At 47.6% G+C, this 142,208-nt stretch overlaps 7 non-coding genes and 30 pseudogenes across 7 annotated transcripts; 9 read left to right on the plus strand and 28 right to left on the minus strand.

Moving 5' to 3' along the window:
- Positions 1-9,847: 9,847 nt before the first annotated feature.
- LOC141268191 (5S ribosomal RNA) lies at positions 9,848-9,966 on the minus strand (annotated as a pseudogene).
- Positions 9,967-10,899: 933 nt separating this feature from the next.
- On the minus strand, positions 10,900-11,019 carry LOC141269473 (5S ribosomal RNA; annotated as a pseudogene).
- A 621-nt stretch (positions 11,020-11,640) lies between these two features.
- Positions 11,641-11,759, minus strand: LOC141267979 (5S ribosomal RNA; annotated as a pseudogene).
- A 941-nt stretch (positions 11,760-12,700) lies between these two features.
- Positions 12,701-12,820, minus strand: LOC141269693 (5S ribosomal RNA; annotated as a pseudogene).
- A 621-nt stretch (positions 12,821-13,441) lies between these two features.
- Positions 13,442-13,560, minus strand: LOC141266548 (5S ribosomal RNA). The gene has a single exon (XR_012320582.1). It is a non-coding gene; the product is annotated as a 5S ribosomal RNA (ribosomal RNA).
- An 8,520-nt stretch (positions 13,561-22,080) lies between these two features.
- Positions 22,081-22,190, minus strand: LOC141270119 (5S ribosomal RNA; annotated as a pseudogene).
- Positions 22,191-22,811: 621 nt separating this feature from the next.
- LOC141267046 (5S ribosomal RNA) lies at positions 22,812-22,930 on the minus strand. Its single transcript, XR_012321065.1, has one exon. It is a non-coding gene; the product is annotated as a 5S ribosomal RNA (ribosomal RNA).
- A 1,331-nt stretch (positions 22,931-24,261) lies between these two features.
- Positions 24,262-24,381, plus strand: LOC141269232 (5S ribosomal RNA; annotated as a pseudogene).
- Positions 24,382-25,067: 686 nt separating this feature from the next.
- LOC141268207 (5S ribosomal RNA) lies at positions 25,068-25,186 on the plus strand (annotated as a pseudogene).
- Positions 25,187-25,806: 620 nt separating this feature from the next.
- LOC141267429 (5S ribosomal RNA) lies at positions 25,807-25,926 on the plus strand (annotated as a pseudogene).
- A 942-nt stretch (positions 25,927-26,868) lies between these two features.
- Positions 26,869-26,987, plus strand: LOC141266268 (5S ribosomal RNA). Its single transcript, XR_012320319.1, has one exon. It is a non-coding gene; the product is annotated as a 5S ribosomal RNA (ribosomal RNA).
- Positions 26,988-33,789: 6,802 nt separating this feature from the next.
- On the plus strand, positions 33,790-33,909 carry LOC141269334 (5S ribosomal RNA; annotated as a pseudogene).
- Positions 33,910-34,841: 932 nt separating this feature from the next.
- LOC141267022 (5S ribosomal RNA) lies at positions 34,842-34,960 on the plus strand. Its single transcript, XR_012321041.1, has one exon. It is a non-coding gene; the product is annotated as a 5S ribosomal RNA (ribosomal RNA).
- Positions 34,961-43,342: 8,382 nt separating this feature from the next.
- LOC141269702 (5S ribosomal RNA) lies at positions 43,343-43,462 on the plus strand (annotated as a pseudogene).
- Positions 43,463-44,404: 942 nt separating this feature from the next.
- On the plus strand, positions 44,405-44,523 carry LOC141266439 (5S ribosomal RNA). Its single transcript, XR_012320476.1, has one exon. It is a non-coding gene; the product is annotated as a 5S ribosomal RNA (ribosomal RNA).
- Positions 44,524-45,144: 621 nt separating this feature from the next.
- LOC141269458 (5S ribosomal RNA) lies at positions 45,145-45,264 on the plus strand (annotated as a pseudogene).
- Positions 45,265-47,396: 2,132 nt separating this feature from the next.
- LOC141267247 (5S ribosomal RNA) lies at positions 47,397-47,515 on the minus strand. The gene has a single exon (XR_012321256.1). It is a non-coding gene; the product is annotated as a 5S ribosomal RNA (ribosomal RNA).
- A 930-nt stretch (positions 47,516-48,445) lies between these two features.
- Positions 48,446-48,565, minus strand: LOC141268514 (5S ribosomal RNA; annotated as a pseudogene).
- A 621-nt stretch (positions 48,566-49,186) lies between these two features.
- Positions 49,187-49,305, minus strand: LOC141269278 (5S ribosomal RNA; annotated as a pseudogene).
- Positions 49,306-50,229: 924 nt separating this feature from the next.
- Positions 50,230-50,348, minus strand: LOC141268010 (5S ribosomal RNA; annotated as a pseudogene).
- A 934-nt stretch (positions 50,349-51,282) lies between these two features.
- Positions 51,283-51,402, minus strand: LOC141267783 (5S ribosomal RNA; annotated as a pseudogene).
- A 621-nt stretch (positions 51,403-52,023) lies between these two features.
- Positions 52,024-52,142, minus strand: LOC141269271 (5S ribosomal RNA; annotated as a pseudogene).
- Positions 52,143-53,082: 940 nt separating this feature from the next.
- LOC141270101 (5S ribosomal RNA) lies at positions 53,083-53,202 on the minus strand (annotated as a pseudogene).
- A 6,876-nt stretch (positions 53,203-60,078) lies between these two features.
- Positions 60,079-60,197, minus strand: LOC141268929 (5S ribosomal RNA; annotated as a pseudogene).
- A 942-nt stretch (positions 60,198-61,139) lies between these two features.
- On the minus strand, positions 61,140-61,259 carry LOC141269860 (5S ribosomal RNA; annotated as a pseudogene).
- Positions 61,260-63,456: 2,197 nt separating this feature from the next.
- On the minus strand, positions 63,457-63,576 carry LOC141269760 (5S ribosomal RNA; annotated as a pseudogene).
- Positions 63,577-64,197: 621 nt separating this feature from the next.
- LOC141267552 (5S ribosomal RNA) lies at positions 64,198-64,316 on the minus strand (annotated as a pseudogene).
- Positions 64,317-83,062: 18,746 nt separating this feature from the next.
- LOC141270239 (5S ribosomal RNA) lies at positions 83,063-83,182 on the minus strand (annotated as a pseudogene).
- A 620-nt stretch (positions 83,183-83,802) lies between these two features.
- On the minus strand, positions 83,803-83,921 carry LOC141268674 (5S ribosomal RNA; annotated as a pseudogene).
- Positions 83,922-84,863: 942 nt separating this feature from the next.
- Positions 84,864-84,983, minus strand: LOC141267722 (5S ribosomal RNA; annotated as a pseudogene).
- A 1,533-nt stretch (positions 84,984-86,516) lies between these two features.
- Positions 86,517-86,636, minus strand: LOC141268092 (5S ribosomal RNA; annotated as a pseudogene).
- A 7,648-nt stretch (positions 86,637-94,284) lies between these two features.
- Positions 94,285-94,404, minus strand: LOC141269103 (5S ribosomal RNA; annotated as a pseudogene).
- A 621-nt stretch (positions 94,405-95,025) lies between these two features.
- On the minus strand, positions 95,026-95,144 carry LOC141269446 (5S ribosomal RNA; annotated as a pseudogene).
- Positions 95,145-96,084: 940 nt separating this feature from the next.
- On the minus strand, positions 96,085-96,204 carry LOC141268488 (5S ribosomal RNA; annotated as a pseudogene).
- A 25,574-nt stretch (positions 96,205-121,778) lies between these two features.
- LOC141266589 (5S ribosomal RNA) lies at positions 121,779-121,897 on the minus strand. The gene has a single exon (XR_012320621.1). It is a non-coding gene; the product is annotated as a 5S ribosomal RNA (ribosomal RNA).
- A 9,428-nt stretch (positions 121,898-131,325) lies between these two features.
- LOC141268346 (5S ribosomal RNA) lies at positions 131,326-131,444 on the minus strand (annotated as a pseudogene).
- Positions 131,445-132,387: 943 nt separating this feature from the next.
- Positions 132,388-132,507, minus strand: LOC141269674 (5S ribosomal RNA; annotated as a pseudogene).
- Between the last annotated feature and the right edge of the window lie 9,701 nt (positions 132,508-142,208).

Raw genomic sequence — 142,208 nt, forward strand, 5'->3', positions numbered from 1 at the left:
GTGTGTCGGACTTTCTCTATTAGTCCATCTATACTGACCTCCATCAGGTTGCAAATTAAAAATAATTTTTATCTGCATCTACAGTACCTCTGAAAAAATATTTGGGCTTCTAGCTGTGTGTGGGACTTGTTGTATTAGTCCATCTATACTGACCTCCATCAGGTTGCAAACTGAACATATTTTTTTCTGCATCTACCTCTGAAAAAATATTGGGCTTCTAGCTGTGTGTGGGTCTTGTTCTATTAATCCATCTATACAAACCTCCATCAGGTTGCAAACTGAATATATTTTTTTTCTGCATCTACCTCTGAAAAAATATTGGGCTTCTAGCTGTGTGTGGGACTTGTTGTATTAGTCCATCTATACTGACCTCCATCAGGTTGCAAACTGAATATATTTTTTTCTGCATCTACCTCTGAAAAAATATTGGGCTTCTAGCTGTGTGTGGGACTTGTTCTATTAATCCATCTATACAGACCTCCATCAGGTTGCAAACTGAATATATTTTTTTCTGCATCTACCTCTGAAAAAATATTGGGCTTCTAGCTGTGTGTGGGACTTTCTCTGTTAGTCCATCTATACTGACCTCCATCAGGTTGCAAACTGAATCTAATTTTTTTCTGCATCTAGCTCTGAAAAAATATTTGGCCTTCTAGCAGTGTGTCGGACTTTCTCTATTAGTCCATCTATACTGACCTCCATCAGGTTGCAAATTAAAAATAATTTTTATCTGCATCTACAGTACCTCTGAAAAAATATTTGGGCTTCTAGCTGTGTGTGGGACTTGTTGTATTAGTCCATCTATACTGACCTCCATCAGGTTGCAAACTGAACATATTTTTTTCTGCATCTACCTCTGAAAAAATATTGGGCTTCTAGCTGTGTGTGGGTCTTGTTCTATTAATCCATCTATACAAACCTCCATCAGGTTGCAAACTGAATATATTTTTTTTCTGCATCTACCTCTGAAAAAATATTGGGCTTCTAGCTGTGTGTGGGACTTGTTGTATTAGTCCATCTATACTGACCTCCATCAGGTTGCAAACTGAATATATTTTTTTCTGCATCTTCCTCTGAAAAAATATTGGGCTTCTAGCTGTGTGTGGGACTTGTTCTATTAATCCATCTATACAGACCTCCATCAGGTTGCAAACTGAATGTATTTTTTTCTGCATCTACCTCTGAAAAAATATTGGGCTTCTAGCTGTGTGTGGGACTTGTTGTATTAGTCCATCTATACTGACCTCCATCAGGTTGCAAACTGAATATATTTTTTTCTGCATCTACCTCTGAAAAAATATCGGGCTTCTAGCTGTGTGTGGGACTTGTTGTATTAGTCCATCTATACTGACCTCCATCAGGTTGCAAATTGAATATAATTTTTTTCTGCATCTAACCCAGCCAATAGTTTTGGCCTAATACCACAGTTTGGCCACTCAGCTCTGCTCGGTTACCATCCATTGTTTTTTTGTGCAAACAACTCCAGAGTTGTGAATTAGTTAACCACCAAAATGAGTGGAAAAAGGCCTGCTGCTGGTGGAAAGGGGAATAGGCGTGTTGGGAAGGGGAAAAAATGTTGTGTCCGTAGGGTAGGTGTTAAAGCAACAGTAACATCTGCAGAAGAAAGACCATCTTCCAGCCAAACTAAAATGTCTACTTCTTTTAGCAGACAATGTGATAAGATCCCTTTCTTACGGCCACGCCAATCGCTACAAATTCCAGATGAGACACAAAAACAGCAGGTGCTTCAACGGATATCAAGTGCTCCTTTAAGTGGGCTCTCCTCCACATCAACTTCAACATCACAAATACTTCAGTCCTCAAAGGTGTCACCCAAATCGCACTTGCTTCCTCACAGCTCCCAAATCTCCAGCTGCCCGTCTGAGTATGAGGTAGAACAGATGGTTGAGTCTGCAGAGCTGTTTACTCATACTATAGCCTGGGAATCAGAGGTCGACTCCAGCGCTTCTGTGAATCCAGACGAGGAAATGATCTGCACTGATGCCCAGAATCTTTATGAGTCGGATCCAGGAACAGACGCAGAAGGTTCTGACCATAATGTAGACCCTCATTCCCAAACTGTAACTCCTGTTGGTGGAGACAATGAGGAAGACGATGATAAGACTCAAATACCTGATTGGAGCGACAACTTTAGTTTTTTTTCAGGGCAGGAACAGGTTGGCTCTGAGGACGACGGGTGTGATAACGCACAGGGTGATGATGATGAGGTTGGAGATCCCACTTACTGTCAACCCACAGTCAGCCAAGAGATGAGGTCAGCAGAGGAGGTGGAGGAAGATGCTAGTGACGACGAGGTCAGGTTGCGCCTTCCTGGACAGAGACGTAGTACTGGAAGCACGTCAACAACTGCATCCTCAAACACAACTCTGCCTCTCACCACAAGTCGTGGTGGCTCTTCAGGTCGCATGGGTGCTAAGCCTTGCATAGCCTGGGCATTTTTTCAGATCGATAAAGATGACCCAACTCGTGTTATCTGTAACAATTGTCAGCAAAAGCTAAGTAGAGGCCAAAAAATACATAGTTTGAGTACTTCATGCATGAACCGGCACATGGACATGAAGCATAAGTTGCAGTGGGAAGCTCAGTGTGCTACAATGCGGCCTAGCCGGCCGGGCCAACCACCGTCTGCCGTATCTTGTGCATCCGCGGCCTCTTCATCCTCTGTGACTGGGGGGACAGCAGTCACACCTGTTTTGGGGCGCAGACCTGCCACCTCTTTACCCGCAACAGCCAGCGTGATTGGCAGGTCATCATTTTCTTTGGAGGTGGTAACACCAGCTGGTGTTGAGCGCTGTCCGACATCGATAGAACCACCTTTGGATCAAGGCAACCTAACATGTCTGCCTGCATCTTCCTCACAGACCGGCAGTTTGCCGGGGACACCCTTATCAACCCCGTCTAAGCACAATAGCCAGCCCTCGGTCCCTCAGATGTGGACAAGTAAAAGACCATTTCCTCCTAGCCATGAGAAAGCTAAGAGGTTGAATTTCACCATCTGCAAGCTCTTGGCTACAGAAATGCTGCCTTTCCGCCTGGTGGACACAGAGGATTTTCGAGACCTTATGTCCGTCGCAGTGCCCCATTACCAGATGCCCAGTCGGCACTACTTCTCAAAGAAAGGTGTGCCTGCGCTCCACCAGCATGTCGCACACAACATCACCGCTTCTTTGAGAAACTCTGTGTGTGACAGGGTGCATTTCACCACAGACACTTGGACGAGTAGGCATGGACAGGGGCGTTACATGTCGCTGACTGGGCACTGGGTAACTATGGTGACAGCAGGACAAGGGGCTGCTGTCCAAGTCTTGCCATCCCCACGAGTTGTGCGTCAATCCTCTTTATGTCAAAGTTCCTCCACTGCTTCTGCCTCCTCAACCTCCTCTCGGTCTTCCACCTGCACCCAAAGCCTGTCTGGTCATGCCACAAGCTTTCTAACTGCGCAGAAGGGATCCTGCACACCTCCTTACTATGCTGGCAGTAGGGCTCAACGTCATCAGGCGGTTTTTACTTTGAAATGTCTGGGAAATGTGAGTCACACAGCTGAGGAGTTGTGGTCAGCTCTGGAGAACCAATTTCATGAATGGCTGTCTCCACTGGACCTGAAACCAGGGAAGGCCGTGTGCGACAATGCTGCAAACCTGGGTGCGGCCCATCGCCGGGGCAATGTCACACACGTGCCTTGTATGGCTTACGTGTTGAACCTGGTTGTCCAGCAATTTTTAGCCCACTATCCCAGACTAGATGGCCTTCTGCAGAGGGCACGGTCGCTGTGTGCTCACTTCCGCCGTTCGCATCCCGCAGCTCAGCGACTTACATCTCTACAGAAGTCGTTGGGCCTGCCACTTCACCGGCTAAAATGCGATGTGCCTACCCGGTGGAATTCAACTCTGCACATGTTGCAGCGACTGTGGCAGCACCGACAAGCCCTGGTGCAATATGTTCTGACGTATAGCCTGGGCCAACGAGATCCAGAGGTGGGGCAAATCACGCTGGAGGAGTGGTCTCAGATCAGGGACCTATGCACCCTTCTGCACAGTTTTGAAATGGCGACGAAGATGTTTAGTGCTGATGATGCCATTATCAGCATGACTATTCCGGTGATTTACATGCTGGAGCACATGTTAAACAGAATTCGGAGTCAGGTGGTGGCACAAGAGGAGGTGGAGGAAGTAGAGGAGGAGGAGTTGTATGCGGAAGGGCTAACATCTGCAAGGTCCAGACGGTCGGCAGCACCAAGGTGGCAGGCATGTGAGGGTGGGGGAGATGGTTTTACCAGGGCACATGGTAGCAGCCAAACTAGTGAGGAAGGTGCAGGAGCCCAGGAAGAAGTGGAGGACGAACTGATGGAAGACTCATCAGATGAGGGAGACCTTGATCACATTTCTGTTGTGCGAGGTTGGGGGGAGAGGACAGAGGAAGGAAGCATGATTGTTACCTCGCCACCAACACAACAGGGACTTGGTGCTCCTGGATGCGCAACACACATGAGTGCCTTCTTGCTGCACTACCTGCAACATGACCCTCGAATTGTGAGAATTAGAAATAATCCTGACTACTGGGTTGCCACACTGTTAGATCCCCGGTACAAAAGTAAATTTGCCGAAATTATTCCTGCCATAGAAAGGGATGCACGCATGCAGGAGTATCAGCAGAGACTGTTGCAGAATCTTACATGTGCTTTTCCACAAAACACCAGTGGTGCACGTAGTGAATCTCACAGTTCCAACTTGCCAACCGTGGGACCGTCAAGTGTTCAGCACTCAAACCGTAACAGAACCACAGTATCTGCTGGTAACATCAACTTTGCGGAATCATTTCACCACTTTTTTAGCCCATCCTTTGCAAGGCCACAGGAGACAAGAAGTCTGACACATAGTCAACGCCTAGAGACGATGGTACAGGAGTATCTCCAAGTAAACATTGAAGCCACGACTGTGTCACTGGACCCTTGCTCTTTTTGGGCTTCCAATCTGGATAAATGGCCGGAGCTAGCCACTTACGCCTTGGAGATCTTGTCATGCCCCGCAGCCAGCGTTCTGTCTGAACGTGTGTTCAGCGCTGCTGGTGGTGTGCTGACAGATAAGCGCACGCGGCTCTCCACTGATAATGTAGACAGACTCACGTTCATAAAGATGAACAAATCATGGATCTGAAACGACTTTTCTACCCCTGTGTCATCCTGGGGAGAGTAAAAGCTTGATGATTGGTTAAAATCACCCTACCAACCGTTTTAAGCTTTCAAATTACTAATCATGTTTATCTGTATCTTGACTGGAAAATAATTTGGGCTTTGTAGCAGTGTGCAGCACTGATCCTATTAGGCCATCTATAATAAGCTCCACCAGATTTAAAATTAAAAATAATTTTTAGCTGCATCTAGCCCGGAAAATAATTTTGGGGCTCCGAGATGCGCAAGACACATAAGTGCCTTCTTGCTGCACTACCTGCAGCATGACCCTCATATTGTCAGAATTCGAAGTAATCATGACTACTGGGTTGCCACACTCTTAGATCCCCCAAACTTTTCGATCAACCTTTTCATTTTAATAAAGACCAAAAAAATGGTCATTTTTGAAATTATAAGCATTAGCAGGTTGTTAGAAACTGAAATCAAACAGTTTTCAACTCAAAACTTTATTCTAGGTGATGTTACATTTTCACATAGGACCCCTTGTTCGAAAGGAGCTTCTGAACTCTCTCGTCCATTGAATTTGTCAGGTTTTGGATGGTTTCTGCTTCAATTGTTTTGCATGAGGACAGAATACCCTCCCAGAGCTGTTGCTTAGATGTGAACTGCCTCCCGCCATCATAGACACTCCTTTTAATGATGCTCCAAAGGTTCTGAATGGGGTAGAGGTCAGGGGAGCATGGGGGTCACACCATAAGTTTGTCCCCTTTTATGCCCATATCAGCCAGAGATGCAGATGTTTTATGTGCAGCATGAGATGGTGCATTATCATGCAGAAAAATGATCTTGCTGTGAAATACACGGTTCTTCTTCTTGAACCATGGCAGGAAGTGCTGTTTGAGAAAATCCACATACATTATGGAGTTCATCTTTAGCGCCTTCAGGGATCCTAAAGGGGCCGACAATCTCTCTCCCCATGATTCCAGCCCAAAACATTACTCCACCTCCTCCTTGTTGGCGCTGTAGCCGTGTTTGCGTGGGGTGTCCATCAACCAGCCATCCTCCACTCCATCCATCTGGACCATCGAGCGCTGCATGGCACTCATCCGTGAACAAAACAGTTTTGAAATCAGTCTTCATGTAATGTTTGGCCCACTGGAGCCGTTTCTGCTTGTGTGAAGTGGATAGAGGAGGTCGACAGGATGGCGCATGCACAGCTGCAAACCTCTGAAGGACCCTGCATCTTGTTGTTCGGGGGACGTTGGAGGCACAAGCAGCTTCAAAAACTTGTCTGCTGCTATGACAAGGCTTTTTTGCCGCTGCTCTTTCAACCTGACGTAATTGCCTGTAGGAAAGAGTCCTCAATTTGCCCTTATCAGCACGCACACGTGTGTACTGTGAATCAGCTACATACTTCTTGATTGCCAAGACACTTCATCCTGATCATCGCAAAATGTTGATTGTAGTCATGCCTTGACCTAAACACTCCACAATTTGTTGCTTCTCAGCAGCCGACACATCCTTTTTCTTTCCCATTTTGGCAGAAAATGTAGGCTGCTTAATAATGTGAGAGAGCCTTCTTAAGTAGTCTTGCCTTTCATTGGACACACCTGCCAAACTAATTAGCACAGGTGTCTGCAATTGCTTACAGTGATATAAAGAGCCCTGACACACATCACCATCAATGAGTTTAACTGACAAACAAACAAATTCTTCCCTTATCACTCCTAAACACTTTTTGCATAATAATTTGGAACGCAGTGTACATGTGCTTTTCCACAAAACACCAGTGGTTCACGTAGTGAATCTTACAGTTCTAACTTGCCAACCGTGGTCTGTATGGAATTGTTCAATAAAGGGCCCAAAATTAAGATAACATAGATGGGAGAGGTCTCTATGAATAGGAATTCCTAAGTATTTGATACCCTGTGAGGGCCAGGCAAAGGGAAAGTTGGACTGGATTGAATCCTACATCGATTTGGGGAGGGAGACATCGAGGGCCTCAGACTTCGCTGCATTGATTTTAAAATTTTACCATGTAACAAAGTGATCTATTTCAGCCATAACAGCAGGGATGGATATATGTGATTGAGTGATATATACTAGGACATCATCAGCAAATAGAGAGCACTTGTACTCGGTGCCTCCCACCTCAATCCACCTAATATTGGGGTTATGGCGAATTGATGAGAGCAGGTGCTCCGTCACTAGGATGTATAAGAGAGGGGACAGAGGACATCCCTGCCTTGTCCCATTGGTGATTGTGAAAGGTGATGAAAATCTTCTGACGCACCCCCTGGGCCTTGGGACACCCGGAGCCGGACCCTTTTTGGTGGATGCTGGTGGTTGTAGTCTTCGTGGCGGCGACCCGGTTCCGTGGCTCAGGGCGGTCAAACCAGTGGCGGAACTATTTATGTGGTTTTGATGTTTAAATGTCCGACTACGCCACTCGTGGATTGCGGTCAGAGTGAACCGCCGCTACAGGGCAGACCGCTGTGGCTGGTGTTGTGGGTGCAGCAGAGCGTAGCATAACTCCCCACGGGAGGAGTATAGCCTCAGGGCAGTGTATGCGGAGGATGGGGGTGATGGTGCAGGGCAGCAGCAGTAACGACACGGAGTCAGTGATGCAGTCCAGGGCCTTTACTCACAGTTCTTATTATCCAGACCACGTCTGCAGGTAACGGCTGCCCACGTCGTACTGTGCTCACCAGCTGAGGGGCTCAGACAACTCCCAGATAACTTTGGAGCACTTCACAGGACCCCCTTTGTGTGTCCTTTGTCTGGCCTTTCTTACCAACACTTCTGTCCGGCTGCCTCGGGCCTCCTCTTGGTAAACTTGGCGCCAGTTTCCCTGACCCTATGTGGTGCCTTCCTAGCGGGTGTAGCGAGGGGCTGCGCCACATAAAATGTCAGAGCCTCCGGTTTCTAGCTGAGGGTCGTTTCCTGCCTCCACTAGTTCGGGGACCGGTCTCCCCCTTTGGCCTGACCCCTCCACGCAGGTGGATTCGGGCGTGCGGTAGCGACTCGCCCGTCCGCACCCCTGGGATCCCTTCATTCCTCGTTCCTGGAGCCTTCTCCGCTCCTCTTCCTTCCTTCTCCCTCTTCCAGGCCTGGGCCTCTGTTACTAGGCCCGCCTCCGGAGCAGAGCTCATGCAGAGCCCCTGCTCCCTGCCACTTCTGCTCAGACTTCTCTGCACTGAACTAAGATGGTGCCCACCTTTTATACTCCCTTCTCAATGCACCCAGGAACTGCTTCCTCCCTGCTCCTGCACTACAGGGTTCCCCTTCCTCAGTGTTCCCTCCCCCCACTCCAGCCAGGGACAGGGACTGTCGTGCCCATCTCAGGGGCATATTGGTCGCCCTGCCCCACGGCAATGTGGTGTAATGCATGCAGGTGTCGGGTCCTGATCCACACTCCATCCTTACCTGAGAGTGAGATATCACACCTCTGGGTGAGGTGCAATACGTCTGTAGCAACCGAGCCCTCAGGGTGCTACAGTTCCATTTATCTTCAGCCTAGGTGACGTATTGCGATACAGGGCCGTGATTTTGGCTATAAAAGGGTCCCCTAGACCCCTACCCCAAGCTTTTTAAGAGAATCATATATGGCGTGCCAGGAGACTCTATGGAATGCTTTCTCAGCATCCAACGAGAGTATCTAATTACAAATTTTTAACTGCATCTAGCCCAGGAAATACTTTGTGCCTAGTAGCAGTGTCTGCTAGTCAGCGGATTATCCCAGCTGTTAAGCAAGCTACACCACCTGTAGTTTAGGCACTTAATTTTTTCAAAGGAAATGCTTCGGGACCATGGGATACTTAGTGAAGAGCATCAGGAGGCACCCCAAGGCATAGGGGCTGGGACTGGCAGTAGGATGCCTTGCGGTGGACAGCCGAGCTCGATCCTCATAAAAGCTTTTTAACTGCAGCAGCTTTAGTGGACGCTACTGGAGCTGGAATTACCGCGGCTGCTGGCATGAGACTTGCCCTCCAATAGATCCTTGTAAATGGATTTAAAGTGTATTCATTCAAATTAGAGAGACAATTTAAATTAAAAAGCTTAGAGCTGCCTCCACCACAGGGGGGCTCGCTCGACCCACCAGCGGACAGGCACCAGTATTGGGAGAGGGGGGCTGGCCGTCAGGGTTCACCGCGGCTCTGGCACAAACCCGGCGACACGGAGGTGGCACGGGCAGGAGCGGACTGGCCGTGTCGGCTTCTCACTTTTTGGATTTTAGAAGGGCATGACATGCCTATATCTGTGTCTCCCCCTCCTTTTACTCCTCCACCTCTTTTATTTTCGCATGACTATATGTACTTGTCACTTTTCCATGTGTTAGTTATGTCTTCTGAGCAGTTTGTCAGCTTTTGGACACCTTTGAAGGTGTTTTCTATGTGTTTCTATGTGTTTTTGTTTGCCTGCCATTGGTTTTAACGGTGTTCGAAGGTGTTCGACGAACAGTTCGACGAACAGTTCGGCGAACACACGGGTGTTCGACGAACCGAACCGAACTCGAACACTACGGGGGTGGCTCAACACTAATCAGAAGGATGCTGGTATTTTGCAGAGATGAAATAGCGCAAGAGAGAAAGCAAATGAAAAAAAGAAAAAAGAATGAATGTGTGCACTTGTGAAAGGGAATGGAAAAAAGGCACAGAAGAGAGTGACCCCTGCTGGTGGAAGGAAAGAAAAGGCAAAAGCCTACAGCACCTGGTATTCCTAGGCAGTCTCCCATCCAAGTACTAACCAGGCTCAACCCTGCTTAGCTTCTGAGATCAGACGAGAACAGGCGTGTTCAGGGCGGCGATGCCGTAGGCAGAGACAAGCCTCTCACTTGCTGCTTTTATACTTTGAAGTCTGGCTGCCGGCTGCCCCTTCCAGTGCTTAGCAAGACAAGGTCCTTTTGTGCTTTCCCTTCTCTTCAATTTTTTTGCTGGCTTCCTTAAAAGGTCTTGTAGACACAACGCCCCACTCAGAGCCGCTGAGCTCACTGATCGGCTGCAGCGCTGTCGACGGAACGTCAGCTTCACGGCCAATGCCACAGGCCGGGAGCAGAGGCGAGACTCACCGGTAGACCCGGGTAGGGTGAGTAGAGCGTGGTTAGTTGCTTTCTAATAGCCTGCAGCCGGGGAATAACTTTTAATGAAAGGGAACAATCCCTTTGACTGTCTGCAGCGCGCCACACCTAGTAAGCGCACTCTCACACACAAGCCAGCATGCACACGTGCTCGCACGTGACAACACCCCCTATCTGCCTCTACAACCTATCCGACACCATGCGTCAGACTCTCCTGTCTGTTTTATGATTTCAGGGCCCTAGCAGGAATCACCCCCCCCTCCCCAATTCCTTCCGCACCTTCCTTGCACTGAGGTTAGCTCTTTGTCAGCCGTCTGGCTTGGTTACACAAGCTTCTTTGCAGAGAAACATGTTACTTCTGCTGGCCCTCGCTAGGCGGCCGGCATCCAAAACCTTCCCTGTGCACCTGCTGAAAGCCTGGCCCCTTCACGGCCCCGGGTTCTTTTAACGCCATCATTTCCACACAGCGAGCTGCGGAGTCAATAAGCACTCCTAGCCGTGGCAAGGAGCTCGGTGTCAGGTCTGCGTGAAGGGCAGCGGGGTAGCGTACTTAGCTGCCAACTGGCTCAGAGGCCTTGGGGCTTCCATCATCTAAGTTACTTAAGGTCGGTGTCCGGCAAGGCACCTTTCCATGCTAGCCGAGCTGGGCAGTAGGGCAAAACGTCATCAAAATGGTCTACAGCACCAGGTGTTCCCAGGAGGTCTCCCATCCAAGTACTGTCCGAGCCCAGCCCTGCTTTGCTTCTGAAATCAGAAGAGATTGGGTGTATCCAAAGTGGCATGGCCAGTAGACTTTGCTCGATCCATCGCCCGGCCAGCCTTTCTCAGGATCGCTTGATGGCGAGCAATCTGGCCGTGACGGGGCGGGCTCCGAAGGGTCCATGCTAAGGCTGTTCCGTCCCTACAGGTGTGGTTTGTTTAGCTGTGATTCACATGCCGCATCAGGTGTCTTCAAAAATGTCTCGGCGCAGGGTCTCCTGCAGGCTAAACCCTTCATCGCGGTAATGTGACAGAAAGAGCAAGCTGGACCCGTAACTTGGGGGCGGAGCGAGACGTCCAGGGGTGAATGAAGGAAGAGGGTGAGATGGTTGCCAGTGACTTTGAGCTGCTCTTCAGAGGGGAGGGTCGTGTTGCCTGCAAAGGTCTTCTGCTTGGGGTTACTGGTGGTTGCCTCCAGCCACGCGGGAGACGCTGGTCCTGGTGAAAAGGAGCCTAGTATTAAAAGTAAAGAAGCAACAATGCTGGAGGCCCACGGTGATCAGAAGAATGCTGGTATTTTGCAGAGATGAAATAGCGCAAGAGAGAAAGCAAATGAAAAAAAGAAAAGAGAATGATTGTGTGCACTTGTGAAAGGGAATGGAAAAAAGGCATAGAAGAGAGTGCCCCCTGCTGGTGGAAAGAGGGAAAAAGCAAAAGCCTACAGCACCTGGTATTCCCAGGTGGTCTCCCATCCAAGTAATAACCAGGCCAGACCCTGCTGAGCTTCCAAGATCAGATGAGATCGGGCGTGTTCAGGGTGGTGAGGCCGTAGACAGAGACAAGCCTCTCAATTGCTGCTTTTCTACTTTGACGTCTGGCTGCCGGCTGCCCTTTCCAGTGCTCAGCAAGACCAGGTCCTTTTGTGCTTTCCCTTCTCTTCAATTTTTTTGCTGGCTTCCTTAAAAGGTCTTGTAGACAGAAGGCCCCACTCAGAGCCGCTGAGCTCACTGATCGGCTGCAGCGCTGTCGACGGAACGTCAGCTTCACGGCCAATGCCACAGGCCGGGAGCAGAGGCGAGACTCACCGGTAGACCCGGGTAGGGTGAGTAGAGCGCGGTTACTTGCTTTCTAATAGCCTGCAGCCGGGGATTAACTTTTAATGAAAGGGAACAATCCCTTTGACTGTCTTCAGCGCGCCACACCTAGGAAGCGCACTCTCACACACAAGCCAGCATGCACACGTGCTCGCACGTGACAAGACCCCCTATCTGCCTCTACAACCTCTCCGTCACCATGCATCAGACTCTCCTGCCTGTTTTATGATTTCAGGGCCCTAGCAGGAATCACCACCCCCCTCCCCAATTCCTTCCGCACCTTCCTTGCCTTCCTTGCACTGAGGTTAGCTCTTTGTCAGCCGTCTGGCTTGGTTACACAAGCTTCTTTGCAGAGAAACATGTTACTTCTGCTGGCCCTCGCTAGGCAGCCGGCATCCAAAACCTTCCCCGGGCACCTGCTGAAAGCCTGGCCCCTTCACGGCCCCGGGTGCTTTCAACGCCATCATTTCCACACGGCGAGCTGCGGAGTCAATAAGCACTCCTAGCCGTGCAAGGATCTCGGTGTCAGGCCTGCGTGAAGGCGGCGGGGTAGCGTACTTAGCTGCCAACTGGCTCAGAGGCCTTGGGGCTTCCATCATCTAAGTTACTTAAGGTCGGTGTCCGGCAAGGCGCCGTTCCATGGTAGCCAAGCTGGGCAGTAGGGCAAAACGTCATCAAAATGGTCTACAGCACCCAGTGTTCCCAGGAGGTCTCCCATCCAAGTACTGTCCAAGCCCAGCACTGCTTTGTTTCCGAGATCAGAAGAAATCAGGCGTATCCAAGGTGGTATGGCCAGTAGACGTTGCTCGATCCATAGCCCGGCCAGCCTTTCTCAGGATCGCTTGGTGGCGAGCAATCTGGCCGTGACGGGGCGGGCTCCGAAGGGTGCATGCAAAGGCTGTGCCGTCCCTACAGGTGTGGTTTGTTTAGCAGTGATTCACCCGCCGCATCAGGTGTCTTCAAAAATGGCTCGGCGCAGGGTCTCCTGCAGGCTAAACCCTTCATCGCGGTAATGTGACAGAAAGAGCAAGCTGGACCCGTAACTTGGGGGCGGAGCGAGACGTCCAGGGGTGAATGAAGGAAGAGGGTGAGATGGTTGCCAGTGACTTTGAGCTGCTCTTCAGGGGGGAGGGTCGTCTTGCCTGCAAAGGTCTTCTGCTTGGGGTTACCGGTTGTTGCCTCCAGCCACCCGGGAGACCCTGGTCCTGGTGAAAAGGAGCCTAGTATTAAAAGTAAATAAGCAACAATGCTGGAGGCCCACGGTGATCAGAAGGATGCTGGTATTTTGCAGAGATGAAATAGCGCAAGAGAGAAAGCAAATGAAAAAAAGAAAAGAGAATGAATGTGTGCACTTGTGAAAGGGAATGGAAAAAAGGCATAGAAGAGAGTGCTCCCTGCTGGTGGAAGGAAGGAAAAAGCAAAAGCCTACAGCACCTGGTATTCCCAGGTGGTCTCCCATCCAAGTACTAACCAGGCCCAACTCTGCTTAGCTTCTGAGATCAGATGAGATTGGGCGTGTTCAGGGTGGTGTGGCCGTAGGCAGAGACAAGCTTCTCACTTGCTGCTTTTCTACTTTGAAGTCTGGCTGCCGGCTGCCCTTTCCAGTGCTCCGCAAGACCAGGTCCTTTTGTGCTTTCCCTTCTCTTCAATTGTTTTGCTGGCTTCCTTAAAAGGTCTTGTAGACAGAAGGCCTCACTCAGAGCCGCTGAGCTCACTGATCGGCTGCAGCGCTGTCGACGGAACGTCAGCTTCGCGGCCAATGCCACAGGCCGGGAGCAGAGGCGAGACTCACCGGTAGACCCGGGTAGGGTGAGTAGAGCACAGTTAGTTGCTTTCTAATAGCCTGCAGCCGGGGATTAACTTTTAATGAAAGGGAACAATCCCTTTGACTGTCTGCAGCGCGCCACACCTAGGAAGCGCACTCTCACACACAAGCCAGCATGCACACATGCTCGCACGTGACAACACCCGCTATCTGCCCCTACAACTAGTGTTGAGCCACCCCCGTAGTGTTCGAGTTCGGTTCGGTTCGTCGAACACCCGTGTGTTCGCCGAACTGTTCGTCGAACACCTTCGAACACCGTTAAAACCAATGGCAGGCAAACAAAAACACATAGAAACACATAGAAAACACCTTCAAAGGTGTCCAAAAGCTGACAAACTGCTCAGAAGACACAACTAACACATGGAAAAGTGACAAGTACATATAGTCATGCAAAAATAAAAGAGGTGGAGGAGTAAAAGGAGGGGGAGACACAGATATAGGCATGTCATGCCCTTCTAAAATCCAAAAAGTGAGAAGCCGAGACGGCCAGTCCGCTCCTGCCCGTGCCACCTCCGTGTCGCCGGGTTTGTGCCAGAGCCGCGGTGAACCCTGACGGCCAGCCCCCCTCTCCCAATACTGGTGCCTGTCCGCTGGTGGGTTGAGAGAGCCCCCCTGTGGTGGAGGCAGCTCTAAGCTTTTTAATTTAAATTGTCCCTCTAATTTGAATGAATACACTTTAAATCCATTTACAAGGATCTATTGGAGGGCAAGTCTCATGCCAGCAGCCGCGTAATTCCAGCTCCAGTAGCGTCCACTAAAGCTGCTGCAGTTAAAAAGCTTTTATAAGGATCGAGCTCGGCTGTCCACCGCAAGGCATCCTAGTGCCAGTCCCAGCCCCTATGCCTTGGGGTGCCTCCTGATGCTCTTCACTAAGTATCCCGTGGTCCCGAAGCATTTCCTTTGAAAAAATTAAGTGTCCAAACTACAGGTGGTGTAGCTTGCTTAACAGCCGGGATAATCCGCTGACTAGCAGACACTGCTACTAGGCACAAAGTATTTCCTGGGCTAGATGCAGTTAAAAATTTGTAAGTAGATACTCTCGTTGGATGCTGAGAAAGCATTCCATAGAGTCTCCTGGCACGCCATATATGATTCTCTTAAAAAGCTTGGGGTAGGGGTCTAGGGGACCCTTTTATAGCCAAAATCACGGCCCTGTATCACAATACGTCACCTAGGCTGAAGATAAATGGAACTGTAGCACCGAGGGCTCGGTTGCTACAGACGTATTGCACCTCACCCAGAGGTGTGATATCTCACTCTCAGATAAGGATGGAGTGTGGATCAGGACCCGACACCTGCATGCATTACACCACATTGCCGTGGGGCAGGGCGACCAATATGCCCCTGAGATGGGCACGACAGTCCCTGTCCCTGGCTGGAGTGGGGGGAGGGAACACTGAGGAAGGGGAACCCTGCAGTGCAGGAGCAGGGAGGAAGCAGTTCCTGGGTGCATTGAGAAGGGAGTATAAAAGGTGGGCACCATCTTAGTTCAGTGCAGAGAAGTCTGAGCAGAAGTGGCAGGGAGCAGGGGCTCTGCATGAGCTCTGCTCCGGAGGCGGGCCTAGTAACAGAGGCCCAGGCCTGCAAGAGGGAGAAGGAAGGAAGAGGAGCGGAGAAGGCTCCAGGAACGAGGAATGAAGGGATCCCAGGGGTGCGGACGGGCGAGTCGCCACCGCACGCCCGAATCCACCTGCGTGGAGGGGTCAGGCCAAAGGGGGAGACCGGTCCCCGAACTAGTGGAGGCAGGAAACGACCCTCAGCTAGAAACCGGAGGCTCTGACATTTTATGTGGCGCTGCCCCTTGCTCCACCCGCTAGGAAGGCACCACATAGGGTCAGGGAAACTGGCGCCAAGTTTACCAAGAGGAGGCCCGAGGCAGCCGGACAGAAGTGTTGGTAAGAAAGGCCAGACAAAGGACACACAAAGGGGGTCCTGTGAAGCGCTCCAAAGTTATCTGGGAGTTGTCTGAGCCCCTCACCTGGTGAGCACAGTACGACGTGGGCAGCCGTTACCTGCAGACGTGGTCTGGATAATAAGAACTGTGAGTAAAGGCCCTGAACTGCATCACTGACTCCGTGTCATTACTGCTGCTCCCCTGCACCATCACCCCCATCCTCCGCATACACTGCCCTGAGGCTATTCTCCTCCCGTGGGGAGTTATGCTACGCTCTGCTGCACCCACAACACCAGCCTTAGCGGTCTGCACTGTAGCGGCGGTTCACTCTGACCGCAATCCACGGGTGGCGTAGTCGGACATTTAAACATCAAAACCACATAAATAGTTCCGCCACTGGTTTGACCGCCCTGAGCCACGGAACCGGATCGCCGCCACGAAGACTACAACCACCAGCATCCACCAAAAAGGGTCCGGCTCCGGGTGTCCCAAGGCCCAGGGGGTGCGTCAGAACATTTTCATCACCTTTCACAATCACCAATGGGACAAGGCAGGGATGTCCTCTGTCCCCTCTCTTATACACCCTAGTGACGGAGCACCTGCTCTCATCAATTCGCCATAACCCCAATATTAGGTGGATTGAGGTGGGAGGCACCGAGTACAAGTGCTCTCTATTTGCTGATGATGTCCTAGTATATATCACTCAATCACATATATCCATCCCTGCTGTTATGGCTGAAATAGATCACTTTGTTACATGGTAAAATTTTAAAATCAATGCAGCGAAGTCTGAGGCCCTCGATGTCTCCCTCCCTAAATCCATATAGGATTCCATCCAGTCCAACTTTCCCTTTGCCTGGCCCTCACAGGGTATCAAATACTTAGGAATTCCTATTCATAGAGACCTCTCCCATCTATGTTATCTTAATTTTGGGCCCTTTATTGAACAATTCCATACAGACCACGGTTGGCAAGTTAGAACTGTAAGATTCACTACGTGAACCACTGGTGTTTTGTGGAAAAGCACATGTAAGATTCTGCAACAGTCTCTGCTGATACTTCTGCATGCGTGCATCCCTTTCTATGGCAGGAATAATTTCTGCAAATTTACGTTTGTACCGGGGATCTAACAGTGTGGCAACCCAGTAGTCAGGATTATTTCTAATTCTCACAATTCGAGGGTCATGTTGCAGGTAGTGCAGCAAGAAGGCACTCATGTGTGTTGCGCATCCAGGAGCACCAAGTCCCTGTTGTGTTGGTGGCGAGGTAACAATCATGCTTCCTTCCTCTGTCCTCTCCCCCCAACCTCGCACAACAGAAATGTGATCAAGGTCTCCCTCATCTGATGAGTCTTCCATCAGTTCGTCCTCCACTTCTTCCTGGGCTCCTGCACCTTCCTCACTAGTTTGGCTGCTACCATGCGCCCTGGTAAAATCATCTCCCCCACCCTCACATGCCTGCCGCCCTGGTGCTGCCGACCGTCTGGACCTTGCAGATGTTAGCCCTTCCGCATACAACTCCTCCTCCTCTACTTCCTCCACCTCCTCTTGTGCCACCACCTGACTCCGAATTCTGTTTAACATGTGCTCCAGCATGTAAATCACCGGAATAGTCATGCTGATAATGGCATCGTCAGCACTAAACATCTTCGTCGCCATTTCAAAACTGTGCAGAAGGGTGCATAGGTCCCTGATCTGAGACCACTCCTCCAGCGTGATTTGCCCCACCTCTGAATCTCGTTGGCCCAGGCTATACGTCAGAACGTATTGCACCAGGGCTTGTCGGTGCTGCCACAGTCGCTGCAACATGTGCAGAGTTGAATTCCACCGGGTAGGCACATCGCATTTTAGCCGATGAAGTGGCAGGCCCAACGACTTCTGTAGAGATGTATGTCGCTGAGCTGCGGGATGCGAACGGCGGAAGTGAGCACACATCGACCGTGCCCTCTGCAGAAGGCCATCTATTCTGGGATAGTGGGCTAAAAATTGCTGGACAACCAGGTTCAACACGTGAGCCATACAAGGCACGTGTGTGACATTGCCCCGGCGAAGGGCCGCACCCAGGTTTGCAGCATTGTCGCACACGGCCTTCCCTGGTTTCAGGTCCAGTGGAGACAACCATTCATGAAATTGGTTCTCCAGAGCTGACCACAACTCCTCAGCTGTGTGACTCACATTTCCCAGACATTTCAATGTAAAAACCGCCTGATGACGTTGAGCCCTACTGCCAGCATAGTAAGGAGGTGTGCAGGATCCCTTCTGCGCAGTTAGAAAGCTTGTGGCATGACCAGACAGGCTTTGGGTGCAGGTGGAAGACCGAGAGGAGGTTGAGGAGGCAGAAGCAGTGGAGGAAAAATGACATAAAGAGGATTGACGCACAACTCGTGGGGACGGCAAGACTTGGACAGCAGCCCCTTGTCCTGCTGTCACCATAGTTACCCAGTGCCCAGTCAGCGACATGTAACGCCCCTGTCCATGCCTACTCGTCCAAGTGTCTGTGGTGAAATGCACCCTGTCACACACAGAGTTTCTCAAAGAAGCGGTGATGTTGTGTGCGACATGCTGGTGGAGCGCAGGCACACCTTTCTTTGAGAAGTAGTGCCGACTGGGCATCTGGTACTTTGGCACTGCGACGGATATAAGGTCTCGAAAATCCTCTGTGTCCACCAGGCGCAAAAGGCAGCATTTCTGTAGCCAAGAGCTTGCAGATGGTGAAATTCAACCTCTTAGCTTTCTCATGGCTAGGAGCAAATGGTCTTTTACTTGTCCACATCTGAGGGACCGAGGGCTGGCTATTGTGCTTAGACGGGGTTGATAAGGGTGTCCCCAGCAAACTGCCGGTCTGTGAGGAAGATGCAGGCGGACATGTTAGGTTGCCTTGATCCAAAGGTGGTGCTATCGATGTCGGACAGCGCTCAAGACCAGCTGGTGTTACCACCTCCAAAGAAAATGATGACCTGCCAATCACGCTGGCTGTTGCGGGTAAAGAGGTGGCAGGTCTGCGCCCCAAAACAGGTGTGACTGCTGTCCCCCCAGTCACAGAGGATGAAGAGGCCGCGGATGCACAAGATATGGCAGACGGTGGTTGGCCCGGCCAGCTAGACCGCATTGTAGCACACTGAGCTTCCCACTGCAACTTATGCTTCATGTCCATGTGCCGGTTCATGCATGAAGTACTCAAACTATGTATTTTTTGGCCTCTACTTAGCTTTTGCTGACAAATGTTACAGATAACACGAGTTGGGTCATCTTTATCGATCTGAAAAAATGCCCAGGCTATGCAAGGCTTAGCACCCATGCGACCTGAAGAGCCACCACGACTTGTGGTGAGAGGCAGAGTTGTGTTTGAGGATGCAGTTGTTGACGTGCTTCCAGTACTACGTCTCTGTCCAGGAAGGCGCAACCTGACCTCGTCGTCACTAGCATCTTCCTCCACCTCCTCTGCTGACCTCATCTCTTGGCTGACTGTGGGTTGACAGTAAGTGGGATCTCCGACCTCATCATCATCACCCTGTGCGTTATCACACCCGTCGTCCTCAGAGCCAACCTGTTCCTGCCCTGACAAAAAACTAAAGTTGTCGCTCCAATCAGGTATTTGAGTCTTATCATCGTCTTCCTCATTGTCTCCACCAACAGGAGTTACAGTTTGGGAATGAGGGTCTACATTATGGTCAGAACCTTCTGCGTCTGGTCCTGGATCCGACTCATAAAGATTCTGGGCATCAGTGCAGATCATTTCCTCGTCTGGATTCACAGAAGCGCTGGAGTCGACCTCTGATTCCCAGGCTATAGTATGAGTAAACAGCTCTGCAGACTCAACCATCTGTTCTACCTCATACTCAGACGGGCAGCTGGAGATTTGGGAGCTGTGAGGAAGCAAGTGCGATTTGGGTGACACCTTTGAGGACTGGAGTATTTGTGATGTTGAAGTTGATGTGGAGGAGAGCCCACTTAAAGGAGCACTTGATATCCGTTGAAGCACCTGCTGTTTTTGTGCCTCATCTGGAATTTGTAGCGATTGGCGTGGCCGTAAGAAAGGGATCTTATCACATTGTCCGCTAAAAGAAGTAGACATTTTAGTTTGGCTGGAAGATGGTCTTTCTTCTGCACCTACCCCACGGACACAACCTTTTTTCCCCTTCCCAACACGCCTATTCCCCTTTCCACCAGCAGCAGGCCTTTTTCCACTCATTTTGGAGGTTAACTAATTCACAACTCTGGAGTTGTTTGCACAAAAAAACAATGGATGGTAACCGAGCAGAGCTGAGTGGCGAAACTGTGGTATTAGGCCAAAACTATTGGCTGGGTTAGATGCAGAAAAAAATTATTTTTAATTTGCAACCTGATGGAGGTCAGTATAGATGGACTAATAGACCAAGTCCCACACACCGTTAGAAGCCCAAATATTTTTTCAGAGCTAGATGCAGAAAATTTTTTTATTCAATTTGCAACCTGATGGAGGTCAGTATAGATGGACTAATAGACCAAGTCCCACACACTGCTAGAAGCCCAAATATTTTTTCAGAGCTAGATGCAGAAAAAAATTATTTTTAATTTGCAACCTGATGGAGGTCAGTATAGATAGACTAATAGACCAAGTCCCACACACCGCTAGAAGCCCAAATATTTTTTCAGAGCTAGATGCAGAAAAAAATTATATTCAATTTGCAACCTGCTGGAGGTCAGTATAGAAGGACTAATAGAACAAGTCCCACACACTGCTAGAAGCCCAAATATTTTTTCAGAGCTAAATGAAGAAAAAAATTATTTTTAATTTGCAACCTGATGGAGGTCAGTATAGATGGACTAATAGACCAAGTCCCACACACTGCTAGAAGCCCAAATATTTTTTCAGAGCTAGATGCAGAAAAAAATTATATTCAGTTTGCAACCTGATGGAGGTCAGTATAGATGGACTAATAGAATGATGCTATGCCCAAAAGATTTTACTTCACTAGGTGCAGTAAAAAAATTGGTATTCTATACACAAGTGGTATATCTTGCAACACAGATAGGCTACTCCACTGACTAACACACTCTGCAATAGGCCAAAAAGGATTAGCTTTGCTAGATTCAGCCAAATGCTGTGAAAAAAACTTGCACAGCACTGGCACAGACCTGCCTGGCAAAAACTGATAGGAACTGATGTAACCTAGTCCTGAAAAGGACTCCAATTACAATTAGTCTTTACTCCCACAATCTATCTATTTAAGAGCACAGACCTGCCTGATAAAAGTCGTAGGAAATGCTGTAACCTAGTCCTTAAAAGGACTGCAATCACAACTATTCCCTACTCCCAAGCTATCTGTAGATTTGTGCGAAAATTGGCTTGAAATTAACAAGGTATAGCGCACACAGCAACAGCGGTGCCGTCTAACACGCAGCTGCAGCAGTGAGAAAATGGTGGCGACGGGGAAAATGGCTTGGTCTTATAGGGCAAGGACATGTGACATACACTGCCAATCACACATGCCCTTGCTTGTGTGAAAAAAAGCACTTCGCTCCGTGTGTGCGCTGCTGATAGGCTGACAGATTGCACCTCCCCACTGCAAATGCGGGAAAGAGAAAAAAAAATGGAGATCTTCATTGTTCCTGCAGAGATCCATCCCCTGCCCCTCCCCCCGCCCCGCTGTACACTCAAACTGCGTATTAACATTAATTTTCATCATTACTGAGAAAAAATCCAGTTATGATTTTGGTGCACGAACAGTTATCGAACATAACCTCGAACAGCCGAATTTTTCTCAAATTGTTCGTGTTCGCCGACCGGCTCGAACACCGCCCAAAACAGCTCGAATTTGAGATTGGCGAACAGTTCGAGTAGAACAACGCTCATCTCTACCTACAACCTCTCCGTCACCATGCGTCAGACTCTCCTGCCTGTTTTATGATTTCAGGGCCCTAGCAGGAATTACCCCCCCCTCCCAAATTCCTTCCTCACCTTCCTTGCCTTCGTTGCACTGAGGTTAGCTCTTTGTCAGCCGTCTGCCTTGGTTACACAAGCTTCTTTGCAGAGAAACATGTTACTTCTGCTGGCCCTCGCTAGGCGGCCGGCATCCAAAACCTTCCCTGGGCACCTGCTGAAAGCCTGGCCCCTTCACGGCCCCGGGTGCTTTTAACGCCTTCATTTCCACAGGGCGAGCTGCGGAGTCAATAAGCACTCCTAGCCGTGGCAAGGAGCTCGGTGTCAGGCCTGCGTGAAGGCGGCGGGGTAGCGTACTTAGCTGCCAACTGGCTCAGAGGCCTTGGGGCTTCCATCATCTAAGTTACTTAAGGTCGGTGTCCGGCAAGGCGCCGTTCCATGCTAGCCGAGCTGGGCAGTAGGGCAAAATGTCATCAAAATGGTCTACAGCACCTGGTGTTCCCAGGAGGTATCCCATCCAAGTACTGTTCGAGCCCAGCCCTGCTTTGCTTCTGAGATCAGACGCATCCAAGGTGGTATGACCAGTAGACGCTGCTCGATCCATAGCCCGGCCAGCCTTTCTCAGGATCGCTTGGTGGCGAGCAATCTGGCCGTGACGGGGCGGGCTCCGAAGGGTCCATGCAAAGGCTGTGCCGTCCCTACAGGTGTGGTTTGTTTAACAGTGATTCACCCGCCGCATCAGGTGTCTTCAAAAATGGCTCGGCGCAGGGTCTCCTGCAGGCTAAACCCTTCATCGCGGTAATGTGACAGAAAGAGCAAGCTGGACCCGTAACTTGGGGGCGGAGCGAGACGTCCAGGGGTGAATGAAGGAAGAGGGTGAGATGGTTGCCAGTGACTTTGAGCTGCTCTTCAGGGGGGAGGGTCGTGTTGCCTGCAAAGGTCTTCTGCTTGGGGTTACCGGTTGTTGCCTCCAGCCACCCGGGAGACCCTGGTCCTGGTGAAAAGGAGCCTATTATTAAAAGTAAATAAGCAACAATGCTGGAGGCCCACGGTGATCAGAAGGATGCTGGTATTTTGCAGAGATGAAATAGCGCAAGAGAGAAAGCAAATGAAAAAAAGAAAAGAGAATGAATGTGTGCACTTGTGAAAGGGAATGGAAAAAAGGCATAGAAGAGAGTGCTCCCTGCTGGTGGAAGGAAGGAAAAAGCAAAAGCCTTCAGCACCTGGTATTCCCAGGTGGTCTCCCATCCAAGTACTAACCAGGTCCAACTCTGCTTAGCTTCTGAGATCAGATGAAATCGGGCGTGTTCAGGGTGGTGTGGCCGTAGGCAGAGACAAGCTTCTCACTTGCTGCTTCTCACTTGCTGACAAAGTATTGAATTTACTGACACGTGAACAACAGCTGTTCAGCTCGTCAGGACTCCCCCCTTGTTCACGGAAGAAATTCACTTACTTAATTTAAAAAACAAAAAAACAGGACTGGCTGGCTCACCATTGTAAAATAATACTCTTCCTGTATTATTTTTTTCTACTGAGGACTTCTCAAAGTATCAATATCACGATATTCTTATAAAAAAATGTATCTATTTATTCTTGGATTGTCCATTAAAAAGAATCAGATTGCAGCAGGTACATACAATAATTAGTTATAAAGTAATTGTCCATTTGTCCATAATTAGCTTAATTGTTGAGATTCACCCATCTTTCCTTGGATCCTGGCTGGTAAATCATGTCTTTGTCCAGCATGTGTCCAGGCCTACATGTCATCTGCTTCTCAGCATGAAGATTCGGTGTCTTGTGGGGTGGGCAGAGCAAGAGAGCCCCCCCTTTCTGTACCATGGGCTTTTATAGCCAGTCGTATGGACACCTGTTCTACATATGGTAGTGAACCAAAAATACACACACAAATAGCACATGTCAACTAGACACGATGACTGAGGCATAGAACTCAGAAAAATGATTATCGATTAACATTCCAAATTAATTTCCATAATTAACCATTTAACAGACACCGCCTGGGAATGCCAGGTGCTGTAGGCTTTTGCTTTTTCCTTCCTTCCACAAGCAGGGGGCACTCTCTTCTATACCTTTTTTCCATTCCCTTTCACAAGTGCACACATTCATTCTCTTTTCTTTTTTTCATTTGCTTTCTCTCTTGCGCTATTTCATCTCTGCAAAATACCAGCATCCTTCTGATCACCGTGGGCCTCCAGCATTGTTGCTTCTTTACTTTTAATACTAGGCTCCTTTTCACCAGGACCAGCGTCTCCCGGGTGGCTGGAGGCAACCACCGGTAACCCCAAGCAGAAGGCCTTTGCAGGCAACACGACTCTCCCCCCTGAAGAGCAGCTCAAAGTCACTGGCAACCATCTCACCCTCTTCCTTCATTCACCCCTGGACGTCTCGCTCAGCCCCCAAGTTACGGGTCCAGCTTGCTCTTTCTGTCACATTACCGCGATGAAGGGTTTAGCCTGCAGGAGACCCTGCGCCGAGCCATTTTTGAAGACACCTGATGCGGCGGGTGAATCACTGCTAAACAAACCACACCTGTAGGGACGGCACAGCCTTTGCATGGACCCTTCGGAGCCCACCCCGTTACGGCCAGATTGCTCGCCACAAAGCGATCCTGAGAAAGGCTGGCCGGGCGATGGATCGAGCAGCGCCCACTGGCCATACCACCTTGGATACGCCCGATCTCATCTGATCTCAGAAGCAAAGCAGGGCTGGGCTCGGACAGTACTTGGATGGGAGACCTCCTGGGAACACCGGGTGCTTTAGACCATTTTGATGACGTTTTGCCCTACTGCCCAGCTCGGCTAGCATGGAACGGCGCCTTGCCAGACACCGACCTTAAGTAACTTAGATGATGGAAGCCCAAGGCCTCTGAGCCAGTTTGTAGCTAAGTACGCTACCCCGCCGCCTTCACGCAGGCCTAACACCGAGCTTCTTGCCACGGCTAGGAGTGCTTATTGACTCCGCAGCTCGCCATGTGGAAATGATGGCGTTAAAAGCACCCGGGGCCGTGAAGGGGCCAGGCTTTCAGCAGGTGCCCAGGGAAGGTTTTGGATGCCGGCTTGTGTGTGAGAGTGCGCTTCCTAGGTGTGGCGCGCTGCAGACAGTCAAAGGGATTGTTCCCTTACATTAAAAGTTAATCACCGGTTGCAGGCTATTAGAAAGCAACTAACCGCACTCTACTCACCCTACCCGGGTCTACCGGTGAGTCTCGCCTCTGCTCCCGGCCTGTGGCATTGGCCGTGAAGCTGACGTTCCGTCGACAGTGCTGCAGCCGATCAGTGAGCTCAGCGGCTCTGAGTGGGGCGTTGTGTCTACAAGACCTTTTAAGGAAGCCAGCAAGAAAATTGAAGAGAAGGGAAAGCACAAAAGGACAAGGTCTTGCTGAGCACTGGAAAGGGCAGCCGGCAGCCAGACTTAAAAGTAGAAAAGCAGCAAGTGAGAGGCTTGTTTTTGCCTATGGCCACACTACCCTGAACATTCCCGATCTTGTTTGATCTCGGAAGCTAACCAGGGTTGGGCCTGTTTAGTACTTGGATGGGAGACAGCCTGGGAATACCAGGTGCTGTAGGCTTTTGCTTTTTCTTTCCTTCCACCAGCAGGGGGCACTCTCTTCTATGCCTTTTTTCCATTCCCTTTCACAAGTGCACACATTCATTCTCTTTTCTTTTTTTCATTTGCTTTCTCTCTTGCGCTATTTCATCTCTGCAAAATACCAGCATCCTTCTGATCACCGTGGGCCTCCAGCATTGTTGCTTCTTTACTTTTAATACTAGGCTCCTTTTCACCAGGACCAGCATCTCCCGCGTGGCTGGAGGCAACCACCGGTAACCCCAAGCAGAAGACGTTTGCAGGCAACACGACCCTCCCCCCTGAAGAGCAGCTCAAAGTCACTGGCAACCATCTCACCCTCTTCCTTCATTCACCCTGGACGTCTCGCTCCGCCCCCAAGTTACGGGTCCAGCTTGCTCTTTCTGTCACATTACCGCGATTAAGGGTTTAGCCTGCAGGAGACCCTGCGCCGATCCATTTTTGAAGACACCTGATGCGGCGGGTGAATCACTGCTAAACAAACCACACCTGTAGGGACGGCACAGCCTTTGCATGGACCCTTCGGAGCCCGCCCCGTCACGGCCAGATTGCTCGCCACCAAGCGATCCTGAGAAAGGCTGGCCAGGCGATGGATCAAGCAGCGTCTACTGGCCATACCACCTTGGATACGCCTGATCTCGTCTGATCTCGGAAGCAAAGCAGGGCTGGGCTCGGACAGTACTTGGATGGGATACCTCCTGGGAACACCGGGTGCTGTAGACCATTTTGATGACGTTTTGCCCTACTGCCCAGCTCGGCAAGCATGGAATGGCGCCTTGCCGGACACCGACCTTAAGTAACTTAGATGATGGAAGCCCCAAGGCCTCTGAGACAGTTGGCAGCTAAGTACGCTACCCCGCCGCTCTTCACGCAGGCCTGACACCGAGCTCCTTGCCACGGCTAGGAGTGCTTATTAACTCCGCAGCTCGCCGTGTGGAAATGATGGCGTTAAAAGCATCCGGGGCCGTGAAGGGGCCAGGCTTTCAGCAGGTGCCCAGGGAAGGTTTTGGATGCCGGCCGTCTAGCGAGGGCCAGCAGAAGTAACATGTTTCTCTGCAAAGAAGCTTGTGTAACCAAGCCAGACGGCTGACAAAGAGCTAACCTCAGTGCAAGGAAGGCAAGGAAGGCAAGGAAGGAATTGGGGAGGGGAGGGTGATTCCTGCTAGGGGCCTGAAATCATAAAACAGGCAGGAGAGTCTGACGCATGGTGACGGAGAGGTTGTAGGGGCAGATAGGGGGTGTTGTCACGTGCGAGCACGTGTACATGCTGGCTTGTGTGTGAGAGTGCGCTTCCTAGGTGTGGCGCGCTGCAGACAGTCAAAGGGATTGTTCACTTTCATTAAAAGTTAATCCCCGGCTGCAGGGTATTAGAAAGCAACTAACCGCGCTGTACTCACCCTACCCGGGTCTACCGGTGAGTCTCGCCTCTGCTCCCGGCCTGTGTTATTGGCCGCGAAGCTGACGTTCCGTCGACAGCGCTGCAGCCGATCAGTGAGCTCAGCGGCTCTGAGTGGGGCCTTCTGTCTACAAGACCTTTTAAGGAAGCCAGCAAGAAAATTGAAGAGAAGGGAAAACACAAAAGGACCTGGTCTTGCTGAGCACTGGAAAGGGCAGCCGGCAGCCAGACTTCAAAGTAGAAAAGCAGCAAGTGAGGGGCTTATCTCTGCCTACGGCCACACCACCCTGAACCCGCCCGATCTCATCTGATCTCAGAAGCTAAGCAGGGTTGGGCCTGGTTAGTACTTGGATGGGAGACCACCTGGGAATACCATGTGCTGTAGGCTTTTGCTTTTTCCTTCCTTCCAACAGCAGGGGCACTCTCTTCTATGCCTTTTTTCCATTCCCTTTCACAAGTGCACACATTCATTCTCTTTTCTTTTTTTCATTTGCTTTCTCTCTTGCGCTATTTCATCTCTGCAAAATACCAGCATCCTTCTGATCACCGTGGGCCTCCAGCATTGTTGCCTCTTTACTTTTAATACTAGGCTCCTTTTCACCAGGACCAGCGTCTCCCGCGTGGCTGGAGGCAACCACCGGTAACCCCAAGCAGAAGACCTTTGCAGGCAACACGACCCTCCCCCCTGAAGAGCAGCTCAAAGTCACTGGCAACCATCTCACCCTCTTTCTTCATTCACCCCTGGACGTCTCGCTCCGCCCCCAAGTTACGGGTCCAGCTTGCTCTTTCTGTCACATTACCGCGATGAAGTGTTTAGCCTGCAGGAGAACCTGCGCCGAGCCATTTTTGAAGACAGCTGATGCGGCGGGTGAATCACTGCTAAACAAACCACACCTGTAGGGACGGCACAGACTTTGCATGGACCCTTCGGAGCCCGCCCCGTCACGGCCAGATTGCTCGCTTTTATTCACATGCCCGGACTGACTGGCGTGTGCGGGAGTAGTATTTCCACTGGACCATGAACCGGAGAGTGCCTGGAGGGGCGTGACTAAGTATCTGGCCGATCCGACCAAGGTGGCACGACGGCATACGACGCCAGTGCACCAAGGAGAAACCGGGCAGAGGGACCAGGTGCTACTCCAGGTCAAACTCCGGACACGGGGGTTGACCCACACAGGGATTACTGGAACAGGCAGGTTAGGCTGGCACAGACTGGTGGATATAAGCGAACACGGCAGGTATGCAGACGGGTGGATACAGGTGAGTATGCAGGCGGGGAGGTACTGGCCGAAAGGACGGGCTGGAGCACAGAGAGGACAAGACCCAGTACAGACTGGGTCACAGAAACAGAACCGCAGATGCGGTAGCCAAACACAGCAGAGAGGGAATGCCCGAAGCGGTGGGCAAGAGCAGAGCAGGACGGGACTGCCGGAGCAGCGAGCGCAAGCAGAGCAGGACAGGACTGCCGGAGCAGCGAGCAGATGCAGAGCAGGACGGGACTGCCGGAGCAGCGAGCAGAAGCAGAGCAGGACAGGACTGCCGGAGCAGCGAGCAGATGCAGAGCAGAAACCGCAGGAGTGGCAAGCAAGGCAAGAGCAGAGTGGAAACCGCAAGAGCGGCAAGCTAAGCAGGAGCAGAGCGGAAACCGCAGAGCGGTAAACAAGGCAGGAGCAGAGCGGAAACCGCAGAGCGGTAAACAAGGCAGGAGCAGAGCGGAAACCGCAGAGCGGCTAAGTAGGCAGGAGCAGAGCGGAAACCGCAGAGCGGCAAACAAGGCAGGAGCAGAGCAGAAACCGCAGAGCGGCAAACAAGGCAGGAGCAGAGCAGAAACCGCAGTAGCGGCAAGCAAGGCAAGAGCAGGGCAGAAACCGCAAGAGAGGCAAGCTAAGCAGGAGCAGAGCAGAAACCGCAGAGCGGTAAACAAGGCAGGAGCAGAGCGGAAACCGCAGAGCGGTAAACAAGGAAGGAGCAGAGCGGAAACCGCAGAGCGGTAAACAAGGCAGGAGCAGAGCGGAAACCGCAGAGTGGCAAACAAAGCAGAGCAGGGGGGACAGGGCTCTGTTCACACGGAACAGACAGGAAGAGAAAGGCAGAGCCAGATACCCACAGGGTACTTGCAGTGAAGTAGCGAGTGGACCACAAACTCACAAACGGGAGTACAGAGACAACAAGCAGGAGTTAGGTACGAGTTCAGACTCTGCAGAAAAAGGAAGGGAACGGACATAGAGGCAAAACAGGTAAAGGATAGGAGAGAGTTCAGACTGGAACTGAGTGTACGGAGGAGACCGACACTGCAGCGGGATACAGGAGCGGGTCTGGGAATACGGCCCCCAGAGAGGCGGGACGAACAGGCAAGGAGCGTGTTCAGACAGGACAGACAAGATACAGGAGCGGGTCTAGGTAATCGGCCCCTAGAAGGCGGGAGGAACAGGCTAGGAGCGTGTTCAGACAGGACTGGAAATACAGCCTCCAGGAGAGGCAGCAGGCAAGAGTACACAGACAGGACTCAGTTCAGACACGGGAACTGATACCGCAAGGCAGGAGACATAGACAGGACTCAGTTCAGACACGGGAACTGATACCGCAAGGCAGGAGACAAAGACAGGACTCAGTTCAGACACGGAAACTGATACCGCAAGGCAGGAGACATAGACAGGACTCAGTTCAGACACGGGAACTGATACCGCAAGGCAGGAGACAAAGAACGGGACCTGGCACCTTCAGAGTGGAAGCACACACTGAATGAAACACTATGCTCAGGCAGGGATAGATGGGAGCAGCTGAGCTATATACCAGGTGACAGACAGCAATAGGCTGAGGACGCACAAGGGGTGTGACCCACAGCAGGTACAAAAAGCAGGAAGTGATCGGGCGCCGCCCTTAAGCAGCAGAAACAGACACAAACAGACAGCATGGAGGGAAGCCAGAGAGACATTCTGGACAGGAGATCAAGTGCGCGCTCTTGCACAGTGGGAGATGGACCACTATGCAAGGACGCCGCCAGGTATGTTACAGTACCCCCCCCCCTAACGCCCCCTCTTCTTCAGGCCTGCCAGAATCTCCCGCAGGGAATTTGAGGGCCAATTCTTCCCTTTGAAGAGATCACTTCCACTGTCCACCGGAAAAACTGGTCTCCTCTGGGTAGCTAGGATGCTACCTCCCATCCAGCCACCCTTAGCAACAGACGAAATGGGTGGAGTACCAGGAACAGCACACAAGGAAGTCTCACTCCACATACTTTCAGGTGGCATCCCAGAGGGTACAGGAGACAACTGGAAGTCCTCCACCGGGTTGGAGGGGGACAGAGACTTGGGTGTAATCTCTGCTTCGAGGTACATCTTGTCAAGCTCACAGGAAGAAATAGACGGGTTATCAGGTACAGGATGAGGAAAAGTCACTGCCTCTTTGTTATCTGGTGGTACCCCGGAGGATTCAGGAAACAACTGGAGGTCCTCCGCCGGGTCAGAAGAGTGCAGAGGCTCAGAGAAAACATCTGCTTCAGAGTACACAAGGTCGGACTCACTGGACGAAGCAGGCGAGGTATCGGGTACCGAGTATAGGAAAGTCTCTGTCCATTCACCACCAGGTGGCACCCCGAAGGGTTCTGGAGACAACTGGCGGTCCTCCGCCTGGTCAGAGGGGTGTAGAGACTCACGGGTAACCTCTGCTTCAGAGTACACTAGGTCGGACTCACTGGACGAAGCAAGCGAGGTATCAGATTCAGGATATAGGAAAGTCTCTGTCCATTCACCACCAGGTGGCACCCCGAATGGTTCTGGAGACAACTGGAGGTCCTCCGCCTGGTCAGAGGGGTGTAGAGACTCATGGTTAACCTCTGCTTCGGAGTACACTAGGTTGGACTCACTGGACGAAGCGAGCGAGGTATCAGGTACAGAGTATAGGAGAGTCTCTGTCATTTCGCTACCAGGTAGCACCCCGAAGGGTTCAGGAGACAACTGGAGGTCCTCCGCCTGGTCGGAGGGGTGTAGAGACTCGGGGGTAACTACCACTTTGGGGTACCCATTGTCAGGCTCACAGGACGAAGCGGACAAAGTATCGAGTACCGGGTGTAGAGAAGTCTCTCTCCATTTGTCATCGAGTGGTATCCCGGAGGATTCAGGAGGCAACAGGTGGTCCTCCACCAGGTAGTAGAGGTGCACAGACTCTGAGGTAACCACAGCTTTGGAGCATCCTTGGACATGCACACCGGTTAAAGTGGGTGAAGCATCTGATGCCGGGTGCAGGAAGTTCTCCTGTGTGGAGTCTGGATGGGCAGAAGTCTCTTCGGGCAGGAGAACTGGTGCACTACCCACGCACATTACCCGTTGGGGCTTCTCCGGGATACAGGGAGATGAAGCTTCAGTAGGGACTTCAAGGTTGGGGTCAGGAGGTCTCAGGGAGGACAGACCCTGGCGTGACGGCTTGCCTCTACGTCTAGCACGTCTGGACTGCCTCTTGAGGTTGGGAGAAGTATTCCGGAAAGCATAGTCACCCTGTGAGGATTCTGGGTGGGCAGTAGTCTCATTGGGCTGGAGGACTATTGCGCTACCCACACACATTACCCATCGGGGCTGCTCCGGGATATTGGGAAGTGAAGCTTCAGCAGGGGCTTCAGGGTTAGGGTCCTCGAAGACCACACGAAAGGCCACCAGGAAGGCCTGCAGGTCAAGGACGACAGGATCCCATGCTTCCCATAGGGGGGTGACCCATTTCAAGGCATCACCCGCTAGGTAGTCAATCATAAAGGCCACTTTAGCCCAATCGGAAGGAAAATAGAGAGGGTAGGCCTTAAAGTGTAGCATGCATTGCTCCACAAATGCACGACACTGTCTTGGATCCCCATAGTAACGTGGCGGATCCGCAGGAACGAGAGCTGATAGATCCATCTGGACGGTGCGTAATTCGCCTGGAACTCAGCTAAGGGAAAAAAAAATGTATCTATTTATTTTTAATGCATGTATTCACTAGAAAACGTCTCAGAGAGCGAAGGCCGTGGGGCTCAACGGGAACCATGGCCTGAGCATGCTGTTATGCACACGCCCGGACTGACTGGCGTGTGCGGGAGTAGTGGTTCCACTGGACCATGAACCGGAGAGTGCCTAGAGGGGCGTGACTAAGTATCTGGCCGATCCGACCAAGGTGGCACGACGGCATACGACGCCAGTGCACCAAGGAGAAACCGGGCAGAGGGACCAGGTGCTACTCCAGGTCAAACTCCGGACACGGGGATTGACCCACACAGGGATTACTGGAACAGGCAGGTTAGGCTGGCACAGACTGGTGGATATAAGCGAACACGGCAGGTATGCAGACGGGTGGATACAGGCGAGTATGCAGGCGGGGAGGTACTGGCCGAAAGGATGGGCTGGAGCACAGAGAGGACAAGACCCAGTACAGACTGGGTCACAGAAACAGAACCGCAGATGCGGTAGCCAAACACAGCAGAGAGGGAATGCCCGAAGCGGTGGGCAAGAGCAGAGCAGGACGGGACTGCCGGAGCAGCGAGCGCAAGCAGAGCAGGACAGGACTGCCGGAGCAGCGAGCAGATGCAGAGCAGGACGGGACTGCCGGAGCAGCGAGCAGATGCAGAGCAGAAACCGCAGGAGCGGCAAGCAAGGCAAGAGCAGAGTGGAAACCGCAAGAGCGGCAAGCTAAGCAGGAGCAGAGCGGAAACCGCAGAGCGGTAAACAAGGCAGGAGCAGAGCGGAAACCGCAGAGCGGTAAACAAGGCAGGACAGAGCGGAAACCGCAGAGAGGTAAACAAGGCAGGAGCAGAGCGGAAACCGCAGAGCGGCTAAGTAGGCAGGAGCAGAGCGGAAACCGCAGAGCGGCAAACAAGGCAGGAGCAGAGCGGAAACCGCAGAGCGGTAAACAAGGCAGGAGCAGAGCGGAAACCGCAGAGCGGCTAAGTAGGCAGGAGCAGAGCGGAAACCGCAGAGCGGCTAAGTAGGCAGGAGCAGAGCGGAAACTGCAGAGCGGCAAACAAGGCAGGAGCAGAGCAGAAACCGCTGGAGCGGCAAGCAAGGCAAGAGCAGGGCAGAAACCGCAAGAGCGGCAGGCTAAGCAGGAGCAGAGCGGAAACCGCAGAGCGGTAAACAAGGCAGGAGCAGAGCGGAAACCGCAGAGCAGTAAACAAGGAAGGAGCAGAGCGGAAACCGCAGAGCGGTAAACAAGGCAGGAGCAGGGCGGAAACCGCAGAGCGGCAAACAAAGCAGAGCAGGGGGGACAGGGCTCTGTTCACACGGAACAGACAGGAAGAGAAAGGCAGAGCCAGATACCCACAGGGTACTTGCAGTGAAGTAGCGAGTGGACCACAAACTCACAAACGGGAGTACAGAGACAACAAGCAGGAGTTAGGTACGAGTTCAGACTCTGCAGAAAAAGGAAGGGAACGGACATAGAGGCAAAACAGGTAAAGGATAGGAGAGAGTTCAGACTGGAACTGAGTGTAGGGAGGAGACCGACACTGCAGCAGGATACAGGAGCGGGTCTGGGAATACGGCCCCCAGAGAGGCGGGACGAACAGGCAAGGAGCGTGTTCAGACAGGACAGACAAGATACAGGAGCGGGTCTAGGTAATCGGCCCCTAGAAGGCGGGAGGAACAGGTTAGGAGCGTGTTCAGACAGGACTGGAAATACAGCCTCCAGGAGAGGCAGCAGGCAAGAGTACACAGACAGGACTCAGTTCAGACACGGGAACTGATACCGCAAGGCAGGAGACAAAGACAGGACTCAGTTCAGACACGGGAACTGATACCGCAAGGCAGGAGACATAGACAGGACTCAGTTCAGACACGGGAACTGATACCACAAGGCAGGAGACAAAGAACGGGACCTGGCACCTTCAGAGTGCAAGCACACACTGAATGAAACACTATGCTCAGGCAGGGATAGATGGGAGCAGCTGAGCTATATACCAGCTGACAGACAGCAATAGGCTGAGGACGCACAAGGGGTGTGAACCACAGCAGGTACAAAAAGCAGGAAGTGATCGGGCGCCGCCCTTAAGCAGCAGAAACAGACACAAACAGACAGCATGGAGGGAAGCCAGAGAGACATTCTGGACAGGAGATCAAGTGTGCTCTCTTGCACAGTGGGAGATGGACCACTATGCAAGGACGCCGCCAGGTATGTTACACTCGCCACCAAGCGATCCTGAGAAAGGCTGGCCGGGCGATGGATCAAGCAGCGTCTACTGGCAATACCACCTTGGATACGCCCATTCTCGTCTGATCTCGGAAGCAAAGCAGGGCTGGGCTCAGACAGTACTTGGATGGGAGACCTCCTGGGAACACCGGGTGCCGTAGACCATTTTGATAACGTTTTGCCCTACTGCCCAGCTCGGCTAGCATGGAACGGCGCCTTGCCGTACACCGACCTTAAGTAACTTAGATGATGGAAGCCCCAAGGCCTCTGAGACAGTTGGCAGCTAAGTACGCTACTCCGCCGCCTTCACGCAGGCCTGACACCGAGCTACTTGTCACGGCTAGGAGTGCTTATTGACTCCGCAGCTCGTCGGGTGGAAATGATGGCATTAAAAGCACCCGGGGCCGTGAAGGGGCCAGGCTTTCAGCAGGTGCCCAGGGAAGGTTTTGGATGCCGGCCGCCTAGCGAGGGCCAGCAGAAGTAACATGTATCTCTGCAAAGAAGCTTGTGTAACCAAGCCAGACGGCTGACAAAGAGCTAACCTCAGTGCAAGGAAGGTGCGGAAGGAATTGGGGAGGGGGGGGTGATTCCTGATAGGGCCCTGAAATCATAAAACAGGCAGGAGAGTCTGACGCATGGTGACGGGGAGGTTGTAGGGGCAGATAGGGGGTTTTGTCACGTGCGAGCACGTGTGCATGCTGGCTTGTGTGTGAGAGTGCGCTTCCTAGGTGTGGCGCGCTGCATACAGTCAAAGGGATTGTTCCCTTTCATTAAAAGTTAATCCCCGGCTGCAGGCTATTAGAAAGCAACTAACCGTGCTTTACTCACCCTACCCGGGTCTACCGGTGAGTCTCGCCTCTGCTCCCGGCCTGTGGCATTGGCCGTGAAGCTGACGTTCCGTCGACAGCGCTGCAGCCGATCAGTGAGCTCAGCGTCTCTGAGTGGGGCGTTGTGTCTACAAGACCTTTTAAGGAAGCCAGCAAAAAAATTGAAGAGAAGGGAAAGCACAAAAGGACCTGGTCTTGCTGAACACTGGAAAGGGCATCCGGCAGCCAGACGTCAAAGGAGAAAAGCAGCAAGTGAGAGGCTTGTCTTTGCCTACGGCCTCACCACCCTGAACACGCCTGATCTCATCTGATCTTGGAAGCTAAGCAGGGTCAGGCCTGGTTAGTACTTGGATGGGAGACTGCCTGGGAATACCAGGTGCTGTAGGCTTTTGCTTTTTCTTTCCTTCCACCAGCAGGGGGCACTCTCTTCTTTGCCTTTTTTCCATTCCCTTTCACAAGTGCACACATTCATTCTCTTTTCTTTTTTTCATTTGCTTTCTCTCTTGCGCTATTTCATCTCTGCAAAATACCAGCATCCTTCTGATCACCGTGGGCCTCCAGCATTGTTGCTTCTTTACTTTTAATACTAGGCTCCTTTCCACCAGGACCAGCGTCTCCCGTGTGGCTGGAGGCAACAACCGGTAACCCCAAGCAGAAGACCTTTGCAGGCAACACGACGCTCCCCCCTGAAGAGCAGCTCAAAGTCACTGGCAACCATCTCACCCTCTTCCTTCATTCACCCCTGGACGTCTCGCTCCGCCCCCAAGTTACGGGTCCAGCTTGCTCTTTCTGTCACATTACCGCGATGAAGGGTTTAGCCTGCAGGAGACCCTGCGCCGAGACATTTTTGAAGACACCTGATGCGGCGAGTGAATCACTGCTAAACAAACCACACCTGTAGGGACGGCACAGCCTTTGCATGGACCCTTCGGAGCCCGCCCCGTCACGGGCAGATTGCTCGCCATCAAGCGATCCTGAGAAAGGCTGGCCGTGCGATGGATCGAGCAGCATCTACTGGCCATACCACCTTGGATATGCCCGATCTCGGAAGCAAAGCAGGGCTGGGCTTGGACAGTGCTTGGATGGGAGACCTTCTGGGAACACTGGATGCTGTAGACCATTTTGATGACGTTTTGCCCTACTGCCCAGCTCGGCTAGCATAGAACGGCGCCTTGCCGGACACCGACCTTAAGCAACTTAGATGATGGAAGCCCCAAGGCCTCTGAGCCAGTTGGCAGCTAATTACGCTACCACGCAGGCTTGACACCGAGCTCCTTGTCACGGCTAGGAGTGTTTTTGACTCCGCAGCTCGTCGGGTGGAAATGATGGCGTTAAAAGCAACCGGGGCCGTGAAGGGGCCAGGCATTCAGCAGGTGCCCAGGGAAGGTTTTGGATGCCGGTCGCCTAGCGAGGGTCAGCAGAAGTAACATGTTTCTCTGCAAAGAAGCTTGTGTAACCAAGCCAGACGGCTGACAAAGAGCTAACCTCAGTGCAAGCAAGGCAAGGAAGGCAAGGAAGGAATTGGGGAGAGGGGGGGGTGATTCCTGCTAGGGCCCTGAAATCATAAAACAGGCAGGAGAGTCTGACGCATGGTGACGGAGAGGTTGTAGGGGCAGATAGGGGGTGTTGTCACGTGCGAGCACGTGTGCATGCTGGCTTGTGTGTGAGAGTGCGCTTCCTAGGTGTGGCGCGCTGCAGACAGTCAAAGGGATTGTTCCCTTTCATTAAAAGTTAATCCCCGGCTGCAGCCTATTAGAAAGCAACTAACCGCGCTCTACTCACCCTACCCGGGTCTACCGGTGAGTCTCGCCTCTGCTCCCGGCCTGTGGCATTGGCCGTGAAGCTGACATTCCGTCGACAGCGCTGCAGCCGATCAGTGAGCTCAGCGGTTCTGAGTGGGGCGTTGTGTCTACAAGACCTTTTAAGGAAGCCAGCAAAAAAATTGAAGAGAAGGGAAAGCACAAAAGGACCTGGTCTTGCTGAGCACTGGAAAGGGCAGCCGGCAGCCAGACGTCAAAGTAGAAAAGCAGCAAGTGAAAGGCTTGTCTCTGCCTATGGCCACACCACCCTGAACACGCCTGATCTCGGAAGCTAAGCAGGGTCGGGCCTGGTTAGTACTTGGATGGGAGACTGTAAAATAATACTCTTCCTGTGTTATTTTTTTCTACTGAGGACTTCTCAAAGTATCAATATCACGATATTCTTATAAAAAATGTATCTATTTATTCTGGGATTGTCCATTAAAAAGAATCAGATTGCAGCAGGTACATACAATAATTAGTTATAAAGTAATTGTCCATTTGTCTATAATTAGCTTAATTGTTGAGATTCACCCATCTTTCCTTGGATCCTGGCTGGTAAATCATGTTTTTTTCCAGCATGTGTCCAGGCCTACATGTCATCTGCTTCTCAGCATGATGATTCTGTGTCTTGTGGGGTGGGCAGAGCAAGAGAGCCCCCCCCTTTCTGTACCATGGGCTTTTATAGCCAGTCGTATGGACACCTGTTCTACATATGGTAGTGAACCAAAAATACACACACAAATAGCGCATGTCAACTAGACACGATGGCTGAGGCATAGAACTCAGAAAAATGTTTATCGATTAACATTCCAAATGAATTTCCATAATTAACCATTTAACATTTCCCCCTTTTTTGAGAATAAAAGGACTTTAACTGAAATTTCTCAAAAGAATATACATTCATCAATCATTTTTTCTTTCCTTCTTCCTTGGCAATATCATTAAATTTCCATAATAATAATAATAGTAATAATAGTATCAATATCGGATTATTGTTATATAATGATGTGAATTCATGTTATGGTAAGCCGTGACTAATATTCATTTAATATGTATAATTATACTTCCCTATATCTAAATTGAAGCAATCGCGGGTTCAATCGTCATCATCTGATGTCATCGGGTCGTCGTCTCGTCTTCTTCTTGGTTCTTTTATAACACAGTCTTTAGATGAAAACTCCTTTGAAATAAATTACAGCATGTAGATATTGTACAGTCCATAATTGTGTTCATTATTGTTCAGTCCATAAACTGTACTCTTTATTAGAAAGATCATGTGTGTCAGTTGATAAGAAAACAAAGTCCATGGATGAAATGTAGCTTTAATATCTGTGCAGTGTCACCTGGACTTACGTTGGATCGTCTTTGGAATCTTCCGTGTGTCCGCACTGGTCTCGTGTCACTTTTGGAACAGATGTGACGTCTTTGGTCAGTAAAGCAAGGGTTAATTTGACACTTTCCTGCTTTATATAGCACCATAACCAGTACTCAGTCCTTTATATACAGGACACATATGCCAGGTATTACCTGTTCACCAGCTTTCATTGAAGCATTGCAGGTGATAAGAAACCACTGGAACGTGATGAAACTTAAACACAAAACAGTACATATAGGATCATCGTCCTCTGCCGTCCTGGTGATCAGTGGTGTGAATTGTATTGTATGTAATGGACACAGTCTATTATAACACTCAGCATTCACACCTGTTACCTTCTGAGACGTCCGGATATCAGTTGCTTCTTCTTGTAACTTTTGAGAATCTCTTTGATTTATAAAAATTAAAAGTCTTTATTAAGATAGAATTCATAATTGCGATGTCTTGATTGAAGTCTTCATTCCCTAATCTGATACCAAATCTGGCAGTTTTTCCTAACCTATAATATCACAGCGTACCATAGCAATCAGTAATATCCATCTAATTATTATCAAAATATTAAAATAAATTATGTTTGGAATAATAAACAATAATAGATAATAATTCATTATCAATCAAGTTCTCCATATGATAGAACATTTTTATGTCATAGGTGTAATTACCTTTTCCAACCCATAGGTGTCAGTGTATTTTGAAAAAACAAGTTTTTATATCTTTATTAAACCAATAATATCAAAGAATGTATACTCCTGAACCAAAATGAATAAATATATGAATGTATGAATGAATGAATGAATGAATGAATAAATGAATGAATGAATTGTTGTGTTTACTCAGAAAATGTAAACATTTTTTTCCTTAGCAATATATATTTAATGAAGCAATACTCTTGTATTAGACATTACTTTATTAAATATTAATGTGTTTTCTCAATTGAGATATTGAACTGAAATAAAATCAAATGAGAATTAAAAAATGAAAAAATAGAAAAATAAGAAGTATAAAGTAAGAATAAAATTTTAAAAATGAAAAATAAAATTAAGAGTAAAAATAAGAATAAAAATAAAAATAAGGCCTTTAAATTTTAATGACAAATGCAGAGTAATTATATTCTCCATAAAAAATACCCTTATATCTCCATTATCTGGATGATTTCATATTTGTCATAACCTTGTACCACCAAAAAATATTAAATTATGCAACTTTGCATGTAATACCCTTCTTAATTATACCATAGTACCTTATTATTATTTCTTCTTTATTAAAATGTGTGGAAAATAAGTATTGATCAAAAGTGATTATGTAATCAGGATCAAAAACACATTTTCCCCCTTCATACCAAAAATATTATTTTATAAAATTTATGTATATATCAGAACCAAATTAAAAATAATTATTCTTCTAGAAATATTGTGCATAAATTTCATATCGATGAGTAGCATAGTTTTGACTAAAGAGAGGTGTGTACCTATTTAGGTAACCATTAAAAATAATATTATAGTTATTCAAGAATATTATCATGTGGAAAATTATTCTAAATATAAATTTGCTTTGTAAACCATTTTGATGTGTGGTTGCCCTTATCCACTATTAGTTAAATCAAGAAATAATAATTATTAAAGAAATATAGAAATATATATATGTAGATACAGTAATACCTAATTATGTATTATAATTTCCTCAGAATTAAATATATTTTTGTACCTTCACATAAAGAAACATTTTTTTTTTTTCAAACATACAAACATACGAGGCCTCTGTCACATCAATCACACTTAGCAGCTGCTGATTTACTCATCTGTCACCTTCACTCTGACATTCACAGATCTGTTCAACTCAAACATTCCACATATGAAGTTTTATATATATATATATATATATATATTTAACCCAAAATTGTTGTATCCCAATTTATTAACGCGCATTGCCATATCAATTGAATATCTTTATATTTCTTTGAATATTCCCCAAGTACATATTATATAATATGAGAGTAAGTCACTGGAATTTCAGACACTTGAAAAAACTCTTGTCTTAGATTCTTTTTTCACTGGCTGCCCGGTCTTAAGTTACATCAGTTGAAAATAGAATGAATTGGATCCTATACTATTAGCTTAAAGTTCAAAGGCCGCAGCTGTCACACGTCATGCTGTAAAGCTACTTTAATTTGCACAAACACTTCATGCACAGAAAATATTAGCAACACAAAAGAATTAATAAGTATCACATATATATTATAGTTCAACTAGATATATTGTTATTATTTTAAAATGTTATACACATAAAATCATGCAATTTTTTCACTTCCTGTGTGAATAAAGAAATAAATCCATTTTAGAGTTCTCTGATCAAATCCTGCTTTGGAATGAAAACTCTAAGGAAATATAAGAAAATAAAAATAAATATCAAATTCATACAGAAACAGAATTATTTAAATATCTTATACATATATTGGTTGGTTCTAATGTAATTCAAAATATTGCTACTTAAATTTATATATATGAAGTTCTAATTTATTAATTAATATATATATATATATATTTTATAAACGTATATATAAATACAATTATACGCAATCTCTACTTAGACAAGTGTATATATATATATATATATATATATATATATATATATATGAACTATTAGAAACTATGTAACTACAATTTACTGTATAAGATTATAAATAAATATTGAAACATTGTATTACATTTTGATACAACATTATAATTACAGTTTTTCCTTAGCCACTCCCTAAACCAAATCTTCTGTCTTTCTCAAATATCTCCAGGAACGCCCTATTTAGGAAAGACATTTTTCTATCCTTCAAAACCTCAGAGAACTGCCTGTTCTTCTGTCCACATTCCATGACGTCACTGTGAGTTGGTCGTCTCACCTGTCTCTGTCCATCAGTTTCAGCCATTTTCCTTTTTAGAGAATCACAGTTCTGACTGAGAATTAACTCATTCTGTGGAGAGATGGATCTTTGCACTGGCTGATATAGCTTATAACATATATGAAATCTTCTGCGTATTTGATAGAGTTCACTATGGGGATGACTCAGTCTAGGAGAGTTTGATATTGGCTTTTGGTAAGATTTTACCTTTCCTGGTTTTATAAATTTAGCTTGATTTCTTTTCTTTTCACGATTCTCATGTTTTCTAACAAAATCCAGCATCTGCGCACATTCAAATAATGAATTTTTTTGTGATGCCATAACTTGGGAAACTGAATTTAGAAATTTGAATTTTTGTACAAAAGTTGTTATCATATGTTGTACTTTTCCATTTTTGATGAGAGCTTTGTACAACCGTTCAAATATGGACATGAATGTATATGTACATTCCTTCCTACCAATCCTTAGTTTCTGCAGATCTTCTATGTTGGGAAAATCCTTTGTGACACAATAAATCAAATATCTTAATCTGTCCGAATCATTTTCCCATCCATTAGGAGAGTCATTTTCACAGGGCATTAAATGTAAACGTCTGGACAATGTCACAGGAATCCATATTTTAAATAATTGATTCCTCTCCTCATTGGATAAATCAAACGTATCAGATAAGCTCTCAAATGTCTCTGAATTTCTACAGGCATGGATTTTGACATCATATTTTGGCATGATTTTGTATAATTTCAGCAAATTTTTCCTCATTTTAATTTGGAGTTGAGCCTGGGTAATTCCAGAATTCTCTGATATTTTTAGTGGCTCTTGTACGTCCGTTCCTCCTACGTCACTCACGTCTCCTCCCACATCACCTAGTATATCGGTTTCTCGTATGTCAGTCATGTCTCCTCCCATGTCAGGTTTCTGTATGTCCGTCTCTTGGTCAGACCCAAGGTCACCTTCAGTTACAGACACGTGTCTTACTTTTTGTTCATTTTCCACATTACAGTCAGAATCAGTATCACCGTCTGACACTTCTACACTATTTTCCTGCTTAGAAATCTCTAACACAAGACTATGAAAAAAATCTACCAAATGTAGAATATTTCTCAATTTCTGTTTGTCTCTATTTACCAATTTAGAAGTTAACTGTAAATTCTGCAATTCACATTCTTTGTATAAACTGAGCCACAAAACTTCTATGTCATCTCCTACATTAACTTTGAAATTAATATTACTTTGTTTAGCAAAAGAAGAAATTATATCCATATTTTGCTTACCTTAAGATTCCTTGGCTTCTCTTTATCAGCACGTCCTGTCTTCAGTTCGTCTGATTCTTTTCCTGTGTGATTCTGTTCCTTGTTAGTACCTCTGCTTCCTGTCTTTCCTCAGTCTGTAGGTCCTTTCTGCTTCTCGTGACAAACTAGTGAATTTACTGACACGTGAACAACAGCTGTTCAGCTCGTCAGGACTCCCCCCTTGTTCACGGAAGAAATTCACTTACTTAATTTAAAAAAACAAAAAAACAGGACTGGCTGGCTCACCATTGTAAAATAATACTATTTCTGTATTATTTTTTTCTACTGAGGACTTCTCAAAGTATCAATATCACAATACTCTTATAAAAAATGTATCTATTTATTCTTGGATTGTCCATTAAAAAGAATCAGATTGCAGCAGGTACATACAATAATTAGTTATAAAGTAATTGTCCATTTGTCCATAATTAGCTTAATTGTTGAGATTCACCCATCTTTCCTTGGATCCTGGCTGATAAATCATGTCTTTGTCCAGCATGTGTCCAGGCCTACATGTCATCTGCTTCTCAGCATGAAGATTCTGTGTCTTGTGGGGTGGGCAGAGCAAGAGAGCCCCCCCTTTCTGTACCATGGGCTTTTATAGCCAGTCGTATGGACACCTGTTCTACATATGGTGGTGAACCAAAAATACACACACAAATAGCGCATGTCAACTAGACACGATGGCTGAGGCATAGAACTCAGAAAAATGATTATCGATTAACATTCCAAATGAATTTCCATAATTAACCATTTAACAGAGACCGCCTGGGAATGCCAGGTGCTGTAGGCTTTTGCTTTTTCCTTCCTTCCACCAGCAGGTGGCACTCTCTTCTATGCCTTTTTTCCATTCCCTTTCACAAGTGCACACATTCATTCTCTTTTCTTTTTTTCATTTGCTTTCTCTCTTGCGCTATTTCATCTCTGCAAAATACCAGCGTCCTTCTGATCACCGTGGGCCTCCAGCATTGTTGCTTATTTACTTTTAATACTAGGCTCCTTTTCACCAGGACCAGCGTCTCCCGGGTGGCTGAAGGCAACCACCGGTAACCCCAAGCAGAAGACCTTTGCAGGCAACACGACCCTCCCCCCTGAAGAGCAGCTCAAAGTCACTGGTAACCATCTCACCCTCTTCCTTCATTCACCCCTGGACGTCTCGCTCCGCCCCCAAGTTACGGGTCCAGCTTGCTCTTTCTGTCACATTACCGCGATGAAGGGTTTAGCCTGCAGGAGACCCTGCGCCGAGACATTTTTGAAGACACCTGATGCGGCGGGTGAATCACTGCTAAACAAACCACACCTGTAGGGATGGCACAGCCTTTGCATGGACCCTTCAGAGCCCGCCCCGTCACGGCCAGATTGCTCGCCACCAAGCGATGCTGAGAAAGGCTGGCCGGGCGATGGATCAAGCAGCGCCTACTCGCCATACCACCTTGAATACGCCCGATCTCAACTGATCTTGGAAGCAAAGCAGGGCTGGGCTCAGACAGTACTTGGATGGGAGACCTCTTGGGAACACCGGGTGCTGTAGACCATTTTGATGGCGTTTTGCCCTACTGCCCAGCTCGGCTAGCATGGAACGGCGCCTTGCCGGACACCGACCTTAAGTAACTTAGATGATGGAAGCCCCAAGGCCTCTGAGCCAGTTGGCAGCTAAGTACGCTACCCCGCCGCCTTCACGCAGGCCTGACACCGAGCTCCTTGCCACGGCTAGGAGTGCTTATTGACTCCGCAGCTCGCCGTGTGGAAATGATGGTGTTAAAAGCACCCGGGGCCGTGAAGGGGCCAGGCTTTCAGCAGGTGCCCAGGGAAGGTTTTGGATGCCGGCCGCCTAGCGAGGTCCAGCAGAAGTAACATGTTTCTCTGCAAAGAAGCTTGTGTAACCAAGCCAGACGGCTGACAAAGAGCTAACCTCAGTGCAAGGAAGGCAAGAAAGGTGCGAAAGGAATTGGGGAGGGGGGGGGTGATTCCTGCTAGGGCCCTGAAATCATAAAACAGGCAGGAGAGTCTGATGCATGGTGACGGAGAGGTTGTAGGGGCAGATAGGGGGTGTAGTCACGTGCGAGCACGTGTGCATGCTGGCTTGTGTGTGAGAGTGCGCTTCCTAGGTGTGGCGCGCTGCAAACAGTCAAAGGGATTGTTCCCTTTCATTAAAAGTTAATCCCTGGCTGCAGGCTACTAGAAAGCAACTAACCGCGCTCTACTCACCCTACCCGGGTCTACCGGTGAGTCTCGCCTCTGCTCCCGGCCTGTGGCATTGGCCGTGAAGCTGACGTTCCGTCGACAGCGCTGCAGCCGATCAGTGAGCTCAGTGGCTCTGAGTGGGGCGTTCTGTCTACAAGACCTTTTAAGGAAGCCAGCAAAAAAATTGAAGAAAAGGGAAAACACAAAAGGACCTGGTCTTGCTGAACACTGGAAAGGGCAGCCGGCAGCCAGACGTCAAAGTAGAAAAGCAGCAAGTGAGAGGCTTGATCCTGCATACGGCCACACCACCCTGAACACGCCCAATCTCATCTGATCTTGGAAGCTAAGCAGGGTTGGGCCTGGTTAGTACTTGGATGGGAGACTGCCTGGGAACACCAGGAGCTGTAGGCTTATGCTTTTTCCTTCCTTCCACCAGCAGGGTGCACTCTCTTCTATGCCTTTTTTCCATTCCCTTTCACAAGTGCACACATTCATTCTCTTTTCTTTTTTTCATTTGCTTTCTCTCTTGCGCTATTTCATCTCTGCAAAATACCAACATCCTTCTGATCACCGTGGGCCTCCAGCATTGTTGCTTCTTTACTTTTAATACTAGGCTTCTTTTCACCAGGACCAGCGTCTCCCGTGTGGCTGGAGGCAACCACCGGTAACCCCAAGCAGAAGACCTTTGCAGGCAACACGACCCTCCCCCCTGAAGAGCAGCTCAAAGTCACTGGCAACCATCTCACCCTCTTCCTTCATTCACCCCTGGACGTCTCGCTCCGCCCCCAAGTTACGGGTCCAGCTTGCTCTTTCAGTCACATTACCGCGATGAAGGGTTTAGCCTGCAGGAGACCTTGCGCCGAGCCATTTTTGAAGACACCTGATGCGGCGGGTGAATCACTTCTAAATAAACCACACCTGTAGGGACGGCACAGCCTTTGCATGGACCCTTCGGAGCCCGCCCCGTCACGGCCAGATTGCTCGCCACCAAGCGATCCTGAGAAAGGCTGGCCGGGCGATGGATCAAGCAGCGTCTACTGGCCATACCACCTTGGATATGCCTGATCTTGTCTGATCTCGGAAGCAAAGCAGGGCTGGGCTCAGACAGTACTTGGATGGGAGACCTCCTGGGAACACCGGATGCTGTAGACCATTTTGATAACGTTTTGCCCTACTTCCCAGCTCGGCTAGCATGGAACGTCGCCTTGCCGTACACCGACCTTAAGTAACTTAGATGATGGAAGCCCCAAGGCCTCTGAGCCAGTTGGCAGCTAAGTACGCTACCCCGCCGCCTTCACGTAGGCCTGACACCGAGCTCTTTGTCAGGGCTAGGAGTGCTTATTGACTCCGCAGCTCGCCGTGTGGAAATGATGGCGTTAAAAGCACTCGGTGTCGTGCAGGGGCCAGGCTTTCAGCAGGTGTCCAGGGAAGGTTTTGGATGCCGGCCGCCTAGCGAGGGCCAGCAGAAGTAACACGCCCAATCTCGTCTGATCTCAAAAGTTAAGCAGGGTTGGGCCTGGTTAGTACTTGGATGGGAGACCACCTGGGAATACCAGATGCTGTAGGCTTTTGCTTTTTCCTTCCTTCCACCAGCAGGGGGCACTCTCTTCTATGCCTTTTTTCCATTCCCTTTCACAAGTGCACACATTCACTCTCTTTTATTTTTTTCATTTACTTTCTCTCTTGCGCTATTTCATCTCTGCAAAATACCAGCATCCTTCTGATTTATTTAATTATTTTTAATTTGGTTCTGATATATACATAAATTTTATAAAATAATATTTTTGGTATTAAGGGGGAAAATGTGTTTTTGATCCTGATTACATAATCACTTTTGATCAATACTTATTTTCCACACATTTTAATAAAGAAGAAATAATAATAAGGTACTATGGTATAATTAAGAAGGGTATTACATGCAAAGTTGCATAATTTAATATTTTTTGGTGGTACAAGGTTATGACAAATATGAAATCATCCAGATAATGGAGATATAAGGGTTTTTTTTATGGAGAATATAATTACTCTGCATTTGTCATTAAAATTTAAAGGCCTTATTTTTATTTTTATTCTTATTTTTACTCTTAATTTTATTTTTCATTTTTAAAATTTTATTCTTACTTTATACTTCTTATTTTTCTATTTTTTAATTTTTTAATTCTCATTTGATTTTATTTCAGTTCAATATCTCAATTGAGAAAACACATTAATATTTAATAAAGTAATGTCTAATACAAGAGTATTGCTTCATTAAATATATATTGCTAAGGAAAAAAATGTTTACATTTTTTGAGTAAACACAACAATTCATTCATTCATTTATTCATTCATTCATTCATTCATACATTCATATATTTATTCATTTTGGTTCAGGAGTATACATTCTTTGATATTATTGGTTTAATAAAGATATAAAAACTTGTTTTTTCAAAATACACTGACACCTATGGGTTGGAAAAGGTAATTACACCTATGACATAAAAATGTTCTATCATATGGAGAACTTGATTGATAATGAATTATTATCTATTATTGTTTATTATTCCAAACATAATTTATTTTAATATTTTGATAATAATTAGATGGATATTACTGATTGCTATGGTACGCTGTGATATTATCAGATGAGATCGGGCGTATCCAAGGTGGTATGGCCAGTAGACGCTGCTCGATCCATCGCCCGGCCAGCCTTTCTCAGGATCGCTTGATGGCGAGCAATCTGGCCGTGACGGGGCGGACTCCGAAGGGTCCATGCAAAGGCTGTGCCATCCCTACAGGTGTGGTTTGTTTAGCAGTGACTCACCCGCCGCATCAGGTGTCTTCAAAAATGTCTCGGCGCAGGGTCTCCTGCAGGCTAAACCCTTCATCGCGGTAATGTGACAGAAAGAGCAAGCTGGACCCGTAACTTGGGGGCGGAGCGAGACGTCCAGGGGTGAATGAAGGAAGAGGGTGAGATGATTGCCAGTGACTTTGAGCTGCTCTTCAGGGGGGAGGGTCGTGTTGCCTGCAAAGGTCTTCTGCTTGGGGTTACCGGTGGTTGCCTCCAGCCACGCGGGAGACGCTGGTCCTGGTGAAAAGGAGCCTAGTATTAAAAGTAAAGAAGCAACAATGCTAGAGGCCAACGGTGATCAGAAGGATGCTGGTATTTTGCAGAGATGAAATAGCGCAAGAGAGAAAGCAAATGAAAAAAAGAAAAGAGAATGAATGTGTGCACTTGTGAAAGGGAATGGAAAAAAGGCATAGAAGAGAGTGCACCCTGCTGGTGGAAGGAAGGAAAAAGCAAAAGCCTACAGCACCTGGCATTCCCAGGTGGTCTCCCATCCAAGTACTAACCAGGCCCAACCATGCTTAGCTTCTGAGATCAGATGAGATGGGGCATGTTCAGGGTGGTGTGGCCGTAGGCAGAGACAAGCCTCTCACTTGCTGCTTTTCTACTTTGACGTCTGGCTGCCGGCTGCCCTTTCCAGTGCTCAGCAAGACCAGGTCCTTTTGTGCTTTCCCTTCTCTTCAGTTTTTTTGCTGGCTTCCTTAAAAGTTCTTGTAGACAGAATGCCCCACTCAGAGCCGCTGAGCTCACTGATCGGCTGCAGCGCTGTCGACGGAACGTCAGCTTCACGGCCAATGCCACAGGCCGGGAGCAGAGGCGAGACTCACCGGTAGACCCGGGTAGGGTGAGTAGAGCGCGGTTAGTTGCTTTCTAATAGCCTGCAGCCGGGGATTAACTTTTAATGAAAGGGAACAATCCCTTTGACTGTCTGCAGCGCGCCACACCTAGGAAGCGCACTCTCACACACAAGCCAGCATGCACACGTGCTCGCACGTGACAACACCCCCTATCTGCCCCTACAACCTCTCCGTCACCATGCGTCAGACTCTCCTGCCTGTTTTATGATTTCAGAGCCCTAGCAGGAATCACCCCCCCCTCCCCAATTCCTTCCGCACCTTCCTTGCCTTCCTTGCACTGAGGTTAGCTCTTTGTCAGCCGTCTGGCTTGGTTACACAAACTTCTTTGCAGAGAAACATGTTACTTCTGCTGGACCTCGCTAGGCGGCCGGCATCCAAAACCTTCCCTGGGCACCTGCTGAAAGCCTGGCCCCTTCACGGCCCCGGGTGCTTTTAACGCCATCATTTCCACACGGCGAGCTGCGGAGTCAATAAGCACTCCTAGCCGTGGCAAGGAGCTCGGTTTCAGGCCTGCGTGGTAGCGTACTTAACTGCCAACTGGCTCAGAGGCCTTGGGGCTTCCATCATCTAAGTTACTTAAGGTCAGTGTCCGGCAAGGCGCCGTTCCATGCTAGCCGAGCTGGACAGTAGGGCAAAACGTCATCAAAATAGTCTACAGCACCCGTTGTTCCCAGAAGGTCTCCCATCCATGTAATAACCAGGCCCAACTCTGCTTAGCTTCCAAGATCAGACGAGATCGGGCGTGTTCAGGGTGGTATGACCAGTAGACGCTGCTCGTTCCATCGCACGGCCAGCCTTTCTCAGGATCGCTTGATGGCGAGCAATCTGGCCGTGACGGTGTGGGCTCCGAAGGGTCCATGCAAAGGCTGTGCCGTCCCTACAGGTGTGGTTTGTTTAGCAGTTATTCACTCGCCGCATCAGGTGTCTTCAAAAATGTCTTGGCGCAGGGTCTCCTGCAGGCTAAACCCTTCATCGCGGTAATGTGACAGAAAGAGCAAGCTGGACCCGTAACTTGGGGGCGGAGCGAGACGTCTAGGGGTGAATGAAGGAAGAGGGTGAGATGGTTGCCAATGACTTTGAGCTGCTCTTCAGGGGGGAGGGTCGTGTTGCCTGCAAAGGTCTTCTGCTTGGGGTTACTGGTTGTTGCCTCCAGCCACACGGGAGACGCTGGTCCTGGTGAAAAGGAGCCTAGTATTAAAAGTAAAGAAGCAACAATGCTGGAGGCCCACGGTGATCAGAAGGATGCTGGTATTTTGCAGAGATGAAATAGCGCAAGAGAGAAAGCAAATGAAAAAAAGAAAAGAGAATTAATGTGTGCACTTGTGAAAGGGAATGGAAAAAAGGAATAGAAGAGAGTGCCCCCTGCTTGTGGAAGGAAGGAAAAAGCAAAAGCCTACAGCACCTTGTATTCCCAGGCAGTCTCTCATCCAAGTACTAACCAGGCCCAACCCTGCTTAGCTTCTGAGATCAGACAAGATCAGGCGTTTTCAGCTTGGTGTGACCCTAGGCAGAGACAAGCCTCTCACTTGCTGCTTTTCTACTTTGACGTCTGGCTGCCGGCTGCCCTTTCCAGTGCTCAGCAAGACCAGGTCCTTTTGTGCTTTCCCTTCTCTTCAATTTTTTTGCTGGCTTCCTTAAAAGGTCTTGTAGACACAACGCCCCACTCAGAGCCGCTGAGCTCACTGATCAGCTGCAGCGCTGTCGACGGAACGTCGGCTTCACGGCCAATGCCACAGGCCGGGAGCAGAGGCGAGACTCACCGGTAGACCCGGGTAGGGTGAGTAGAGCAGGGTTATTTGCTTTCTAATAGCCTGCAGCCGGGGATTAACTTTTAATGAAAGGGAACAATCCCTTTGACTGTCTGCAGCGCGCCACACCTAGGAAGCGCACTCTCACACACAAGCCAGCATGCACACGTGCTCGCATGTGACAACACCCCCTATCTTCCCCTACAACCTCTCCGTCACCATGCGTCAGACTCTCCTGCCTGTTTTATGATTTCAGGGCCGTAGCAGGAATCACCCCCCCCCACTCCCCAATTCCTTCCGCACCTTCCTTGCACTGAGGTTAGCACTTTGTCAGCCGTCTGGCTTGGTTACACAAGCTTCTTTGCAGAGAAACATGTTACTTCTGCTCGCCCTCGCTAGGCGGCCGGCATCCAAAACCTTCCCTGGGCACCTGCTGAAAGCCTGGCCCCTTCACGGCCCCGGGTGCTTTTAACGCCATCATTTCCACACGGCGAGCTGCGGAGTCAATAAGCACTCCTAGCCGTGGCAAGGAGCTCGGTGTCAGGCCTGCGTGGTAGCGTACTTAGCTGGCAACTGGCTCAGAGGCCTTGGGGCTTCCATCATCTAAGTTACTTAAGGTCGGTGTCCGGCAAGGCGCCATTCCATGCTAGCCGAGCTGGGCAGTAGGGCAAAACGTCATCAAAATGGTCTACAGCACCCGGTGTTCCCAGGAGGTCTCGCATCCAAGTACTAACCAGTCCTGACCCTGCTTAGCTTCCAAGTTCAGATGAGATCGGGCGTGTTCAGGGTGGTGTGGCCGTAGGCAGAGACAAGCCTCTCACTTGCTGCTTTTCTACTTTGACATCTGGCTGCCGGCTGCCCTTTCCAGTGCTCAGCAAGACCAGGTCCTTTTGTGCTTTCCCTTCTCTTCAATTTTTTTGCTGGCTTCCTTAAAAGGTCTTGTAGACACAACGCCCCACTCAGAGCCGCTGAGCTCACTGATCGGCTGCAGCGCTGTCGACGGAACGTCAGCTTCACGGCCAATGCCACAGGCCGGGAGCAGAGGCGAGACTCACCGGTAGACCCGGGTAGGGTGAGTAGAGCACGGTTAGTTGCTTTCTAATAGCCTGCAGCCGGGGATTAACTTTTAATGAAAGGGAACAATCCCTTTGACTGTCTGCAGCGCGCCACACCTAGGAAGCACACTCTCACACACAAGCCAGCATGCACACGTGCTCGCACGTGACAACACCCCCTATCTTCCCCTACAACCTCTCCGTCACCATGCGTCAGACTCTACTGCCTGTTTTATGATTTCAGGGCCCTAGCAGGAATCACCCCCCCCCCTCCCCAATTCCTTCCTTGCCTTCCTTGCTCTGAGGTTAGCTCTTTGTCAGCCGTCTGGCTTGGTTACAAAAGCTTCTTTGCAGAGAAACATGTTACTTCTGCTGGCCCTCGCTAGACGGCCGGCATCCAAAACCTTCCCTGGGCACCTGCTGAAAGCCTGGCCCCTTCACGGCCCCGGGTGCTTTTAACGCCATCATTTCCACACGGCGAGCTGCGGAGTCAATAAGCACTCCTAGCCATGGCAAGGAGCTCGGTGTCAGGCCTGCGTGAAGGCGGCGGGGTAGCGTACTTAGCTGCCAACTGGCTCAGAGGCCTTGGGGCTACCATCATCTAAGTTACTTAAGGTCGGTGTCCGGCAAGGCGCCTTTCCATGCTAGCCGAGCTGGGCAGTAGGGCAAAACGTCATCAAAATAGTCTACAGCACCCGGTGTTCCCAGGAGGTCTCCCATCCAAGTACTGTCCGAGCCCAGCCCTGCTTTGCTTCGGAGATCGGATGAGATCAGGCGTGTCCATGGTGGTATGGCCAATAGACGCTGCTCGATCAATCACCCGGCCAGCCTTTCTCAGGATCGCTTGGTGGCGAGCAATCTGGCTGTGACGGGGCGGGTTCCGAAGGGTCCATGCAAAGGCTGTGCCGTCCCTACAGGTGTGGTTTGTTTAGCAGTGATTCACCCGCCGCATCAGGTGTCTTCAAAAATGTCTCGTCGCAGGGTCTCCTGCAGGCTAAACCCTTCATCGCGGTAATGTGACAGAAAGAGCAAGCTGGACCCGTAACTTGGGGGCGGAGCGAGACGTCCAGGGGTGAATGAAGGAAGAGGGTGAGATGGTTGCCAGTGACTTTGAGCTGCTCTTCAGGGGGGAGGGTCGTGTTGCCTGCAAAGGTCTTCTGCTTGGGGTTACCGGTGGTTGCCTCCAGCCACCTGGGAGATGCTGGTCCTGGTGAAAAGGAGCCTAGTATTAAAAATAAACAAGCAACAATGCTGGAGGCCCACGGTGATTAGAAGGATGCTGGTATTTTGCAGACATGAAATAGCGCAAGAGAGAAAGCAAATGAAAAAAAGAAAAGAGAATGAATGTGTGCACTTGTGAAAGGGAATGGAAAAAAGGCATAGAAGAGAGTGCCCCCTGCTGGTGGAAGGAAAGAAAAAGCAAAAGCCTACAGCACCTGTTATTCCCAGGTGGTCTCCTGTCCAATTACTAACCAGACCCAACCATGCTTAGCTTCTTAGATCAGATGAGATCAGGCGAGTTCAGGGTGGTGTGGCTGTAGGCACAGACAAGCCTCTCACTTGCTGCTTTTCTACTTTGAAGTCTGGCTGCCGGCTGCCCTTTCCAGTGCTCAGCAAGACCAGGTCCTTTTGTGCTTTCCCTTCTCTTCAATTTTTTTGCTGGCTTCCTTAAAAGGTCTTGTAGACACAACGCCCCACTCAGAGCCGCTGAGCTCACTGATCGGCTGCAGCGCTGTCGACGGAACGTCAGCTTCACGGCCAATGCCACAGGCCGGGAGCAGAGGCGAGACTCACCGGTAGACCAGGGTAGGGTGAGTAGAGCGCGGTTAGTTGCTTTCTAATAGCCTGCAGCCGGGGATTAACTTTTAATGAAAGGGAACAAACCCTTTGACTGTCTGCAGTGCGCCACACCTAGGAAGCGCACTCTCACACACAAGCCAGCATGCACACGTGCTCGCACGTGACAACACCCCCTATCTGCCTCTACAACCTCTCGGTCACCATGCGTCAGACTCTCCTGCCTGTTTATGATTTCAGGGCCCTAGCAGGAATCACCTCCCCCTCCCCAATTCCTTCCGCACCTTCCTTGCCTTCCTTGCACTGAGGTTAGCTCTTTGGCAGCCGTCTGGCTTGGTTACACAAGCTTCTTTGCAGAGATACATGTTACTTCTGCTGGCCCTCACTAGGCGGCCGGCATCCAAAAGCTTCCCTGGGCACCTGCTGAAAGCCTGGCCCCTTCACGGTCCCGGGTGCTTTTAATGCCATCATTTCCACACGGCGAGCTGCGGAGTCAATAAGCACTCCTAGCCGTGACAAGGAGCTCGGTGTCAGGCCTGCGTGAAGGCGGCAGGGTAGCGTACTTAGCTGCCAACTGGCTCAGAGGCCTTGGGGCTTCCATCATCTAAGTTACTTAAGGTCGGTGTCCGACAAGGCGCCGTTCCATGCTAGCCGAGCTGGGCAGTAGGGCAAAACGTTATCAAAATGGTCTACGGCACCCGGTGTTCCCAGGAGGTCTCCAATCCAAGTACTGTCTGAGCCCAGCCCTGCTTTGCTTCCGAGATCAGACGAGAATGGGCGTATCCAAGGTGGTATTGCCAGTAGACGCTGCTTAATCCATCGCCTGGCCAGCCTTTCTCAGGATCGCTTGGTGGCGAGTGTAACATACCTGGCGGCGTCCTTGCATAGTGGTCCATCTCCCACTGTGCAAGAGCGTGCACTTGATCTCCTGTCCAGAATGTCTCTCTGGCTTCCCTCCATGCTGTCTGTTTGTGTCTGTTTCTGCTGCTTGAGGGCGGCGCCCGATCACTTCCTGCTTTTTGTACCTGCTGTGGTTCACACCCCTTGTGCGTCCTCAGCCTATTGCTGTCTGTCACCTGGTATATAGCTCAGCTGCTCCCATCTATCCCTGCCTGAGCATAGTGTTTCATTCAGTGTGTGGTTGCACTCTGAAGGTGCCAGGTCCCGTTCTTTGTCTCCTGCCTTGCGGTATCAGTTCCCGTGTCTGAACTGAGTCCTGTCTATGTCTCCTGCCTTGCGGTATCAGTTCCTGTGTCTGAACTGAGTCCTGTCTTTGTCTCCTGCCTTGCGGTATCAGTTCCCGTGTCTGAACTGAGTCCTGTCTATGTCTCCTGCCTTGCGGTATCAGTTCCCGTGTCTGAACTGAGTCCTGTCTGTGTACTCTTGCCTGCTGCCTCTCCTGGAGGCTGTATTTCCAGTCCTGTCTGAACACGCTCCTAGCCTGTTCCTCCCGCCTTCTAGGGGCCGATTACCTAGACCCGCTCCTGTATCTTGTCTGTCCTGTCTGAACACGCTCCTTGCCTGTTCGTCCCGCCTCTCTGGGGGCCGTATTCCCAGACCCGCTCCTGTATCCCGCTGCAGTGTCGGTCTCCTCCGTACACTCAGTTCCAGTCTGAACTCTCTCCTATCCTTTACCTGTTTTGCCTCTATGTCCGTTCCCTTCCTTTTTCTGCAGAGTCTGAACTCGTACCTAACTCCTGCTTGTTGTCTCTGTACTCACGTTTGTGAGTTTGTGGTCCACTCGCTACTTCACTGCAAGTACCCTGTGGGTATCTGGCTCTGCCTTTCTCTTCCTGTCTGTTCCGTGTGAACAGAGCCCTGTCCCCCCTGCTCTGCTTTGTTTGCCGCTCTGCGGTTTCCGCTCTGCTCCTTCCTTGTTTACCGCTCTGCGGTTTCCGCTCTGCTCCTGCCTTGTTTACCGCTCTGCGGTTTCCGCTCTGCTCCTGCTTAGCTTGCCGCTCTTGCGGTATCTGCCCTGCTCTTGCCTTGCTTGCCGCTCCTGCGGTTTCTGCTCTGCTCCTGCCTTGTTTGCCGCTCTGCGGTTTCCGCTCTGCTCCTGCCTACTTAGCCGCTCTGCGGTTTCCGCTCTGCTCCTGCCTACTTAGCCGCTCTGCGGTTTCCGCTCTGCTCCTGCCTTGTTTACCGCTCTGCGGTTTCCGCTCTGCTCCTGCCTTGTTTGCCGCTCTCCGGTTTCCGCTCTGCTCCTGCCTACTTAGCCGCTCTGCGGTTTCCGCTCTGCTCCTGCCTTGTTTACCGCTCTGCAGTTTCCGCTCTGCTCCTGCCTTGTTTACCGCTCTGCGGTTTCCGCTCTGCTCCTGCCTTGTTTACCGCTCTGCGGTTTCCGCTCTGCTCCTGCTTAGCTTGCCGCTCTTGCGGTTTCCACTCTGCTCTTGCCTTGCTTGCCGCTCCTGCGGTTTCTGCTCTGCATCTGCTCGCTACTCCGGCAGTCCTGTCCTGCTCTGCTTCTGCTCGCTGCTCCGGCAGTCCCGTCCTGCTCTGCATCTGCTCGCTGCTCCGGCAGTCCTGTCCTGCTCTGCTTGCGCTCACTGCTCCGGCAGTCCCGTCCTGCTCTTCTCTTGCCCACCGCTTCGGGCATTCCCTCTCTGCTGTGTTTGGCTACCGCATCTGCGGTTCTGTTTCTGTGACCCAGTCTGTACTGGGTCTTGTCCTCTCTGTGCTCCAGCCCGTCCTTTCGGCCAGTACCTCCCCGCCTGCATACTCGCCTGTATCCACCCGTCTGCATACCTGCCGTGTTCGCTTATATCCACCAGTCTGTGCCAACCTAACCTGCCTGTTCCAGTAATCCCTGTGTGGGTCAACCCCCGTGTCCGGAGTTTGACCTGGAGTAGCACCTGGTCCCTCTGCCCGGTTTCTCCTTGGTGCACTGGCGTCGTATGCCGTCGTGCCACCTTGGTCGGATCGGCCAGATACTTAGTCACGCCCCTCCAGGCACTCTCCGGTTCATGGTCCAGTGGAACCACTACTCCCGCACACGCCAGTCAGTCCGGGCGTGTGCATAACAGCATGCTCAGGCCATGGTTCCCGTTGAGCCCCACGGCCTTCGCTCTCTGAGACGTTTTCTAGTGAATACATGCATTAAAAATAAATAGATACATTTTTTTTTCCCTTAGCTGAGTTCCAGGCGAATTACGCACCGTCCAGATGGATCTATCAGCTCTCGTTCCTGCGGATCCGCCACGTTACTATGGGGATCCAAGACAGTGTCGTGCATTTGTGGAGCAATGCATGCTACACTTTAAGGCCTACCCTCTCTATTTTCCTTCCGATTGGGCTAAAGTGGCCTTTATGATTGACTACCTAGCGGGTGATGCCTTGAAATGGGTCACCCCCCTATGGGAAGCATGGGATCCTGTCGTCCTTGACCTGCAGGCCTTCCTGGTGGCCTTTCGTGTGGTCTTCGAGGACCCTAACCCTGAAGCCCCTGCTGAAGCTTCACTTCCCAATATCCCGGAGCAGCCCCGACGGGTAATGTGTGTGGGTAGCGCAATAGTCCTCCAGCCCAATGAGACTACTGCCCACCCAGAATCCTCACAGGGTGACTACGCTTTCCGGAATACTTCTCCCAACCTCAAGAGGCAGTCCAGACGTGCTAGACGTAGAGGCAAGCCGTCACGCCAGGGTCTGTCCTCCCTGAGACCTCCTGACACCAACCTTGAAGTCCCTACTGAAGCTTCATCTCCCTGTATCCCGGAGAAGCCCCAACGGGTAATGTGCGTGGGTAGTGCACCAGTTCTCCTGCCCGAAGAGACTTCTGCCCATCCAGACTCCACACAGGAGAACTTCCTGCACCCGGCATCAGATGCTTCACCCACTTTAACCGGTGTGCATGTCCAAGGATGCTCCAAAGCTGTGGTTACCTCAGAGTCTGTGCACCTCTACTACCTGGTGGAGGACCACCTGTTGCCTCCTGAATCCTCCGGGATACCACTCGATGACAAATGGAGAGAGACTTCTCTACACCCGGTACTCGATACTTTGTCCGCTTCGTCCTGTGAGCCTGACAATGGGTACCCCAAAGTGGTAGTTACCCCCGAGTCTCTACACCCCTCCGACCAGGCGGAGGACCTCCAGTTGTCTCCTGAACCCTTCGGGGTGCTACCTGGTAGCGAAAGGACAGAGACTCTCCTATACTCTATACCTGATACCTCGCTCGCTTCGTCCAGTGAGTCCAACCTAGTGTACTCCGAAGCAGAGGTTAACCATGAGTCTCTACACCCCTCTGACCAGGCGGAGGACCTCCAGTTGTCTCCAGAACCATTCGGGGTGCCACCTGGTGGTGAATGGACAGAGACTTTCCTATATCCTGGATCTGATACCTCGCTTGCTTCGTCCAGTGAGTCCGACCTAGTGTACTCTGAAGCAGAGGTTACCCGTGAGTCTCTACACCCCTCTGACCAGGCGGAGGACCGCCAGTTGTCTCCAGAACCCTTCGGGGTGCCACCTGGTGGTAAATGGACAGAGACTTTCCTATACTCGGTACCCGATACCTCGCCTGCTTCGTCCAGTGAGTCCGACCTTGTGTACTCTGAAGCAGATGTTTTCTCTGAGCCTCTGCACTCTTCTGACCCGGCGGAGGACCTCCAGTTGTTTCCTGAATCCTCCAGGGTACCACCAGATAACAAAGAGGCAGTGACTTTTCCTCATCCTGTACCTGATAACCCGTCTATTTCTTCCTGTGAGCTTGACAAGATGTACCTCGAAGCAGAGATTACCCCCAAGTCTCTGTCCCCCTCCAACCCGGTGGAGGACTTCCAGTTGTCTCCTGTACCCTCTGGGATGCCACCTGAAAGTATGTGGAGTGAGACTTCCTTGTGTGCTGTTCCTGGTACCTCACTCATTTCGTCTGTTGCTAAGGGTGGCTGGATGGGAGGTAGCATCCTAGCTACCCAGAGGAGACCAGTTTTTCCGGTGGACAGTGGAAGTGATCTCTTCGAAGGGAAGAATTGGCCCTCAAATTCCCTGCAGGAGATTCTGGCAGGCCTGAAGAAGAGGGGGCGTAAGGGGGGGGTACTGTAACATACCTGGCGGAGTCCTTGCATAGTGGTTCATCTCCCACTGTGCAAGAGCGCGCACTTGATCTCCTGTCCAGAATGTCTCTCTGGCTTCCCTCCATGCTGTCTGTTTGTGTCTGTTTCTGCAGCTTAAGGGCGGCGCCCGATCACTTCCTGCTTTTTGTACCTGCTGTGGGTCACACCCCTTGTGCGTCCTCAGCCTATTGCTGTCTGTCACCTGGTATATAGCTCAGCTGCTCCCATCTATCCCTGCCTGAGCATAGTGTTTCATTCAGTGTGTGCTTGCACTCTGAAGGTGCCAGGTCCCGTTCTTTGTCTCCTGCCTTGCGGTATCAGTTCCCGTGTCTGAACTGAGTCCTGTCTATGTCTCCTGCCTTGCGGTATCAGTTCCCGTGTCTGAACTGAGTCCTGTCTATGTCTCCTGCCTTGCGGTATCAGTTCCCGTGTCTGAACTGAGTCCTGTCTGTGTACTCTTGCCTGCTGCCTCTCCTGGAGGCTGTATTTCCAGTCCTGTCTGAACACGCTCCTAGCCTGTTCCTCCCGCCTTCTAGGGGCCGATTACCTAGACCCGCTCCTGTATCTTGTCTGTCCTGTCTGAACACGCTCCTTGCCTGTTCGTCCCGCCTCTCTGGGGGCCGTATTCCCAGACCCGCTCCTGTATCCCGCTGCAGTGTCGGTCTCCTCCGTACACTCAGTTCCAGTCTGAACTCTCTCCTATCCTTTACCTGTTTTGCCTCTATGTCCGTTCCCTTCCTTTTTCTGCAGAGTCTGAACTCGTACCTAACTCCTGCTTGTTGTCTCTGTACTCACGTTTGTGAGTTTGTGGTCCACTCGCTACTTCACTGCAAGTACCCTGTGGGTATCTGGCTCTGCCTTTCTCTTCCTGTCTGTTCCGTGTGAACAGAGCCCTGTCCCCCCTGCTCTGCTTTGTTTGCCGCTCTGCGGTTTCCGCTCTGCTCCTGCCTTGTTTACCGCTCTGCGGTTTCCGCTCTGCTCCTGCCTTGTTTACCGCTCTGCGGTTTCCGCTCTGCTCCTGCCTTGTTTACCGCTCTGCGGTTTCCGCTCTGCTCCTGCCTTGTTTACCGCTCTGCGGTTTCCGCTCTGCTCCTGCTTAGCTTGCCTTTTTGCGGTTTCTGCCCTGCTCTTGCCTTGCTTGCCGCTCCTGCGGTTTCTGCTCTGCTCCTGCCTTGTTTGCCGCTCTGCGGTTTCTGCTCTGCTCCTGCCTTGTTTGCCGCTCTGCGGTTTCCGCTCTGCTCCTGCCTACTTAGCCGCTCTGCGGTTTCCGCTCTGCTCCTGCCTTGTTTACCGCTCTGCGGTTTCCGCTCTGCTCCTGCCTTGTTTACCGCTCTGCGGTTTCCGCTCTGCTCATGCCTTGTTTACCGCTCTGCGGTTTCCGCTCTGCTCCTGCTTAGCTTGCCGCTCTTGTGGTTTCCACTCTGCTCTTGCCTTGCTTGCCGCTCCTGCGGTTTCTGCTCTGCATCTGCTCGCTGCTCCGGCAGTCCTGTCCTGCTCTGCTTCTGCTCGCTGCTCCGGCAGTCCCGTCCTGCTCTGCATCTGCTCGCTGCTCCGGCAGTCCTGTCCTGATCTGCTTGCGCTCGCTGCTCCGGCAGTCCCGTCCTGCTCTGCTCTTGCCCACCGCTTCGGGTTTTCCCTCTCTGCTGTGTTTGGCTACCGCATCTGCGGTTCTGTTTCTGTGACCCAGTCTGTACTGGGTCTTGTCCTCTCTGTGCTCCAGCCCGTCCTTTCGGCCAGTACCTCCCCGCCTGCATACTCGCCTGTATCCACCCGTCTGCATACCTGCCGTGTTCGCTTATATCCACCAGTCTGTGCCAACCTAACCTGCCTGTTCCAGTAATCCCTGTGTGGGTCAACCCCCGTGTCCGGAGTTTGACCTGGAGTAGCACCTGGTCCCTCTGCCCGGTTTCTCCTTGGTGCACTGGCGTCGTATGCCGTCGTGCCACCTTGGTCGGATCGGCCAGATACTTAGTCACGCCCCTCCAGGCACTCTCCGGTTCATGGTCCAGTGGAACCACTACTCCCGCACACGCCAGTCAGTCCGGGCGTGTGCATAAAAGCGAGCAATCTGGCCGTGACGGGGCGGGCTCCGAAGGGTCCATGCAAAGTCTGTGCCGTCCCTACAGGTGTGGTTTGTTTAGCAGTGATTCACCCGCCACATCAGGTGTCTTCAAAAATGTCTCGGCGCAGGGTCTCCTGCAGGCTAAACACTTCATCGCGGTAATGTGACAGAAAGAGCAAGCTGGACCCGTAACTTGGGGGCGGAGCGAGACGTCCAGGGGTGAATGAAGGAAGAGGGTGAGATGGTTGCCAGTGACTTTGAGCTGCTCTTCAGGGGGGAGGGTCGTGTTGCCTGCAAAGGTCTTCTGCTTGGGGTTACCGGTGGTTGAATCCAGCCACGTGGGAGACGCTGGTCCTGGTGAAAAGGAGCCTAGTATTAAAAGTAAAGAAGCAACAATGCTGGAGGCCCACGGTGATCAGAAGGATGATGGTATTTTGCAGAGATGAAATAGTGCAATAGAGAAAGCAAATGGAAAAAAAGAAAAGAGAATGAATGTGTGCACTTGTGAAAGGGAATGGAAAAAAGCCATAGAAGAGAGTGCCCCCTGCTGGTGGAAGGAAGGAAAAAGCAAAAGCCTACAGCACCTGGTATTCCCAAGCGGTCTCCCATCCATGTACTAACCAGGCCTGACCCTGCTTAGCTTCCAAAATCAGATGAGAGCAAGCGTGTTCAGGGTGGTGTGGCCATAGGCAGAGACAAACCTCTCACTTGCTGCTTTTCTACTTTGACGTCTGGCTGCCGGCTGCCCTTTCCAGTGCTCAGCAAGACCAGGTCCTTTTGTGCTTTCCCTTCTCTTCAATTTTTTTGCTGGCTTCCTTAAAAGGTCTTGTAGACACAACGCCCCACTCAGAGCCGCTGAGCTCACTGATCGGCTGCAGCGCTGTCGACGGAGCGTCAGCTTCACGGCCAATGCCACAGGCAGGGAGCAGAGGCGAGACTCACCGGTCGACCCGGGTAGGGTGAGTACAGCGCGGTTAGTTGCTTTCTAATAGCCTGCAGCCGGGGATTAACTTTTAATGAAAGGGAACAATCCCTTTGACTGTCTGCAGCGCGCCACACCTAGGAAGCGCACTCTCACACACAAGCCAGCATGCACACGTGCTCGCACGTGACAACACCCCCTATCTGCCCCTACAACTTCTCCGACACCATGCATCAGACTCTCCTGCCTGTTTTATGATTTCAGGGCCCTAGCAGGAATCACCCCCCCCTCCCCAATTCCTTCCACACCTTCCTTGCCTTCCTTGCCCTGAGGTTAGCTCTTTGTCAGCCGTCTGGCTTGGTTACACAAGCTTCTTTGCAGAGAACCATGTTACTTCTGCTGGCCCTCGCTAGGCTTCCGGCATCCAAAACCTTCCCTGGGCACCTTCTGAAAGCTTGGCCCCTTCACGGCCCCGGGTGCTTTTAACGCCATCATTTCCACACGGCGAGCTGCGGAGTCAATAAGAACTCCTAGCTGTGCAAAGGAGCTCGGTGTCAGGTCTGCGTGAAGGGCGGCGGGGTAGCGTACTTAGCTGCCAACTGGCTCAGAGGCCTTGGGGCTTCCATCATCTAAGTTACTTAAGGTCGGTGTCCGGCAAGTCGCCGTTCCATGCTAGCCGAGCTGGGCAGTAGGGCAAAACGTCATCAAAATGGTTTACAGCACCTGGTGTTCCCAGGAGGTCTCCCATCCAAGTACTGTCCGAGCCCAGCCCTGCTTTGGTTTTGAGATCAGACAAGATCGGGCATATCCAAGGTGGTATGGCCAGTAGACGCTGCTTGATCCATCGCCCGGCCAGCATTTCTCAGGATCGCTTGGTGGCGAGCAATCTGGCCATGACGGGGCGGGCTCCGAAGGGTCCATGCAAAGGCTGTGCCGTCCCTACAGGTGTGGTTTGTTTAGCAGTGATTCACCCGCCGCATCAGGTGTCTTCAAAAATGTCTCGGCGCAGGGTATCCTGCAGGCTAAACCCTTCATCACGGTAATGTGACAGAAAGAGCAAGCTGAACCCGTAACTTGGGGGCGGAGCGAGACGTCCAGGGGTGATTGAAGGAAGAGAGTGAGATGGTTGCCAGTTACTTTGAGCTGCTCTTCAGGGGGGAGGGTCGTGTTGCCTGCAAAGGTCTTCTGCTTAGGGTTACCGGTGGTTGCCTCAGCCACAAGGGAGACGCTGGTCCTGGTGAAAAGGAGCCTAGTATTAAAAGTAAAGAAGCAACAATGCTGGAGGCCCACGGTGATCAGAAGGATGCTGGTATTTTGCAGAGATGAAATAGCGCAAGAGAGAAAGCAAATGAAAAAAAGAAAAGAGAATGAATGTGTGCACTTGTGAAAGGGAATGGAAAAAAGGCACAGAAGAGAGTGCCCCCTGCTGGTGGAAGGAAGGAAAAAGCAAAAGCCTACAGCACCTGGCATTCCCAGGCGGTCTCTGTTAAATGGTTAATTATGGAAATTCATTTGGAATGTTAATCGATAATCATTTTTCTGAGTTCTATGCCTCAGCCATCGTGTCTAGTTGACATGCGCTATTTGTGTGTGTATTTTTGGTTCACTACAATATGTAGAACAGGTGTGCCATACGACTGGCTATAAAAGCCCATGGTACAGAAAGGGGGGGCTCTCTTGCTCTGCCCACCCCACAAGACACAGAATCTTCATGCTGAGAAGCAGATGACATGTAGGCTTGGACACATGCTGGACAAAGACATGATTTACCAGCCAGGATCCAAGGAAAGATGGATGAATCTCAACAATTAAGCTAATTATGGACAAATGGACAATTACTTTATAACTAATTATTGTATGTACCTGCTGCAATCTGATTCTTTTTAATGGACAATCCAAGAATAAATAGATACATTTTTTATAAGAATATCGTGATATTGATACTTTGAGAAGTCCTCAGTAGAAAAAAATAATTCAGGAAGAGAATTATTTTACAGTCTCCCATCCAAGTACTAACCAGGCCCAACCCTACTTAGCTTCTGAGATCAGATGAGATTGGGCGTGTTCAGGGTGGTGTGGCCATAGGCAGAGACAAGCCTCTCACTTGCTGCTTTTCTACTTTGACGTCTGGCTGCCGGCTGCCCTTTCCAGTGCTCAGCAAGACCAGGTCCTTTTGTGCTTTCCCTTCTCTTCAATTTTTTTGTTGGCTTTCTTAAAAGGTCTTGTAGACACAACGCCCCACTCAGAGCCGCTGAGCTCACTGATCGGCTGCAGCGCTGTCGACGGAACGTCAGCTTCACGGCCAATGCCACAGGCCGGGAGCAGAGGCGAGACTCACCGGTAGACCCGGGTAGGGTGAGTAGAGCGCGGTTAGTTGCTTTCTAATAGCCTGCAGCCGGGGATTAACTTTTAATGAAAGGGAACAATCCCTTTGACTGTCTGCAGCGCGCCACACCAAGGAAGCGCACTCTCACACACAAGCCAGCATGCACACGTGCTCGCACGTGACAACACCCCCTATCTGCCCCTACAACCTTTCCGTCACCATGCGTCAGACTCTCCTGCCTGTTTTATGATTTCAGGGCCCTAGCAGGAATCACCCCCCCCTCCCCAATTCCTTCCGCACCTTCCTTGCCTTCCTTGCACTGAGGTTAGCTCTTTGTCAGCCGTCTGGCTTGGTTACACAAGCTTCTTTGCAGAGAAACATGTTACTTCTTCTGGCCCTCGCTAGGCAGCCGGCATCCAAAACCTTCCCTGGGCACCTGCTGAAAGCCTGGCCCCTTCACGGCCCCGGGTGCTTTTAACACCATCATTTCCACACGGCGAGCTGCGGAGTCAATAAGCACTCCTAGCCGTGGCAAGGAGCTCGGTGTCAGGCCTGCGTGAAGGCGGCGGGGTAGCGTGCTTAGCTGCCAACTGGCTCAGAGGCCTTGGGGCTTCCATCATCTAAGTTACTTAAGGTCGGTGTCCGGCAATGCGCCGTTCCATGCTAGATGAGCTGGGCAGTAGGGCAAAACGTCATCAAAATGCTCTACAGCACCCGGTGTTGCCAGGAGGTCTCCCATCCAAGTACTGTCTGAGCCCAGCTCTGCTTTGCTTCTGAGATCAGACGAGATCAGGCGTATCCAAGGTGGTATGGCCAGTAGACGCTGCTCAATCCATCGCCCGGCCAGCCTTTCTCAGGATCGCTTGGTGGCGAGCAATCTGGTCGTGACGGAGCGGGCTCCGAAGGGTCCATGCAAAGGCTGTGCCATCCCTACAGGTGTGGTTGGTTTATCAGTGATTCACCCGCCGCATCAGGTGTCTTCAAAAATGTCTTGGCGCTGTGTCTCCTACAGGCTAAACCCTTCATCGCGGTAATGCGACAGAAAGAGCAAGCTGGACACATAACTTGGGGGCGGAGCGAGACGTCCAGGGGTGAATGAAGGAAGAGGGTGAGATGGTTGCCAGTGACTTTGAGCTGCTCTTCAGGGGGGAGGGTCGTGTTGCCTGCAAAGGTCTTCTGCTTGGGGTTACCGGTGGTTGCCTCCAGCCACGCGGGAGACGCTGGTCCTGGTGAAAAGTAGCCTAGTATTAAAAGTAAAGAAGCAACATTGCTGGAGGCCCACGGTGATCAGAAGGATGCTGGTATTTTGCAGAGATGAAATAGCGCAAGAGAGAAAGCAAATGAAAAAAAGAAAAGAGAATGAATGTGTGCACTTGTGAAAGGGAATGGAAAAAAGGCATAGAAGAGAGTGCCCCCTGCTGGTGGAAGGAAGGAAAAAGCAAAAGCCTACAGCACCTGGTATTCCCAGGCAGTCTCCCATCCAAGTACTAACCAGGCCAAACTCTGCTTAGCTTCCAAGATCAGACGAGATCAGGCGTGTTCAGGGTGGTGTGGCCATAGGCTGAGATAAGCCTCTCACTTGCTGCTTTTCTACTTTGACGTCTGGTTGCCGGCTGCCCTTTCCAGTGCTCAGCAAGACCAGGTCCTTTTGTGCTTTCCCTTCTCTTCAATTTTTTTGCTGGCTTCCTTAAAAGGTCTTGTAGACACAACTAGTGTTGAGCCACCCCCGTAGTGTTCGAGTTCAGTTCGGTTCGTCAAACACCTTCGAACACCGTTAAAACCAATGGCAGGCAAACAAAAACACATAGAAACACATAGAAAACACCTTCAAAGGTGTCCAAAAGCTGACAAACTGCTCAGAAGATATAACTAACACATGGAAAAGTGACAAGTACATATAGTCATGCGAAAATAAAAGAGGTGGAGGAGTAAAAGGAGGGGGAGACACAGATATAGGCATGTCATGCCCTTCTAAAATCCAAAAAGTGAGAAGCCGACACAGCCAGTCCGTTCCTGCCCGTGCCACCTCCGTGTCGCCGGGTTTGTGCCAGAGCCGCGGTGGACCCTGACGGCCAGCCCCCCTCTCCTAATACTGGTGCCTGTCCGCTGGTGGGTGGAGCCCCCCGCGGTGGGGGGGGAGTAACATCTGCAGAAGAAAGACCATCTTCCAGCCAAACTAACATGTCGACTTCTTTTCGTGGACAATGTGATACGATCCCTTTGTTACGGACACGCCCATCGCTACAAATTCCAGATGAGGCACAAAAACAGCAGGTGCTTCAGCGGATATCAAGTGCTCCTTCAAGTGGGCTCTCCTCCACCTCAACTTCAACATCACAAATACTCCAGTCCTCAGAGGTGTCACCCCAATCGCACTTGCTTCCTCACAGCTCCCAAGTCTCCAGCTGCCCGTCTGAGTATGGGGTAACACAGATGGTTGAGTCTGCACAGCTGTTTACTCATACTATAGCCTGGGAAACGGAGGTCTGCTCCAGAGCTTCTGTTAATCCAGACGAGGAAATGATCTGCACTGATGCCCAGAATCTTTATAAGTCGGATCCAGGACCAGATGAAGAAGGTTCTGAGCATAATGTAGACCCTCGTTCCCAAACTGTAACTCCTGTTGGTGGAGACAATGATGAAGACGATGATGAGACTCAAATACCTGATTGGAGCGACAACTTGACTTTTCGGTCAGGGCAGGAAGAGGTTGGCTTTGAGGACGACAGGTGTGATAACACACAGGGTGATGATGACAAGGTTGGAGATCCCACTTACTGTCAACCCACAGTCAGCCAGTCGATGAGGTCACCCGGGCCTTTGCCTGGCCTTTGGGATGTCGCGGTGGTCGGCTCCCTGGCCCGTACCCTGGGGTCACTCTTTAAAAGGGTGGATAATTGTTAATTTTATAAGAGTTTGTGACACCACCTGTGGTATCTGGTGAGAAGCACCAGCGCTGCAGCAGTCCACTGAGGCCCGTGATAAGGCAGCTCGATGGTATAGCTCCCCACAGGTGGAGCTAGGTCTCAGGGCAGCGTATGCAGGGGGAATGCAGGACAGGCGAGACCCAGCTGGGTCAGAGCAAGAACGGAAACGGACACGGTAGTCACTTCAGTACCTTTTACTGGAGGAAATTCAGGCACATCCTGGAGCACTGTTGGGTGAAGGGTGCATATCAGGATCATCCCCAATGAGCGGGTGTAGGGCCTCCTGTTTCTTGCCTCTGCGGAGTAAGTTTCTGACCTGCCTGGAGCTAGGCCTAACTTTGTCTCTGTCCTGCGCTGGCTGACCTTGTGGTAGGGCCTTCTCTTGAAGTTCACGCTCCCAGTATGCGGGGCCTAAGCGTCTCCTGGCTCTGTTACGTATCAGCACCTTAGCGATCCTGGGACTTGTAGTTCTCCAGGGATTCCGGTTATGCCTTACTGGGTCATAGAGATCCCGGTAAGCTCGGATCCGGTGTCCGGTAAATGCTTCGGGGTGAGCTGGTTAAGCTCCTCTGCCCCTTATGTACTAACTCGCCACTCGCCTTCGGCCTACTCGGGCCCTCAATAGGCTATACACACTAACGGCAGCTTGCCGCGCTTCACCGATCTTATGACGCCGGCACACCTTAAGCTCTATCTGGGCTCCCTGAATCTAGCTAGCAGGAGCCTCGTGCTCCACTGCTGAACTATTAACTGAGTTCTCTAGACTAGACTGAGCTCCACTGCAGACTGACCTCTCTTAGGCTTCTCTACTGCAGGAACTCTTCAGAGGAACTGAACTGCCTAGCTCCACCTTCCCTATTTATATCCCTAACGGGCTCCCTCTGCTGGTCTGAGGTGGAAGGTGGAGATGTGTGAATGTTTATGGGGGCCTCTTGTGGAGGATTCAATCAATACACTCTTCTAGGATCTGTGATACCAAGCGCAGCGGGGCTTCACAGATGCTATTGACGACGAGGTTAGGTTGCGCCTTCCTGGACAGAGACGGAGTACTGGAAGCACGTCAACAACTGCATCCTCAACCACTACTCCGCCTCTGACCACAAGTCGTAGTGGCTCTTCAGGTCGCATGGGCTCCAAGCCTTGCATAGCCTGGGCATTTATTCAGATCGATAAGGATGACCCAACACTTGTTATCTGTAATATTTGTCACCAAAAGCTAAGTAGAGGCCAAAAAATCCATAGTTTGAGTACTTCATGCATGTACCGTCACATGGATATGAAGCATAAGTTGCAGTGGGAAGCTCACTGTGCTACAATGCGGCCTAGCAGGCTGGGCCAACCACCGTCTGCCCCATCTTGTGCATTCGCGGCCTCTTCATCCTCTGTGACTGGGGGGACAGCAGTCACACATGTTTTTGGACGCAGACCTGCCACCTCTTTACCTGCAACAGCCAGTGTGATTGGCAGGTCGTCAGTTCATTGGGAAGTGGAAACACCTGCTGGTGTTGAGAGCTCTCTGACATCGAGAGCACCACCTTTGGATCAAGGCAACCTAACATGTCCGCCTGCATCTTCCTCACAGACCGGCAGTTTGCCAGGGACACCCTACTCAACCCCGTCAAAGCACAACAGCCAGCCCTCGGTCCCTCAGATGTGGACAAGTAAAAGACCATTTCCTCCTAGCCATGAGAAAGCTAAGAGGTTGAATTTCACCATCTGCAAGCTGTTGGCTACAGAAATGCTGCCTTTCCGCCTGGAGGACACAGTGGATTTTTGAGACCTTATGTCCGTCGCAGTGCCCCAGTGTAGCATCGGCGTCTCTGCCCCGTTCTAGGCAGAGACGCCGTCCCTCTCACCTCCCCGCTCCTGGCGCGGCGTCCTCCAGCGCTGCTCTCCCCGCTGCTTCCGGCACGCGCTCCTTCCCCGGCAGTGTGCTTAGGGACCGCGCGCGCCGGGGACCGCGCGCGCCGTCCTAAGGAGTCCCCGGCCAATTGCCGGAGGACCTCCCATATAAAAGGCACCTCCTCCAAAATGGAGGTGCCCGAGCAATGTTGTAGCACTGTTCACTACTCTGCTTCAGCCCTCAGGTCCCGTTGCCAGTTACCTGCCAGATACCTGCCAGATTCCTGCCAGTCTGCTGTCTAATTCCTGCCTGATATCCTGCTACCTGCCTGCTAGCCTGAGGTCCGACGGTCTGCCTTACTACTCCTGTCAGTCTGTCTAAGGACCAGCTTGCCCGCTCACCTGGGAGCGCACATCAACTACCTGCCTGCTTGCCTGAGGTCCGACGGTCTGCCTTCCAACTCTTGTCAGTCTGTCTATGGACCAGCTTGCCCGCTCACCTGGGAGCGCACATCTGCTACCTGTCTGCTAGCCTACCTGGAGACTGTCCGGTCACCTGCTGTGACTGCCTGCCTGGCCGCCACCCGCTCCCTTACAAGGACCGCCCCCTTGTATAGTAGCCCAGAGGTTCCGCCTCCCAGACCCGTTACTGTTTGCTCGGGCCATGGGACCCGGTGGCCCCCAAGATCCCTCGCTCTCGGACCTGTGTCATGAACTGTCCCGTCAGAGGTCCCAACAGGAGTCCATCCTGGGTCACCTGCGGAATGTCAATTCTCGCCTGGACACTCTGACTGCTCTGCCTGCAACCATCGCCAGTGCCATGACTCGCAATCCGGCAGCTCCACTGCCCACTAATAACATGGTATCCTACCCCGGACCCCGGCTTTCTGCCCCTCCTCGTTTCGGAGGCGACTCCGCCCAGGCTCGGGGCTTCATAAATCAGTGCACCCTGCACTTTGAACTCCTGTCTCACCAGTTTAACTCCGACAGGGCCAAAATTGCCTTCATCTTGACCCATCTCACCGGAGAGGCCCTGGCCTGGCTAAATCCTCTATGGGAGAGAGGAGACCCCCTGGTGTCCGACTTGCCTGCCTTTCTCACGGCTTTCCGGAAAGTCTTCGACGAACCCGGACAGAAGACCTCATCCGCATCATCTCTGCTACGCCTCCGTCAGGGAAGTCTCACCGTGGGCCAATATGCCATACGGTTCCGTACCCTTGCCTCGGAGCTGGCCTGGGATAATGACGCTCTGGTTTCCGTCTTCTGGGAGGGTCTGTCCGGCCATATAAAAGATGAACTTGCCGGTCGGGATATTCCTACCACTCTCGATGACCTAATAACTCTTGCCACCCGGATTGACCTGCGGTTCCAGGAGCGTGCCAAAGAGGTCACCCGTGAGAGGAGGTTTCCACGTCTAGCTCCTACTTTTCAGAAACCCGTCACTCCCTCCGTCTCTCCTCAGCTACACTCTCCTGAGCCTATGCAGGTCGACCAGACCAAGATGGTCGGTTCTCGCCAAGAATCTCGCCGAGCCGAGGGAAGCTGTTTCTATTGTGGCAGTATGAAGCACTTCATCCGTTCCTGCCCGGAAAAGCCGGGAAACGCCAGTGTCTAGGACCACTCGGAGAGGTCGTCCTAGACAAAAGTAAGCCCTCTCCGTCTCTGACCTTACCGGTCTCTATTGCTTGACGAGAAAACCGTCTCTTTGAACTCGCCCATCTGGATTCTGGAGCTGCTGGAAACCTCATCTCCCAGTCTCTGGTAGAGAGATACCATATTCCCACCAAGTCCCTGGCTGAACCATTGTCAGCCGCCTCCGTGGATGGAAGACTTCTCTCGGAGACCATCCTGCTCGTCACCGAACCCATAACCCTGCAGGTGGGAATGCTGCACTCTGAGGAGATCTCATTCCATGTGCTGTCCGGACTTTCTCACTCCCTGTTGCTAGGTCTACCTTGGCTCCAGACACATGAACCCGTATTGAACTGGCGGTCCGGTGAAGTACTCCGATGGGGTCCTGATTGCCATAGGACCTGCCTGGTCCCGGTCCGTCCACTTCGCCCTCAGCCTACTCCAGCTAACTTACCTGGTCTCCCGGCTCCCTACTGGCCCTATGCGGACGTCTTCGGTAAGAAGGAAGCTGAGACGTTGCCACCCCATAGGCCATACGATTGCCCGATCGACCTGGTACCTGGCACCACTCCTCCCCGTGGGCGTATCTACCCGTTGTCTGCAGCCGAGACCCGAGCCATGTCTGAGTACATTGAAGAGAATCTGGCTAGGGGATTTATCCGAAAATCTACCTCCCCGGCAGGAGTCGGATTCTTCTTTGTCAAAAAGAAAGACGGCTCGCTACGTCCCTGTATTGACTACAGAGGACTCAATCGCATCACGGTAAAAAACAAATATCCCCTGCCACTCATCTCCGAATTGTTTGACCGTCTCAAGGGCGCCAGGATCTTCTTCAAGCTGGATCTACAAGGAGCGTATAATCTGGTCCGTATCCGTCAAGGAGACGAGTGGAAGACGGCATTCAATACCCGGGACGGTCACTACGAGTACCTTGTGATGCCCTTCGGTCTCTGTAATGCTCCCGCGGTCTTTCAGGAACTAGTCAACGACATCTTCCGTGACCTTCTGTACTCCTGCGTAGTGGTATACCTGGACGATATCTTGGTCTTCTCTCCGGATCTCCCCACACACCGGAGGGATGTTCGTCAGGTCCTGCTTAGGCTTCGGCAGAACCACCTTTACGCCAAATACGAGAAGTGCCTCTTCGATCAGACCTCCCTTCCGTTCTTGGGCTATGTCATCTCCCAAACAGGTCTGCAAATGGATCCCGAGAAGCTCTCTTCCGTTCTAAAATGGCCTCGTCCTGAAGGTTTGAAGGCGATACAGCGATTCCTGGGCTTCGCTAATTATTATCGTCTTTTCATCCCACACTTCTCGTCTCGGACTGCTCCCATGTCTGCACTTACCCGTAAGGGGGCTAACCCCAGAACATGGTCGCCTGAAGCCGAGGAGGCCTTCCTTTCCCTAAAGAAAGCCTTCGCCTCTGCTCCCGTCCTGCACCGTCCGGACTGTAATAAACAATTCTACCTGGAGGTTGATGCCTCCTCTTCCGGAGCCGGAGCGGTGCTCACCCAGAAGTCTTCTACTGGGAGAATGGTAACGTGCGGCTTCTTCTCCAAAATCTTCTCCTCGTCGGAGCGCAACTACTCCATTGGAGACTGGGAATTGCTAGCCATCAAATTGGCACTGGGAGAGTGGCGCTATCTGCTTGAAGGGGCTCTCTACCCGGTAATTATCTACACGGATCACAAAAACCTGGCATATCTCCAAAATGCCCAGAGACTCAATCCTCGCCAGGCCCGGTGGTCGTTGTTTTTTGCCCGCTTCGACTTCATTCTTCATTTCCGTCCGGCGGACAAGAACGTCAAAGCTGATGCCTTGTCCCGGTCCTTCCTGTCCTCCGATCAAGAGGAGGAATCTACGCACATCATCGACTCCTCCAAGGTGATGAATGTGGCCCCCTTGGATCTGACTCGTCTTCCACCCGGTAAGACGTTCGTAGCTGTGCCAGATCGGGAGAGGGTTCTTCGCTGGGGACATTCTTCTAAACTAGCTGGCCATGCTGGCCAAAAGAAGACCTTCCAACTTATTACCCGGCATTACTGGTGGCCTACCCTGCGTAAGGACGTGGTAGACTTCGTCGCGGCCTGTTCATCCTGTGCCCGTAACAAAGTTCCCCGACATCTACCTGCCGGCCATCTCCTGCCCCTTCCCGTACCTGCTGCTCCTTGGCAACACATCGCTATGGACTTTATCACCGACCTTCCAGTTTCTGCCGGTTGCACTGTCATTTGGGTTGTCGCTGACAGTTTTTCTAAGATGGCCCACTTCATTCCCCTGCCTGGTCTTCCGTCTGCACCCGAGTTGGCTAAAGACTTTATCCGCCACATCTTCCGTCTCCATGGTCTGCCCCTCCACATCGTGTCGGATCGTGGGGTTCAGTTCACCTCTCGCTTCTGGAGAGCCACATGTAAGCTGCTGGACATTACCCTGGATTTCTCCTCCGCTTACCACCCTCAGTCCAATGGTCAAGTGGAGCGGATCAATCAGATCTAGTCCAGCTACCTCCGGCACTTCGTTGATGCTCACCACTCGGACTGGGTGGATCTCCTACCATGGGCCGAGTTCTCTTATAACAACCATGAGAGCGAGTCCTCTTCCAAATCCCTGTTCTTTATAGTCGGTGGCCAACATCCCCGGATTCCACTTCCTGTCTCCGTTTCTGTGGACAACCCTGCTGCGGAGTCTCTTGTCAGCGAATTTTCTACTATTTGGGAGAGCACCAGTTCCGCTCTTCTTCTCTCCTCTGAGCGGATGAAGAGATATGCTGATAAGAGACGTCTGGATCTGCCCCAATTCCGTCCGGGAGACAAGGTTTGGCTCTCATCCAAACATGTGCGGCTCAAAGTACCCTCCTACAAGTTGGGTCCTCGATTCATCGGCCCCTTCGAAGTCCTCAGGCAAATTAACCCTGTGGCCTACAAATTAAAACTCCCGGCCACCCTACGGATCCCCAACTCCTTCCACGTATCTCTCCTCAAACCCGTTGTCTTTAACTTTTTTTCCAAAAATCCAGGTGCCCCTCCTGCTCCGGTTTCCGCTGATGACATCTTTGAGGTAGAGAGTATTCTGGCCTCCAAGAGGGTAAGAGGAAAAACCTTTTTTCTGGTAGATTGGAAGGGGTTTGGTCCAGAGGAGAGAACTTGGGAACCCAGGGAGAACATCAACGCCCCGCTTCTCCTTGAGAAATTTCTTTCTGGCCAAAAAAATAGGGGGCCTAAAGGGGGGGGGGGGTACTGTAGCATCGGCGTCTCTGCCCCGTTCTAGGCAGAGACGCTGTCCCTCTCACCTCCCCGCTCCTGGCGCGGCGTCCTCCAGCGCTGCTCTCCCCACTGCTTCCGGCACGCGCTCCTTCCCCGGCAGTGTGCTTAGGGTGCGCGCGCTCCCCCTCTCTTAAAGGGACCACGCGCGCCGTCCTAAGGAGTCCCCGGCCAATTGCCGGAGGACCTCCCATATAAAAGGCACCTCCTCCAAAATGGAGGTGCCCGAGCAATGTTGTAGCACTGTTCACTACTCTGCTTCAGCCCTCAGGTCCCGTTGCCAGTTACCTGCCAGATACCTGCCAGATTCCTGCCAGTCTGCTGTCTAATTCCTGCCTGATATCCTGCTACCTGCCTGCTAGCCTGAGGTCCGACGGTCTGCCTTACTACTCCTGTCAGTCTGTCTAAGGACCAGCTTGCCCGCTCACCTGGGAGCGCACATCAACTACCTGCCTGCTTGCCTGAGGTCCGACGGTCTGCCTTCCAACTCTTGTCAGTCTGTCTATGGACCAGCTTGCCCGCTCACCTGGGAGCGCACATCTGCTACCTGTCTGCTAGCCTACCTGGAGGCTCTGCCGTCACGTGCTGTGACCACCTGCCTGTCCAGTGACTCCTGCCCGCTCACCTGGGAGCGCTCATCTGCCGCCTGTCTGTTGGTCTTCCTGGAGGCTCCGCCGTCACATGCTGTGACCACCCGTTTATCCAGAGACTCTCCACTGCTCACCTGGGAGCTCACGTCTACCATCAGCCGCCACAGGTCGTACCAACCCTTTACCCAGAGACTGCCCCGGTCACTTGCCGTGACCATCTGCCCGTTCACCCAGAGACTGCCCCGGTCACTTGCCGTGACCATCTGCCCGTTCACCCAGAGACTGCCCCGGTCACTTGCCGTGACCATCTGCCCGCTCATCCAGAGACTGCCCCGGTCACATGCCGTGACCTCCTGCCCGTTCTTCTAGAGACTGTCCCGGTCACCTGCTGTGACTGCCTGCCTGGTCGCCACCCGCTCCCTTACAAGGACCGCCCCCTTGTATAGTAGCCCAGAAGTTCCGCCTCCCAGACCCGTTACACCCAGTACCAGATGCCCAGTCGGCACTACTTCTCAAAGAAAGATGTGCCTGCGCTCCACCAGCATGTCGCACACAACATCACCGCTTCTTTGAGAAACTCTGTGTGTGACAGGGTGCATTTCACCACAGACACTTGGACGAGTAGGCATGGACAGGGGCGTTACATGTCGCTGACAGGGCACTGGGTAACTATGGTGACAGCAGGACAAGGGGCTGCTGTCCAAGTCTTGCCGTCCCCGCGTGTTGTACGTCAATCCTCTTTATCTAGAAGTTCCTCCACTGCTTCTGCCTCCTCAACCTCCTCTCGGTCCTCCACCTGCACCCAAAGCCTGTCTGGTAATGCCACCTACTTTCTAACTGCGCACCTCCTTACTATGCTGGCAGCAGGGCTCAACGGCATCAGTGTTTACTTTTAAATGTCTGGGAAATGTGAGTCACACAGCTGAGGACTTGTGGTCAGCTCTGGAGACCCAGTTTCATGAATGGTTGTCTCCACTGGACCTGCAACCAGGGAAGGCCGTGTGCGACAATGCTGCAAACCTGGGTGCGGCCCTTCGCCGGGGCAATGTTACACACGTGCCTTGTATGGCTCACGTGTTGAACCTGGTTGTCCATAAATTTTTAGCCCACTATCCCGGACTAGATGGCCTTCTGCAGAGGGCACGGTCGCTGTGTGCTCACTTCCGCCGTTCGCATCCCGCAGCTCAACGACTTACATCTCTACAGAAGTCGTTGGGCCTGCCAGTTCACCAGCTGAAATGCGATGTTCCGACACGGTGGAATTCAACTCTGCACATGTTGCAGCGACTGTGGCAGCACCGACAAGCCCTGATGCAATAGTTTCTGACGTATAGCCTGGGCCAACGAGATCCAGAGGTGGGGCAAATCACACAGCAGGAGTGGTCTCAGATCAGGGACCTATGAATTTGACGCGCCCCCTGGGCCGTGGGGTACTCGGAGCCGGGCCGGTAGACGCTGGGGGTTGTAGTCACTGTGGCGGTGACCCGGTCCGTGACCCAGGGCGGTCAATCCAACGGTAATTTGTATATATGGATTTTATAATGTCCGACTACGCCACCTGTGGAGTGCGGCCAAAGGGGCCGCCGCTGCGGAACAGTCCTCTGAAGCTGGTGGTTTTGCTGCAATGGTATTATTACTCACCACAGGAAGAGTGTAGCTTCAGGGCAGTGTGGGTGGATGATGGTGGTTGTAGTGTAGGGAGTCGGTAATGAACACAGAGTCCGTGTGATGCAGTCCCAAGATCTTTACTCACAGTTGTTGCAGTCCAGATTACAGGTACCAGAGCTATCTCACCCGTCGTGCTGTGCGTACTCAGTGAGGGGCTCAGTCCACCCCCAGATAGCTCCGGAGTACTTAGCAGGACCCCCTTCTGTGTGTCCTTTCTCTGGCCTTCTCCCTGCACCTCACACCCAGTGACACTTCTATCCGGTATCCTCGGGCCTTGGCGGGCGACTTGTGTTCCGTCCCCTGGGTCCTATGTGGCTACCTTCTTAGTGAGACTGGTGTGGACTTTTGCCTGCAGTACATGAAATGCTGCAGCCTCCGGTTTCTAGTTGAGCCTTGCTGTTTCTCCTCTAGTTGAGGGACCGGTTCCCCTTATCTGGCCTGACCCCTCTACCTACTGGTAGCAGCGGGAGTACAGGTGGCCTTCTGCACGGCCCGTAGCCCTAGGGTCCCTTCGGTTACTGGAGCCTTCCTGCTCCCACTCCTCTCTTCTCTCCTTCAGTCCTGGGCCTCCCAGGCTAGGCCCGCCTCCGGAACAGAGCTCATGCCGAGCCTCTGCTCCTGTCACTTTTCCTCCTCTGACTGGCTTGCTCTTTCTAAGATGGCTTCCTATTTATACTCTCCCTGTCATGTGCTCCCCTAAGCTGCTCCCCTAAGCACCCACTACATAGGATCCTCCCACCAGCTAGGGACCTGGGACTGTGCTCTCCCTTAGGAGCAATCTCGCCCTAACCCCACTGCGGGTATGTGTTGGATGCAGGTGTTAGGGTCCCGAGCCATACGCCTTCCTTACCTGAGGGTGAGATACCACACCTCTGGGTGAGATGCAGTAACTCTGTGGTGACTGCACCCTCAGGGGCGCCACACACCTTTCTGCACAGTTTTGAAATGGCGACGAAGATGTTTAGTGCTGACGACGATGCCATTATCAGCATAACTATTCCGGTGATTTACATGCTGGAGCACACATTAAACAGAATTCAGAGTCAGGTGGTCGGACAAGAGGAGGTGGAGGAAGTAGAGGAGGAGTCGTATGCGGAAGGGATAACATCTCCAAGGTCCAGACGGTTGGCAGCACCAAGGAGGCAGGCATGGGAGGGTGGGGGAGAGGGATTAAACAGGGCGCATGGTAGCAGCCAAACTGTTGAGGAAGGTGCAGGAGCCGAGGAAGAAGTGGAGGATGAACTGGCGATGGGCATGGAAGACTCATCAGATGAGGGAGACCTTGATCACATTTCTGTTGTGCGAGGTTGGGGGGAGAGGGCAGAGGAAAGAAGCATGATTCTTACCTCGCTACCAACACAACAAGGACTTGGTCCTCCTGGATGCGCAAGACACATGAGTGCCTTCTTGCTGCACTACCTGCAACATGACCCTCAGATTGCAGAATTCGAAGTAATCTCGACTACTGGGTTGCCACACTCTTAGATCCCCGGTACAAAAGTAAATTTGCCGAAATAATTCCTGCCATAAAAAGGGATTGACGCATGCAGGAGTATCTGCAGACGCTGTTGCAGAATCTTACATGTGCTTTTCCACAAAACACCAGTGGTGCACGAAGTGAATCTCACAGTTCTAACTTGCCAACCGCGGGACTGTCGAGTCTTCATCACTCAAACCGTAACAGTAACACAGTATCTGCTGGTAACAGCAATTTTGTGAAATCGTTTCACCACTTTTTTAGACCATCCTTTGCAAGGCCACAGGAGACAAGAAGTCTGACACATAGTCAATGCCTAGAGAGGATGGTGCAGGAGTATCTCCAAGTGAACATCGAAGCCATGACTGTGTCACTGGACCCTTGCTCATTTTGGTATTCCAATCTGGAAAAATGGCCGGAGCTCGCCACTCACGCCTTGGAGATCTTGTCATGCCCTGCAGCCAGTGTTCTCTCTGAACGTGTGTTCAGCGCTGCTGATGGTGTGCTGACAGATAAGCGCACGCGGCTGTCCACTGAGAATGTAGACAGACTCACGTTCATAAAGATGAACAAATCATGGATTCGCAAGGACTTTTCTAATCCTGTGTTATCCTTGGGAGGCTAAAAGCTTGAGGATTTGGTAATATCACCTCACCAACCGTTTTAAGCAACTGTGGGGCAATTGATGCCACTTAACCCTAGAACGCATGACCATAAAAATCTACACTTTCATATACCTGGGGCCTTTTAGGCCCGTGTGCAAATAACATTGAATAACTCAAACTCAAATGACAAACAACTATATACATGAAGAATACCTAGAGTTTCAAAATTCTAACTAAAGTAATCTTGCAGAAAATAGAAAATAATTAACAGGGCGGGACTGCGAGGCCCCAGGTATGCGTTCTAGGGTTAAGTGGTGTCTGTGCCACAATTTTGGGAAAAAATGGAAACTCTTTTTGGAGTCCCCTTGCTGTGTCTTACGTGACGTTGGCATCGTCAATTCCAGGTGGGTTGGGTCGCTCCCCCCCCTTTTAACTGTAAGAAACTACATACACTATGGCTTGGGGTAACACAGATGATTGAGTCTGAAGAGCTGTTTACTCAGAGGTCTGCTCCAAATCTTCAGTGTCTGCTAGTCAGCGTAAAATTTTTAACTACATCTAGCCTAGGCAATACTTTGGGCGTAGTAGCCCAGCTGCGAAGCAAGCTGCACCGCCTGTGTATCTAATAAGAATTTTTAAATGCATCTAGCCTAGGCAGACTGTGGGGACCCCCAACCAAACCCAGACGCTCAGCCCCCCTACCGCCCCCCTTTCCTTGACAATACAATAATGTAACTCTTACAACTGGATGGGTGAGGATCGGTCACAGCTTTATTAACTCTTTATACTCATTCCATTAGAAAGACATTTTATTTCTAAAATAATTCAGCTTGTTGCAGCATGCCCTGGGTCTCCACTCCGGCAACTTGGCCAACAAGTGTAACTCTCCAACATGTCCTTTCTATTTCCAGGCCACGGAGGATCCTGCGTACTCGTATGCAGGACTCTGACCCCCACCCATCACTCTTAACGCTTGTTCCACTCCGTCCTGGAGTCCTGACAGGAATATGTCCAGTCCAATATCCATTAAGTGAACACCGTCGGGCCGTATGAGGCCTGCTTTATCTCCTTCCAGTTGTCGGTGTCGTACCACTACACCGCCTCTGTCTCTTCTAAATTTTGCCATCCGAATATTTATTACCCGCCTTGTCCGTTCGATGGCCATGATGTCTCGCGCACCTTGCCATACCGCTATCGGCACAATCTCTGACCATACTATAGCTAGTTTTGTGAAAAATTCTCTGAAGCGCTCAGTGTCTAGTTTCATTATTGCCATTAGTTTTGCGCTCTTGTGATGACCTAGGTTGTTTCCCCCGGCCTGTATAACTAAGATGACCAGACATCTTGCCTCTCTCCCTACCTTGATTACCTCCATTAGTACCTGTGGCCACAGCAGGCCTCTAATACCTCTCCAGTTGAAATATGTGTTATGAAACTCTAATTTCCTCCCGCCTGGGCGGACTTTCGCCCTTTAATCTGCCCAATATATATACGAGTGGCCTATCACCCACACTGTTGGCTTAGCGTCACCTGTAAAAGAAACAAACCACGTTAGGATAACAAGTCCGGTCTTATGTATCTTGCCAAACACGTGGATCACCATCTCTCTATCCTCTGAACTTCCGTTTCTGACAGTCCTGCTCTTGCTGCTTCTGTGGCCGCGCCTATGCGGAATGAGTGTGTCCCGTAATCTTTGGGGTGGTTCCCTGCCGATGTTATGCATTAATTAAATATAGCTTGGAACTGGTATCTTGATAATGGCGTCCCATCAATGTGTGATAGGAACAAATTACTTTGTGATCTGATGGTTAGATATGGTTTTACTATTGTTACCCGACTCAGTGTACCGTTTGTGGGTTGTAGAAGTACCCAAGTGCCCCTGCCCGCTGGAACCATTTTCGATTTGTGTATGCGTAGACGTATTGCATTATTGCCTATGACTACGTCCTGGTGTAATAAGCCTCCACTGGTGCTAATTTTGGATTGAGGGACAAATTCGCTTATGCATAGCGCCCCGAAGAAGGCGATCACAAATGCAGTAGACAGTAGTGTTGCTTCAAATTGTGAGTGTCATGTTAATGGTGTTAGGGATATGATGTGAGAAATCAGTTTTAGTGACACGGGACGGGACGTCTACACTCCTGACTTGGCTGACCCCTTTTCCACCCTTTTATGGATTGTCTGATGATGAATCTTTGTCACATCTCCCCAATTCAGTAGTTGGAAGTGAAATGCTACTCCGGTCAGACACCGCTGCGCTGACGCCCCTGATATGCCCCTCATCATTAGCTGGTGGAGAAATTCTATGGTGACTTGTGATCTGGCTTGTTCACATTGGTCAACCCGTCTGCCTGCTACTAGTCGTGTCCACTCTTCCCATGCCTTACCGTATGCTTGCCACGTCGACGGGGCAACTGACGCTCTGATTAATGGCATCAACTATTCGCCACTAGATCCCATAGGGAAGGTGGGCAACTGTTGTCCCGATGGGTGGGCATTGTGGAAGAGCTCTGTGAAAATCTGCCAATTGAATTGTTATAAAGCGTTAGCAGCAGCTTTAGACCACTCAGCATAGTGGCTAGCGCGGACCCATACATTGTGTTTTAGGCACAGGAATGCTAGCCTGGGTAGTAGGCCTAGCACTGGGAGAGACAATGATGCCATCTTATTAATGCAGTGCGCTAAGGTGGTGTTTTTTGTTATGAAGCGTATATTTTTGTAAGCCAGGAGCGCGCCCCATATTTCTATTGCTACCACTATTGGGAAGAAAAATTATTTTCAGGGCTAGATGCAGCGAAAAATTATTATTAATTGAAAAGCTGGTGGAGCTTGGTATAGATGGCCTAATACAATGAGACCCACACACTGCTTGAAGGCCAAATATTTTTTCAGAGTTAGATGCAGAAAAAAATTATATTCAGTTTGCAACCTGATGGAGGTCAGTATAGATGGACTAATAGAACAAGTCCCACACACTGCTAGAAGGCCAAATATTTTTTCAGAGGTAGATGCAGACAAAAAATTATTTTGAATTTGCAACCTGATGGAGGTCAGTATAGATGACTAATAGAACAAGTCCCACACACTGCTAGAAGGCCAAATATTTTTTCAGTGCTAGATGCAGACAAAAAATTATTTTGAATTTGCAACCTGATGGAGGTCAGTATAGATGACTAATAGAACAAGTCCCACACACTGCTAGAAGGCCAAATATTTTTTCAGAGGTAGATGCAGAAAAAAATTATATTCAGTTTGCAACCTTATGGAGGTCAGTATAGATGGACTAATAGAACAAGTCCCACACACAGCTAGAAGCCCAAATATTTTTTCAGAGGTAGATGCAGAAAAAAATTAAATTCAGTTTGCAACCTGATGGAGGTCTGTATAGATGGATTAATAGAACAAGTCCCACACACAGCTAGAAGCCCAATATTTTTTCAGAGGTAGATGCAGAAAAAAATATATTCAATTTGCAACCTGATGGAGGTCAGTATAGATGGACTAATAGAACAAGTCCCACACACTGCTAGAAGGCCAAACATTTTTTCAGAGCTAGATGCAGAAAAATATTATATTCAGTTTGCAACATGATGGAGGTCAGTATAGATGGACTAATAGAACAAGTCCCACACACAGCTAGAAGGCCAAATATTTTTTCAGAGGTAGATGCAGAAAAAAATTATATTCAGTTTGCAACCTTATGGAGGTCAGTATAGATGGACTAATAGAACAAGTCCCACACACAGCTAGAAGCCCAAATATTTTTTCAGAGGTAGATGCAGAAAAAAATTATATTCAGTTTGCAACCTGATGGAGGTCAGTATAGATGGACTAATAGAACAAGTCCCACACACTGCTAGAAGGCCAAACATTTTTTCAGAGCTAGATGCAGAAAAATATTATATTCAATTTGCAACCTGATGGAGGTCTGTATAGATGGATTAATAGAACAAGTCCCACACACAGCTAGAAGCCCAATATTTTTTCAGAGGTAGATGCAGAAAAAAATATATTCAGTTTGCAACCTGATGGAGGTCTGTATAGATGGATTAATAGAACAAGTCCCACACACAGCTAGAAACCCAATATTTTTTCAGAGGTAGATGCAGAAAAAAATATATTCAGTTTGCAACCTGATGGAGGTCTGTATAGATGGATTAATAGAACAAGTCCCACACACAGCTAGAAGCCCAATATTTTTTCAGAGGTAGATGCAGAAAAAAATATATTCAGTTTGCAACCCGATGGAGGTCAGTATAGATGGACTAATAGAACAAGTCCCACACACAGCTAGAAGCCCAATATTTTTTCAGAGGTAGATGCAGAAAAAAATATATTCAGTTTGCAACCTGATGGAGGTCTGTATAGATGGATTAATAGAACAAGTCCCACACACAGCTAGAAGCCCAATATTTTTTCAGAGGCAGATGCAGAAAAAAATATATTCAGTTTGCAACCTGATGGAGGTCCGTATAGATGGATTAATAGAACAAGTCCCACACACAGCTAGAAGCCCAATACTTTTTCAGAGCTAGATGCAGAAAAAAATTATATTCAATTTGCAACCTGATGGAGGTCAGTATAGATGGACTAATAGAATGATGCTATGCCCAAAAGATTTTACTTCACTAGGTGCAGTAAAAAAATTGGTATTCTATACACAGGTGGTATATCTTGCAACACAGATAGGCTACTCCACTGACTAACACACTCTGCAATAGGCCAAAAAGGATTAGCTTTGCTAGATTCAGCCAAATGCTGTGAAAAAAACTTGCACAGCACTGGCACAGACCTGCCTGGCAAAAACTGATAGGAACTGATGTAACCTAATCCTGAAAAGGACTCCAATTACAATTAGTCTTTACTCCCACAATCTATCTATTTAAGAGCACAGACCTGCCTGATAAAAGTCGTAGGAAATGCTGTAACCTAGTCCTTAAAAGGACTGCAATCACAACTATTCCCTACTCCCAAGCTATCTGTAGATTTGTGCGAAAATTGGCTTGAAATTAACAAGGTATAGCACACACAGCAACAGCGGTGCCGTCTAACACGCAGCTGCAGCAGTGAGAAAATGGTGGCGACGGGGAAAATGGCTTGGTCTTATAGGGCAAGGACATGTGACATACACTGCCAATGACACATGCCCTTGCTTGTGTGAAAAAAAGCACTTCGCTCCGTGTGTGCGCTGCTGATAGGCTGACAGATTGCACCTCCCCACTGCAAATGCGGGAAAGAGAAAAAAAAATGGAGATCTTCATTGTTCCTGCAGAGATCCATTCCCTGCCCCTCCCCCCACCCCGCTGTACACTCAAACTGCGTATTAACATTAATTTTCATCATTACTGAGAAAAAATCCAGTTATGATTTTGGTGCACGAACAGTTATCGAACATAACCTCGAACAGCTGAATTTTTCTCAAATTGTTTGTGTTCGCCGAACGGCTCGAACACCGCCCAAAACAGCTCTAATTTGAGATTGGCGAACAGTTCGAGAAGAACAACACTCATCTCTAGACACAACGCCCCACTCAGAGCCGCTGAGCTCACTGATCGGCTGCAGCGCTGTCGACGGAACGTCAGCTTCACGGCCAATACCACAGGCCGGGAGCAGAGGCGAGACTCACCGGTAGACCCGGGTAGGGTGAGCAGAGCGCGGTTAGTTGCTTTCTAATGGCCTGCAGCCGGGGATTAACTTTTAATGAAAGGGAACAATCCCTTTGACTGTCTGCAGCGCGCCACACCTAGGAAGTGCACTCTCACACACAAGCCAGCATGCACACGTGCTCGCACGTGACAACACCCCCTATCTGCCCCTACAACCTCTCCGTCACCATGCGTCAGAATCTCCAGCCTGTTTTATGATTTCAGGGCCCTAGCAGGAATCACCCACCCCTCCCCAATTCCTTCCTTGCCTTCCTTGCACTGAGGTTAGCTCTTTGTCAGCCATCTGGCTTGGTTACACAAGCTTCTTTGCAGAGAAACATGTTACTTCTGCTGGCCCTCGCTAGGCGGCCGGCATCCAAAACCTTCCCTGGGCACCTGCTGAAAGCCTGGCCCCTTCACGGCCCCGGGTGCTTTTAACGCCATAATTTCCACACGTCGAGCTGCGGAGTCAATAAGCACTCCTAGCCGTGGTAAGGAGCTCGGTGTCAGGCCTGCGTGAAGGCAGCAGGGTAGCGTACTTAGCTGCCAACTGGCTCAGAGGCCTTGGGGCTTCCATCATCTAAATTACTTAAGGTCGGTGTCCGGCAAGGCGCCGTTCCATGCTAGCAGAGCTGGGCAGTAGGGCAAAACGTCATCAAAATGGTCTACAGCACCCGGTGATCCCAGGAGGTCTCCCATCCAAGTACTGTCCGAATCCTGCCCTGCTTTGATTTTGAGATCAGACGAGATCGGGCGTATCCAAGGTGGTATGGCCAGTAGACGCTGCTCGATCCATCGCCCGGCCAGCCTTTCTCAGGATCGCTTGGTGGCGAGCAATCTGGCTGTGACGGGGCGGGCTCCGAAGGGTCCATGCAAAGGCTGTGCCGTCCCTACAGGTGTGGTTTGTTTAGCAGTGATTCACGCGCCGCATCAGGTGTCTTCAAAAATGTCTCGGCGCAGGGTCTCCTGCAGGCTAAACCCTTCATCGCGGTAATGTGACAGAAAGAGCAAGCTGGACCCGTAACTTGGGGACGGAACGAGACGTCCAGGGGTGAATGAAGGAAGAGGGTGAGATGGTTGCCAGTGACTTTGAGCTGCTCTTCAGGGGGGAGGGTCGTGTTGCCTGCAAAGGTCTTCTGCTTGAGGTTACCGGTGGTTGCTTCTAGCCTCCCGGGAGACGCTGATCCTGGTGAAAAGGAGCCTAGTATTAAAAGTAAAGAAGCAACAATGCTGGAGGCCCACGGTGATCAGAAGGATGCTGGTATTTTGCAGAGATGAAATAGCGCAAGAGAGAAAGCAAATGAAAAAAAGAAAAGAGAATGAATGTGTGCACTTGTGAAAGGGAATAGAAAAAAGGCACAGAAAGAGTGCCCCCTGCTGGTGGAAGGAAAGAAAAAGCAAAAGCCTACAGCACCTGGTAGTCCCAGGTGGTCTTCCTTCCAAGTACTAACCAGTCCCAACACTGCTTAGCTTCCGAGATCAGACGAGATCAGGCATGTTCAGGGTGGTGTGGCCGTAGGCAGAGACAAGCCTCTCACTTGCTGCTTTTCTACTTTGAAGTCTGGCTGCCGGCTGCCCTTTCCAGTGCTCAGCAAGACCAGGTCCTTTTGTGCTTTCTCCTCGCTTCAATTTTTTTACTGGCTTCCTTAAAAGGTCTTGTAGACACAACGCCCCACTCAGAGCCGCTGAGCTCACTGATCGGCTGCAGCGCTGTCGACGGAACTTCTGCTTCACGGCCAATGCCACAGGCCGAGAGCAGAGGCGAGACTCACCGGTAGACCCGGGTAGGGTGAGTAGAGCGCGGTTAGTTGCTTTCTAATAGCCTGCAGCCGGGGATTAACTTTTAATGAAAGGGAACAATTCCTTTGACTGTCTGCAGCGCGCCACACCTAGGAAGCGCACTCTCACACACAAGCCAGCATGCACACGTGCTCGCACGTGACAACACCCCCTATCTGCCCCTACATCCTCTCCGTCACCATGCGTCAGACTCTCCTGCCTGTTTTATGATTTCAGGGCCCTAGCAGGAATTACCCCCCCCCTCCCCAATTCCTTCCGCACCTTCCTTGCCTTCCTTGCACTGACGTTAGCTCTTTGTCAGCCGTCTGGCTTGGTTACACAAGCGTCTTTGCAGAGAAACATGTTACTTCTGCTGGCCCTCGCTAGGCGGCCGGCATCCAAAACCTTCCCTGGGCACCTGCTGAAAGCCTGGCCCCTTCACGGCCCCGGGTGCTTTTCACGCCATCATTTCCACACGGCGAGCTGCGGAGTCAATAAGCACTCCTAGCCGTGGCAAGGAGCTCGGTGTCAAGCCTGCGTGAAGGCGGCGGGGTAGCGTACTTAGCTGCCAACTGGCTCAGAGACCTTGGGGCTTCCATCATCTAAGTTACTTAAGGTTGGTGTCCGGCAAGGCGCCGTTCCATGCTAGCCGAACTGGGCTGTAGGGCAAAACGTCATCAAAATGGTCTACAGCACCCGGTGTTCCCAGGAAGTCTCCAATCCAAGTACTGTCCAAGCCCAGCCCTGCTTTGCTTTCGAGATCAGATGAGATCGGGCGTATCCAAGGTGGTATGGCCAGTAGACGCTGCTCGATCCATCGCCCGGCCAGCCTTTCTCAGGATCGCTTGGTGGCGAGCAATCTGGCCGTGACGGGGCGGGCTCCGAAGGGTCCATGCAAAGGCTGTGCCGTCCCTACAGGTGTGGTTTGTTTAGCAGTGATTCACCCGCTGCATCAGGTGTCTTCAAAAATGTCTCGGCGCAGGGTCTCCTGCAGGCTAAACCCTTCATCGCGGTAATGTGACAGAAAGAGCAAGCTGGACCCGTAACGTGGGGGCGGAGCGAGACGTCCAGGGGTGAATGAAGGAAGAGGGTGAATGGTTGCCAGTGACTTTGAGCTGCTCTTCAGGGGGGAGGGTCGTGTTTCCTGCAAAGGTCTTCTGCTTGGGGTTACCGGTGGTTGCCTCCAGCCACACGGGAGACGCTGGTCCTGGTGAAAAGGAGCCTAGTATTAAAAGTAAAGAAGCAACACTGCTGGAGGCCCACGGTGATCAGAAGGATGCTAGTATTTTGCAGAGATGAAATAGCGCAAGAGAGAAAGCAAATGAAAAAAAGAAAAGAGAATGAATGTGTGCACTTGTGAAAGGGAATGGAAAAAAGGCATAGAAGAGAGTGCCCCCTGCTGGTGGAAGGAAAGAAAAAGCAAAAGCCTACAGCACCTGGTATTCCCAGGCGGTCTCCCATCCAAGTACTAACCAATTTTTTTGCTGGCTTCCTTAAAAGGTCTTGTAGACAGAACGCCCCACTCAGAGCCGCTGAGCTCACTGATCGGCTGCAGCGCTCTCGACGGAACGTCAGCTTCACGGCCAATGCCACAGGCCGGTAGCAGAGGCAAGACTCACCGGTAGACCCGGGTAGGTTGAGTAGAGCGCGGTTAGTTGCTTTCTAATAGCCTGCAGCCGGGGATTAACTTTTAATGAAAGGGAACAATCCCTTTGACTGTCTGCAGCGCGCCACACCTAGGAAGCGCACTCTCACACACAAGCCAGCATGCACACGTGCTCGCACGTGACAACACCCCCAATCTGCCCCTACAACCTCTCCGTCACCATGCGTCAGACTCTCCTGCCTGTTTTATGATTTCAGGGCCCTAGCAGGAATCACCACCCCCTCCCCAAGTCCTTCTGCACCTTCCTTACCTTCCTTGCCTTCCTTGCCTTCCTTGCCTTCCTTGCACTGAGGTTAGCTCTTTGGCAGCCATCTGGCTTGGTTACACAAGCTTCTTTGCAGAGAAACATGTTACTTCTGCTGGCCCTCGCTAGGCGGCCGGCATCCAAAACCTTCCCTGGGCACCTGCTGAAAGTCTGGCTTCTTCACGGCCCCGGGTGCTTTTAACGCCATCATTTCCACACGGCGAGCTGCGGAGTCAATAAGCACTCCTAGCCGTGGTAAGGAGCTCGGTGTCAGGCCTGCGTGAAGGGCGGCGGGGTAGCGTACTTAGCTGCCAACTGGCTCAGAGGCCTTTTGGCTTCCATCATCTAAGTTACTTAAGGTCGGTGTCCGGCAAGGCACCGTTCCATGCTAGCCGAGCTGGGCAGTAGGGCAAAACGTCATCAAAATGGTCTACAGCACCCGGTGTTCCCAGGTGGTCTCCCATTCAAGTACTGTCTGAGCCCAGCCCTGCTTTGCTTCCGAGATCAGACGAAATCGGGCGTATCCAAGGTGGTATGGCCAGTAGACGCTTCTCGATCCATCGCCCGGCCAGCCTTTCTCAGAATCGCTTGATGGCGAGCAATCTGGCCGTGACGGGGCGGGCTCCGAAGGGTCCATGCAAAGGCTGTGCCGTCCCTACAGGTGTGGTTTGTTTAGCAGTGATTCAACCGCCGCATCAGGTGTCTTCAAAAATGTCTCGGCGCAGGGTCTCCTGCAGGCTAAACCCTTCATCGCGGTAATGTGACAGAAAGAGCAAGCTGGACCCGTAACTTGGGGGCGGAGCGAGACGTCCAGGGGTGAATGAAGGAAGAGGGTGAGATGGTTGCCAGTGACTTTGAGCTGCTCTTCAGGGGGGAGGGTTGTGTTGCCTGCAAAGGTCTTCTGCTTGGGGTTACCGGTGGTCGCCTCCAGCCACGCGGGAGACGCTGGTCCTGGTGAAAAGGAGCCTAGTATTAAAAGTAAATAAGCAACAATGCTGGAGGCCCACGGTGATCAGAAGGATGCTGGTATTTTGCAGAGATGAAATAGCGCAAGAGAGAAAGCAAAGGAAAAAAGAAAAGAGAATGAATGTGTGCACTTGTGAAAGGGAATGGAAAAAAAGGCATAAAAGAGAGTGCCCCCTGCTGGTGGAAGGAAGGAAAAAGCAAAAGCCTACAGCACCTGGCATTCCCAGGCGGTCTCTGTTAAATGGTTAATTATGGAAATTCATTTGGAATGTTAATCGATAATCATTTTTCTGAGTTCTATGCCTCAGCCATCATGTCTAGTTGACATGCGCTATTTTTGTGTGTATTTTTGGTTCACTACCATATGTAGAACAGGTGTCCATACGACTGGCTATAAAAGCCCATGGTACAGAAAGGGGGGGCTCTCTTGCTCTGCCCACCCCACAAGACACAGAATCTTCATGCTGAGAAGCAGATGACATGTAGGCCTGGACACATGCTGGACAAAGACATGATTTACCAGCCAGGATCCAAGGAAAGATGGGTGAATCTCAACAATTTAGCTAATTATGGACAAATGGACAATTACTTTATAACTAATTATTGTATGTACCTGCTGCAATCTGATTCTTTTTAATGGACAATCCAAGAATAAATAGATACATTTTTTTATAAGAATATCGTGATATTGATACTTTGAGAAGTCCTCAGTAGAAAAAAATAATACAGGAAGAGTATTATTTTACAATGGTGAGCCAGCCAGTCCTGTTTTTTTGTTTTTTAAATTAAGTAAGAGAATTTCTTCCGTGAACAAGGGGGGAGTCCTGACGAGCTGAACAACTGTTGTTCACGTGTCAGTAAATTCACTAGTTTGTCACGAGAAGTAGAAAGGACCTACAGACTGAGGAAAGACAGGAAGCAGAGGTACTAACAAGGAACAGAATCACACAGGAAAAGAATCAGACGAACTGAAGACAGGACGTGCTGATAAAGAGAAGCCAAGGAATCTTAAGGTAAGCAAAATATTGATATAATTTCTTCTTTAGCTAAACAAAGTAATATTAATTTCAAAGTTAATGTAAGAGATGACATAGAAGTTTTGTGGCTCAGTTTATACAAAGAATGTGAATTGCAGAATTTACAGTTAACTTCTAAATTGGTAAATAGAGACAAACAGAAATTGAGAAATATTCTACATTTGGTAGATTTTTTTCATAGCCTTGTGTTAGAGATTTCTAAGCAGGAAAATAGTGTAGAAGTTTCAGACGGTGATACTGATTCTGACTGTAATGTGGAAAATGAACAAGAAGTAAGACACGTGTCTATAACTGAAGGTGACCTTGGGTCTGACCAAGAGACGGACATACAGAAACCTGACATGGGAGTAGACATGACTGACATACGAGAAACCGACATACTAGGTGATGTGGGAGGAGACGTGAGTGACGTAGGAGGAACGGACGTACAAGAGCCACTAAAAATATCAGAGAATTCTGGAATTACCCAGGCTCAACTCCAAATTAAAATGAGGAAAAATTTGCTGAAATTATACAAAATCATGCCAAAATATGATGTCAAAATCCATGCCTGTAGAAATTCAGAGACATTTGAGAGCTTCTCTGATAAGTTTGATTTATCCAATGAGGAGAGGAATCAATTATTTAAAATATGGATTCCTGTGACATTGTCCAGACGTTTACATTTAATGCCCTGTGAAAATGACTCTCCTAATGGATGGGAAAATGATTCGGACAGATTAAGATATTTGATTTATTGTGTCACAAAGGATTTTCCCAACATAGAAGATCTGCAGAAACTAAGGATTGGTAGGAAGGAATGTACATATACATTCATGTCCATATTTGAACGGTTGTACAAAGCTCTCATCAAAAATGGAAAAGTACAACATATGATAACAACTTTTGTACAAAAATTCAAATTCCTAAATTCAATTTCCCAAGTCATGGCATCACAAAAAAATTCATTATTTGAATGTGCGCAGATGCTGGATTTTGTTAGAAAACATGAGAATCGTGAAAAGAAAATAAATCAAGCTAAATTTATAAAACCAGGAAAGGTAAAATCTTACCAAAAGCCAATATCAAACTCTCCTAGACTGAGTCATCCCCATAGTGAACTCTATCAAATACGCAGAAGATTTCATATATGTTATAAGCCATATCAGCCAGTGCAAAGATCCATCTCTCCACAGAATGAGTTAATTCTCAGTCAGAACTGTGATTCTCTAAAAAGGAAAATGGCTGAAACTGATGGACAGAGACAGGTGAGACGACCAACTCAGTGACGTCATGGAATGTGGACAGAAGAACAGGCAGTTCTCTGAGGTTTTAAAGGATAGAAAAATGTCTTTCCTAAATAGGGCGTTACTGGGGATATTTGAGAGAGACAGAAGATTTGGTTTAGGGAGTGGCTAAGGAAAAACTGCAATTATATTGTTGTATCAAAATGTAATACAATGTCTCAATATTTAGTTATAATCTTATGCAGTAAAATTGTAGTTACATAGTTTCTAATAGTTCATATATATATATATATATATATATATATATATATATATATATATACACTTGTCTAAGTAGAGATTGCGTATAATTGTATTTATATATACGTTTATAAAATATATTTATATATATTAATTAATAAATTAGAACTTCATATATATAAATTTAAGTAGCAATATTTTGAATTACATTAGAACCATTAGAAACAACCAATATATGTATAAGATATTTAAATAATTCTGTTTCTGTATGAATTTGATATTTAATTTTATTTTCTTATATTTCCTTAGAGTTTTCATTCCAAAGCAGGATTTGATCAAAGAACTCTAAAATGGATTTATTTCTTTATTCACACAGGAAGTGAAAAAATTGCATGATTTTATGTGTATAACATTTTAAAATAATAACAATATATCTAGTTGAACTATAATATATATGTAATAATTATTAATTCTTTTGTGTTGCTAACATTTTCTGTGCATGAAGTGTTCGTGCAAATTAAAGTAGCTTTACAGCATGACGTGTGACAGCTGCGGCCTTTGAACTTTGAGCTAATAGTATAGGATCCCATTCATTCTATTTTCAACTGATGTAACTTAAGACCGGGCAGCCAGTGAAAAAAGAATCTAAGACAAGAGTTTTTTCAAGTGTCTGAAATTCCAGTGACTTACTCTCATATTATATAATATGTACTTGGGGAATATTCAAAGAAATATAAAGATATTCAATTGATATGGCAATGCGCATTAATAAATTGGGATATAACAATTTTGGGTTAAATATATATATATATATCTTAAACTTCATATGTGGAATGTTTGAGTTGAACAGATCTGTGAATGTCAGAGTGAAGGTGACAGATGAGTAAATCAGCAGCTGCTAAGTGTGATTGATGTGACAGAGGCCTCGTATGTTTGTATGTTTGAAAAAAAAAAAATGTTTCTTTATGTGAAGGTACAAAAATATATTTAATTCTGAGGAAATTATAATACATAATTAGGTATTATCTACATATGTATATTTCTATATTTCTTTAATAATTATTATTTCTTGATTTAACTAATAGTGGATAAGGGCAACCACACATCAAAATGGTTTACAAAGCAAATTTATATTTAGAATAATTTTCCACATGATAATATTCTTGAATAACTATAATATTATTTTTAATGGTTACCTAAATAGGTACACACCTCTCTTTAGTCAAATCTATGCTACTCATCGATATGAAATTTATGCACAATATTTCTAGAAGAATAATTATTTTTAATTTGGTTCTGATATATACATAAATTTTATAAAATAATATTTTTGGTATTAAGGGGGAAAATGTGTTTTTGATCCTGATTACATAATCACTTTTGATCAATACTTATTTTCCACACATTTTAATAAAGAAGAAATAAAAATAAGGTACTATGGTATAATTAAGAAGGGTATTACATGCAAAGTTGCATAATTTAATATTTTTTGGTGGTACAAGATTATGACAAATATGAAATCATCCAGATAATGGAGATATAAGGGTATTTTTTATGGAGAATATAATTACTCTGCATTTGTCATTAAAATTTAAAGGCCTTATTTTTATTTTTATTCTTATTCTTATTTTTACTCTTATTTTCATTTTTAAAATTTTATTCTTACTTTATACTTCTTTTTTTTCTATTTTTTCATTTTTTAATTCTCATTTGATTTTATTTGAGTTCAATATCTCAATTGAGAAAACACATTAATATTTAATAAAGTAATGTCTAATACAAGAGTATTGCTTCATTAAATATATATTGCTAAGGAAAAAAATGTTTACATTTTCTGAGTAAACACAACAATTCATTCATTCATTTATTCATTCATTCATTCATTCATACATTCATATATTTATTCATTTTGGTTCAGGAGTATACATTCTTTGATATTATTGGTTTAATAAAGATATAAAAACTTGTTTTTTCAAAATACACTGACACCTATGGGTTGGAAAAGGTAATTACACCTATGACATAAAAATGTTCTATCATATGGAGAACTTGATTGATAATGAATTATTATCTATTATTGTTTATTATTCCAAACATAATTTATTTTAATATTTTGATAATAATTAGATGGATATTACTGATTGCTATGGTACGCTGTGATATTATAGGTTAGGAAAAACTGCCAGATTTGGTATCAGATTAGGGAATGAAGACTTCAATCAAGACATCGCAATTATGAATTCTATCTTAATAAAGACTTTTAATTTTTATAAATCAAAGAGATTCTCAAAAGTTACAAGAAGAAGCAACTGACATCCGGACGTCTCAGAAGGTAACAGGTGTGAATGCTGAGTGTTATCATAGACTGTGTCCATTACATACAATACAATTCACACTACTGATCACCAGGACGGCAGAGGACGATGATCCTATATGTACTGTGTTGTGTTTAAGTTTCATCACGTTCCAGTGGTTTCTTATCACCTGCAACGCTTCAATGAAAGCTGGTGAACAGGTAATACCTGGCATATGTGTCCTGTATATAAAGGATTGAGTACTGGTTATGGTGCTATATAAAGCAGGAAAGTGTCAAGTTAACCCTTGCTTTACTGACCAAAGACGTCACATCTGTTCCAAAAGTGACACGAGACCAGTGCGGACACACGGAAGATTCCAAAGACGATCCAACGTAGGTCCAGGTGACACTGCACAGATATTAAAGCTACATTTCATCCATGGACTTTGTTTTCTTATCAACTGACACACATGATCTTTCTAATAAAGAGTACAGTTTATGGACTGAACAATAATGAACACAATTATGGACTGTACAAAATCTACATGCTGTAATTTATTTCAAAGGAGTTTTCATCTAAAGAGTGTGTTATAAAAGAACCAAGAAGAAGACGAGACGACGACCCGATGACATCAGATGATGACGATTGAACCCGCGATTGCTTCAATTTAGATATAGGGAAGTATAATTATACATATTAAATGAATATTAGTCACGGCTTACCATAACATGAATTCACATCATTATATAGCAATAATCCGATATTGATACTATTATTACTATTATTATTATTATGGAAATTTAATGATATTGCCAAGGAAGAAGGAAAGAAAAAATGATTGATGAATGTATCTTCTTTTGAGAAATTTCAGTTAAAGTCCTTTTATTCTCAAAAAAGGGGGAAATGTTAAATGGTAATTATGGAAATTCATTTGGAATGTTAATCGATAATCATTTTTCTGAGTTCTATGCCTCAGCCATCGTGTCTAGTTGACATGCCCTATTTGTGTGTGTATTTTTGGTTCACTACCATATGTAGAACAGGTGTCCATACGACTGGCTATAAAAGCCCATGGTACAGAAAGGGGGGGCTCTCTTGCTCTGCCCACCCCACAAGACACAGAATCTTCATGCTGAGAAGCAGATGACATGTAGGCCTGGACACATGCTGGACAAAGACATGATTTACCAGCCAGGATCCAAGGAAAGATGGGTGAATCTCAACAATTAAGCTAATTATGGACAAATGGACAATTACTTTATCACTAATTATTGTATGTACCTGCTGCAATCTGATTCTTTTTAATGGACAATCCAAGAATAAATAGATACATTTTTTTATAAGAATATCGTGATATTGATACTTTGAGAAGTCTTCAGTAGAAAAAAATAATACAGGAAGAGTATTATTTTACAGTCTCCCATCCAAGTACTAACCAGGCCTGAACCTGCTTAGCTTCCGAGATCAGATGAGATCGAGCGTGTTCAGGGTGGTGTGGCCGTAGGCAAAGACAAACCTCTCACTTGCTGCTTTTCTACTTTGACGTCTGGCTGCCGGCTGCCCTTTCCAGTGCTCAGCAAGACAAGGTCCTTTTGTGCTTTCCCTTCTCTTCAATTTTTTTGCTGGCTTCCTTAAAAGGTCTTGCAGACAGAAGGCCCCACTCAGAGCCGCTGAGCTCAATGATCGGCTGCAGCGCTGTCGACGGAACATCGGCTTCACGGCCAATGCCACAGGCCGGGAGCAGAGGCGAGACTCACCGGTAGACCCGGGTAGGTTGAGTAGAGCGCGGTTAGTTGCTTTCTAATAGCCTGCAGCCGGGGATTAACTTTTAATGAAAGGGAACAATCCCTTTGACTGTCTGCAGCGCGCCACACCTACGAAGCGCACTCTCACACACAAGCCAGCATGCAAACGTGCTCGCACGTGACAACACCCCCTATCTGCCCCTACAACCTCTCCGTCACCATGCGTCAGACTCTCCTGCCTGTTTTATGATTTCAGGGCCCTAGCAGGAATCACCCCCCCCCCTCCCCAATTCCTTCCTTGCCTTCCTTGCACTGAGGTTAGCTCTTTGTCAGCCGTCTGGCTTGGTTACACATGCTTCTTTGCAGAGAAACATGTTACTTCTGCTGGCCCTCGCTAGGCGGCCGGCATCCAAAACCTTCCCTGGGCACCTGCTGTAAGCCTGGCCCCTTCACGGCAACGGGTGCTTTTAACGCCATCATTTCCACACGGCGAGCTGGGGAGTCAATAGGCACTACTAGCCGTGGCAAGGAGCCCGGTGTCAGGCCTGCGTGGTAGCGTACTTAGCTGTCAACTGGCTCAGGGGCCTTGGGGCTTCCATCATCTAAGTTACTTAAGGTCGGTGTACGGCAAGGCACCGTTCCATGCTAGCCGAGCTGGGCAGTAGGGCAAAACGTCATCAAAATGGTCTACAGCACCCGGTGTTCCCAGGAGGTGTCCCATCCAAGTACTGTCTGAGCCCAGCCCTGCTTTGCTTCCGAAATCAGAAGAGATCGGGCGTATCCAAGGTGGCATGGCCAGTAGACGTTGCTCGATCCATCGCCCGGCCAGCCTTTCTCAGGATCGCTTGATGGCTTGCAATCTGGCCGTGACGGGGCGGGCTCCGAAGGGTCCATGCTAAGGCTGTGCCGTCCCTACAGGTTTGGTTTGTTTAGCAGTGATTCACCCGCCGCATCAGGTGTCTTCAAAAATGTCTCGGCGCAGGGTCTCCTGCAGGCTAAACCCTTCATCGCGGTAATGTGACAGAAAGAGCAAGCTGGACCCGTAGCTTGGGGGCGGAGCGAAACGTCCAGGGGTGAATGAAGGAAGAGGGTGAGATGGTTGCCAGTGACTTTGAGCTGCTCTTCACGGGGGAGGGTAGTGTTGCCTGCAAAAGTCTTCTGCTTGGGGTTACCGGTTGTTGCCTCCAGCCACCCGGGAGACGCTGGTCCTGGTGAAAAGGAGCCTAGTATTAAAAGTAAATAAGCAGCAATGCTGGAGGCCCACGGTGATCAGAAGGATGCTGGTATTTTGCAGAGATGAAATAGCGCAAGAGAGAAAGCAAATGAAAAAAAGAAAAGAGAAAGAATGTGTGCACTTGTGAAAGGGAATGGAAAAAAGGCATAGAAGAGAGTGCCCCCTGCTGGTGGAAGGAAGGAAAAAGCAAAAGCCTACAACACCTGGTATTCCCAGGCAGTCTCCCATCCAAGTACCAACCAAGCCCAACCCTGCTTAGCTTCCAAGATCAGATGAAATCGGGCATGTTTATGGTGGTGTGGCTGCGGGCAGAGACAAGCCTCTCACTTGCTGCTATTCTACTTTGAACTCTGGCTGCCGTATCCCCTTTCCATTGTTTAGCAAGACCAGGTCCTTTTGTGCTTTCCCTTCTCTTCAATTTTTTTGCTGGTTTCCTTAAAAGGTCTTGTAGATAGAACGCCCCACTCAGAGCCGCTGAGCTCACTGATCGGCTGCAGCGCTGTCGACGGAACGTCAGCTTCACGGCCAATGCCACAGGCCGGGAGCAGAGGCGAGACTCACCGGTAGACCCGGGTAGGGTGAGTAGAGCGCGGTTAGTTGCTTTCTAATAGCCTGCAGCCGGGGATTAACTTTTAATGAAAGGGAACAATCCCTTTGACTGTCTGCAGCGCGCCACACCTAGGAAGCGCACTCTCACACACAAGCCAGCATGCACACATGCTCGCACGTGACAACACCCCCTATCTGCCCCTACAACCTCTACGTCACCATGCGTCAGACTCTCCTGCCTGTTTTATGATTTCAGGGCCCTAGCAGGAATCACCCCCCCTCCCCAATTCCTTCCGCACCTTCCTTGCTTTCCTTGCACTGAGGTTAGCTCTTTGGCAGCCGTCTGGCTTGGTTACACAAGCTTCTTTGCAGAGAAACATGTTACTTCTGCTGGCCCTCGCTAGGCGGCCGGCATCCAATACCTTCCATGGGCACCTGCTGAAAGCCTGGCCCCTTCACGGCCCCGGGTGCTTTTAACACCATCATTTCCACACGGCGAGCTGCGGAGTCAATAAGCACTCCTAGCCGTGGCAAGGAGCTCGGTGTCAGGCCTGCGTGAAGGCTGCGGGGTAGCGTACTTAGCTGCCAACTGGCTCAGAGGCCTTGGGGCTTCCATCATCTAAGTTACTTAAGGTCGGTGTCCGGCAAGGCGCCGTTCCTTGCTAGCCGAGCTGGGCAGTAGGGCAAAACGTCATCAAAATGGTCTACAGCACCCGGTGTTCCCAGGAGATCTCCCATCCAAGTACTGTCTGAGCCCAGCCCTGCTTTGCTTCCGAGATCAGACAAGATCGGGCGTATCCAAGGTGGTATGGCCAGTAGACGCTGCTCGATCCATCGCCCGGCCAGCCTTTCTCAGGATCGCTTGGTGGCGAGCAATCTGGCCGTGACGGGGGTGGGCTCCGAAGGGTCCATGCAAAGGCTGTGCCGTCCCTACAGGTGTGGTTTGTTTAGCAGTGATTCACCCGCCGCATCAGGTGTCTTCAAAAATGTCTCTGCGCAGGGTCTCCTGCAGGCTAAACCCTTCATCGCGGTAATGTGACAGAAAGAGCAAGCTGGACCCGTAACTTGGGGGCGGAGCGAGACGTCCAGGGGTGAATGAAGGAAGAGGGTGAGATGGTTGCCAGTGACTTTGAGCTGCTCTTCAGGGGGGAGGGTCGTGTTGCCTGCAAAGGTCTTCTGCTTGGGGTTACCGGTGGTTGCCTCCAGCAACCCGGGAGACGCTGGTCCTGGTGAAAAGGAGCATAGTATTAAAAGTAAATAAGCAACAATGCTGGAGGCCCACGGTGATCAGAAGGATGCTGGTATTTTGCAGAGATGAAATAGCGCAAGAGAGAAAGCAAATGAAAAAAAGAAAAGAGAATGAATGTGTGCACTTGTGAAAGGGAATGGAAAAAAGGCATAGAAGAGAGTGCCCCCTGCTGGTGGAAGGAAGGAAAAAGCAAAAGCCTACAGCACCTGGCATTCCCAGGCGGTCTCTGTTAAATGGTTAATTATGGAAATTCATTTGGAATGTTAATCGATAATCATTTTTCTGAGTTCTATGCCTCAGCCATCGTGTCTAGTTGACATGCGCTATTTGTGTGTGTATTTTTGGTTCACTACCATATGTAGAACAGGTGTCCATACGACTGGCTATAAAAGCCCATGGTACAGAAAGGGGGGGCTCTCTTGCTCTGCCCACCCCACAAGACACAGAATCTTCATGCTGAGAATCAGATGACATGTAGGCCTGGACACATGCTGGACAAAGACATGATTTACCAGCCAGGATCCAAGGAAAGATGCGTGAATCTCAACAATTAAGCAAATTATGGACAAATGGACAATTACTTTATAACTAATTATTGTATGTACCTGCTGCAATCTGATTCTTTTTAATGGACAATCCAAGAATAAATAGATACATTTTTTTAAAAGAATATCGTGATATTGATACTTTGAGAAGTCCTCAGTAGAAAAAAATAATACAGGAAGAGTATTATTTTACAATGGTGAGCCAGCCAGTCCTGTTTTTCTGTTTTTTAAATTAAGTAAGTGAATTTCTTCCGTGAACAAGGTTGGAGTCCTGACGAGCTGAACAGCTGTTGTTCACGTGTCAGTAAATTCACTAGTTTGTCACGAGAAGCACAAAGGACCTACAGACTGAGGAAAGACAGGAAGCAGAGGTACTAACAAGGAACAGAATCACACAGGAAAAGAATCAGACGAACTGAAGACAGGACGTGCTGATAAAGAGAAGCCAAGGAACCTTAAGGTAAGCAAAATATGGATATAATTTCTTCTTTTGCTAAACAAAGTAATATTAATTTCAAAGTTAATGTAGGAGATGACATAGAAGTTTTGTGGCTCAGTTTATACAAAGAATGTGAATTGCAGAATTTACAGTTAACTTCTAAATTGGTAAAAAGAGACAAACAGAAATTGAGAAATATTCTGCATTTGGTAGATTTTTTTCATAGTCTTGTGTTAGAGATTTCTAAGCAGGAAAATAGTGTAGAAGTGTCAGACGGTGATACTGATTCTGACTGTAATGTGGAAAATGAACAAGAAGTAAGACACGTGTCTGTAACTGAAGGTGACCTTGGGTCTGACCAAGAGACGGACATACAGAAACCTGACATGGGAGGAGACATGACTGACATACGAGAAACCGACATACTAGGTGATGTGGGAGGAGACGTGAGTGACGTAGGAGGAACGGACGTACAAGAGCCACTAAAAATATCAGAGAATTCTGGAATTACCCAGGCTCAACTCCAAATTAAAATGAGGAAAAATTTGCTGAAATTATACAAAATCATGCCAAAATATGATGTCAAAATCCATGCCTGTAGAAATTCAGAGACATTTGAGAGCTTCTCTGATAAGTTTGATTTATCCAATGAGGAGAGGAATCAATTATTTAAAATATGGATTCCTGTGACATTGTCCAGACGTTTACATTTAATGCTCTGTGAAAATGACTCTCCTAATGGATGGGAAAATGATTCGGACAGATTAAGATATTTGATTTATTGTGTCACAAAGGATTTTCCCAACATAGAAGATCTGCAGAAACTAAGGATTGGTAGGAAGGAATGTACATATACATTCATGTCCATATTTGAACGGTTGTACAAAGCTCTCATCAAAAATGGAAAAGTACAACATATGATAACAACTTTTGTACAAAAATTCAAATTCCTAAATTCAGTTTCCCAAGTTATGGCATCACAAAAAAATTCATTATTTGAATGTCCGCAGATTCTGGATTTTGTTAGAAAACATGAGAATCGTGAAAAGAAAATAAATCAAGCTAAATTTATAAAACCAGGAAAGGTAAAATCTTACCAAAAGCCAATATCAAACTCTCCTAGACTGAGTCATCCCCATAGTGAACTCTATCAAATACGCAGAAGATTTCATATATGTTATAAGCCATATCAGCCAGTGCAAAGATCCATCTCTCCACAGAATGAGTTAATTCTCAGTCAGAACTCTGATTCTCTAAAAAGGAAAATGGCTGAAACTGATGGACAGAGACAGGTGAGACGACCAACTCACAGTGACGTCATGGAATGTGGACAGAAGAACAGGCAGTTCTCTGAGGTTTTGAAGGATAGAAAAATGTCTTTCCTAAATAGGGCGTTCCTGGAGATATTTGAGAGAGACAGAAGATTTGGTTTAGGGAGTGGCTAAGGAAAAACTGTAATTATAATGTTGTATCAAAATGTAATACAATGTCTCAATATTTATTTATAATCTTATACAGTAAAATTGTAGTTACATAGTTTCTAATAGTTCATATATATATATATATATATATATATATATACACTTTTCTAAGTAGAGATTGCGTATAATTGTATTTATATATACGTTTATAAAATATATATATATATTAATTAATAAATTAGAACTTCATATATATAAATTTAAGTAGCAATATTTTGAATTACATTAGAACCAACCAATATATGTATAAGATAATTAAATAATTCTGTTTCTGTATGAATTTGATATTTAATTTTATTTTCTTATATTTCCTTAGAGTTTTCATTCCAAAGCAGGATTTGATCAAAGAAATCTAAAATTGGATTTATTTCTTTATTCACACAGGAAGTGAAAAAATTGCATGATTTTATGTGTATAACATTTTAAAATAATAACAATATATCTAGTTGAACTATAATATATATGTAATAATTATTAATTCTTTTGTGTTGCTAATATTTTCTGTGCATGAAGTGTTCGTGCAAACTAAAGTAGCTTTACAGCATGACGTGTGACAGCTGCGGCCTTTGAACTATGAGCTAATAGTATAGGATCCCATTCATTCTATTTTCAACTGATGTAACTTAAGACCGGGCAGCCAGTGAAAAAAGAATCTAAGACAAGAGTTTTTTCAAGTGTCTGAAATTCCAGTGACTTACTCTCATATTATATAATATGTACTTGGGGAATATTCAAAGAAATATAAAGATATTCAATTGATATGGCAATGCGCATTAATAAATTGGGATACAACAATTTTCGGTTAAATATATATATATATCTAAAACTTCATATGTGGAATGTTTGAGTTGAACAGATCTGTGAATGTGTAGCATCGGCGTCTCTGCCCCGTTCTAGGCAGAGACGCCGTCCCTCTCACCTCCCCGCTCCTGGCGCGGCGTCCTCCAGCGCTTCTCTCCCCGCTGCTTCCGGCACGCGCTCCTACCCCGGCAGTGTGCTTAGGGCGCGCGCGCGCTCCCCCTCTCTTAAAGGGACCGCGCGCCCCGTCCTAAGGCGTCCCCGGCCAATTGCCGGACGACCTCCCATATAAAAGGCACCTCCTCCAAAATGGAGGTGCCCGAGCAATGTTGTAGCACTGTTCACTTCTCTGCTTCAGCCCTCAGGTCTCGTTGCCAGTTACCTGCCAGATACCTGCCAGATTCCTGCCAGTCTGCTGTCTAATTCCTGCCTGATATCCTGCTACCTGCCTGCTAGCCTGAGGTCTGACGGTCTGCCCTCCAACTTCTGTCAGTCTGTCTAAGGACCAGATTGCCCGCTCACCTGGGAGCGCACATCTTCTACCTGCCTGCTTGCCTGAGGTCCGACGGTCTGCCTTCCAACTCCTGTCAGTCTGTCTAAGGACCAGCTTGCCCGCTCACCTGGGAGCGCTCATCTGCTGCCTGTCTGCTAGCCTACCAGGAGGCTCTGCCGTCACGTGCTGTGACCACCCGCCTGTCCAGAGACTCCTGCCCGCTCACCTGGGAGCGCTCATCTGCTACCTGTCTGTTGGTCTACCTGGAGGCTCCGCCGTCACATGCTGTGACCACCCGTTTATCCAGAGACTCTCGCCTGCTCACCTGGGAGCTCACGTCTATCATCTGCCGCCACAGGTCGTACCAATCCTTTACCCAGAGACTGCCCCGGTCACTTGCCGTGACCTCCTGCCCGTTCATCCAGAGACTGCCCCGGTCACTTGCCCTGACCTCCTGCCCGTTCATCCAGAGACTGCCCCGGTCACTTGCCGTGACCTCCTGTCCGTTCATTCAGAGACTGTCCCAGTCACCTGCTGTGACTGCCTGCCCGTCTACCCTGGTCGCCACCCGCTCCCTTACAAGGACCGCCCCCTTGTATAGTAGCTCAGAGGTTCCGCCTCCCAGACCCGTTACAGTTTGCTCGGGCCATGGAACCCGGTGGCACCCAAGCTCCCTCGCTCTCGGACCTGTGTCATGAACTGTCCCGTCAGAGGTCCCAACAGGAGTCCATCCTGGGTCACCTGCGGAATGTCAATTCTCGCCTGGACACTCTGACTGCTCTACCTGCAACCACCGCCAGTGCCATGACTCGCAATCCGGCAGCTCCACTGCCCACTAATAACATGGTATCCTACCCCGGACCACGGCTTTCTGCACCTCCCCGTTTCGGAGGCGACTCCGCCCAGGCTCGTGGCTTCATAAATCAGTGCACACTGCACTTTGAACTCCTGTCTCACCAGTTTAACTCCGACCGGGCCAAAATTGCCTTCATCATGTCCCATCTCACCGGGGAGGCCCTGGCCTGGCTAAATCCTCTATGGGAGAGAGGAGACCCCCTGGTGTCCGACTTGCCTGCCTTTCTCACGGCTTTCCGGAAAGTCTTCGACGAACCCGGACGGAAGACCTCATCCGCATCATCTCTGCTACGCCTCCGTCAGGGAAGTCTCACCGTGGGCCAATATGCCATACGGTTCCGTACCCTTGCCTCGGAGCTGGCCTGGGATAATGACGCTCTGGTTTCCGTCATCTGGGAGGGTCTGTCCGGCCGTATTAAAGATGAACTTGCCGGTCGGGACATTCCTACCACTCTCGATGACCTTATAACTCTTGCCACCCGGATTGACCTGCGGTTCCAGGAGCGTGCCAAAGAGGTCACCCGTGAGAGGAGGGTTCCACGTCTAGCTCCTACTTTCCAGAAACCCGTCACTCCCTCCGTCTCTCCTCAGCTACACTCTCCTGAGCCTATGCAGGTCGACCAGACCAAGATGGTCGGTTCTCGCCAAGAATCTCGCCGAGCCGAGGGAAGCTGTTTCTATTGTGGCAGTATGAAGCACTTCATCCGTTCCTGCCCTGAAAAACCGGGAAACGCCAGTGTCTAGGACCACTCGAAGAGGTCGTCCTAGACAAAAGTAAGCCCTCTCCGTCTCTGACCTTACCGGTCTCTATTGCTTGGGGAGAGAACCGTCTCTTTGAACTCGCCCATCTGGATTCTGGAGCTGCTGGAAACCTCATCTCCCAGTCTCTGGTAGAGAGATACCATATTCCCACCAAGTCCTTGGCTGAATCATCGTCAGTCGCCTCCGTGGATGGAAGACTTCTCTCGGAGAACATCCTGCTCGTCACCGAACCCATAACCCTGCAGGTGGGAATGCTGCACTCTGAGGAGATCTCATTCCATGTGCTGTCCGGACTTTCTCACTCCCTGTTGCTAGGTCTACCTTGGCTCCAGACACATGAACCCGTATTGAACTGGCGGTCCGGTGAAGTACTCCGATGGGGTCCTGACTGCCATAGGACCTGCCTGGTCCCGGTCCGTCCACTTCGCCCTCAGCCTACTCCAGCTAACTTACCTGGTCTCCCGGCTCCCTACTGGCCCTATGCAGACGTCTTCGGTAAGAAGGAAGCTGAGACGTTGCCACCCCATAGGCCATACGATTGCCCGATCGACCTGGTACCTGGCACCACTCCTCCCCGTGGGCGTATCTACCCGTTGTCTGCAGCCGAGACCCGAGCCATGTCTGAGTACATTGAAGAGAATCTGGCTAGGGGATTTATCCGAAAATCTACCTCCCCGGCTGGAGCCGGATTCTTCTTTGTCAAAAAGAAAGATGACTCGCTACGTCCCTGTATTGACTACAGAGGACTCAATCTCATCACGGTAAAAAACAAATATCCCCTGCCACTCATCTCCGAATTGTTTGACCGTCTCAAGGGCACCAGGATCTTCTCCAAGCTGGATCTACGAGGAGGGTATAATCTGGTCCGTATCCGTCAAGGAGACGAGTGGAAGACGGCATTCAATACCCGGGACGGTCACTACGAGTACCTTGTGATGCCCTTCGGTCTCTGTAATGCTCCCGCGGTCTTTCAGGAACTAGTCAACGACATCTTCCATTACCTCCTGTACTCCTGCGTAGTGGTATACCTGGACGATATCTTGGTCTTCTCTCCGGATCTCCCCACACACCGGAGGGATGTTCGTCAGGTCCTGCTTAGGCTTCGGCAGAACCACCTTTACGCCAAATACGAGAAGTGCCTCTTCGATCAGACCTCCCTTCCGTTCTTGGGCTATGTCATCTCCCAAACAGGTCTGCAAATGGATCCCGAGAAGCTCTCTTCCGTTCTAAAATGCCTCGTCCTGAAGGTTTGAAGGCGATACAGCGATTCCTGGGCTTCGCTAATTATTATCGTCTTTTCATCCCACACTTCTTGTCTCGGACTGCTCCCATATCTGCACTTACCCGTAAGGGGGCTAACCCCAGGACATGGTCGCCTGAAGCCGAGGAGGCCTTCCTTTCCCTAAAGAAAGCCTTCGCCTCTGCTCCCGTCATGCACCGTCCGGACTGTAATAAACAATTCTACCTGGAGGTTGATGCCTCCTCCTCCGGAGCCGGAGCGGTGCTCACCCAGAAGTCTTCTACCGGGAGAATGGTAACGTGCGGCTTCTTCTCCAAAATCTTCTCCTCGTCGGAGCACAACTACTCCATTGGAGACCTGGAATTGCTAGCCATCAAATTGGCACTGGGAGAGTGGCGCTATCTGCTTGAAGGGGCTCTCTACCCGGTAATTATCTACACGGATCACAAAAACCTGGCATATCTCCAAAATGCCCAGAGACTCAATCCTCGCCAGGCCCGGTGGTCGTTGTTTTTTGCCCGCTTCGACTTCATTCTTCATTTCCGTCCGGCGGACAAGAACGTCAAAGCTGATGCCTTGTCCCGGTCCTTCTTGTCCTCCGATCAAGAGGAGGAACCTATGCACATCATCGACTCCTCCAAGGTGATGAATGTGGCCCCCTTGGATCTGACTCGTCTTCCACCCGGTAAGACGTTCGTAGCTGTGCCAGATCGGGAGAGGGTTCTTCGCTGGGGACATTCTTCTAAACTAGCTGGCCATGCTGGCCAAAAGAAGACCTTCCAACTTATTACCCGGCATTACTGGTGGCCTAACCTGCGTAAGGACGTGGTAGACTTCGTCGTGGCCTGTTCATCCTGTGCCCGTAACAAAGTTCCCCGACATCTACCTGCCGGCCATCTCCTGCCCCTTCCCGTACCTGCTGCTCCTTGGCAACACATCGCTATGGACTTTATCACCGACTTTCCAGTTTCTGCCGGTTGTACTGTCATTTGGGTTGTCGCTGATCGTTTTTCTAAGATGGCCCACTTCATTCCCCTGCCTGGTCTTCCGTCTGCACCCGAGCTGGCTAAAGACTTTATCCGCCACATCTTCCGTCTCCATGGTCTGCCCCTCCACATCGTGTCGGATCGTGGGGTTCAGTTCACCTCTCGCTTCTGGAGAGCCACATGTAAGCTGCTGGACATTACCCTGGATTTCTCCTCCGCTTACCACCCTCAGTCCAATGGTCAAGTGGAGCGGATCAATCAGATCTTGTCCAGCTACCTCCGGTACTTCGTTGATGCTCACCACTCGGACAGGGTGGATCTCTTACCATGGGCCGAGTTCTCTTATAACAACCATGAGAGCGAGTCCTCTTCCAAATCCCCTTTCTTTATAGTCGGTGGCCAACATCCCCGGATTCCACTTCCTGTCTCCGTTTCTGTGGACAACCCTGCTGCGGAGTCTCTTGTCAGCGAATTTTCTACTATTTGGGAGAGCACCAGGTCCGCTCTTCTTCTCTCCTCTGAGCGGATGAAGAGATATGCTGATAAGAGACGTCTGGATCCGCCCCAATTCCGTCCGGGAGACAAGGTTTGGCTCTCATCCAAACATGTGCGGCTCAAAGTACCCTCCTACAAGTTGGGTCCTCGATTCATCGGCACCTTCGAAGTCCTCAGACAAATTAACCCTGTGGCCTACAAATTAAAACTCCCGGCCACCCTACGGATCCCCAACTCATTCCACGTATCTCTCCTCAAACCCGTTGTCTTTAACTTTTTTTCCAAAAATCCAGGTGCCCCTCCTGCTCCGGTTTCCGCTGATGACATCTTTGAGGTAGAGAGTATTCTGGCCTCCAAGAGGGTAAGATGAAAAACCTTTTTTCTGGTAGATTGGAAGGGGTTTGGTCCTGAGGAGAGAACTTGGGAACCCAGGGAGAACATCAACGCCCCACTTCTCCTTGAGAAATTTCTTTCTGGCCAAAAAAAGAGGGGGCCTAAAGGGGGGGGTACTGTAGCATCGGCGTCTCTGACCCGTTCTAGGTAGAGACGCCGTCCCTCTCACCTCCCCGCTCCTGGCGCGGCGTCCTTCAGCGCTTCTCTCCCCGCTGCTTCCGGCACGCGCTCCTTCCCTGGCAGTGTGCTTAGGGTGCGCGCGCGCGCTCCCCCTCTCTTACAGGGACCGCGCGCGCCGTCCTAAGGAGTCCCCGGCCAATTGCCGGAGGACCTCCCATATAAAAGGCACCTCCTCCAAAATGGAGGTGCCCGAGCAATGTTGTAGCACTGTTCACTACTCTGCTTCAGCCCTCAGGTCTCGTTGCCAGTTACCTGCCAGATACCTGCCAGATTCCTGCCAGTCTGCTGTCTAATTCCTGCCTGATATCCTGCTACCTGCCTGCTAGCCTGAGGTCCGACGGTCTGCCCTCCAACTTCTGTCAGTCTGTCTAAGGACCAGCTTGCCCGCTCACCTGGGAGCGCACATCTTCTACCTGCCTGCTTGCCTGAGGTCCGACGGTCTGCCTTCCAACTCCTGTCAGTCTGTCTAAGGACCAGCTTGTCCGCTCACCTGGGAGCGCTCATCTGCTGCCTGTCTGCTAGCCTACAAGGAGGCTCTGCCGTCATGTGCTGTGACCACCCGCCTGTCCAGAGACTCCTGCCCGCTCACCTGGGAGCGCTCATCTGCTACCTGTCTGTTGGTCTTCCTGGAGGCTCCGTCGTCACATGCTCCTGCCCGTTCATCCAGAGACTGCCCCGGTCACTTGCCGTGACCTCCTGTCCGTTCATTCAGAGACTGTCCCAGTCACCTGCTGTGACTGCCTGCCCGTCTACCCTGGTCGCCACCCGCTCCCTTACAAGGAACGCCCCCTTGTATAGTAGCTCAGAGGTTCCGCCTCCCAGACCCGTTACAGAATGTCAGAGTGAAGGTGACAGATGAGTAAATCAGCAGCTGCTAAGTGTGATTGATGTGACAGAGGCCTCGTATGTTTGTATGTTTGAAAAAAAAAAATGTTTCTTTATGTGAAGGTACAAAAATATATTTAATTCTGAGGAAATTATAATACATAATTAGGTATTACTGTATCTACATATATATATTTCTATATTTCTTTAATAATTATTATTTCTTGATTTAACTAATAGTGGATAAGGGCAACCACACATCAAAATGGTTTACAAAGCAAATTTATATTTAGAATAATTTTCCACATGATAATATTCTTGAATAACTATAATATTAGTTTTAATGGTTACCTAAATAGGTACACACCTCTCTTTAGTCAAATCTATGCTACTCATCGATATGAAATTTATGCACAATATTTCTAGAAGAATAATTATTTTTAATTTGGTTCTGATATATACATAAATTTTATAAAATAATATTTTTGGTATTAAGGGGGAAAATGTGTTTTTGATCCTGATTACATAATCACTTTTGAGCAATACTTATTTTCCACACATTTTAATAAAGAAGAAATAATAATAAGGTACTATGGTATAATTAAGAAGGGTATTACATGCAAAGTTGCATAATTTAATATTTTTTGGTGGTACAAGGTTAGGACAAATATGAAATCATCCAGATAATGGAGATATAAGGGTATTTTTATGGAGAATATAATTACTCTGCATTTGTCATTAAAATTTAAAGGCCTTATTTTTATTTTTATTCTTATTTTTACTCTTAATTTTATTTTTCATTTTTAAAATTTTATTCTTACTTTATACTTCTTATTTTTCTAGTTTTTCATTTTTTAATTCTCATTTGATTTTATTTGAGTTCAATATCTCAATTGAGAAAACACATTAATATTTAAAAAAGTAATGTCTAATACAAGAGTATTGCTTCATTAAATATATATTGCTAAGGAAAAAAATGTTTACATGTTCTGAGTAAACACAACAATTCATTCATTCATTTATTCATTCATTCATTCATTCATACATTCATATATTTATTCATTTTGGTTCAGGAGTATACATTCTTTGATATTATTGGTTTAATAAAGATATAAAAACTTGTTTTTTAAAAATACACTGAAACCTATGGGTTGGAAAAGGTAATTACACCTATGACATAAAAATGTTCTATCATATGGAGAACTTGATTGATAATGAATTATTATCTATTATTGTTTATTATTCCAAACATAATTTATTTTAATATTTTGATAATAATTAGATGGATATTACTGATTGCTATGGTACGCTGTGATATTATAGGTTAGGAAAAACTGCCAGATTTGGTATCAGATTAGGGAATGAAGACTTCAATCAAGACATCGCAATTATGAATTCTATCTTAATAAAGACTTTTAATTTTTATAAATCAAAGAGATTCTCAAAAGTTACAAGAAGAAGCAACTGATATCCGGACGTCTCAGAAGGTAACAGGTGTGAATGCTGAGTGTTATAATAGACTGTGTCCATTACATACAATACAATTCACACCACTGATCACCAGGATGGCAGAGGACGATGATCCTATATGTACTGTGTTGTGTTTAAGTTTCATCACGTTCCAGTGGTTTCTTATCACCTGCAACGCTTCAATGAAAGCTGGTGAACAGGTAATACCTGGCATATGTGTTCTGTATATAAAGGACTGAGTACTGGTTATGGTGCTATATAAAGCAGGAAAGTGTCAAGTTAACCCTTGCTTTACTGACCAAAGACGTCACATCTGTTCCAAAAGTGACACGAGACCAGTGCGGACACACGGAAGATTCCAAAGACGATCCAACGTAAGTCCAGGTGACACTGCACAGATATTAAAGCTACATTTGATCCATGGACTTTGTTTTCTTATCAACTGACACACATGATCTTTCTAATAAAGAGTACAGTTTATGGACTGAACAATAATGAACACAATTATGGACTGTACAATATCTACATGCTGTAATTTATTTCAAAGGAGTTTTCATCTAAAGACTGTGTTATAAAAGAACCAAGAAGAAGACGAGACGACGACCCGATGACATCAGATGATGACAATTGAACCCGCGATTGCTTCAATTTAGATATAGGGAAGTATAATTATACATATTAAATGAATATTAGTCACGGCTTACCATAACATGAATTCACATCATTATATAACAATAATCCGATATTGATACTATTATTACTATTATTATTATTATTATTATGGAAATTTAATGATATTGCCAAGGAAGAAGGAAAGAAAAAATGATTGATGAATGTATCTTCTTTCGAGATTTTTCAGTTAAAGTCCTTTTATTCTCAAAAAAGGGGGAAATGTTAAATGGTTAATTATGGAAATTCATTTGGAATGTTAATCGATAATCATTTTTCTGAGTTCTATGCCTCAGCCATCGTGCCTAATTGACATGCGCTATTTGTGTGTGTATATTTGGTTCACTACCATATGTAGAACAGGTGTCCATATGACTGGCTATAAAAGCCCATGGTACAGAAAGGGGGGGCTCTCTTGCTCTGCCCACCCCACAAGACACAGAATCTTCATGCTGAGAAGCAGATGACATGTAGGCCTGGACACATGCTGGACAAAGACATGATTTACCAGCCAGGATCCAAGGAAAGATGGGTGAATCTCAACAATTAAGCTAATTATGGACAAATGGACAATTACTTTATAACTAATTATTGTATGTACCTGCTGCAATCTGATTCTTTTTAATGGACAATCCAAGAATAAATAGATACATTTTTTATAAGAATATCATGATATTGATACTTTGAGAAGTCCTCAGTAGAAAAAAATAATACAGGAAGAGTATTATTTTACAATGGTGAGCCAGCCAGTCCTGTTTTTTTGTTTTTTAAATTAAGAAAGTGAATTTCTTCCGTGAACAAGGGGGGAGTCTTGACGAGCTGAACAGCTGTTGTTCACGTGTCAGTAAATGCACTAGTTTGTCACGAGAAGCAGAAAGGACCTACAGACTGAGGAAAGACAGGAAGCAGAGGTACTAACAAGGAACAGAATCACACAGGAAAAGAATCAGACGAACTGAAGACAGGACGTGCTGATAAAGAGAAGCCAAGGAATCTTAAGGTAAGCAAAATATGGATATAATTTCTTATTTTGCTAAACAAAGTAATATTAATTTCAAAGTTAATGTAGGAGATGACATAGAAGTTTTGTGGCTCAGTTTATACAAAGAATGTGAATTGCAGAATTTACAGTTAACTTCTAAATTGGTAAATAGAGACAAACAGAAATTGAGAAATATTCTACATTTGGTAGATTTTTTTCATAGTCTTGTGTTAGAGATTTCTAAGCAGGAAAATAGTGTAGAAGTGTCAGACGGTGATACTGATTCTGACTGTAATGTGGAAAATGAACAAGAAGTAAGACACGTGTCTGTAACTGAAGGTGACCTTGGGTCTGACCAAGAGACGGACATACAGAAACCTGACATGGGACGAGACATGACTGACATACGAGAAACCGACATACTAGGTGATGTGGGAGGAGACGTGAGTGACGTAGGAGGAACAGACGTACAAGAGCCACTAAAAATATCAGAGAATTCTGGAATTACCCAGGCTCAACTCCAAATTAAAATGAGGAAAAATTTGCTGAAATTATACAAAATCATGCCAAAATATGATGTCAAAATCCATGCCTGTAGAAATTCAGAGACATTTGAGAGCTTCTCTGATAAGTTTGATTTATCCAATGAGGAGAGGAATCAATTATTTAAAATATGGATTCCTGTGACATTGTCCAGACGTTTACATTTAATGCCCTGTGAAAATGACTCTCCTAATGGATGCGAAAATGATTCGGACAGATTAAGATATTTGATTTATTGTGTCACAAAGGATTTTCCCAATATAGAAGATCTGCAGAAACTAAGGATTGGTAGGAAGGAATGTACATATACATTCATGTCCATATTTGAACGGTTGTACAAAGCTCTCATCAAAAATGGAAAAGTACAACATATGATAACAACTTTTGTACAAAAATTCAAATTCCTAAATTCAGTTTCCCAAGTTATGGCATCACAAAAATATTCATTATTTGAATGTGCGCAGATGCTGGATTTTGTTAGAAAACATGAGAATCGTGAAAAGAAAATAAATCAAGCTAAATTTATAAAACCAGGAAAGGTAAAATCTTACCAAAAGCCAATATCAAACTCTCCTAGACTGAGTCATCCCCATAGTGAACTCTATCAAATACGCAGAAGATTTCATATATGTTATAAGCCATATCAGCCAGTGCAAAGATCCATCTCTCCACAGAATGAGTTAATTCTCAGTCAGAACTGTGATTCTCTAAAAAGGAAAATGGCTGAAACTGATGGACAGAGACAGGTGAGACGACCAACTCACTGTGACGTCATGGAATGTGGACAGAAGAACAGGCAGTTCTCTGAGGTTTTGAAGGATAGAAAAATGTCTTTCCTAAATTGGGCGTTCCTGGAGATATTTGAGAGAGACAGAAGATTTGGTTTAGGGAGTGGCTAAGGAAAAACTGTAATTATAATGTTGTATCAAAATGTAATACAATGTCTCAATATTTATTTATAATCTTATACAGTAAAATTGTAGTTACATAGTTTCTAATAGTTCATACATATATATATATGTATATATATATATATATATATACACTTGTCTAAGTAGAGATTGCGTATAATTGTATTTATATATACTTTTATAAAATATATATATATATATACATATTAATTAATAATTAGAACTTCATATATATAACTTTAAGTCGCAATATTTTGAATTACATTAGAACCAACCAATATATGTATAAGATATTTAAATAATTCTGTTTCTGTATGAATTTGATATTTAATTTTATTTTCTTATATTTCCTTAGAGTTTTCATTCCAAAGCAGGATTTGATCAAAGAACTCTAAAATGGATTTATTTCTTTATTCACACAGGAAGTGAAAAAATTGCATGATTTTATGTGTATAACATTTTAAAATAATAACAATAAATCTAGTTGAACTATAATATATATGTAATACTTATTAATTCTTTTGTGTTGCTAATATTTTCTGTGCATGAAGTGTTCGTGCAAATTAAAGTAGCTTTACAGCATGACGTGTGACAGCTGCGGCCTTTGAACTTTGAGCTAATAGTATAGGATCCCATTCATTCTATTTTCAACTGATGTAACTTAAGACCGGGCAGCCAGTGAAAAAAGAATCTAAGACAAGAGTTTTTTCAAGTGTCTGAAATTCCAGTGACTTACTCTCATATTTTATAATATGTACTTTTGGAATATTCAAAGAAATATAAAGATATTCAATTGATATGGCAATGCGCATTAATAAATTGGGATACAACAATTTTGGGTTAAATATATATATATATATCTAAAACTTCATATGTGGAATGTTTGAGTTGAACAGATCTGTGAATGTCAGAGTGAAGGTGACAGATGAGTAAATCAGCAGCTGCTAAGTGTGATTGATGTGACAGAGGCCTCGTATGTTTGTAAGTTTAAAAAAAAAAAAATGTTTCTTTATGTGAAGGTACAAAAATATATTTAATTCTGAGGAAATTATAATACATAATTAGGTATTATCTACATATACAGTATATATTTCTATAATTCTTTAATAATTATTATTTCTTGATTTAACTAATAGTGGATAAGGGCAACCACACATCAAAATGGTTTACAAAGCAAATTTATATTTAGAATAATTTTCCACATGATAATATTCTTGAATAACTATAATATTATTTTTAATGGTTACCTAAATAGGTACACACCTCTCTTTAGTCAAATCTATGCTACTCATCAATATGAAATTTATGCACAATATTTCTAGAAGAATAATTATTTTTAATTGGGTTCTGATATATACATAAATTTTATAAAATAATATTTTTGGTATTAAGGGGGAAAATGTGTTTTTGATCCTGATTACATAATCACTTTTGATCAATACTTATTTTCCACACATTTTAATAAAGAAGAAATAATAATAAGGTACTATGGTATAATTAAGAAGGGTATTACATGCAAAGTTGCATAATTTAATATTTTTTGGTGGTACAAGGTTATGACAAATATGAAATCATCCAGATAATGGAGATATAAGGGTATTTTTTATGGAGAATATAATTTCTCTGCATTTGTCATTAAAATTTAAAGGCCTTATTTTTATTTTTATTCTTATTTTTACTCTTAATTTTATTTTTCATTTTTAAAATTTTATTCTTACTTTATACTTCTTATTTTTCTATTTTTTCATTTTTTAATTCTCATTTGATTTTATTTGAGTTCAATATCTCAATTGAGAAAACACATCAATATTTAATAAAGTAATGTCTAATACAAGAGTATTGCTTCATTAAATATATATTGCTAAGGAAAAAAATGTTTACATTTTCTGAGTAAACACAACAATTCATTCATTCATTTATTCATTTATTCATTCATTCATTCATTCATATATTCATATATTTATTCATTTTGGTTCAGGAGTATACATTCTTTGATATTATTGGTTTAATAAAGATATAAAAACTTGTTTTTTCAAAATACACTGACACCTATGGGTTGGAAAAGATAATTACACCTATGACATAAAAATGTTCTATCATATGGAGAACTTGATTGATAATGAATTATTATCTATTATTGTTTATTATTCCAAACATAATTTATTTTAATATTTTGATAATAATTAGATGGATATTACTGATTGCTATGGTACGCTGTGAAATTATAGGTTAGGAAAAACTGCCAGATTTGGTATCAGATTAGGGAATGAAGACTTCAATCAAGACATCACAATTATGAATTCTATCTTAATAAAGACTTTTAATTTTTATAAATCAAAGAGATTCTCAAAAGTTACAAGAAGAAGCAACTGATATCCGGACGTCTCAGAAGGTAACAGGTGTGAATGCTGAGTGTTATAATAGACTGTGTCCATTACATACAATACAATTCACACCACTGATCACCAGGACGGCAGAGGACGATGATCCTATATGTACTGTGTTGTGTTCAAGTTTCATCACGTTCCAGTGGTTTCTTATCACCTGCAACGCTTCAATGAAAGCTGGTGGACAGGTAATACGTGGCATATGTGTCCTGTATATAAAGGACTGAGTACTGGTTATGGTGCTATATAAAGCAGGAAAGTGTCAAGTTAACCCTTGCTTTACTGACCAAAGACGTCACATCTGTTCCAAAAGTGACACGAGACCAGTGCGGACACACGGAAGATTCCAAAGACGATCCAACATAAGTCCAGGTGACACTGCACAGATATTAAAGCTACATTTCATCCATGGACTTTGTTTTCTTATCAACTGACACACATGATCTTTCCAATAAAGAGTACAGTTTATGGACTGAACAATAATGAGCACAATTATGGACTGTACAATATCTACATGCTGTAATTTATTTCAAAGGAGTTTTTGTAACGGGTCTGGGAGGCGGAACCTCTGAGCCACTATGCAAGGGGGCGGTCCTTGTAAGGGAGCGGGTGGCGACCAGGCAGGCAGTCACAGCAGGTGACCGGGACAGTCTCTGGGTGTACGGGCAGGAGGTCACGGCAAGTGACCGGGACAGTCTCTGGAAGAACGGGCTGGAGGTCATGGCAAGTGACCGGGGCAGTCTCTGGGTGAACGGGCTGGAGGTCACGGCAAGTGACCGGGGCAGTCTCTGGGTGAACGGGCTGGAGATCACGGCAAGTGACCGGGACAGTCTCTGGGTGAACGGGCTGGAGGTCACGGCAAGTGACCGGGGCAGTCTCTGGGTGAACGGGCTGGAGGTCACGGCAAGTGACCGGGGCAGTCTCTAGGTAAAGGGTAGGTACGACCTGTGATGGCTGAACCTCCAGGTAGGCTAGCAAGGCAGATGGAGGATGTGTGCTCCCAGGTGAGCAAGCGAGAGTCTCTGGAATAGCAGGTGGTCACAGCACGTGACGGCGAAGCCTCCAGGTAGGCAAGCAGGCAGGTAGCGGAGAAGCGCTCCCAGGTGAGCGGGCAAGAGTCTCTGGAATAGCTGGTGGTCACAGCACGTGACGGCGGAGCCTCCGGGCTGGCAAGCAGGCAGGTAGCGGAGAAGCGCTCCCAGGTGAGCGGGCAAGAGTCTCTGGAATAGCTGGTGGTCACAGCACGTGACGGCGGAGCCTCCGGGCTGGCAAGCAGGCAGGTAGCGGAGAAGCGCTCCCAGGTGAGCGGGCAAGAGTCTCTGGAATAGCTGGTGGTCACAGCACGTGACGGCGGAGCCTCCAGGCAGGCAAGCAGGCAGGTAGCGGAGGAGCGCTCCCAGGTGAGCGGGCAAGCTGGTCCATAGACAGACTGACAGGAGTAGAAAGGCAGACCGTCGGACCTCAGGCTAGCAAGCAGGTAGCAGGAATAACTGGCAGGAAACAGACAGCAAACTGGCAGGACTCTGGCAGGAATCAGGCAGGTAACTGGCAGGTAACTGGCAACGGGACCTGAGGGCTGAAGCAGAGTAGAACAGTGCAACAACATTGCTCGGGCACCTCCATTTTGGAGGAGGTGCCTTATATATGGTGAAGTCCTCCGGCCATTGGCCGGGGACTGCTTAGGACGGCGCGCGCGGCCCCTTTAAGAGGGAGGGAGAGCGCGCGCACCCTAAGCACAGTGGCCGGGAAGGAGCGCGCGCTGCCAGCAGAGCGGGAGGAGGATGCCGGTCACGGAGCAGGGAGGTGAGGGGAACAGCGTCCCTGCCTAGCAGAGGGCAGGGACGCCGGCGCTACAGTACCCCCCCTTTAGGCCCCCCCTTTTTTAGGCCAGACAGAAATTTAGCAAGGATAAGAGGGGCATGGATGTTCTCCCGGGGCTCCCACGTTCTCTCCTCAGGACCAAACTCCTTCCAATCTACTAGAAAAAAGGTCTTTCCTCTTACCCTTTTGGTGGCAAGAATGTTCTCTACCTCAAACTCGTCCTCAGCAGAAATCGGAGCAGGAGGCGTACCTGTAGACTTGGAAAAAGAGTTAAGTACCGCAGGTTTGAGGAGAGATACATGGAAGGAGTTAGGGATCCGTAAGTTGGCCGGGAGTTTCAATTTATAGGCCACCGGGTTGATCTGACTGATGACCTCCAGGGGGCCGATGAACCGAGGCCCTAACTTGTAAGAAGGTATCTTGAGTCGGACATATTTAGATGAGAGCCAGACTTTATCTCCGGGACGAAATTGTGGAGGATCCAGGCGTTTTTTGTCAGCGTGTCTTCTCATCCGTTCGGACGACTGAAGGAGTGCGGATCGGGTACTCTCCCAAATGGAGGAAAATTTGCCAACGAGAGATTCCGCAGCCGGGTTGTCCACAGAGGTGGAGACAGGAAAAGGAATCCGAGGATGCTGACCGAAGACTACAAAAAACGGGGATTTGGAGGAGGATTCGCTCTCGTGATTGTTATAAGAGAACTCGGCCCATGGTAGGAGATCCACCCAGTCTGAATGATGGGCATTAACGAAGTGCCCGAGGTAACTGGTCAGGTTCTGATTGATCCGCTCCACTTGACCATTGGACTGTGGGTGGTAAGCGGAAGAGAAGTCCAGGGTGACGTCTAGCAGTTTACAAGTGGCTCTCCAGAAGCGTGAGGTGAACTGTACCCCACGATCCGACACGATGTGGAGGGGCAGGCCATGAAGACGGAAGATGTGACGAATAAAGTCTTTAGCTAGCTCGGGTGCAGACGGGAGGCCTGGCAGGGGAACGAAATGAGCTATCTTGGAGAAGCGGTCAGCGACCACCCAAATGACCGTACAACCGGCAGAGACTGGGAGGTCTGTTATAAAGTCCATTGCTATATACTGCCAGGGGGCAGCAGGTACTGGGATCGGAAGGAGGCGACCGGCTGGCAGATGTCTCGGAACCTTGTTGCGGGCGCAGGACACACAGGCAGAAACAAAGTCTATTACGTCCTTGTGCAGGGTAGGCCACCAGTAGTGCCGGGTAATAAGCTGGAGGGTCTTTTTTTGACCGGCATGGCCAGCCAGTTTAGACGAGTGACCCCAGTGAAGGATCTTCTCCCGATCAGGTACTGATACGAACGTCTTTCCGGGAGGGAGACGATTTAGACTCACAGGAGCCACCTGCATTACTCTGGCGGGATCGATGATGTGTTTCGGATCTTCCTCGAGATCAGACACCAGAAAGGATCGAGACAAGGCGTCCGCCTTGACGTTTTTGTCAGCCGGGCGAAAATGAAGAGCAAAATCAAAGCGGGCAAAAAACAAGGACCACCGAGCTTGGCGCGGGTTAAGTCTCTGGGCATGCTGGAGGTAAGCCAAGTTCTTGTGGTCCGTGTAAATTATTACCGGGTGAAGAGCCCCCTCGAGCAGGTAACGCCACTCCTCCAATGCCAGTTTGATGGCCAATAACTCTCGGTCTCCTATGGAATAATTGCGCTCTGAGGAGGAGAAGAGTTTAGAGAAGAAGCCGCAAGTTACCATCCTCCCGGAAGATGATTTTTGAGTAAGTACCGCTCCGGCTCCAGAGGAGGAGGCGTCAACTTCCAGGAAGAACTGCTTGTTGCCGTCCGGGCGATGCAGCACCGGGGCGGAAGAGAAGGCCTGTTTTAAGGAAAGAAAGGCCTCCTCTGCTTCGGGCGGCCACTCTTTGGGATTAGTACCCTTACGGGTGAGCGCGGAAATTGGGGCAGTCCGGGAAGAGAAGTGTGGTATGAAGAGGCGGTAGTAGTTGGCGAAGCCCAGGAACCGCTGAATGGCCTTCAACCCCTCCGGTCGAGGCCATTTCTCGATGGCAGACTGTTTCTCTGGATCCATTCGTAGGCCGGTCTGAGAAATAATGTAGCCCAAAAACGGAAGCGAGGTCTGCTCAAAGAGGCACTTCTCGTATTTAGCGAAGAGGTGATTCTGCCTGAGCCTGAGCAGGACCTGACGAACGTCCCTCCGGTGAGTCTGGAGATCCGGAGAGAAGACCAAGATGTCATCCAGGTACACTACTACGCAGGAGTAGAGAAGGTCCCGGAAGTTGTCATTGACCAACTCTTGAAAGACGGCAGGAGTGTTACAGAGACCAAAGGGCATTACCAGATATTCATAGTGGCCGTCCCGGGTGTTGAATGCCGTCTTCCATTCATCCCCCTGACGGATACGAACCAGGTTGTACGCCCCACGGAGGTCCAGTTTGGTGAAGATTCTAGCCCCTCTCAGACGATCAAATAACTCCGGAATGAGCGGAAGGGGGTACTTATTCTTCACCGTGATTTGGTTAAGGCCTCTATAGTCTATACAGGGACGGAGAGAGCCGTCCTTCTTTTTTACGAAGAAGAAGCCTGCTCCCGCCGGGGAGGTAGATTTCCGGATGAATCCCCTGGCCAGATTCTCCTCAATATATTCGGACATCGACCGGGTCTCAGCAGCGGATAATGGATAAATACGCCCACGGGGAGGAGTAGTACCGGGTAACAGGTCGATAGGGCAGTCGTATGGTCTATGAGGGGGAAGTGTCTCTGCTTCCTTTTTATTAAAGACATCAGCATAAGACCAATAAGGAATCGGAAGTCCAGGTAGATTAGCTGGGGTAGGAGAAGGACGGATGGGATGGACGGGAACCAGACAGGTCTTATGGCAGTCCTGTCCCCAGCGAAGGACTTCTCCGCTCTGCCAGTCAAGCACGGGTGCATGTCTCTGGAGCCAAGGTAGACCTAGCAAGAGGGCGTGAGAGAGTCCAGGCAGAACATGAAAGGAGATACTCTCAGAATGCAGCATTCCCCCCTGCAGAGTAATGGATTCGGTGATGAGTTGGATGGGGCGTGGTAAGAGACCCCCATCCACGGCAGCAACAGACAAGGGTACAGCCAGAGGTTTGGTGGGGATGCGGTATTTCTCTACCAGGGACTGTGAAATAAGATTCCCGGCTGCTCCAGTGTCCAGTTGGGCTAGTTCGAAATAACGGTACTCCCCGCAGACGATTGAAACTGACAGCAGCAGAGATGGAGAGGATTTATTCTTGTCTAGGTCGACCTCTCTGAGCGAACCTAGACACAGGCGTTTCCTGACCTCTCTGGGCAGGCACGGATCTGGTGCTCCTTACTGCCACAGTAGAAGCAGCTCCCCTCGGCACGGCGTAAGTCCTGACGGGTTTTGACCATCTTGGTCTGGTCGACCTGCATAGACTCAGGAGAGTGTACCTGGGGAGAGATGGAGGGAGTGACGGGTCTCTGAAAGGTAGGAGCTAGACGTGGAAACCTCCTCTCACGGGTGACCTCTTTGGCACGCTCCTGGAACCGTAGGTCAATCCGGGTGGCAAGAGTTATTAGGTCATCGAGAGTGGTAGGAATGTCCCGACCGGCAAGTTCATCTTTAATACGGCCGGACAGACCCTCCCAGAAGACGGATACCAGAGCGTCGTTATCCCAGGCCAGCTCCGAGGCAAGGGTACGGAACCGTATGGCATATTGGTCCACGGTAAGACTTCCCTGACGGAGGCGTAGCAGAGATGATGCGGATGAGGTCTTCCGTCCGGGTTCGTCGAAGACTTTCCGGAAAGCCGTGAGGAAGGCAGGCAAGTCGGACACCAGGGGGTCTCCTCTCTCCCATAGAGGATTTAGCCAGGCCAGGGCCTCCCCGGTGAGATGGGACATGATGAAGGCAATTTTGGCCCGGTCGGAGTTAAACTGGTGGGACAATAGTTCAAAGTGCAGGGTGCACTGATTTATGAAGCCCCGAGCCTGGGCGGAGTCGCCTCCAAAGCGAGGAGGTGCAGAAAGCCGGGGTCCGGGGTAGGATACCATGGTATTGGTGGGCAGCGGAGCTGCCGGGTTGTGAGTCATGGCACTGGCGGTGGTTGCTGGTGGAGCAGTCAGAGTATCCAGGCGAGAATTGACATTCCGCAGGTGACCCAGGATGGACTCCTGTTGCGACCTCTGACGGGACAGTTCATGACAGAGGTCCGAGAGCGAGGGAGCTTGGGTGCCACCGGGTTCCATGGCCCGAGCAACTGTAACGGGTCTGGGAGGCGGAACCTCTGAGCTACTATACAAGGGGGCGGTCCTTGTAAGGGAGCGGGTGGCGACCAGGCAGGCAGTCACAGCAGGTGAACGGGACAGTCTCTGGGTGTACGGGCAGGAGGTCACGGCAAGTGACCGGGACAGTCTCTGGAAGAGCGGGCTGGAGGTCACGGCAAGTGACCGGGGCAGTCTCTGGGTGAACGGGCTGTAGGTCACGGCAAGTGACCGGGGCAGTCTCTGGGTGAACGGGCTGGAGATCACGGCAAGTGACCGGGACAGTCTCTGGGTGAACGGGCTGGAGGTCACGGCAAGTGACCGGGGCAGTCTCTGGGTGAACGGGCTGGAGGTCACGGCAAGTGACCGGGGCAGTCTCTAGGTAAAGGGTAGGTACGACCTGTGATGGCTGAACCTCCAGGTAGGCTAGCAAGGCAGATGGAGGATGTGTGCTCCCAGGTGAGCAAGCGAGAGTCTCTGGAATACCAGGTGGTCACAGCACGTGACGGCGAAGCCTCCAGGTAGGCAAGCAGGCAGGTAGCGGAGAAGTGCTCCCAGGTGAGTGGGCAAGAGTCTCTGGAATAGCTGGTGGTCACAGCACGTGAAGGCGGAGCCTCCGGGCTGGCAAGCAGGCAGGTAGCGGAGAAGCGCTCCCAGGTGAGCGGGCAAGAGTCTCTGGAATAGCTGGTGGTCACAGCACGTGACGGCGGAGCCTCCGGGCAGGCAAGCAGGCAGGTAGCGGAGGAGCGCTCCCAGGTGAGCGGGCAAGCTGGTCCATAGACAGACTGACAGGAGTAGAAAGGCAGACCGTCAGACCTCAGGCTAGCAGGCAGGTAGCAGGAATAACTGGCAGGAAACAGACAGCAAACTGGCAGGACTCTGGCAGGAATCAGGCAGGTAACTGGCAGGTAACTGGCAACGGGACCTGAGGGCTGAAGCAGAGTAGAACAGTGCAACAACATTGCTCGGGCACCTCCATTTTGGAGGAGGTGCCTTATATATGGTGAAGTCCTCCGGCCATTGGCCGGGGACTCCTTAGGACGGCGCGCGCGGCCCCTTTAAGAGGGAGGGAGAGCGCGCGCGTGCGCCCTAAGCACAGTGGCCGGGAAGGAGCGCGCGCTGCCAGCAGAGCGGGAGGAGGACGCCGGACACGGAGCAGGGAGGTGAGGGGAACAGCGTCCCTGCCTAACAGAGGGCAGGGACGCCGGCGCTACAGTTTTCATCTAAAGACTGTGTTATAAAAGAACCAAGAAGAAGACGAGACGACGACCCGATGACATCAGATGATGACGATTGAACCCGCGATTGCTTCAATTTAGATATAGGGAAGTATAATTATACATATTAAATGAATATTAGTCACGGCTTACCATAACATGAATTCACATCATTATATAACAATAATCCGATATTGATACTATTATTACTATTATTATTATTATGGAAATTTAATGATATTGCCAAGGAAGAAGGAAAGAAAAAATGATTGATGAATGTATCTTCTTTTGAGAAATTTCAGTTAAAGTCCTTTTATTCTCAAAAAGGGGGAAATGTTAAATGGTTAATTATGGAAATTCATTTGGAATGTTAATCGATAATCATTTTTCTGAGTTCTATGCCTCAGCCATCGTGTTTAGTTGACATGCGCTATTTGTGTGTGTATTTTTGGTTCACTACCATATGTAGAACAGGTGTCCATACGACTGGCTATAAAAGCCCATGGTACAGAAAGGGGGAGCTCTCTTGATCTGCCCACCCCACAAGACACAGAATCTTCATGCTAAGAAGCAGATGACATGTAGGCCTGGACACATGCTGGACAAAGACATGATTTACCAGCCAGGATCCATGGAAAGATGGGTGAATCTCAGCAATTAAACAATTAAGCTAATTATGGACAAATGGACAATTACTTTATAACTAATTATTGTATGTACCTGCTGCAATCTGATTCTTTTTAATGGACAATCCAAGAATAAATAGATACATTTTTTTATAAGAATATCGTGATATTGATACTTTGAGAAGTCCTCAGTAGAAAAAAATAATACAGGAACAGTATTATTTTGCAGTCTCCCATCCAAGTACTAACCAGGCCTGACAATGCTTAGCTTCCGAGATCAGAGGAGATTGGGCGTGTTCAGGGTGGTGTGGCTGTAGGCAGAGACACGTCTTGCACTTGCTGCTGAAGGCTAAACCCTTCATCGCGGTAATGTGACAGAAAGAGCAAGCTGGACCCGTAACTTGGTGGCGGAGCGAGACGTCCAGGGGTGAATGAAGGAAGAGGGTGAGATGGTTGCCAGTGACTTTGAGCTGCTCTTCAGTGGGGAGGGTCATGTTGCCTGCAAAGGTCTTCTGCTTAGGGTTACCGGTGGTTGCCTCCAGCCACGCGGGAGACGCTGGTCCTGGTGAAAAGGAGCCTAGTATTAAAAGTAAAGAAGCAACAATGCTGGAGGCCCACGGTGATTAGAAGGATGCTGGTATTTTGCAGAGATGAAATAGCGCAAGAGAGAAAGCAAATGAAAAAAAGAAAAGAGAATGAATGTGTGCACTTGTGAAAGGGAATGGAAAAAAGGCATAGAAGAGAGTGCCCCCTGCTGGTGGAAGGAAGGAAAAAGCAAAAGCCTACAGCACCTTATATTCCCAGGCGGTCTCCCACCCAAGTACTAACCAGGCCCAACCCTGCTTAGCTTCCAAGATCAGACGAGATCAGGTGTGTTCAGGGTGGTGTGGCCGTAGGCAGAGACTAGACTCTCACTTGCTGCTTTTCTACTTTGACGTCTGGCTACCGGCTGCCCTTTCCAGTGCTCAGCAAGACCAGGTCCTTTTGTGCTTTCCCTTCTCTTCAATTTTTTTGCTGGCTTCCTTAAAAGGTCTTGTAGACACAACGCCCCACTCAGAGCCGCTGAGCTCACTGATCGGCTGCAGCGCTGTCGACGGAACGTCAGCTTCACGGCCAATGCCACAGGCTGGGAGCAGAGGCGAGACTCACCGGTAGACCCGGGTAGGGTGAGCAGAGCGTGGTTAGTTGCTTTCTAATAGCCTGCAGCCGGGGATTAACTTTTAATGAAAGGGAACAATCCCTTTGACTGTCTGCAGCGCGCCACACCTAGGAAGCACACTCTCACACATAAGCCAGCATGCACACGTGCTCGCACGTGACAACACCCCCTATCTGCCCCTACAACCTCTCCGTCACCATGCGTCAGACTCTCCTGCCTGTTTTAGGATTTCAGGGCCCTAGCAGGAATCACCCCCCCCTCCCCAATTCCTTCCGCACCTTCCTTGCCTTCCTTGCACTGAGGTTAGCTCTTTGTCAGCCGTCTGGCTTGGTTACACAAGCTTCTTTGCAGAGAAACATGTTACTTCTGCTGGCCCTCGCTAGGCGGCCGGCATCCAAAACCTTCCCTGGGCACCTGCTGAAAGCCTGGCCCCTTCACGGCCCCGGGTGCTTTTAACGCCATCATTTCCACACGGCGAGCTGCTGAGTCAATAAGCACTCCTAGCCGTGGCAAAGAGCTCGGTGTCAGGCTTGCGTTAAGGCGGCGGGGTAGCGTACTTAGCTGCCAACTGGCTCAGAGGCCTTGGGGCTTCCATCATCTAAGTTACTTAAGGTCGGTGTCCGGCAAGGCGCCGTTCCATGCTAGCCGAGCTGGGCAGTAGGGCAAAACGTCATCAAAATAGTCTACAGCACCCAGTGTTCCCAGGAGGTCTCCCATCCAAGAGCTGTCCGAGCCCAGCCCTGCTTCCGAGATCAGACGAGATCGGGCGTATCCAAGGTGGTATGGCCAGTAGACGCTGTCCGATCCATCGCCCGGCCAGCCTTTCTCAGGATCGCTTGGTGGCGAGCAATCTGGCCGTGACGGGGCGGGCTCCGAAGAGTCCATGCAAAGGCTGTGCCGTCCCTACAGGTGTGGTTTGTTCAGCAGTGATTCACCCGCCGCATCAGGTGTCTTCAAAAATGTCTCGGCGCAGGGTCTCCTGAAGGCTAAACCCTTCATCGCGGTAATGTGACAGATAGAGCAATCTGGACGCATAACTTGGGGACGGAGCGAGACATCCAGGGGTGAATGAAGGAAGAGGGTGAGATGGTTGCCAGTGACTTTGAGCTGCTATTCAGGGGAGAGGGTCGTGTTGCCTGCAAAGGTCTTCTGCTTGGGGTTACCGGTGGTTGCCTCCAGCCACCCGGGAGACGCTGGTCCTGGTGAAAAGGAGCCTAGTATTAAAAGTAAATAAGCAACAATGCTGGAGGCCCACGGTGATCAGAAGGATGCTGGTATTTTGCAGAGATGAAATAGCGCAAGAGAGAAAGCAAATGAAAAAAAGAAAAGAGAATGAATGTGTGCACTTGTGAAAGGGAATGGAAAAAAGGCATAGAAGAGAGTGCCCCCTGCTGGTGGAAGGAAGGAAAAAGCAAAAGCCTACAGCACCTGGCATTCCCAGGCGGTCTCTGTTAAATGGTTAATTATGGAAATTCATTTGGAATGTTAATCGATAATCATTTTTCTGAGTTCTATGCCTCAGCCATCGTGTCTAGTTGACATGCGCTATTTGTGTGTGTATTTTTGGTTCACTACCATATGTAGAACAGGTGTCCATACGACTGGCTATAAAAGTCCATGGTACAGAAAGGGGGGGCTCTCTTGCTCTGCCCACCTCACAAGACACAGAATCTTCATGCTGAGAAGCAGATGACATGTAGGCCTGGACACATGCTGGACAAAGACATGATTTACCAGCCAGGATCCAAGGAAAGATGGGTGAATCTCAACAATTAAGCTAATTATTGACAAATGGACAATTACTTTATAACTAATTATTGTATGTACCTGCTGCAATCTGATTCTTTTTAATGGACAATCCAAGAATAAATAGATACATTTTTTATAAGAATATCGTGATATTGATACTTTGAGAAGTCCTCAGTAGAAAAAAATAATACAGGAAGAGTATTATTTTACAATGGTGAGCCAGCCAGTCCTGTTTTTTTGTTTTTTAAATTAAGTAAGTGAATTTCTTCCGTGAACAAGGGGGGAGTCCTGACGAGCTGAACAGCTGTTGTTCACGTGTCAGTAAATTCACTAGTTTGTCACGAGAAGCAGAAAGGACCTACAGACTGAGGAAAGACAGGAAGCAGAGGTACTAACAAGGAACAGAATCACACAGGAAAAGAATCAGACGAACTGAAGACAGGACGTGCTGATAAAGAGAAGCCAAGGAATCTTAAGGTAAGCAAAATATGGATATAATTTCTTATTTTGCTAAACAAAGTAATATTAATTTCAAAGTTAATGTAGGAGATGACATAGAAGTTTTGTGGCTCAGTTTATACAAAGAATGTGAATTGCAGAATTTACAGTTAACTTCTAAATTGGTAAATAGAGACAAACAGAAATTGAGAAATATTCTACATTTGGTAGATTTTTTTCATAGTCTTGTGTTAGAGATTTCTAAGCAGGAAAATAGTGTAGAAGTGTCAGACTGTGATACTGATTCAGACTGTAATGTGGAAAATGAACAAGAAGTAAGACACGTGTCTGTAACTGAAGGTGACCTTGGGTCTGACCAAGAGAAGGACATACAGAAACCTGACATGGGAGGAGACATGACTGACATACGAGAAACCGACATACTAGGTGATGTGGGAGGAGACGTGAGTGACGTAGGAGGAACGGACGTACAAGAGCCACTAAAAATATCAGAGAATTCTGGAATTACCCAGGCTCAACTCCAAATTAAAATGAGGAAAAATTTGCTGAAATTATACAAAATCATGCCAAAATATGATGTCAAAATCCATGCCTGTAGAAATTCAGAGACATTTGAGAGCTTCTCTGATAAGTTTGATTTATCCAATGAGGAGAGGAATCAATTATTTAAAATATGGATTCCTGTGACATTGTCCAGACGTTTACATTTAATGCCCTGTGAAAATGACTCTCCTAATGGATGGGAAAATGATTCGGACAGATTAAGATATTTGTTTTATTGTGTCACAAAGGATTTTCCCAACACAGAAGATCTGCAGAAACTAAGGATTGGTAGGAAGGAATGTACATATACATTCATGTCCATATTTGAACGGTTGTACAAAGCTCTCATCAAAAATGGAAAAGTACAACATATGATAACAACTTTTGTACAAAAATTTAAATTCCTAAATTCAGTTTCCCAAGTTATGGCATCACAAAAAAATTCATTATTTGAATGTGCGCAGATGCTGGATTTTGTTAGAAAACATGAGAATCGTGAAAAGAAAATAAATCAAGCTAAATGTATAAAACCAGGAAAGGTAAAATCTTACCAAAAGCCAATATCAAACTCTCCTAGACTGAGTCATCCCCATAGTGAACTCTATCAAATACGCAGAAGATTACATACATGTTATAAGCCATATCAGCCAGTGCAAAGATCCATCTCTCCACAGAATGAGTTAATTCTCAGTCAGAACTCTGATTCTCTAAAAAGGAAAATGGCTGAAACTGATGGACAGAGACAGGTGAGACGACCAACTCACAGTGACGTCATGGAATGTGGACAGAAGAACAGGCAGTTCTCTGAGGTTTTGAAGGATAGAAAAATGTCTTTCCTAAATAGGGCGTTCCTGGAGATATTTGAGAGAGACAGAAGATTTGGTTTAGGGAGTGGCTAAGGAAAAACTGTAATTATAATGTTGTATCAAAATGTAATACAATGTCTCAATATTTATTTATAATCTTATACAGTAAAATTGTAGTTACATAGTTTCTAATAGTTCATATATATATATATATATATATATATATATATACACTTGTCTAAGTAGAGATTGCGTATAATTGTATTTATACATACGTTTATAAGATATATATATATATATTAATTAATAAATTAGAACTTCATATATATAAATTTAAGTAGCAATATTTTGAATTACATTAGAACCAACCAATATATGTATAAGATATTTAAATAATTCTGTTTCTGTATGAATTTGATATTTAATTTTATTTTCTTATATTTCCTTAGAGTTTTCATTCCAAAGCAGGATTTGATCAAAGAACTCTAAAATGGATTTATTTCTTTATTCACACAGGAAGTGAAAAAATTGCATGATTTTATGTGTATAACATTTTAAAATAATAACAATATATCTAGTTGAACTATAATATATATGTAATACTTATTAATTCTTTTGTGTTGCTAATATTTTCTGTGCATGAAGTGTTCGTGCAAATTAAAGTAGCTTTACAGCATGACGTGTGACAGCTGCGACCTTTGAACTTTGAGCTAATAGTATAGGATCCCATTCATTCTATTTTCAACTGATGTAACTTAAGACCGGGCAGCCAGTGAAAAAAGAATCTAAGACAAGAGTTTTTTCAAGTGTCTGAAATTCCAGTGACTTACTCTCATATTATATAATATGTACTTGGGGAATAGTCAAAGAAATATAAAGATATTCAATTGATATGGCAATGCGCATTAATAAATTGGGATACAACAATTTTGGGTTAAATATATATATATATATATATATCTAAAACTTCATATGTGGAATGTTTGAGTTGAACAGATCTGTGAATGTCAGAGTGAAGGTGACAGATGAGTAAATCAGCAGCTGCTAAGTGTGATTGATGTGACAGAGGCCTCGTATGTTTGTATGTTTGAAAAAAAAAAATGTTTCTTTATGTGAAGGTACAAAAATATATTTAATTCTGAGGAAATTATAATACATAATTAGGTATTATCTACATATATATATTTCTATATTTCTTTAATAATTATTATTTCTTGATTTAACTAATAGTGGATAAGGGCAACCACACATCAAAATGGTTTACAAAGCAAATTTATATTTAGAATAATTTTCCACATGATAATATTCTTGAATAACTATAATATTATTTTTAATGGTTACCTAAATAGGTACACACATCTCTTTAGTCAAATCTATGATACTCATCGATATGAAATTTATGCACAATATTTCTAGAAGAATAATTATTTTTAATTTGGTTCTGAGATATACATAAATTTTATAAAATAATATTTTTGGTATTAAGGGGGAAAATGTGTTTTTGATCCTGATTACATAATCACTTTTGATCAATACTTATTTTCCACACATTTTAATAAAGAAGAAATAATAATAAGGTACTATGGTATAATTAAGAAGGGTATTACATGCAAAGTTGCATAATTTAATATTTTTTGGTGGTACAAGGTTATGACAAATATGAAGTCATCCAAATAATGGAGATATAAGGGTATTTTTTATGGAGAATATAATTACTCTGCATTTGTTATTAAAATTTAAAGGCCTTATTTTTATTTTTATTCTTATTTTTACTCTTAATTTTATTTTTCATTTTTAAAATTTTATTCTTACTTTATACTTCTTATTTTTCTATTTTTTCATTTTTTAATTCTCATTTGATTTTATTTGAGTTCAATATCTCAATTGAGAAAACACATTAATATTTAATAAAGTAATGTCTAATACAAGAGTATTGCTTCAATATATATTGCTAAGGAAAAAAATGTTTACATTTTCTGAGTAAACACAACAATTCATTCATTCATTTATTCATTCATTCATTCATACATTCATATATTTATTCATTTTGGTTCAGGAGTATACATTCTTTGATATTATTGGTTTAATAAAGATATAAAAACTTGTTTTTTCAAAATACACTGACACCTATGGGTTGGAAAAGGTAATTACACCTATGACATAAAAATGTTCTATCATATGGAGAACTTGATTGATAATGAATTATTATCTATTATTGTTTATTATTCCAAACATAATTTATTTTAATATTTTGATAATAATTAGATGGATATTACTGATTGCTATGGTACGCTGTGATATTATAGGTTAGGAAAAACTGCCAGATTTGGTATCAGATTAGGGAATGAAGACTTAAATCAAGACATCGCAATTATGAATTCTATCTTAATAAAGACTTTTAATTTTTATAAATCAAAGAGATTCTCAAAAGTTACAAGAAGAAGCAACTGATATCCGGACGTCTCAGAAGGTAACAGGTGTGAATGCTGAGTGTTATAATAGACTGTGTCCATTACATACAATACAATTCACACCACTGATCACCAGGACGGCAGAGGACGATGATCCTATATGTACTGTGTTGTGTTCAAGTTTCATCACGTTCCAGTGGTTTCTTATCACCTGCAACGCTTCAATGAAAGCTGGTGAACAGGTAATACCTGGCATATGTGTCCTGTATATAAAGGACTGAGTACTGGTTATGGTGCTATATAAAGCAGGAAAGTGGCAAGTTAACCCTTGCTTTACTGACCAAAGACGTCACATCTGTTCCAAAAGTGACACGAGACCAGTGCGGACACACGGAAGATTCCAAAGACGATCCAACATAAGTCCATGTGACACTGCACAGATATTAAAGCTACATTTCATCCATGGACTTTGTTTTCTTATCAACTGACACACATGATCTTTCTAATTAAGAGTACAGTTTATGGACTGAACAATAATGAGCACAATTATGGACTGTACAATATCTACATGCTGTAATTTATTTCAAAGGAGTTTTCATCTAAAGACTGTGTTATAAAAGAACAAAGAAGAAGACGAGACGACGACCCGATGACATCAGATGATGACGATTGAACCCGCGATTGCTTCAATTTAGATATAGGGAAGTATAATTATACATATTAAATGAATATTAGTCACGGCTTACCATAACATGAATTCACATCATTATATAACTATAATCCGATATTGATACTATTATTACTATTATTATTATTATGGAAATTTAATGATATTGCCAAGGAAGAAGGAAAGAAAAAATGATTGATGAATGTATCTTCTTTTGAGATTTTTCAGTTAAAGTCCTTTTATTCTCAAAAAGGGGGAAATGTTAAATGGTTAATTATGGAAATTCATTTGGAATGTTAATCGATAATCATTTTTCTGAGTTCTATGCCTCAGCCATCGTGTCTAGTTGACATGCGCTATTTGTGTGTGTATTTTTGGTTCACTACCATATGTAGAACAGGTGTCCATACGACTGGTTATAAAAGCCCATGGTACAGAAAGGGGGGGCTCTCTTGCTCTGCCCACCCCACAAGACACAGAATCTTCATGCTGAGAAGTAGATGACATGTAGGCCTGGACACATGCTGGACAAAGACATGATTTACCAGCCAGGATCCAAGGAAAGATGGGTGAATCTCAACAATTAAACAATTAAGCTAATTATGGACAAATGGACAATTACTTTATAACTAATTATTGTATGTACCTGCTGCAATCTGATTCTTTTTAATGGACAATCCAAGAATAAATAGATATATTTTTTTATAAGAATATCGTGATATTGATACTTTGAGAAGTCCTCAGTAGAAAAAAATAATACAGGATGAGTATTATTTTACAGTCTCCCATCCAAGTACTAACCAGGCCTGACCATGCTTAGCTTCCAAGATCAGATGAGATCGGGCGTGTTCAGGGTGGTGTGGCCGTAGGCAGAGACAAGCCTCTCACTTGCTGCTTTTCTACTTTGACGTCTGGCTGCCGGCTGCCCTTTCCAGTGCTCAGCAAGACCAGGTCCTTTTGTGCTTTCCCTTCTCTTCAATTTTTTTGCTGGCTTCCTTAAAAGGTCTTGTAGACAGAAGGCCCCACTCAGAGCCGCTGAGCTCACTGATCGGCTGCAGCACTGTCGACGGAACGTCGGCTTCACGGCCAATGCCACAGGCCGGGAGCAGAGGCGAGACTCACCGGTAGACCCGGGTAGGGTGAGTAGAGCGCGGTTAATTGCTTTCTAATAGCCTGCAGCCAGAGATTAACTTTTAATGAAAGGGAACAATCCCTTTGACTGTCTGCAGCGCGCCACACCTAGGAAGCGCACTCTTACACACAAGCCAGCATGCACACGTGCTCGCACGTGACAACACCCCCTATCTGCCCCTACAACCTCTCCGTCACCATGCGTCTCCTGCCTGTTTTATGATTTCAGGGCCCTAGCAGGAATCACCCCCCCCTCCCCAATTCCTTCCGCACCTTCCTTGCCTTCCTTGCACTGAGGTTAGCTCTTTGTCAGCCGTCTGGCTTGGTTACACAAGCTTCTTTGCAGAGAAACATGTTACTTCTGCTGGCCCTCGCTAGGCGGCCGGCATCCAAAACCTTCCCTGGGCACCTGCTGAAAGCCTGGCCCCTTCACGGCCCCGGGTGCTTTTAACGCCATCATTTCCACACGGCGAGCTGCGGAGTCAATAAGCACTCCTAGCTGTGGCAAGGAGCTCGGTGTCAGGCCTGCGTGAAGGCTGCGGGGTAGCGTACTTAGCTGCCAACTGGCTCAGAGGCCTTGGGGCTTCCATCATCTAAGTTACTTAAGGTCGGTGTCTGGCAAGGCGCCGTTCCATGCTAGCCGAGCTGGGCAGTTGGGCAAAACGTCATCAAAATGGTCTACAGCACCCGGTGTTCCCAGGAGGTATCCCATCCAAGTACTGTCCGAGCCCAGCCCTGCTTTGCTTCCAAGATCGTGCGTATCCAATGCGGTATGGCCAGTAGATGCTCCTTGATCCATCGCCCGGCCAGCCTTTCTCAGGATCGCCTGGTCGCGAGCAATCTGGCCGTGACGGGGCGGGCTCCGAAGGGTCCATGCAAAGGCTGTGCTGTCCCTACAGGTGTGGTTTGTTTAGCAGTGATTCACCCGCCGCATCAGGTGTCTTCAAAAATTTCTCGGCGCATGGTCTCCTGCAGGCTAAACCCTTCATCGTGGTTATGTGACAGAAAGAGCAAGCTGGACCCGTAACTTCAGGGGTGGAGCGAGACGTCCAGGGGTGAATGAAGGAAGAGGGTGAGATGGTTGCCAGTGACTTTGAGCTGCTCTTCAGGGGAGAGGGTCGTGTTGCCTGCAAAGGTCTTCTGCTTGGGGTTACCGGTGGTTGCCTCCAGCCACGAGGGAGACGCTGGTCCTGGTGAAAAGGAGCCTAGTATTAAAAGTAAATAAGCAACAATGCTGGAGGCCCACGGTGATCAGAAGGATGCTGGTATTTTGCAGAGATGAAATAGCGCAAGAGAGAAAGCAAATGAAAAAACGAAAAGAGAATGAATGTGTGCACTTGTGAAAGGGAATGGAAAAAAGGCATAGAAGAGAGTGCCCCCTGCTGGTGGAAGGAAGGAAAAAGCCTAAAGCACGTGGTATTCCCAGGTGGTCTCCCATCCAAGTACTAACCAGGTGCAACCCTGCTTAGCTTCTGAGATCAGATGAGATCAGGCATGTTCAGGATGGTGTGGCCGTAAGCAGAGACAAGCCTCTCACTTGCTGCTTTTCTACTGTGACGTCTGGCTTCCGGCTGCCCTTTCCAGTGCTCAGCAAGACCAGGTCCTTTTGTGCTTTCCCTTCTCTTCAATTTTTTTGCTGGCTTCCTTAAAAGGTCTTGTAGACACAACGCCCCACTCAGAGCCGCTGAGCTCACTGATCGGCTGCAGCGCTGTCGACGGAACGTCAGCTTCACAGCCAATGCCACAGGCCGGGAGCAGAGGCGAGACTCACCGGTAGACCCGGGTAGGGTGAGTAGAGCGCGGTTAGTTGCTTTCTAATAGCATGCAGCCGGGGATTAACTTTTAATGAAAGGGAACAATCCCTTTAACTGTCTGCAGCGCGCCACACCTAGGAAGCGCACTCTCACACACAAGCCAGCATGCACACGTGCTCGCACGTGACAACACCCCCTATCTGCCCCTCCAACCTCTCCGTCACCATGCGTCAGACTCTCCTGCCTGTTTTATGATTTTAGGGCCCTAGCAGGAATCACCCCCCCCCTCCCCAATTCCTTCCGCACCTTCCTTGCCTTCCTTGCACTGAGGTTAGCTCTTTGGCAGCCGTCTGGCTTGGTTACACAAGCTTCTTTGCAGAGAAAAATGTTACTTCTGCTGGCCCTCGCTAGGCGGCCGGCATCCAAAACCTTCCCTGGGCACCTGCTGAAAGTCTGGCCCCTTCACGGCCCCGGGTGCTTTTAACGCCATCATTTCCACACGGCGAACTGCGGAGTCAATAAGCACTCCTAGCCGTGGTAAGGAGCTCGGTGTCAGACCTGCGTGAAGGGCGGCGGGGTAGCGTACTTAGCTGCCAACTGGCTCAGAGGCCTTGGGGCTTCCATCATCTAAGTTACTTAAGGTCGGTGTCCGGCAAGGCGCCGTTCCATGCTAGCCGAGCTGGGCAGTAGGGCAAAACGTCATCAAAATGGTCTACAGCACCCGGTGTTCCCAGGAGGTCTCCCATTCAAACACTGTCCGAGCCCAGCCCTGCTTTGCTTCCGAGATCAGACGAGATCTGGCGTATCCAATGTGGTATGGCCAGTAGACGCTGCTCGATCCATCGCCCGGCCAGCCTTTCTCAGGATTGCTTGGTGGCGAGCAATCTGGCGGTGACGGGGCGGGCTCCAAAGGGTTCATGCAAAGGTTGTGCCGTCCCTACAGGTGTGGTTTGTTTAGCAGTGATTCACCCGCCGCATCAGGTGTCTTCAAAAATGGCTCGGCGCAGGGTCTCCTGCAGGCTAAACCCTTCATCGCGGTAATGTGACAGAAAGAGCAAGCTGGACCCGTAACTTGAGGGCGGAGCGTGACGTCCAGGGGTGAATGAAGGAAGAGGGTGAGATGGTTGCCAGTGACTTTGAGCTGCTCTTCAGGGGGGAGGGTCGTGTTGCCTGCAAAGGTCTTCTGCTTGGGGTTACCGGTGGTTGCCTCCAGCCAACCGGGAGACGCTGGTCCTGGTGAAAAGGAGCCTAGTATTAAAAGTAAATAAGCAATGATGCTGGAGGCCCACGGTGATCAGAAGGATGCTGGTATTTTGCAGAGATGAAATCGCGCAAGAGAGAAAGCAAATGAAAAAAAGAAAAGAGAATGAATGTGTGCACTTGTGAAAGGGAATGGAAAAAAGGCATAGAAGAGAGTGCCCCCTGCTGGTGGAAGGAAGGAAAAAGCAAAAGCCGAAAGCACCTGGCATTCCCAGGCGGTCTCTGTTAAATGGTTAATTATGGAAATTCATTTGGAATGTCAATCGATAATCATTTTTCTGAGTTCTATGCCTCAGCCATCGTGTCTAGTTGACATGCGCTATTTGTGTGTGTATTTTTGGTTCACTACCATATGTTGAACAGGTGTCCATACGACTGGCTATAAAAGCTCATGGTACAGAAAGGGAGGGCTCTCTTGCTCTTCCCACCCCACGAGACACAGTATCTTCATGATGAGAAGCAGATGACATGTAGGCCTGGACACATGCTGGACAAAGACATGATTTACCAGCCAGGATCCAAGGAAAGATGGGTGAATATCAACAATTAAGCTAATTATGGACAAATGGACAATTACTTTATAACTAATTATTGTATGTACCTGCTGCAATCTGATTCTTTTTAATGGACAATCCAAGAATAAATAGATACATTTTTTTATAAGAATATCGTGATATTGATACTTTGAGAAGTCCTCAGTAGAAAAAAATAATACAGGAAGAGTATTATTTTACAATGGTGAGCCAGCCAGTCCTGTTTTTTTGTTTTTTAAATTAAGTAAGTGAATTTCTTCCGTGAACAAGGGGGGAGTCCTGACGAGCTGAACAGCTGTTGTTCACGTGTCAGTAAATTCACTAGTTTGTCACGAGAAGCAGAAAGGACCTACAGACTGAGGAAAGACAGGAAGCAGAGGTACTAACAAGGAACAGAATCACACAGGAAAAGAATCAGACGAACTGAAGACAGGACGTGCTGATAAAGAGAAGCCAAGGAATCTTAAGGTAAGCAAAATATGGATATAATTTCTTCTTTTGCTAAACAAAGTAATATTAATTTCAAAGTTAATGTAGGAGATGACATAGAAGTTTTGTGGCTCAGTTTATACAAAGAATGTGAATTGCAGAATTTACAGTTAACTTCTAAATTGGTAAATAGAGACAAACAGAAATTGAGAAATATTCTACATTTGGTAGATTTTTTCATAGTCTTGTGTTAGAGATTTCTAAGCAGGAAAATAGTGTAGAAGTGTCAGACGGTGATACTGATTCTGACTGTAATGTGGAAAATGAACAAGAAGTAAGACACATGTCTGTAACTGAAGGTGACCTTGGGTCTGACCAAGAGACGGACATACAGAAACCTGACATGGGAGGAGACATGACTGACATACGAGAAACCGACATACTAGGTGATGTGGGAGGAGACGTGAGTGATGTAGGAGGAACGGACGCCACTAAAAATATCAGAGAATTCTGGAATTACCCAGGCTCAACTCCAAATTAAAATGAGGAAAAATTTGCTGAAATTATACAAAATCATGCCAAAATATGATGTCAAAATCCATGCCTGTAGAAATTCAGGGGAAGGGACCTCCTGGGTCATCTGGTCCAACCCCCTGCTCAAAACAGGATTCACTAGATCATCTCAGACAGATGTCTGTCCAGCCTCTGTTTGAAGACATCCATTGAAGGGGAACTCACCACCTCTCGTGGCAGCCTGTTCCACTCATTAATCACCCTAACTGTCAAAAAGTTTTTTCTAATATCTAATCTGTGTCTCCTCCCATTTAGTTTCATCCCATTGCTTCTAGTCTTTCCTTGTGCAAATGAGAATAAAGGTGATCCTTCTACAATGTGACAGCCCTTGACATATTTGTAGACAGCTATTAAGTCTCCTCTCAGTCTTCTTTTTTGCAAGCTAAACATTCCCAAATCCTGCAACCGTTCCTCATAGGACATGGTTTGCTGACCAGTCACCATTCTGGTCGCTCTTCTCTGAACTTGCTCCAGTTTGTCTATGTCTTTTTTAAAATGTGGTGCCCAAAACTGTACACAGTATTCCAGATGAGGTCTGACCAAAGAGGAGTAAAGACCGATAATGACTTCACGTGATCTAGATTGTATGCTTCTGTTAATACATCCCAGAATTGTATTTGCCTTTTTTTCTGCTGCATCACACTGTTGACTCATGTTCAGTCTATGATCTATTAGTATACCTAAGTCTTTTTCACATGTACTGTTGCTTAGCTCTATTCCTCCCATTCTGTATATGCTTTTTTCATTTTTATTGCCCAGATGTAGTACTTTTCATTTTTCCCTGTTAAAAACCATTCTGTTGGTTGCTGCCCACTGCTCCAGTTTATTTAGGTCTTTTTGAATCCTCTCTCTCTCTTCTCTAGTATTAGCTATCCCTCCTAGCTTTGTGTCATCAGCAAATTTAATCAGTTTACCCTCAATTCCTTCATCTAAATCATTGATAAAGATGTTGAACAATACAGTCCCAGGATGGAGCCCTGTGGTACCCCACTTGAGACATTCATCCAGCTGGATGTGAAGCCATTTACAACCACCCTTTGAGTCCGATCACTAAGCCAGTTATGAATCCACCTAACAGTTGCCTGGTCCATTGCATACTTGGTCATTTTTTCAATAAGGATGGTGTGAGATACTTTGTCAAATGCTTTGCTGAAGTCAAGATATACTATATCTACAGCATTTCCCTGATCCACCCAGTCAGTGATTCTGTCATAGAAGGAAATTAAGTTAGTCTGACATGACTTGTTAGTTACAAACCCATGCTGACTCTGGTTAATCACTTCATTCTTATCCATGTACTTACATACATGTTGTTTAATAATTTGTTCAAAGATCTTTCCTGGTATAGAAGTCAGACTAACCGGCCTATAGTTCCCTGGGTCCACCTTCTTCCCCTTTTTGAAGATAGGAACAACATTTGCTCTTCTCCAGTCTTCTGGGACTTCTCCTGTTCTCCAAGAATTTTCAAATATTATGGAGAGTGGTTCTAAAATTTCTTCTACGATCTCCTTCAGTACTCTGGGGTGTAATTCATCTGGACCTGGAGACTTGAACTCATTTATGTTAGCTAAATATTCCCTCACAATCTTTCTGTTTACAGATAACTTGGATTCCTCTATTCCTTTAAAAGGACAGTGGAGATCAGTTGATGTTACATTTTCTTTCTGAGAGAAAACAGATGCAAAATAAGAATTAAAACGTTTGGCCTTCTCAACATCCTCTCTTACCATTTCTCCATTTTCATCCTGTAAAAATCCTATAGCATCTTTGACTTTTCTTTTACTTTTGACATACCCCCAAAATCCTTTTTTATTGCTTTTGACATCTCTTGCAAGCCTTAATTCATTGTCAGCTTTAGCTAACCTGATACGTGCCCTGCAGGATCTGCAGACTGCATTATAATCTTCTTTAGATATGCCTCCCTCTTTCCATTTAATAAACATTTCTTTCTTTCTTTTTAGCATGTGTTTAAGTTCTGTGTTCATCCATCCTGGTTTCCTTAAATGCTTCCCATTCTTCCTAGTTTTCAGAATTGTTAATGATTGTGCTTTGAGAATCTCATTTTTAAAAATTTCCCATCCTTCCTGGACATTTTTGTCCTTAAGGACATCCAGCCATTGGATCCCTCCTATTCTCTTTCTGAGTCTCTTAAAATCTGCTTTTTTAAAATCTAACCTTGAAGTTTGAGTCTTCACATGTCTTCCTCCTCTAGTTATCCAAAATTCTATAATAGCATGATCGCTGCCTCCTAGGGTCCCAGCCACCTTTACCTCCTCAACCATTTCCTCCGTGTTTATAAGGATTAGATCCAAAGTAGCAGATCCCCTTGTTTTCTCCCCTACCTTTTGGAAGATAAAGTTGTCAGCAAGAGAGGATAAGAATTTGCTTGACCTGTTAGTTTTACTTGAGAGAGATTCCCAACAAATGTCTGGATAGTTGAAATCTCCCATGACCACTACGTCATATTTTTTGGAGAACTTGGTCATTTGATACATAAAGAGTTCATCCATATCTTCAGCTTGCCCAGGTGGCCTGTAGTAAATGCCTACAATGGTGTCCTTTCCGTTGTTCTCTCCTTGTATTCTTACCCAAACAGTTTCCACAGAACTCCCAGTCTCTGAAGCTTCAATCTCTGTGCAGATATACGCTTTTCTAACATACAATGCAACACCTCCTCCTCGTTTATCAAGTCTGTTTCTTGCAAATAAGTTGTATCCTTTTAGCCTTTTATTCCAATCATGTGTATCGTCCCACCAAGTTTCAGTGATTCCAATGACATCATATTCCTTTTCCTGCGTTAGTAGTTCCAATTCTCCTTGTTTGTTGCCCATGCTTTGTGCATTTGTATAAAAACATTTTAGTTTGTGATTGGTTTCTCTTCCTCCCATATTTTTATTATTTAAATTGTTTTGTCTTTGTTCTTCCTTTCCACTTCCAGTAGCAGAGATCTCAATAGTATTTGTCAGCTGTATGGCTTTTTCTGGCCTTTTGCTTCCCTTCCCACATTGTTCTAGTTTAAAGCTCTTCTGATGAGTGTAGCAAGGCGACTTCCAAATACATGTTTTCCAGTCTTCGTAAGGTGCACCCCATCTCTAGCAAGTAGTCCATCGTATAGGTAATTCATTCCGTGATCCAGAAATCCAAATCCTTGTTGACGGCACCATCGACGTAGCCAGTTGTTCACCTGTAGAATCTTATTCCACCTCATTGTTCCATGGCCATCCACTGGGAGGATGGATGAGAAGACCACCTGCGCTCCCAATTCTTTCACTTTCTTGCCTAATTCTTGAAAGTCACTGCAAATGGTTTCCAGGTCCTTTCTTGCGGTGTCATTTGTCCCCACATGTATTAGCAGGAATGGGTAGTGATCTGTAGGTCTGAAGAGTCTTGATATCCTGTCAGACACATCTTTAATTTTTGCTCCTGGAAGACAGCACATTTCTCTTCAGGTTATGTCTGGTCTGCAGATAGCGGCCTCTGTTCCTCTTAACAGGGAATCACCCATGACCACCACTCTCCGTTTTTTCTTCACAACATTCTTCTTTTTCCATCCAGGAGGATTCTGCGGGCTTACAAGGTTATTCATTGCTGGCAAAGTCTTATTTTGCTGTATTTCTTCATGGTTCTCCTGCGTGAGAGCCTGGTACTGGTTCCTGAGCAGTATGGGTGCTGACTGCCTCTCGATCCTCCTGCTTCTGTGGGTCACATGCTTCCATTCCTCTGTTTCGTCAGGTGCAGTTCGAATTTCTTCTCTTTCTGAATCATGAAGAGATAATTCTGCTCTGTCTAAGAACTCTTCACCTTCCTTAATGATTTTCAAGGTAGTTAACCTCTCTTCTAGATTTCGCAACTTTTCCTCCAACAGGGACACAAGCTTGCATTTCTGGCATGTGAAGTTTGGCTTTTCCACTGGCAAGTCTGTGAACATGTAGCAGGATGTCCTCTTTTCAGCTCCAACAGCCAAAATCCAGTGTTCTTTGAGCTCGCGGAGACTCTTCACTTACCCCAAAATGCAGTGGGAATATGCAAATTATCTCCTCAGGACTCCTCCCCTGGTTTACCGATGTCCTCTTTTCAGCTCCAACAGCCAAAATCCAGTGTTCTTTGAGCTCGCGGAGACTCTTCACTTACCCCAAAATGCAGTGGGAATATGCAAATTATCTCCTCAGGACTCCTCCCCTGGTTTACCGATGTCCTCTTTTCAGCTCCAACAGCCAAAATCCAGTGTTCTTTGAGCTCGCGGAGACTCTTCACTTACCCCAAAATGCAGTGGGAATATGCAAATTATCTCCTCAGGACTCCTCCCCTGGTTTACCGATGTCCTCTTTTCAGCTCCAACAGCCAAAATCCAGTGTTCTTTGAGCTCGCTGAGACTCTTCACTTACCCCAAAATGCAGTGGGAATATGCAAATTATCTCCTCAGGACTCCTCCCCTGGTTTACCGATGTCCTCTTTTCAGCTCCAACAGCCAAAATCCAGTGTTCTTTGAGCTCGCGGAGACTCACTTACCCCAAAATGCGGTGGGAATATGCAAATTATCTCCTCAGGACTCCTCCCCTGGTTTACCGATGTCCTCTTTTCAGCTCCAACAGCCAAAATCCAGTGTTCTTTGAGCTCGCGGAGACTCTTCACTTACCCCAAAATGCAGTGGGAATATGCAAATTATCTCCTCAGGACTCCTCCCATGGTTTACCAATGTCCTCTTATCAGCTCCAACAGCCAAAATCCAGTGTTCTTTGAGCTCGCGGAGACTCTTCACTTACCCCAAAATGCTGTGGGAATATGCAAATTATCTCCTCAGGACTCCTCCCCTGGTTTACCAATGTCCTCTTTTCAGCTCCAACAGCCAAAATCCAGTGTTCTTTGAGCTCGCGGAGACTCTTCACTTACCCCAAAATGCAGTGGGAATATGCAAATTATCTCCTCAGGACTCCTCCCCTGGTTTACCGATGTCCTCTTTTCAGCTCCAACAGCCAAAATCCAGTGTTCTTTGAGCTCGCGGAGACTCTTCACTTACCCCAAAATGCTGTGGGAATATGCAAATTATCTCCTCAGGACTCCTCCCCTGGTTTACCGATGTCCTCTTTTCAGCTCCAACAGCCAAAATCCAGTATATAAATATAAAGATATTCAATTGATATGGCAATGCGCATTAATAAATTGGGATACAACAATTTTGGGTTAAATATATATATATATATATAAAACTTCATATGTGGAATGTTTGAGTTGAACAGATCTGTGAATGTCAGAGTGAAGGTGACAGATGAGTAAATCAGCAGCTGCTAAGTGTGATTGATGTGACAGAGGCCTCGTATGTTTGTATGTTTGAAAAAAAAAAATGTTTCTTTATGTGAAGGTACAAAAATATATTTAATTCTGAGGAAATTATAATACATAATTAGGTATTACAGTGCCTACAAGTAGTATTCAACCCCCTGCAGATTTAGGTGGTTGACACATGCGGAATTAACTTGGCAATGTGACATTTGTACTGTAGATCAGCCTGGAAGTGGGAAATGCACTGCAGCAACTTTTTTTTTGTTTTTTTGTTTTTTTAAAACGTTAAAAGTTAATTCAGAGTGTCATTTATTATTCAACCCCTCAAACCACAAGAATTCTGTTTGGTCCCCCTAAAGTATTAAGAAGTAGTTCAGGCACCAAGAATAATGAGCTTCACATGTGTGGATTAAAGATCTCTTTTGCCAGCCTTTTCTGACTATTTAAGACCCTCCCCAAACTTGTGAACAGCACTCAGACATGGTCAACATGGGAAAGACAAAACAGCATTCCAAGGCCATCAGAGACAAGATCGTGGAGGGTCACAAGGCTGGCAAGGGGTACAAAACCCTTTCCAAGGAGTTGGGCCTACCTGTCTCCACTGTTGGGAGCATCATCCGTAAGTGGAAGGCTTATGGAACTACTGTTAGCCTTCCACGGCCTGGACAGCCTTTGAAAGTGTCCTCCCGTGCCGAGGTCAGGCTTGTCCGAAGAGTCAAGGCTAACCCAAGGACAACAAGGAAGGAGCTCCGGGAAGATCTCATGGCAGTGGGGACATTGGTTTCAGTCAATACCATAAGTAACGTACTCCACCGCAATGGTCTCCGTTCCAGACAAGCCCGTAAGGTACCTTTACTTTCAAAGCGTCATGTCAAGGCTCGTCTACAGTTTGCTCATGATCACTTGGAGGACTCTGAGACAGACTGGTTCAAGGTTCTATGGTCTGATGAGACCAAGATCGAGATCTTTGGTGCCAACCACACACGTGACGTTTGGATACTGGATGGCACTGCATACGACCCCAAGAATACCATCCCTACAGTCAAGCATGGTGGTGGCAGCATCATGCTGTGGGGCTGTTTCTCTGCCAAGGGGCCTGGCCATCTGGTCCGCATCCATGGAAAGATGGATAGCACGACCTACCTGGAGATTTTGGCCAAGAACCTCCGCTCCTCCATCAAGGATCTTAAGATGGATCGTAATTTCATCTTCCAACAAGACAACGACCCAAAGCACACAGCCAAGAAAACCAAGGCCTGGTTCAAGAGGGAAAAAGTCAAGGTGTTGGAGTGGCCTAGTCAGTCTCCTGACTTTAACCCAATTGAAAACTTGTGGAAGGAGCTCAAGAATAAAGTCCACATGAGACACCCAAAGAACCTAGATAACTTGGAGAAGATCTGCATGGAGGAGTGGGCCAAGATAACTCCACAGACCTGTGCCGGCCTGATCAGGTCTTATAAAAGACGATTATTAGCTGTAATTGCAAACAAGGGTTATTCCACAAAATATTAAACATAGGGGTTGAATAATAATTGACCCACACTTTTATGTTTAAAATTTAATAAAATTCAACTGAGCAACATAACTTTTTGGTTTGTAAGATTTATGCTTCTGTTCATAAAACCTACTCTCGTTTGCAGTTTGAAGGCTCTAACTTATTTGTATCTTATCAAACCAGCTAAATCTGCAGGGGGTTGAATACTACTTGTAGGCACTGTATCTACATATATATATTTCTATATTTCTTTAATAATTATTATTTCTTGATTTAACTAATAGTGGATAAGGGCAACCACACATCAAAATGGTTTACAAAGCAAATTTATATTTAGAATAATTTTCCACATGATAATATTCTTGAATAACTATAATATTATTTTTAATGGTTACCTAAATAGGTACACACCTCTCTTTAGTCAAATCTATGCTACTCATCGATATGAAATTTATGCACAATATTTCTAGAAGAATAATTATTTTTAATTTGGTTCTGATATATACATACATTTTATAAAATAATATTTTTGGTATTAAGGGGGAAAATGTGTTTTTGATCCTGATTACATAATCACTTTTGATCAATACTTATTTTCCACACATTTTAATAAAGAAGAAATAATAATAAGGTACTATGGTATAATTAAGAAGGGTATTACATGCAAAGTTGCATAATTTAATATTTTTTGGTGGTACAAGGTTATGACAAATATGAAATCATCCAGATAATGGAGATATAAGGGTATTTTTTATGGAGAATATAATTACTCTGCATTTGTCATTAAAATTTAAAGGCCTTATTTTTATTTTTATTCTTATTTTTACTCTTAATTTTATTTTTCATTTTTAAAATTTTATTCTTACTTTATACTTCTTATTTTTCTATTTTTTCATTTTTTAATTCTCATTTGATTTTATTTGAGTTCAATATCTCAATTGAGAAAACACGTTAATATTT

This window comes from Phyllobates terribilis, unplaced genomic scaffold (genome assembly GCF_046119375.1).
Source record: "Phyllobates terribilis strain yellow unplaced genomic scaffold, ASM4611937v1 Scaffold_4__5_contigs__length_816908805, whole genome shotgun sequence".
Lineage (NCBI taxonomy): Eukaryota > Metazoa > Chordata > Amphibia > Anura > Dendrobatidae > Phyllobates > Phyllobates terribilis.